The 144,179-nt window shown below is 36.7% G+C and overlaps 3 protein-coding genes across 4 annotated transcripts; 2 read left to right on the top strand and 1 right to left on the bottom strand.

The window, feature by feature from the left end:
- Window positions 1–56,199: 56,199 nt before the first annotated feature.
- On the top strand, window positions 56,200–57,660 carry atoh1c (atonal bHLH transcription factor 1c). The gene has a single exon (XM_059532988.1). The coding sequence runs from the start codon at window positions 56,307–56,309 to the stop codon at window positions 57,060–57,062; it is 756 nt and encodes a 251-aa protein (XP_059388971.1). The 5' UTR covers window positions 56,200–56,306; the 3' UTR covers window positions 57,063–57,660.
- Window positions 57,661–58,879: 1,219 nt separating this feature from the next.
- waplb (WAPL cohesin release factor b) lies at window positions 58,880–127,231 on the bottom strand. The gene is made up of 20 exons (XM_059531945.1): window positions 126,980–127,231; window positions 124,396–124,883; window positions 109,515–110,196; window positions 105,466–105,785; window positions 104,633–104,748; window positions 90,911–91,006; window positions 87,171–87,332; window positions 84,977–85,113; window positions 84,741–84,852; window positions 84,418–84,645; window positions 81,723–81,834; window positions 81,431–81,528; window positions 78,120–78,196; window positions 72,665–72,831; window positions 67,561–67,676; window positions 65,995–66,159; window positions 65,341–65,542; window positions 64,099–64,187; window positions 61,682–61,777; window positions 58,880–60,712 (listed from the first exon to the last, which is right to left on the bottom strand). The coding sequence occupies exons 2-20, from the start codon at window positions 124,859–124,861 to the stop codon at window positions 60,647–60,649; spliced, it is 3,507 nt and encodes a 1,168-aa protein (XP_059387928.1). The 5' UTR covers window positions 124,862–124,883; window positions 126,980–127,231; the 3' UTR covers window positions 58,880–60,646.
- Window positions 127,232–127,461: 230 nt separating this feature from the next.
- On the top strand, window positions 127,462–140,719 carry btbd16 (BTB (POZ) domain containing 16). Of its 2 annotated transcripts, none has more exons than XM_059531946.1 (18): window positions 127,462–127,584; window positions 127,699–127,791; window positions 128,352–128,400; window positions 128,493–128,646; window positions 131,317–131,422; window positions 131,631–131,719; window positions 132,493–132,621; window positions 133,402–133,527; window positions 133,702–133,813; window positions 134,838–134,907; window positions 135,018–135,148; window positions 135,832–135,951; window positions 136,172–136,257; window positions 137,876–137,958; window positions 138,136–138,210; window positions 138,409–138,510; window positions 139,703–139,891; window positions 140,526–140,719. In XM_059531946.1, exons 2-18 carry the CDS (start codon window positions 127,733–127,735, stop codon window positions 140,589–140,591), a joined length of 1,746 nt encoding a protein of 581 aa, XP_059387929.1. In that variant the 5' UTR covers window positions 127,462–127,584; window positions 127,699–127,732; the 3' UTR covers window positions 140,592–140,719. The 2 variants fall into 2 exon arrangements, with proteins under 2 accessions (XP_059387929.1, XP_059387930.1); XM_059531947.1 differs by having other exon boundaries at window positions 127,476–127,584; window positions 127,663–127,791.
- The last annotated feature ends 3,460 nt before the right edge of the window (window positions 140,720–144,179 follow it).

The raw sequence follows: 144,179 nt of genomic DNA, 5'->3' as shown, positions 1-144,179 counted from the left end.
TAATAATACTAAATTAATAATAATAATTAAAAATAAAATAAATAAAATAATAATGATAATAATAATACATGAATATATACAAATACATATATACATACACATACAGTACAGACCAAAAGTTTGGACACACCTTCTCATTCAAAGAGCTTTCTTTATTTTCATGACTATGTCACACATGTCACGTGCATAGTCACACTGAAGGCATCAAGGGCTATTTGACCAAGAAGGAGAGTGATGGGGTGCTGCGCCAGATGACCTGGCCTCCACAGTCACCGGACCTGAACCCAATCGAGATGGTCTAGGGGTGAGCTGGACCGCAGACAGAAGGCAAAAGGGCCAATAAGTGCTAAGCATCTCTCTGGGAACTCCTTCAAGACTGTTGGAAGACCATTTCAGGTGACTACCTCTTGAAGCTCATCAAGAGAATGCCAAGAGTGTGCAAAGCAGTAATCAAAGCAAAAGGTGGCTACTTTGAAGAACCTAGAATATGACATATTTTCAGTTGTTTCACACTTTTTTGTTATGTATATAATTCCATATATAATTCCACATGTGTTAATTCATAGTTTTGATGCCTTCCGTGTGAATCTACAATTTTCATAGTCGTGAAAATAAAGAAAACTCTTTGAATGAGAAGGTGTGTCCAAACTTTTGGTCTGTTCTGTATATATATATATATATATATATATATATACATATACACATATACATACATACACACACACACACATACACATACATATAACAATTAAGAAGCAAATTAATAATAAAATAAGGGTTATATACATACACTCAATCTTCATCTAAGACTTGTAAATTCTGAAAGAATGTGATAAATTATTGCCATTTTTCAAAAAATGATTCCCCCCTACCTCTGATATTGTACTTAATTTTTTCAAGGTTTAAAAAAAAGATAAAATATTTGAGCCAAACTGAAATAGAGGGGGGTTGAGGGGAGGTCCAGGATAACAGTATTCTGCGCCTAGCAAGAAGAGATGCAAAAGCTATGACATCAACCTGTCTCCGGCTTAAAGGCTGACACCGAGAAGGAACACCAAAGATTGCAATCAAAGGGCAAACAATTAACTCGACCCCTAGGACATCAGAAACTATTTTAAAGAAAGAATTCCAAACGTTTTGCAACTTGGGACAAAAGGCAAACATATGATTAAGATTACATGGTGAAAGTTTACATTTATCACACAAATATGAAACATTGAGATATATTTTAGAAAGTTTTGTCTTAGAAAGATGAGCTCTGTGAATTGTTTTAAATTTTATAAAGCTAAGTCTAGCACACAAAGTGGTGGTACGTACATTGTTTAATACTCTACTCCAGTAATCATCCTCAAACTCGAGGTCAAATTCCTCTTCCCATGCTCTGATTATTTTAATGCTGTGAGAATTATCCTTTGACAGGATAATTGCATATATCTTAGAGATAATCCCACCCATATGAACATTCAATTTAAATTCCTCCTCCCATGGACACTTTGTAGGCAGGGAGGGAAAACCAGAGAACAGAGAGGAGGCACAGTGCCTAATTTGAAAGTACCGGAATAGGTGAGAGGAAGGCAAATTAAATGACGATGATAATTCAGAAAAACTTGCAAACACATTATTAATGAAAAGATCTCCAAAGCATTTCAGACCTTTCTTTTCCCAGTAAGAGAATACAGAATCTGAGAAGGGAGGAAGAAAAAGATAATTATTATGTATTGGAGTCATGGTTGATGCCGAGGTAAATTTAAAATGACGTAGAAATTGAAAGAATATTTTAAGAGAAGAGCATACTATTGGATTATCCGTGTAATGTGAAGATGACATGGGGAGAGAAGAAAACACCATAGCAGAGAGAGATGTTGAAATACAAGACTTAGCTTCTAAGTTGCACTATGGAAAAGAGGAGGCCTGTACCCAGAACACCAGCTTCTGAATATTTGCTGCCCAGTAATAATACATAAAATTGGGCAGGGAAAGCCCTCCACTTAATCGACTTTTTTGAAGCAACATTTTTGAAACTCTAGGAGTTTTACCTGCCCATATAAAGGAGGAGATTAATTGATCTATATTCTTGAGGAAAGATTTAGGTAGAAACAAAGGAATAGCTTGGAAGAGGTAAAGAAATTTGGGGAGAATATTCATTTTTACAGTGTTTATCCTACCTAGTGGAGATAATGGAAGAGCCGCCCATCTTGAAAAAGCTGACTTCATGTATGAAACCAATGGTGTAAAATTTGCTGCTTTTAAGGCAGGATAAGAGAGAGTAACATTAACACCAATATACTTGAATTTAGAGCTTTCCAAGTGGAAAGGTATGTCATTCTGTTTTAATTTTTGTGCAGACTGATTTATCGGTATACATTCACTTTTCTGCAGGTTTAGTTTACACCCAGAGAATTTCCCGAAATCATCTAATAGATGTATTATCTCAGGAATAGATGCAATTGGATCGGTAACGTCAGCGTATAATGCTAATTTATGTTCGATTCCCTGGCGGGTTATACCTTTAAATACAGGAAGTGTTCTAAGCATTATTGAAAGGGGCTCAATTGCTATGGCAAAAAGTAATGGTGATAAGGGGCATCCCTGGCGTGTACCCCGTGATAAGGTAAAGTAATCAGAGTTCACACTGTTAGTAGAAACTGAAGCTTGTGGTTCAGCATATAGTAGACGTATACATGATATCAATCCCCTCCCAAAACCAAACTCCTCTAGAACTCTAAAAAAATAAACCCACTCTATCCTATAAAATGCCTTTTCGGCGTCTAACGAAATGATCACCTCTATTTCTCAAAAACACTATTTTGTCTCGAGTATAAAATATTAAAAAGAGTACGAAAAGAATAGAAAATGAATACCGTCCTTTAATAAAGCCAGTTTGTTCCTCTGAGATAATACAAGGAAGTATAGCCTCTAAACGAGAGGCCAAAATCTTGGCTAAAATCTTTACATCAACATTGAGGAGGCTAATAGGTCTGTATGAGTTACATAATGCTGGGTCCTTGCCTTCTTTAAGCAAAAGAGTGATAGATGCTTGTCTCAGTGTTGGGGGCAACATGCCTAGATCTAAAGATTCCTCAAATACAGACAAAAGCAGCGGGGCCAATTTGACATGAAATTTCTTATAAAATTCAGAAGGCAACCCGTCTGGGCCAGGGCATTTCTTAGATTGCAACAAATTAATTGACTTAGTGATCTCCTCTAGTGATGGGTCCATCAAGTTCAGGCACCAGAAGAGGATCAATCCTAGGAAAGTTAATACGCCCAAGAAATTGGTTCATTTCTTCTGAATGGTCAGAAGCTTCAGTTTTATACAAAAAAAAAAAAAGTTTTTAAAAGTTGAATTAATCTCCAGAGGATCTGAGGTTAATGCTCCATCGGGCTGTGCAATTTGAGCAATAAATCGTGAAGCTGCTCGGTTGCGAAGCTGATGGGCTAGTAGGTGACCGACCTTATCCCCATGTTCATCCCCCAGCTTTTAAAACAGTGCTTGATTTATCCAAATCAGGATCAATAACACAGTTTAGATCTCCAAATATCAAAAGATGTGTATTCAGAGCTGGGATCTTTGACAACAAATCCTGAGCAAAGAGAGCATTATCAAAATTTGGGGCATACAGGTCCTTCTCAAAAAATTAGCATATTGTGATAAAGTTCATTATTTTCCATAATGTAATGATAAAAATTAAACTTTCATATATTTTAGATTCATTGCACACCAACTGAAATATTTCAGGTCTTTTATTGTTTTAATACTGATGATTTTGGCATACAGCTCATGAAAACCCAAAATTCCTATCTCAAAAAATTAGCATATCATGAAAAGGTTCTCTAAACGAGCTATTAACCTAATCATCTGAATCAACTAATTAACTCTAAACACCTGCAAAAGATTCCTGAGGCTTTTAAAAACTCCCAGCCTGGTCCATTACTCAAAACCGCAATCATGGATAAGACTGCCGACCTGACTGCTGTCCAGAAGGCCATCATTGACACCCTCAAGCGAGAGGGTAAGACACAGAAAGAAATTTCTGAACGAATAGGCTGTTCCCAGAGTGCTGTATCAAGGCACCTCATTGGGAAGTCTGTGGGAAGGAAAAAGTGTGGCAAAAAACGCTGCACAACGAGAAGAGGTGACCGGACCCTGAGGAAGATTGTGGAGAAGGACCGATTTCAGACCTTGGGGGACCTGCGGAAGCAGTGGATTGAGTCTGGAGTAGAAACATCCAGAGCCACCGTGCACAGGCATGTGCAGGAAATGGGCTACAGGTGCCGCATTCCCCAGGTCAAGCCACTTTGGGCTACAGAGAAGCAGCACTGGACTGTTGCTCAGTGGTCCAAAGTACTTTTTTCGGATTGAAAGCAAATTTTGCATGTCATTCGGAAATCAAGGTGCCAGAGTCTGGAGGAAGACTGGGGAGAAGGAAATGCCAAAATGCCTGAAGTCCAGTGTCAAGTACCCACAGTCAGTGATGGTTTGGGGTGCCATGTCAGCTGCTGGTGTTGGTCCACTGTGTTTTATCAAGGGCAGGGTCAATGCAGCTAGCTATCAGGAGATTTTGGAGTACTTCATGCTTCCATCTGCTGAAAAACTTTATGGAGATGAAGATTTGTTTTTCAGCACGACCTGGCACCTGCTCACAGTGCCAAAACCACTGGTAAATGGTTTACTGACCATGGTATTACTGTGCTCAATTGGCCTGCCAACTCTCCTGACCTGAACCCCATAGAGAATCTGTGGGATATTGTGAAGAGAAAGTTGAGAGACGCAAGACCCAACACTCTGGATGAGCTTAAGGCCGCTATCGTAGCATCCTGGGCCTCCATAACACCTCAGCAGTGCAACAGGCTGATTGCCTCCATGCCACGCCGCATTGAAGCAGTCATTTCTGCAAAAGGATTCCCAACCAAGTATTGAGTGCATAACTGAACATAATTATTTGAAGGTTGCCTTTTTTTGTATTAAAAACACTTTTCTTTTATTGGTCGGATGAAATTACATTGCTAATTTTTTGAGATAGGAATTTTGGGTTTTCATGAGTTGTATGCCAAAATCATCAGTATTAAAACAATAAAAGACCTGAAATATTTCAGTTGGTGTGCAATGAATCTAAAATATATGAAAGTTTAATTTGTATCATTACATTATGGAAAATAATGAACTTTATCACAATATGCTAATTTTTTTAGAAGGACCTGTATACATTTACCAACACTATTGGTGTTTGTGAGATTTTCCCTTTCACAATTACATACCGTCCATTCACATCAGAAATAACTTTGTCAACAGAACAGTGCACAGTCTTATTAATTAAAATGGCAACTCCTCTAGACCTGGAATCAAAGTTCAAATGAAAAATGTGTTATGACCAGCGAGTTTGTAGTCTGCATTGATCCTTAAGGCACAGATGAGTTTCCTGGAGGAATACAATGTCAGGTTTTTGTAGTTTCAAATGTGCTAAAACTTTGGATCTTTTAATGGGACCATTCAGTCCTTTCACATTCCAGCTCAAGAATCTACCTGAGCTTCTGATATTGTCCATAATGGTAGGTTAATATATAAGAGAGGAGGCCACAAGCAAAGATAGAAAGGAAAAAAAAACACCAAAACACCAAAAGGAAAAGATATAAATAATAGGAAAGGAAATAAATAATAATAATAATAATTGGGGAAATCCCTACCATCACTCCCCCCACCCCACCCTGAACATCACTCAATTTCTTCTCTCCATTCCCAAACAATGGAGGCAGAACACCAAACCTTGGGAACCTCCGATGCTCAAAAGCCTTATCTATTTCCGTCTATGTTGTATGAAGTCACCCCCGAGCATATGAAACAACTAGAACAGTTATTTAAGGCAACCTGAAAACATTTATCTAAACCTACCTGGTTAACCGTTATCATTTATCAGAGTACAACTGCTTATAAAGTAGTGTCCTTTGCATATTTATCTCTACATAATACCTAAGAAGTTGAATACCGTTCGTTGAACCATTGCTGTGCTTCTTTTGGACAGTCAAATTGAAACTACTCCTCGCCGAGATCAATCAGCAGGTGAGCGGGGAATTTAAGAGAAAATCTCATGTTCTTCTCACGCAGGTTGTTTCTCACAGCTGAAAATGCCGCCCTCCTCTTAGCGGCGCTAGAGTTGAGATCAGGAAAAATGAAGACCTTACGACTCTGATAGAAGAGCTGGTTCCAATTCCCACGCCGGACAGATTTTTCTTTATCGCTGAAGTAGTGAAACCGCACGATCATCACTCTAGGCCTTTGATTCTCCCGCTCAGCCGAAGGCGGGGGACCAATCCGGTGTGCTCTATCCAGCAGCGGAGGAGTGTGGGAAAATTTCTGACCCGAGCACATCCTGGAAAAATTGTGACATGAACGTAACCGGATCGCTCTCTTCTGCTCGCTCGGGGATGTCGATGACCCGGAGATTGCAACGCCAAGAGCGTGACTCCAAGTCTTCCACTTTATCAGTGAGTTGCTTGTTAGCCGAAGTCAACTTTAGCAACGTCTGTTCCAGTGCTACAATGCGGCCGCTGTAATCGTTCAAGTGCTGATCAAGTTCGTTAATGTGCCGTCCTTGCGATCCAATGCTCGATTTAAAACTCTTAAAGGACGCAACAACCAGGGCAAGAGCAGAGTCGATGGCTGATTTCACCTGTTCTGCGATAGTAGATGATAGCTCAGAGATCAGAGTGACACAGAGATTTTCCAGATCCAACGGCAGCTTGTCGCCATGACTCTCTGTCACGGTCGCTGAAGATTTAAGTTTTCGTTGCCTTTCAGAAGCCATAAATCCTTCCTGTCTACAATCGTTGAATAAGTAGTTTTAAAAAATAAACCATCAAGTGTGCCTAAAGTTTCAGGCAGCCTGAGAGATATAATAGAACGACAAAGTGCTCGGGAGCTAACTTCAAACATGTCTTCTCACTCACATGCTCAGCCGGGAGTCCCCGGCTTAAGTTATTTCTAAGTCTTGGCTATGGGCAAATAATTATGGGCATTTAATTAAGGGTTGTCAAGGTCATGATGAAATGCAGAAAATGTCTTTGTCATTTTAATCAGTGACTGACAGCTAATCCTTTGAAACAATTTTACCGACTTTAGTGTGACTTCAGGTTTTGGTCGCTTTCAGCAAAGAGAATTTTGCTTCTGTAAGGCTGGTGGAGTGGTGCTTATGAGCAGCTTTACATTTGTAAAATTTGATCTTAACAATTCACAGTTATCTAATGCAGCTGACCTAGATTTTTGCATTTTCTGAAGAAAAGCAAAGTCTTTATGAAATTCTGGCCCCTAGATATGAAAATAGAAAAGTAATAGAACACCTCTCCCCAATGATTCACATGATATATATCTGTTGTTATACTGTTTAAGGTAATGGTTTTTGAAAACACCTTTTTAAGTATGAGCATTAATAGTAGTGATGCTTGCCTTTGCAAATACCACTAATTCTACAATCTGCTGTGGAAAAAAAAATAAGCACGCCCCAAAATCAATGGCAGGTGTTGACCCCTTCAGCAGAAATCAATTCTTGAAAGACAGCAACTATCAATCTACTACATTGGCTTAAAGACATTTCTGTTTAATTCCCTTCACAGAACCACCTCAGCCATGAGATGTTTAAGGGCTTTCATTTATGAACTACCTACTTCATTCCACTGCATTTCAGCTAGGTTAATGTCTGTGCTTTAACTTGAAAGTCATCATTTGTTCTTTTATTAGCCATTCTTTTTTATTAACTCAATTGATTTGCGCAATTGTTTTGTCACAAGGCGTAACTGCATTAAACCTTCAGGTAACAATGGACCCTCATTCTCCTCAAGTACACTCTGCTAACATGAGGTTTGATTGATTGACCAAAATAGTAATATTCAGTATCAAAAGAGCATCCTTCAGTCAAACAAGCTCCATACTATCTGGTACACTCATACACCAACTGATGTAAATCTAGTTTTTTTTTTTTTTTCTTCTTTTTTTTTGTGAACATTCATTTGAGTACAATCATGCAGCATATTTCAAATTACATACAATGCTCGACTCAACGATAGAGCATATTTACAATATGTAGATATGTATATGTTTTAACTATAAACTCAACCTTCATTAAACTGTTTAAAAGTATAGCCAGTTTTCCTTTTTACAAAGAAAGTAACCTTAAAATAAAATTTATTATAAATAAATAAATAAAACTAAATACATCCAGGGTGAGAACATGTATACATGTGTCCTAATCTTATTCTGTAAATCTAGGTTTCAATCACACCCTAAGAATGTAAGTATAGAATTTGGTATACACACACACACGTTTGTTTTTGTGAAAAGTGGGGACATCCCAGAGGCGTAATGGTTTTTATACTGTACAAACTGTATATTCTATCACCCTTCACCAACCCTATCACTAAACCTAACCATCACAGGAAACTTTGTGCATTTTTACTTTCTCAAAAAAACTCATTCTGTATGATTTATAAGCATTTTGAAATATGGGGACATGGGTTATGTCCTCATAAGTCACCCTCTCCTTGTAATACCTGTGTCATATCCATGTCATTATACAGTTGTGTCCTGATATGTCACAAAAACAAGAGCACACACACACAATGCATTGAATAATTCTGAACTGTTAAATCTAAGACTCTTTAGAAGAACCAATTTTGGTTTTCCAAAGAACCTTTCGGTGAACAGTTCTTAAAAGATTCATTGTTTTATTAGTGTGAAGAACATTTTACAGGGCTGTTCACATCTTGCATCTAAAAATGTGTGGAAAATGCCAGACACACACTTTCTCTTTTTTTCTCTCTCTCTCTAAACTCTGAAGGTTGTGCTCCCATGGCATTTAATCAAACATGACCTGCGCTCTTCATGAAGGCGCGGAAGTTCCAGCATAGGTTAACCCCAGACCTCAGTAATTTTCTAACCCTGGCTACGGCCATGTCCGTGCGTGTTCTTTCGTAATAATAAATGTTTATCTTTGGATTATTGCTGTTGCCTCTAATAATTCTGTGTGTGATTTTGTGTGATGTGAACAATTCTAAGCATTCTAAAGAAAACCATGCATTTTTGCCTTCTAATGACTTTTACCTCAGTGGAATATTTAACATATTCATTTTCTCAAATTTAATGGTCATTTAAAACAGGAGATTTAAGTTTGTTTGATTGTTTGTTTAATGATAAAAAAGTAGGTAAGAATATATTGATGGATCAATTTAGACAATTCACTCACCATTGGCAGGTGTGGCAGTGTGTTTATTTTGGACTCTCAATATCAGAAAACTGGTTTGATCTCTGCATGAGGAAATCATACATCCCTACTGCTGAGACCAAAGCAGACCACAGTTGTTTATCTGACAGTGTTCTCTATGTTTGTCTGCACTGATTCCACCTTCTGAGAAAAAAAGGGAAAAAAAGATAAAAGGTCTGTAGTGCGGGTGGAATCTTTTGGGAAAGTGTGGGCACACATTTGTTCACAAATACAAAACTGCCAGGCTGAGATGCCCCTCATCAGAAGTGGTAGACTGTCTAGTCTAGACTGAGGGTGTCTGTTTTTCTCACTTCCTGTAACCCCCTCACCCCACAGACCGACAGAAATCTACACACACTGCATGTTCATATCAGAGGAAGGCCTGCTCCTCAGAGACATGGCAGTACTCTTATTTAAGAGTGAAGTCTATCAAGCTCTGATTTACCATGATATGTCCTCATGTCACACATGCACACACTGACACTTCATTAAAATCTCATCCACATCGCTGCAGCTCTGGACAATAGAGTTCAGCCTTATATTCAATGGTAATTAGTTAAGTTTAACATTACTAGCCACTTTCTCACAGCATAGCCATTCAGTGGAATATTTGGCTGCTAGCTGGCATTCCTAGTTTTGGTTGCTCTAGTAACGGCTGCGAACATCACTACTGCTAAGATTTAAATAATGCATAAGATGCATTCCTGTCGGTCAAACATGGGAAAGCCAACTTAGGTTTCAAAAACCCATGTTCAACAGATAAATGGGACGAAATACACAGAATGTCAAAAAAGGGGGGGGGGGGGTGGTGGCAAGGATTTACCAAATGTAAAGGTTTCCAAACTGACTATTGAAAAAAAAAAAGTTTAAAAAAATAATCCATATCTTTTGTCCATATCGAGTAAATGACAATTACTGAAAAAGTCAAGCAAATTCATGGCTTAAGAATTTAGTTCCTTTATTAAATGCACAAAAACCAGGCATACCTAATAGAATGCATATTACAGCTAATATGTTAATGCCGAACTCTATTAAAGTCTATTATCTGCTGAGTCTCCACTATTTGTATGAAGTGGAGGGGGTTGCTTTATATTTAGAGAGTTCCAAATGCGTTACTTTTGAGATTCCATTTCTGACAGGATGCTTTAGACAGGTGTCTGCATCAAACCACAAGACAGCTCACCAGATTTGGAAAAGAGCCCATCAGTGTTTCTTTTCCATGTGTTTCCTATCTATCCTCTCACACACTTCAAATGATTGACTGTGTCCAGCATCTTTCCCTCCAAATGTTCTTGTTTGGCTTCTTTAATTCTCTCATTCACTGTTTTTGTTCCACAATGGCTCTGGTACTGGTATATTTTTTCATCTTCCACCATCTTTTCTCTCAAAATCTATCAAAAGCCCTCTCGTTCTTTCGCCAGCTGTGCTCCTGTGAATCATTCCACACCATCATTAGACCCACGATCCCTCTCCTCCTGTTCATCCATCTATTACGGCCCTGCACCTCCTCAGCATGTCACTCGTCTATCTCGTGCTACACAATTACTACTGCACACACAATCACTCTGTCTCTTTTACCTATAGACACATGGTCCCTCTGACCGGTTTTTAATCCAAATGGATTTATTTGGTGAGCATTTCACTCTCATTCTCCATTTCTGGTGCATCACAGACAGGATTGGAAAACTGTAAATAATTAGAACGTCCCTTGACATATATTAAACCCATGTGCAGTGGGCACTGGCGTCCAGGGAAGTGAATTCACTGGGACTGCACCTCCAATCCAAGTGAATACAAATTTAATGAGTCAATTAGCAGCCTAAATTAGCATAATTGACAAGCAGCTTGGATAAGTAAGCTGACAACTGGTCTACAGGAATAACTTCTGTGTTAAGCTCTTATACACAACTGTACTGCTCATTTTTTCATATATCTTTTGGCATCTTGTTGGCATAACAGTGTCACAGCTATGAGGTTAAAAACATTTCTTTCATTTACCACTGTAGGTTTGTTTAATGCATTTCTTGACAAAGAGCTCTGCAATTACAAGGAATTGGCCTTACATGGAATATACAACATACAATACACAAAATCTGCTAAACAGATTGTTTGGGTTTTACTGCTGTACAGTAGATTTAAAGTTATCTGTGAAAAAAAAATATTTATCTAAAAAAAACTCTAATGTTGCTACTGGCATGACTTAAACACACCAGTAGAAACATTTTGCCATTTTTAAAAGCCTCAGTTTAGTAAGCTACATTTTGATAACACTGTAGTTTGTAATGTGACTAACTGCTTTTTCAAAAGCACAGCTGATCTTTAGTTCTCTGTTTTAAATCATGAGCAGTCTGTGTTGGCAAGCAACATTTTCAAAGTAGCATCTCCAACATTGATTCAGATGAGTTCCACAGATTACACAATCCCCGACCAAGAGGGAAAAACCTTTTTATACATAAAAACGTGAGAAATTAGACTTTCCCAGAAATGAGAAGCTTCCTATTTAAAACATAGGAAAATTCAGAAATTATATATTTTTTTTTTATCCAGGGCAACTTTCCTTGCTGGCTTTTCTTCACCTTTTTAGGGACATTTTTAACAAATCTTTTAAACCACAGAGCATTTTGCTTTTTCTTATGCCTTAAATTTAACCCATTTCAGTCTGATTGTGATTAAAGAATTATTTTTGATTACATGATTTATTAGTAATCATACACTGTTTCATGCATAATTCGATATCTGTATAACTAAATTGGGTGATTTTGTTGAATTCAACAATAAAATATAAACAAATATTTTATAAATATGTGTTCTAATAAAGAAATAATTAAGCAAGCTTTTTTTCTGTTGGTTTATTAATTTCCCCTTCTGTATAAAATACAAGTTAAAAGTACAAATGGCTAAGGAAAATATTGTTCATACACATCTATGTATGTCTTTTCCTCTCTACTGACTGAAAAACTTTTCTATTCTAAGGTCACTCCACTAAGATTATTTGTTAGAAAATTTCGAAGCACCTGTGACTTCTCAGAATCGACCGTGAACTGTTTAAACTTAACAAGAGTCTGTGATCAGAGCAAAAACTGATCGGCTACAATCTTGGGGTTTTGTTACAGAAGAAAACAGGAAAATATTTCAAACATCATGTGAGCGTAGCCTTGGTTGAAACTGAATTCTGGCATGACAATTAGTGGGTTGGAAGCACCTCCAATTTTTGAGAAAGAGTTTTCATTTCATTTGTGTGTGTTATGATGACAAGTCATCTGGCACTGGATTGCTTTGCTATTTGTTTGTCACTTATGATGGAAAGCGACAGTGACAATGGACGTTTGCTTTTCCACAAAAAAAAAAAAAAAGTGAACAAATGTGTCTCAAATCCTGATATACGTTCACTGACGCAGAGCTGGAATTTATTAAAACATAAAATTATATGTATTAGATGATATATATATATATATATATATATATATATATATATATATATATATATATATATATATATATATATATATATATATATATATATATATAATTTATTTATAGCATTTCCTGTAGTGTAGAGCTTTTACAAAGCACAAAGTCCATGCAAAAGGGAATTCATCTGTTTTTCCATTAATATTTCCATTGCTAATAAACTGACCAAACACAACAGACTGGGCCAACTGACCAATCAGGGCATTCAAAATGAATGCTTTAAAGAGACAGGAACTAAAACAGAGTATTTCAGGCAAGAGTAAAAAGAGATCCCAAAAATAACTCGTAAGTGAGAATAATATTATCACTTTAAAGCAAAAGAGTTGTTTTGATACACAACTGCTAGTCTATCAATCTATCCCACAATGACAGGTGCTACTCTGAAATCTATTTATGTGAACTTGAATAGATCACTTCCCTCAAATCACCATTTGTACAGTTAACATGCTACTGATTTTCAAACATTAATCAAATATTCAACAAATACATCACATCTTTATTAAACCAGCAAAAGATCACGTAGAAATATCTAAACACAGTCTAATTAATATTCATGAGGTCACAACCACCCTCACAAACCACTCTTCAAATATCGTTCTGCCACTATCCCCACCACTTTATAGAACAAAGTGACGTCAGTGTCTGCAATACAAAGTGAGTTTGATCCTTTGTATTGAAGCACAGTATGCAAAACATTGACTCATATGTTCAGAAGAGTGAGCGAAACGCTGGAGCACATGGTAACCAACATGAGAAGAGGGATACTGAGCACGTAATGACAGCGCATCATCGCTCTCGCGCTGCAGTGGGTCTCTGAAGCAACCCTTATAGATTCAAATCATACCAGCATGTGCCTTTCAGAAAACATCACCCTCTCCCGCCCGGCTCGCAAAACAGCCACTGCCGGCAGGCATCAATCATCCACTTCAAATAGCTCTCGCTGTCAGATGCAGAAACCCATCCTGTCCAACAGTAGCTCAGAGGGACTGTACCCACACAAGAGGTGATGGGACACATAAATTATTCCATGAGGTGGCATTGTGAATACAAAAGGGATAAAGGCCATTTGAGAGCGTGTCGACTAACAGCAAAGTGTTGCTGAACTGTTGAACATCATGCTACAGACCACAAACGGGAAGTGAAAGGAGGAACAGGGAAGGGGCAGTGGAGCGGGAACACGACTTGACAGAATAATGGGGGTGGGGTTGTATTGATGTAAAATGAAAGACGGTTGCTGTGTAAGATTTTCTACCAGCATGTTAAAACCTGATTTATTGATTCTTTTGAGTGGAAAGGGAAGTGATTGGATTAATTGGATTAATATTATGCTTACATTTTTTAGGGTAAAGTGTTTATACAGTAAATGGCAGGTCAAGAGATTTACCAACTAAAACCACTCTTTCATGAAACCACTTCTTTTTTATATATGAATTTTTATTTTTCATGCATGACATTGTGGCTTTTCCTGGACTAAGATGGAATGAGGATAATGCAAATTCATCAGAATAGATGGATAAAGGGTGTTCAAAAGGTTTGGCAGCTTATCTTAATATCTCATGGGTTATTTATTACATTTGATTACATTATTTATCACATTTTACTATGCCTTCAGCATTTATCTTTGACGCTTTTTAGATATATGGATTGTGTGTGTATTTTAAGCGTCTTAAAATATCAAAATATCAAGATTTTCTTGAAAAGCAAAATTACAAAGTATGAAGTCTTATTCACTATATATATATATATATATATATATATATATATATATATATATATATATATATATATATATATATAGGTAAGGTTATACTTAAAACAAGTACAAAAAAATCCCAATGGGATGAGAACAATAAACTTACTTTGCTAACACTTTATTTCATGTAATTGTTACATTAATAAAGTCAAATCATTGGGTGAATTGTTCATAAAACAATTCTTAATGCCTTGTGTGCAATTTTGCTTTTCGAATACATTTAGATATTTTACTGAAAAAAAGACAAAAAATATTTGTTTGGGTTTTTTATTTTTATTTTATTTTTTTCAATGCACACAAGAAAACAAAAAAATACTCACTGACTCCTATTTAATTGTCTTTGCGATGAATCTAACCTCAAACAAACTTCTGAAAATGTCAGACATTTTTGGGTCACAGTCACAGTGTGACTGCAACTACATCACAATGGGAGTTCAGCCACTGACATAGGTTTGTGTGTAAGAGAAAAAATGAAATGTTCTGTAAATATGTTGTTGGCTTGTCTATGTGATGTGCAACATAAATTTCCTTTGACTGTTTAGCATCTACTTCACATTTCTTGAAGTAATTCCTATCTCATGCTCACTCTGAAGAAGGAACAGCTCTTTTTTCAACTAGTCAAGATAGAATAAAGACACTGACTTGTTTATTTTCCAGGGAAAGCAATGTCACCATTAGCACAAGGGCTTTTCAGTTTAAGTGTCAAAATAAGGCTGTCAGAATGCCCAGTCAATGCTGTCCCAGTCAGTCTTAGCTTGGAAAATGTTAGATGTTGTATAGTCTGACATAAAAGGCAGTTGATGTAGTACAGTCTGCTGGGGCTTTTACCCAAGATCTCACTGGCATCATATCACACAATCTTGACAAGCAACAATCATAAATGACAGAAAAATCACTTGGTACAGCCATGTTCTTTCTGCCATTGTGTCTTTCCACTTAAACTAGTTGATAAATGTTTTTGAATCCAGAAGTTTATATGTGCACCATTCTTTAGCTTCTGAACATTGAGGTAATTGCTGCATCTAAAGCGACACATGTTTGCAGGTGGTAAGAGTGTCCTCTGGTGGTTGTGTCCCTTACTACATCTCCCTGCAGTCCATTGGTTGCTGGGTACATTTCCACTGCATGAAGCCCCAGACTGCAGCAAGCACAGCCTGATAGTGAGCTCTGATGTTCAAAGTCTTGTCTCAGCCACGGTGGAGAAGTCAGCGGCATGAAAGGAGTTTTCTTTTGAGCTTGCACAGTCATGACAGGCTGGGTCACAGAGTAAGCAAAAGCTGATATTAAACTGTATGAGGATGGCAGTAAGGGAAAACACAGTAAGACCAGCTGTAAAAATATGTGTCCAAAGGGACAGAGGACACAGCATGTATTTTAAAGACATTAAAAATCATTCGTGCCATTTATTTACAGCAGTTGTTTTTACAAATGTGAAATTATTTCAATTGGGTGCTTGTGTAAAAGCCCACTAAATGCTTTTTGAAGTCTGCAGTTCTAACCATTTCTACAATGAGGGATGTTTGTGCTGAAAAGAATGACAGTTTATATACTAATGCCAAAGCATTTCTTATTTTTATGTAAATTATTCATAACGGACAGCTATTATTGTGCTATGCTATCTAAAAAGCATGTGTTTTGGGAAGTTTGTACCTGTGAAACACAACACTTGACTCAACAGATGAACTCAAAAAGTCATCGAAGCAAGTTAAATCACTTTGAATATTTCAGTTGGTATCTCATATTTGCTTTTGCGCACACTGTCAGTTTAGTGTAGGGTTCAGTATTCAGGCCAACCCTAACAAAAATTAGCTAATGTTTTACTTCAAATAAACCCAACAAACTATGGTTACTTAAAAACTATGGCGATCACAAATTAAACATGGTCTTGCTACACTAAACATAGTTTAACTATGGTATTTCTAGTAAAACTATAGTTATACAAATGGTAATCAATGAGCCAAAAAAACATGGTGACTACCATTTTACTGTAATTAAACCATGGTTAAATTTCATAAGGGAAGATATGTGCAAGAACTTTAGCTCAATTCACTGGACATTTCTCTTCAAAACTACCATAATAAGTGCAAGACTTAATACTTATATATAAAACATGTCGCCACCCAACACAATTATATTTTTATTAAATCAGGCTGGAAGTGCAGTATGCAAATTGTGTTCACCAAAAATGTTTAAGCCATTTTCGATCACCAGTATCTGATTTGAATAATTCCTTCAGTGCTAAAACATCACCATAAGTGAACACAATCGATATTCAACACGTCACCAACTGTGCATAATATCAGTGAAGCATGTGCATTAGTTCCAGGATATGTGGTTCTAATATATTACAAACCTCCAAAAGTTCTCCCTATGGATATTCTCCCTATGGTTTTGACTCGAATCAGATTCACTTGCTTTCACTGAGAGGTTCTATTTCTCCATCGCCTCAACCCACTTTACTCTAGATCTGCATGTAGCTAAGGGGTGGGTGTCTGTGTTTTATGGACTTTCTCTAATGACCACAGCAATAGCCAATAGCCAATTGATGAAACAATCCAACATTGCTCTGGCAAAGCGGTCCGGTCAGTTGTCACAGCTTCTGGCTATAGCCGTTGATGTATTGAGAGCTAAATTTATCCCAGCAGACCGCAGGGAGCCTGCTTGGGTTCCTGCCCCTCACTGGGGAGCCCACAGCAAAAGCACAGCTATGATGAAGAAGGTGATTAGAGCAAGAAAGAGTGCGGTTAATACTGCATGAGGATGAGTTAGAGGGGGGGGGGGGGAGTATGCCTCCATTAAATTAGTTTTAAATTGTCTCTTTACTTCTCCTCCTTTAACCAGCCCACTTCAGAGGAAGGAGGACTTAAACTCCTTCTCTGGCCAAAGCTCTGTAAAGCTGACATGCTCAGGATTATGTAACCATAACATACTGAAGTTAGTCTCAGGTACTAATGGAAATAAAACCACCTGAAGTTATAGCGTTTACATCAAGTTCTGAATTTAGCTTACAAGTCCAAGTATTCTGAGTAATTTATAAAAAAAATCATGATGCCCAGGTAAGTATCTCTATATTTCCTACATTTTCAGCAATTTCAACTTAGGCATGGTACTTGCTTGCACAGTTCGTGTTATGGAAATGAATAAAACAGTACAATATAGGTATTTTTTGTGACATCCATTCCATCAGGGACAGTCACCTGATTCAAAAAGATACATCTAAACTTTAGCATGTTACAGTCAATCACAAGGTTGTAAGTTTGGGTCATTTTTAATGTATACATTCAGACTTAAATACTTACTTTAAGCTTTTAAGGGAGATAAATAAATTGAACTGTATTCAATATTTCCAAATGTTGTTAACTGCAAGAACATTGTTTTATTTTTTTTTTTTTTTTTTTTAGTCAAATAGCTGCATTTTTCAATGCATGCTTTGTAGAATCAAAAAAGTTAAAACTGACATTTGCAAATGTAAGTTTAATATGGAGTTCCCCAAAGATGTGTGTTGACTTGATACAATGTTGCTAAAACCATTTAGTGGTTGTTTGTCAGGTCCAGTTACAGGCAACATTAATAGGTCTGTCAATATGGGGAGTTTTCCCAAGGTAATGGAGGACTGCTACAATAACACCTTCTTTTAAGCCGGGGATCTTTCAGGGCTTTGTAATTATAAACCCATTAGTATAGTAGCTGTTAGTGGTGTGGGGAAAAACATCTTACCACTCATCTTAACAACAGTCCTATTTAGGTGAATTCTTTTTGACAAATGTTAAATAAAAATGGATAAGGTTGGAGTTGTTGGAGCAATAATTATTAGACATAACAAAAGGCTTTGATACTGTTGACCATTGTTGTCTTATTAAAAGACTGACAGTTTAGAGAATGAAGGTAAATCACACATGTAGAGTTGGTGTACCCTAGGGATCTGTTTTGGGACCTCTCATATTTAGTCAGAATAGCAATAACATGCCAACTGTTTGCTGTGGTTGTAAGGTACAGTATAAATGTGTGTAGATAAATAAAAAATAAATAAAAAAAAACATAAAAAATCCAATTTGATTTCAGATTTTGAAATTTGTTTATATAACCCCAAAAACTTTGAAGTCTGTTTCACCTACAGTAATGCTCAAAATTATTTATGTCCTTGGTAAATATGATCAAAGAAGGCTGTGAATTTACTAATTTACTAAAATTTTACCTTTCATTGAAGGATAAGAATTTAAAATGAGAGAGAAATATCATTATGAAATTCATGTTTTTTCTCTAATACATATGTCACAATAAAATCATACCCTTTTATCTGATACTTTTTGCAACCTTCTTTTGGCAAGAGAACAGCTCTGACTGAGTCTTTACATATAATGCCTGAAGAGTTTAGAGAATATATGACAGGAGACCAGAGACCATTCCTTCATACAGAATCTCTCCAGACCCTTCAGATTTCCAGCTACATGTTGACGCTTCTCCTCTTCAGAAAAATCCAGCAGAGATCCAGCAGAGTTTTGGATGAGAGCCTTTTCTTTTCTAGTTTTTCTTGAAACCCTCCCAAAAAACATTGTTTTGTGTGTGTGTGTGTGTGTGTGTGTGTGTGTGTGTGTGTGTGTGTGTGTGTGTGTGTGTGTGTGTGTGTGTGTGTGTGTGTGTGCGCGTGCGTGCATGTGTGTGTGCAGTTATCTTTTCTGCAGTTATCCAGCTGTGATCCTTGCAGTCTTTTGTCACTCTAATGCAACTATTGTGCATTAGGATGATATACTGTAGACACTAGTCCTCTTACTGTATTAGAGAAAATGTATTTATTTCATAATGTCAATTTTCCCCCACCTTTGTTTTTTATTTTACTATAATTAAAGGTAATATATATATATATTTCTTATTTATTTATTTATTTATTTATTTTTTGATGGATGAACGAATGAATGAATGAATGAATGAATGAATGAATGAATGAATGAATGAATGAATGAATGAATGAATGAATGAATGGATGAACGAATGAATGATTTACGAGTGGATTTATTTTCACAGACTTCTTTGATCATATTTACCAAGGGTATGAATAATTTTGAGCACAACTGTATTTGTTTACATGCAGAACCTGATAAATTCATTGTGATATGACATACCAGAGCTACTGTCATATTTGCTTTGATGACATATATGTCAGAAGATTTTTTATTGAAATATTTAGTAAATATATACAGTCTCCTCCACTCAGTCTCCTCAACTGATCAGTTTGTAAGTCCTAAATAAATATGACTTAATAAATAACATGCTGAAATGACGCAAAACATATGCAACACAACAATGTGCATGTGCGCAAGGTACCTTGACTGGAATATATCAGGTTAACCGCACCCCTTCCAGTCCGTTTGAGTTTTCATTTATATCAAGCTTAATCTGATTGATTGGGGTATTTAAGACATTTCAGTCTGATTAGTGGTTGCATGAAAAATAAACAAAGCTATTCACTCTGTTAAAAAATCAAAGCATACTGAACTCAGTTCAATTTAATTCAATTTATTTCCTTGTCTTAAAATTCTGCATGGTCTGGTTCCTCCCCCTCTTATAGTGTTCATTAAGCAGCTGACAGGGAGCAGGCTCATTAGATCCAATTCTAGTCATATGTGGAATATGATGCATACCAATACCATTATTTTACAATCATTGTTAAAAAAGAATCAACAGTGATCAAGGTCTTTGATTTCCATAAATTGATATTATGGATTGTCGTTAAATTGACAGTTTATTAATGCGCAGTGTTCCTCTAAAACTAAGCTGAATATAATACTGATTAGCTTCAATTAACGTTAGTACAAATTTTTCTTTGACTACTATTATTATTAGTCACCTATTCAAACTATAAGTCAACAGATCCTTGCTAAACCCACCGGGTGTCATCATGATCACATTCACTCCTCGCATTCAGAAGAATGAGCTTTTATTGCCAGGTATGTTTACACATACAAGGAATTTGTTTTCGTGACAGAAGCTAGGCAGTACAACAGAATGACAGCGACAGAACATAAAACACATAATAAAAGAATATAAAAATACAAAAAATACAAACAAGTAGACAAGGAATGACAATATACAAATTGACAATTGTAGGCAGGTATATTACAAAAATGCAGTTATGTATGTACATGTATATTATGTGCAAAATTTAAGTGTATACTAAGTATGTGTGTTAGATAAATTAAGTGTATGTGTATATAAATATAAAGTGTAGTGTGTTCAGTGTGTATCAGCTGTTCATAAGATGGATTGCCTGAGGGAAGAAACTGTTCCTGTGTCTGGTCGTTCTGGCGCTCAGTGCTCTGTAGCGTCGACCAGATGGCAACAGTTCAAAGAGGGAGTGTGCTGGATGTGAGGGGTCCAGAGTGATTTTAACAGCCCTTTTGCTCACTCTGGATAAGTACAGTTCTTGAATAGAAGGGAGGGTTGAACCGATGATTCGCTCAGCAGTCCGGACTACCCTCTGTAGTCTTCTGAGGTCCGATTTAGAAGCTGAGCTGAACCAGACAGTTACTGAAGTGCAGAGGATGGATTCGATGATGGTGGAGTAGAACTGTTTCAGCAGATCCTGTGGCAGGTTAAACTTCCTCAGCTGGCGAAGGAAGTACAACCTCTGCTGGGCCTTTTTCACAATGGAGTCAATGTGAATGTCCCACTTCAGGTCCTGAAAGATAGTGGTGCCCAGGAACCTGAATGACTCCACTGCAGTCGCAGTGCTGTTCATGATGGTGAGTGCGGGAAGTGCAGGGGGTTTTCTCCTGAAGTCCACAGTCATCTCCACTGTTTTGAGCGTGTTAAGCTCCAGGTTGTTGAGAGTGCACCAGACAGCCAGCTCTTTAACCTCCTGTCTGTAAGCAGACTCGTCACCGTCCTGAATGAGGCCGATGAGTGTGGTGTCATCTGCAAACTTCAGGAGCTTGACTGAGGGGTCCTTAGATGTGCAATCGTTAGTGTACAGGGAGAAGAGCAGTGGGGAGAGAACACAGCCCTGGGGTGCTCCGGTGCTGATTGTACGGGTGCTGGATGTGTATTTTCCCAGCCTCACTAGCTGCTGCCTGTCTGTCAGGAAGCTGTTGATCCACTGACAGACGGAGGTGGGCACGGAGAGCTGAGTTAGTTTGGGCAGGAGGAGGTTTGGCATGATCGTATTAAAAGCCGAGCTGAAGTCCACAAACAGGATCCTCACATAGGTCCCCGGTCTGTCTAGGTGTTGCAGAACATAATGCAGTCCAATGTTTACTGCATCGTCCACAGACCTGTTTGCTCTGTAAGCAAACTGAAGAGGATCTAGCAAGGGTCCAGTGATGTCCTTCAGGTGGGCCAGCACCAGTTTTTCAAATGACTTCATGACTACAGACGTTAGAGCCACAGGCCTGTAGTCATTTAGTCCTGTAATTTTGGGTTTCTTTGGGATGGGGATGATGGTGGAGCGTTTGAAGCATGAAGGGACTTCGCACAGCTCCAGCGATCTGTTGAAGATCTTTGTGAAGATGGGGGCCAGCTGGTCAGCACAGGATTTCAGACAGGCTGGTGTAACACAATCTGGGCCTGGTGCTTTTTTCCTTTTCTGCTTCCTGAAGACCTGGCGCACCGCATCCTCGCTGATCTGTATTGCAGGTGTGGGGGAGAGGGGGGATGCAGGAGGTGTGAATGGTGAGAGTGCTTGATTGGAGAGGTGTTCAGGATGGGTTGCAGGAGCTGTTAATGGTGTGAACGGTTGTTTGGAGAGGCATTCAGGGTTGGTTGCAGGAGTTGTTATTGGTGTGAACGGTTGTGTGGAGAGGTGTTCAGGGCAGGTGATGGGTGTTCTTTCAAACCTGCAGTAAAACTCGTTCTGATCGTCTGCCAGTCATTGATTTTCCACAGTGCTGGGGGGTGGTGTCTTGTAATTGGTGATCTTCTTTAGACTTTTCCACGTTCCAGTCGTTCGAAGTGAACTGAGTCCTTATTTTTTCAGAATAATTCCTCTTTGCCACTCTGATCTCCTTTTCCAGTGTGTATTTAGCCTGTTTATACAAGACATTGTCCCCCTTTCTGTAAGCATCTTCTTTGGCCTGACGGAGCTGTCTGAGTTTTGCAGTGAACCACGGTTTGTCATTGTTGTAATTTAGTTGAGTCTTGGTAGGAATACACATATCCTCACAGAAACTGATATATGATGTTACGGTCTCTGTGAGTTCATCCAGATCGGTGGCAGCAGCTTCAAAAACACTCCAATCAGTGAGGTCAAAACAAGATTGTAAATCCTGCTCTGCTTCATTAGTCCATCTTTTTACAGTCCTTAATACAGGTTTAGCTGATTTTAGTTTCTGCCTGTAGGTCGGTAGGTAGGCCTGTAGGTTCACCACACACTTTAAGAGCTCAATGAAAACAGAATGAGTTTAAGGGAGGCAAAAGAGATTTGGTCTTTCTCTGAAACTTTATCTTCTGGTGTCACAGTCTCCTTTGACTTCTGTAAGAATGTATCCTTGATGGACAGTACCAGTGACATGTTATTGATTAGCACGGACAGTACTTTCTACTTGGTACCTCCGTTTAAAAGAAGAATGAATGAATAGAAAACATAAAAAAACTCTTCATTCTGGATAGGATTAGGGATGTAGAATATGATCATGCAGAATATGTACTTTATAAGCACTAATAAACAGACAATATGTTAATTATAGGAATGCTAGTTACATCTGTGTCCCTTCAGAAGAGGCTTGAGATTGACTATCAGCGGCTGATATAGTTTTTAAATATTACAAAAAAATAAAATTAGAATAAAAGGTGTGTATTTTTTTATTTGAATTTTTTCAATTTGAAGTCCTCAGAACTTGCATATGACATAAAGTTCTATGTCCCTTTATATAAATGAAGAGTTTCTTTGCACTTATAGTTGATTTTGAATCTTATTCACATTAGTCACTTAATTGGTCTGTTTCCTCGTGTTAGACTCTATCCAAACTGTTAGAGAGGTACCATCTGTAATTATTGTACAATTATAGAGGGGTCATAGTAATTACACACTTCTTAAAACCATTACAATTTCTAAATAGTTTGCGGAGGAAATCAGTGAATGCTGGATTTTTTAAATACTGAAGTATCAGATCTATTCAGACTATTATTAAGTGCTGGATGCCATGTCAATTTCTTATGGGGAAAAAGTTACTAAGGAAAATGTTACTATAAGGTTTCTAGATAACCTGAGATTTACTGTTGGGGGAGTATTTCAGATAGACACAATATGCAGTTAACGGCAAATACATCTGTCTGTCATTACATCGTTGGTTAAGGTGACATCTTCTGTGCAGATTGTGTAATTAGACGCGACATGCCTTGAAAACTATAGTTGAACTTTCAACTCCAGTAACAATCAGAGTTGTAATTATGGTTTGAAAAGGCGTAGTTGGGGGAGGAGGAAAGATAGGTTTTTAAATTGTGCCTTTTTCAAACTCACAAGGGCAACAGAAATCATACAGTGAGAATCTTGAAAATATCACCTTTAACCCCAATATCTCTGATAGGCTACAGAACTTGCATGACAACATCAGCGTGTCAAACAATAAAAGATGAATCATAAAGGAAGGATTCCACATGTCCTCTTCAAACTTGATCCATCTGCTGAATTGTTAACCATTATGGGGAAAAATCAAAGAGACAAAGCTGATTGTTAAATTTAATCTTTCTTTATGGTTCAAAACAGGTCAAAATGCAACCGATTGGATCTGATGAGATTTTCTGTTTTGTTCAGCAAGACATGGTCAAATATTCAAACCACGAGGCAGGCTGAAACCGACAACACATTCAAAGTAACCACAGGGCCCATCAAATTTTCATTTAAACCACATTTAAAATGGCAGGCAAATACAAATGCAAAACGCTTAGTCCTTATTGACATTAATACCTCTGGAAGCTCAGTCACTCTTCCTAACAGGAAAACATGTCAAATTATTTATATTGAATAAATCATTTACCCACTAACACCAATAATGTATTTGTATTTTTTCTCATACCAAATATGATTACAGACATCTGAATGAATATATTAACATTCAATATCAAACTGTGTTCACAGGTTTTCTTTAGTTTTGTTAATTTCTACATTATATAAAATTATGTAGGCAGCTGTCCACAATATTGGAACTGAAATTTGGCAGGGATTGTCTGATATTGACTAACTAGACTACTAGCCAAAGAACCAGAATCATAATTAATTTAGAAGCAGGTCAATTCAGTTGGTGACAGTTATTGTCATAGTGCAGAAGTAATATTCTCTAAAAGAGAATGAAAAGTCAGGCACACAAAAAAAAACAGATAGGTAGGCAAATTCTAATACATGCAATGACAATCACACCTCGTTTTCAGGCCAGCATGCCCATAGGCACACAAATGGATGCAAAAGCATTTGCTATTTAAACAATGTGTAATGTGAAAATGATAACTGCGTCGGGCTGAAACTAGCAAAAAACACTTGCGCCAGACCTGCCCACGTTGCCACATTGCACCGGGTGTATGATAAGGCCCTCAAAGTGCTTCATAGTCTACCTCAAATATTAAATGTATTAAGATAAAAAAGAAAAAGAAAAAAAAACCTATACTTGCAGATAATAACGAAATATAGAAGGCCTCATAAAGAACGTGCAGTGCAACTACATTACTGTTTACCTGCTTATTTACCAGTGTAAAGAAGTGCACTTTGTAATATTGATGAATTAAGTTAACTTTAAAAAAGTTTATTTTAAACACTGTTTTTTTTTTTTTAAGTTTTTTTTTTTAGTTTACATTTTAGTGTGTTATTTGATATTGCATGTAAAGTTTACTTATTTTAAATGTGCGCTAGTAATTTGCACCTTTATTATCCCAAATGTGTAATTACAAATATATTTAAATAAGTTTCAATAGAATTAAATTAAGTTCATTAAGTAATTAAAGTATATTCTTATTATAAACTTTTTTTCTCTAAATTTGGCAGTACACTTTAAACATTTCAAAGACAATAAGTAAGTACTATGTAATTTAGGCAATTATGAAATTACATATAAAGATGTACTTAAGTGGGCCAAAACACTGAATTCAAACTTTTAATTTAATTGTAAATAACATTCAAACATTGCATTCAAAGTATATTATTTCCATGATGAGTTCTCATTTTAAAAGTATGCATTCTTTTTACAAGGGGTATCCATGCAAGCAGTACAAAAGAACAATTCATCAAGGTGTGATGAAGCAGGGTGTCTCTGAGCACAGGGAGCCCAGAGCTATGACTGCAACAGTCATTGAGCCAAAGAGTTATAATTAATTCAGAAGCAGGTAAATTGAGTTGTTGACAATTTCTGTCATAGTGCGGAACCAATCATCTCTACAAGAGAGACTCGAAATTCAAATCCTGGCATGTAAGACAGAGCTGGTTTCTGCAGGGGACCTGAGATACATATTCATGCCACTGTTTAATTATGTATGCATATGCTAATGCAGGTCTCTTTGGGTCCACTCAGTCTTATTTAGGCGATAGAACACTGACCGAATATAAGCTCTTTCTTCCAATTTTCAACAGTACTGAAACAGTAGTAAATCATTGTCTGGATCACGTAGTCAATACCATGTCAGGAGTAAGTAAAGGATGTTCTCTTGCATTGTTGTGGCTGTTTAAGCCAGACAACATTTGATGGTATTTTTTTAATGAAGCAACTGCAGTCTGAGCTGGCAAAGATTTCAGGAAGCCGCCCATTTATCTTATAAATTATCAAAGCCTGAACATGTAGCTCAGGTAGGGGACACCAGAACAGACCCATTACAGTGTTTGGAACATGCTGTAAACAGCTCTCACTTCACACATCATTAAGAACTTTGGGAAACTGATCCTGAGACAGTTCCATGTTCATGAAAATCTGCATTTCACCTTCAGGCATGCATAGCTGTAGATTATGTTTGAATCTGCATGCTTCATAGCGCATACTTCCACCTGGACAGAATAGAATAGAATAGAATAGAATAGAATAGAATAGAATAGAATAGAATAGGCATGTGTCATTATACAGAAGAGTAAATCTAATTTGTTTATTCAAGAAAGAAGCATACTCCAGGGGCTCAATGCTGGGTCCACTTCTCTTTTTGTCAATTTTTTTAATGAAATTCATGACATTTGCCAATTATGGCAACCCATACTCGGGATTGGTGCTCTGCATTTAACCCATCCAAGTGCACACACACAGCAGTGTGAAGTGAACACACCGTGAACACACACCCGGAGCAGTGGGCAGCTATAGATCCATCGCCCGGGGAGCAACTGGGGGTTCAGTGCCTTGCTCAAGGGCACTTCAGCCATGGGTATTGAGGATGGAAGAGAGCGCTGTTCATTCACTCCCTCCCACTTACAACTCCTGCCTGCACCGAGACTCGAGCCGGCGACTTTCTGGTAACTAGTCCAAGTCTCTAACCATTAGGTCCACAGCTGGCTCTTATTTATTAATGAATGTCTTTTTTTTTTAATGACACTGCCCTTATATCAGGGAGTCTCAATCACCACCATCACTTCGGTCACCATAGTCATCAGCCCCAGTACACATCAGATCCCAATCCCCTGAATTCTGAAGCACCTGTTTCAGCTCGCTAGGCTCTTTATATTACTGCACTCACCCCACAGCCTCAATGTCTGGTCTATAGTTTGCATAGCCTTACAAGCCTGTAAGAACTGTTTTATAATACCTTTACTAACCTCCTGCCTATTACTACATAGATTAGAATTGTTATTGGATGTTTATTTGAACTCATCATTGTGTAATGTATAACTTACTTAAAATACTTAAAAGGTATCCACCACAATAATAACCCTTTGATGCACAAGCTTTGAAAACCCCTTCTTATACACAGCATGGGTCTAAAATGACCCGCATTCATTTCCTATTTTATTTCATAATATTCAAAATATCTTTTCACAGTTACCACAATTATTTATTTTTCTTTCTTTCTTTTCCCTAGGTTTTCCCAGGATTTCAAAATGTCCCATCTATGCAACCTTGGTAATACCTCCAGCCTGATGTATACCTGTGGACGGGTGGTGGCTGTGTTTTGTTTTTCATCCCACATCTTCCCATTGCTTCTGTAATATTGTTTTGAAGGTGGGGCCTGCCCTCCAAGCACCTCTTCATATGTGGCACGACCAGATCTTCGACTAGCTCCTTTGTCGGTTGGTCACACCACCCATGTAATCAGGGTGTTGTGCAGTGAAGTTGGTGTTGGCCTGGAGTGGTTAACGTCGGTCCTGGAGAGCCACAGTCTTGCGGAGATTTGCTTCAACTTTATTAAAAAATTACCTGACTGTAGCTTTATTATATATATATATATATATATATATATATATATATATATATATATATATACTTTATTATGTCTTTCAGTTCAAGCACATAATACAGTTAATACTTATACAAATAAACATTTCCCTTAAAGAAATCCTTTTATTTTTTTTATCAATTATTATTCCTCATTCGTCCCTCTACTCACTTCTTTCTTTGTGATAATACCCATCACCAATGCATAAAGAAAAATAAATGCAATTAATAATAATAGTAGTAGTAGTAAGAACAATAACCACTATACCTAAACACTTTTTCATATACATAAAAAAAACATATTCATATCAAACTCTTATAATGACTACCTGTAGCTTTCTAGTAACAAGACCTTGTTTAGAGTGTTCAAGTGTGTTTGATTAGTGTTGGAGCTCAACTCTGCAGGACTGTGGCTCTCCAGGACCAACACCGGTTGCTCCTGTTGTAGGAAATGAGGGTGGCAACATGGGCCACATAGGTGTTCTCTGCTTACATGAGTAGGTGCAAACCATTTTTACTCAATCTATTAGACTGGGTCTGAGTTTGCTCTTCAGAGGTCTCATCAGACAAGTCTTCACTGTCATCACAGAGTTTTCTTCATTTAGGACATCTGTATTTAGACCCAGAACCCCAGACCGACCCTGTGGCACATAGTCTATGTCATCAGCATCTGATATTTTAGACTCTGAATCTGAATTAAGATTTGCTTGATCTGCCTCTTCTCTAGACTCTACAAACATGTCAGCCATTAATCTAGAATGTCTGGGATAAAACATACTAACACTCTAGATAAAGTGCACAACAAGCAGTTGATCATGTAAATACTGATTATATAGTGTTGCTGTCAGACAGAAACCTTGTGTTCAGAACCATTACTTTTCAGGAACACTGACAGAAATAAAGGGTGACCAGTAGTATTGATTAATGACAGAAAATAAAAATCATGAAATGTGGAGATACAAGGTTTCTGCCTGACAGCAATTATATATACCTTTATATAAAAACATATTATTTTGACTTTTATTTGTTTTCCTAGCTGACACTAGGTCAATGTAACCTTAACCTAACATTCAAATATTATGTCCAGTTATCTTCCCCAGTATATAAAATATTTTCTGTGCTAATAAATTATAAAATAAGGCTAAATGCTTTAATCATACAAAAGTAGCCATGTTGAGTTGTGAAATGTGGAGCAGGTGAAAAGTTTTCTGCAGTAAATATGTTCCTACTTGCAAAAAAAAAAAAAAAGCAAATATCAAAGGTTTCCGTATGGGTCAATTTAGACCTTTGTGTGCAAAATTGATGTAGAAATACAATTATTTATATATATATTTATATATATATATATATATATATAACCATAATGATCTGGAACTCAAAAACAATATATTTAATGCATACCTGGAATAATAAATTATAAAATGCATTTCTTTCAAAGATTCAGCAAAGAATCATTCAGGCATGATTGAAATAACATAGGAAATGGATACATTGTAGACCCATGTGTGTAAGACTGATGTAAAAATACAAAAAAAAAATGTTTTTTTATAAAGTAAGGAAGGAAAAATAATCCAAATGATTTGTGGAACTCAAAAACAACATATTTAAAGACTACCTGGAATAATAAATGGTAGAACATTTATTTGAATGAATACAGGTCATTTTAGATCCATGTTGTGAATTAGAAGGGTAATGACACAAAAACGATTTTTATTCGAAAAGTATGAAATAAAAAATAAGAATTGTTGAAGATCAAAAATTTTGGAATTCCTGGAATACTGTATGATGAAATTAATTTCTTGCAAAGATACTCAGTCGGGTCACTTTAGAGCCATATTGTGCATCAAAGGGTTAAAAAGTATTTAATTGGTTGCATTTTCAAATGTGCTAAATATACCTGTTATCTTCAACAGTATCTGGTACCGTATTATTCAACATATCAATTAAGACATTCTACACAACCTTTTATTTTTATTTAAATTAGAAAAACAACTATGTACACAACCTAGATTAAAGTATTTCAGTTGAGTGGAGCAACAGCAAATTTTCCAACTCCACTCCAGGGTTTCCCATTTTCTTGCTTCCTCTGTAAATTATGTAGTAAACTGCATTTGCATTTTAATAGGAGATATTTGAGTAGTTTTCCAAGACAATTATGTACATAAAAAATTTGAAATCAAGAAAATGTATAAAAAATATTACATAGTTTCCAGATGGTTTTGTCAATTGTTATGAGACTATTAATCTTCATTTGAGAAAAATTTAGATTGAGACATTTTAGCTGTTAGTGACATCAGGCATCTGCCTGAAGCAAGCAGATGTTATGTGCTGGGTGGGATGGGAACTTTTTAGAATGTGTGATGTTGTATTTAATGTACAGAAACCCACAGTATTTCAGACATAAAAGTTTTTACAATTGGTTACATGCATATCTCAATATACATAATGAATACTCTTCAAATAGTCTGTACAACATTTTCGGATTGGATTTTTGGTATGTTTGATTTGGCATGGAGCTAAACTCTGCCAGTGGCCCTCCAAAACCAGAGTTTCTCATCCTTGTTTATGTAATGCAAACTTGACTGTCAGAGGAAAAGCAATGCATATGTTTTGTAAAACCATTGAGATAAAGAATAAGAGCAGTAGTCTGAGATGAGATATAATCAAGGCTTCAATTGTGATGTCAGTTGTGAGATGTTTTCATCAAGCCAACAATAGATGTAATCAGTCTACAAAAGCATTGAACTGAACTACATTTTGTTTTTACATGGGCAAAGATTTCAAAAAGGAGTACAGGAGTTTTGTACCACCAATATATCCATGTAAGATATTTGGGGTTTGGAACAAAACAGGACAGAGAACAAGCATCAAACAAACTGTTTTGTTATCTATAGTGTTGTTTTAAAGATTCATAGAGATTGAAGCCAGGCCAACACTCCACACTATGATTTGTGTATGAGGCTCCTTTCAACTTGGCCAAAACAAGATGAGAGGAAGGATTGTGTTTGGGAGCAAACATGAATGTAAAAATAGTAAAAAGGGTGTCCACATCCAACCAGATTTGAACTCATAATACAATATAAATGCATCTGTATTATTTAATTCAAAATTAATAAACATGTTTTAATCCACTTGTCTTCCATTGATCTTTAGGCCTTCATCAGGCAAAACCCCAATGCCAAATAAAGCTTTATATAGAAAATAATGGCATCGTTTATAATGGCAATGTTTATTGGATATACAATCTAAACATTATCCATGTATCCCAGTGTGAACACTGTCCATCCTAAAAAGTATGTTAGAATAAGTATGTCCCAAAGCAACGTGACATTCAGCCAAGTATGGTGACCCATACTCAGAATTTGTGCTCTGCATTTAATCCATCCAAAGTGCACACACACAGAGCAGTGAACACACACCCGGAGCAGTGGGCAGCCATTTATGCTGCGGTACCCGGGGAGCAGTTGGGGGTTCAATGCCTTGCTCAAGGGCACCTAAGTCATGTTATTGCCGGCCCGAGATTCAAACCCACAACCCTAGGGTTAGGAGTCAAACTCTCTAACCACTAGGCCACAACTTCCCCTCGACTTCTAAGTTCCTTTATGGCCTGTTATTTTGTGTAGATTTTGGAGGTGTGGATCTGTACACACTCTATTGCTCACAACCCATTGCACTTTGGAAGAATTTGAACTACAATCATGATTTTAAAAAACTACAAACATGGCAGATGTTTGTGAGACCTTAGGTGAAGATGTTCTGAAAAGGGGTTATTTTGAGCATTTCCCTTCTAAGTTTTGTTGTACAGTATATGTGTATTTGTGAATATACTAAATATGATGTGCATTACGACCTGTAAATAATAAATATTAAATATGTACATTACATTCGCTTCTTACGTAAAAAATAAATCACATGAAATGATAGAATGGCCATGCTTCTAGGATGATTTCCTGTTTTTAGTCCATGATTTCCTGTGTTTTAGGCTCTTGCATTTCCATAAATCTGAAGGACAGTTGGTTCGTAGAATGACTGAATTGCATAATTCTGTCCACCTACTCTGCTATGCAGAAGTAATGTGTGAGACTTCCAATTCATTAGTCACTATAGGTTAATATCTAGAAGTGTTACAATATACTGTAAAAACAATTTGAGTTACAAGCTGAAAAAAAACAGTTTGCAATAAAAAGCAGCAAAACCCGCAAAAAAAAAAAAAAAAAAAAAAAAAAAAAAGCAGTCAAAACCTGTTTTTGTACAGGTAAAATTATTGTAATCAAATTACACCGGAAGCATTTCTTTCTTGCTATTATGTATATGTTTCTATGTAAGTACTGGTAGCTCTGAATGGGTTGAGGCTGGGATTTAGTGCATTTGAAGTGAAAGTACTTGATGAACATGTACTTGATGAGAGCATTCACTCAATATTGTTATCTCATTTTTGACCAAGATGGATTTTAGAGGCTTTTGAAGTGGAGGCTCTTCATATTTTGATATTATACTGTGTTCTTTATGTTTCTATTAAACACTGTTTTTCAATCGGATTAATAAAGCATTTACAACATCAATATCAGCATGTGAACACCTAGCAGCAGTGGATGTCCCAGGTCATCCCAGTGCTGGCATCATCACAAAGTGTGCCATAATATACTCTGACAGCAGGCAGTTACATAAACCTGTATAATTGGGCCATACAGTACAGAGAGGCTTGTTTCATTCCTGGATGACCTCGATGGGAGTCCAGGTGAGAAGAAAAATGCCAACATTTGTGATTATATGGGACAATGTGACATTTAAACACTCCCATGCAGCCAAAGAGTGCTTCACAGTCTAGCACAGTCTATCTTAGAACAATGTATTTTTACCTTCCACAATATCCTCCTGAACACTGTAGAGGAGCTTTGGTTCTCATAGAGGTGGTAAGTCTATGACCAACATCCATCTGACTAGATGATTCTCTTGGTCTGATGAATGCTGCTTGCTCCAAAAAAGGGTGTATTTTCTGAGACAACTCCTGAAATGCAGAGGACTTCTTTGACCAAAGGTTTGGTTTTCAACATTTTAGTTGACACCTTTTTTAGGTGTGTGTTGAAATTACGTCTTGTTGGACTACTTGGTTCAAAAGTTTAAAATGAATGCATATTGAAATTCTCAACTTGTAATATGCAAGATATCCAGGATGCAATGTATTCAAAAAAAATCCAAGCATTTGAGGTTTCTGACAGGCCTTGTTTAAATTGGAAAGGCCTTGCTCTCCACAATGGCAGCATTAAAACCAAGTAGAAGGTGCTGACCTACTCTACATTTTTCTTAATTGTCTCAGAAAGTAAAATGTTTGGTGTCTTTCTGATGAGGTGGTCTGTGATATCCGCTGCAGGTATGGGTGCCTAGGGATTTGAACGAGCCTGTAATGGTAGCTTGCTGCCTGTGGAGAAAAAATAAAAAAATAAAATTGGTTTAGTTCTTGTTATGTTCTTTTTTTGAATGTCTTCAACACCTGCTTTTCAGCAGATCCATGCAGGCAAATGACCTTTCCTGAATCATAGGCTGCCAACAGATGCTAGGCAGAATGTGAAGCCAGATGTGTCCACTAATGGGGAAAGAAGACTGCAAAACACACAAGCACAAAATCTTAGCATTTCATCACCTTAACGTGGAAAATCATGTTTCTTTTGAAAAAGTCATGTTTATTTCTCTGCGAAAAAGAGGTACACTTTTGCATACTTTTAGGCCCAATCCCAATTCTATCCCTTAGCTCTTCCCCTTTCCCCTACCCCGCCGTTTCGCACGTTCAAGTGAAGGGGTAGGGGTGTCTCAATTCTGTTTTGGTTGGAGGGGAAGGGGTAAGGGGAAGGGCCAGATAGCTCTTCAAATGAAGAATTTTTCGGGACCACATTTCAAACGAAGGGGTATGAATGATCTCGGCAACATGGCTGCTACAGCGAACAAAAAGACACATAAATGTAAGCTTTTTTGGCATAAATAAAGATTTTAACGAAAAGTAATCATTTGTTTTATGTTACATTCAATTGTGAGTTCATATTAACGGTCACGTTACTCAAAGACATGTTAGCAAAAAATCGCTAATATTTGCCAACGTCATATCATTACTGTTACGTTTATGAACTTTCTGTTTCCTTATTTGGTCTTCCTGTTCTTGTTTTGGTTAATTGATTATTCCCCACCTGTCTCCAGTTTCCTTATTACCATATGTGTGCTTAAATACCCTGTCTGTTTAGTTCCTCCTCATCCGTGATTGTATCAACACTTCTGTCTATGTATACTGTGATGTTAATGCTGTTATTTGTATGGTTACCAGATATTGTATTGTTAGTGGTCTATCGTCAGTAAAATCTTTATTTGATCCCGATCCTCCTCTAGCACTTTGTCTTTCGTTTAGCACACACCTACTTGTAACAGAATCACGGACCGAAACAGGTTAGTTAGCTGCGTTTTTCTTTCTTTTTGGTTTGTTTTCTTCCCTCTCCCGGAATGGCCATTCCAGCAGTCCGTCAGTAAACTGGAGCGACTGGACCGTTCGCTGGAAGACCATACCAGGGACTCGATCTGGCGTGCCTTACCCACTTCCCCGACCGCTCGCTCTCCAATTTCTACTACACCGGCCTGAGCGAGCGGTGTAAGGCAAGCCTACCAGCGAACGGTCCCCGAGAGGATTTCGCCGTTTCGTGGAGTGGGTGCTGGAGAAAAATGGATCTTCATGGACCATCAGCAACGCCGAAGAGGATATCTCCAGCCCCACTCCCGACCCAGAGACCAGCCAGCCACCATCAAGCCGCACGGAGCCAGAGCCCACCGCAGCCGCAGAGCCCGAGCCAATCACCGACAGGGTGCAGGACCTCGAGAGCGCGACTGACCAGGTGTGTGAGCCGGCAACACCGTGCATCGTGGGAGTCTTAGTGGAGATCGAGGGTGTGGAGGAACGCCCTGCCCACACTTCCGCGACTGAGGGTGAGCTTTATTCGGTCTCAGGAAATTATATGGAGCAACTATTGGATCTTATGGACTGGTCTATGGAGGTAAGCCCTGAATTTTCTGTTTCTCCGCTGGTTCCGCCCAGCTCTGAATTTTCTGTGTCACCGCTGGTTCCGCCCAGCTTTGAATTTTCGGTGTCTCCGCTGGTTCCGCCCAGCCCTGAATTTCCTGTGTCTCCGCTGGTTCCGCCCAGCTATGAATTTCTGTGTCTCCGCTGGTTCCACCCAGCTCTGAATTTCCTGTGTCTCCTGTGTTCCCTCCCAGCCTCCCTCTCCCACCTCCTCCTAGACCTGCCAGTTCCCCTGCTCCACTTCCGCTGGTTCCGTCCAGCCCTGATCCTCCTGTGTTTCCTCCCATCCTTCCTCTCTCTCCTCCTCGTAGACCTGCCAGTTCCTCGACGTGATCTCTGCTGGTGCCAGTCTGTCCCGCAGCTCACCCTCAGTCCGCGCCATCTGGGCACAATGGTTCGCCGCTGGAATGCCAGTCTCCAGCTCCGCCTTGGTGTATTAAGGCCCCGTCTCCGCCTCCAGCCTCCGAGCCCTGGACTCCTCCTTGGTCCTTCGACCCAGCAGCTCCGCCTTGGCTCTTAGCTCCCTCGTCTCCACCGTGGCCTGGCATTCCACCTGCTCCACCGGGCTCCCTCGTCCCTCCGGCTCCACCTTGGTTAGTCGTCGACCATCTGCCGCCTCGGGACTCCATTCCTCTGGTTTCACCTCGTCACTCCATGCCTCCGGCTCTGTCAGGCTCCTCCTTCCCTCTGGTTCCACCTCCATCCTCAGTCACTCCAGCTCCACAGCGGTCTTCCAGGACCCCGTCACCCTGGCTCTGCGGCTGCGCTGCTCCATCTTGGGCTCCTCACCCACCGGTGCAGTCTCCTCTTGTCGGCCCCCTGGTGTCGTCGGCCCCTTCTCCACCATGGCTCCTCCCGCCGTCGACTCCACCGTGGATCTCCATCCTGGCTGGTCTCTGGAGGACCATCTGGCTCCTCCTGCTCCGGGCTCCTCCCTGGCTCCTCCCTCCATCCACTCCACCCTGGTCCCTACCTTCATGCTCCCTCTTCACCTGCTCCTTGCCCGCCTCCAGAACCCCCACTCTCCCTCTGCTGGTATTCCTCTTGCAGTGCGAGGACGCACCGTTCCGGGAGGGGGCGAACTGTTACGTTTATGAACTTTCTGTTTCCTTATTTGGTCTTCTTGTTTTGTTAATTGTTTATTCCCCACCTGTCTCCAGTTCCCTTATTACCTTCTGTGTGCTTAAATACCCTGTCTGTTTAGTTCCTCCTCGTCCGTGATTGTATTAACACTTCTGTCTATGTATACTGTGATGTTAATGCTGTTATTTGTATGGTTACCAGATATTGTATTGTTAGTGTAGTCTATTGTCAGTAAAATCTTCATTTGATCCCGATCCTCCTCCAGCACTTTGTCTTTCGTTTAGCACACACCTACTTGTAACAATAATATAAATATGTACATGTAATTAAAAAGATGTTGCATATACAAATATAGTGCAGTTTTTGTGGTCATTGCTAATTACATTTTTTTTGTAATGTATATTAAAACATTTTTCATTATAGTACTATAAGAATTAAATTTATTTACATTTTAATAAATGTAAGATGTATTATATAAATATATGAATATAAATTATTATATATTATACTATGCTATGAATAACATACATTTGTGTGATTGTTCTGTAGATGTAGCTTGTGTCCCACATAAGATATATGTGATAAATGAAAACTATAAATACTTATCATTTGGCACAACTTTAATCATACTGTACATCAAAGACAACAGAAATAATTATGAAATTATGTGTAAATATGTACTTGTGTAGGCCAAAAAACCCTCTTAGGTTCAAGTAATTGCATTTAATATAAATTTAAACTCATATACATTTCCATTTAATTGTAAATAAAATGCAAGTGTCACAAACATTATATTCAATGTGCACTTTCCTTTAAAGTATATTATAGACATAATTATGTGCATAAGTCATCTTATTAAGGCCCAATCCCAATTCTATTTTATACCCCTTCCCCTTCCCCTACCCCTTGTCCCTTGAAACGGAGTGTCAAGGGGTAGGGGAGAAAATATTCCCCTAAGGATTGGGACATCACTACCATGACGTCACACGCCATCATACGTCATCTAGCAAAAGGGTTTAGCGATTTCTTATTATTGGGAGGATTAGCCCACATCAATGTCTACGGCAGTTATCGCCCTGATCAGACATATGCTGTGGCACTATCATCCAGTCTGTAATTGTTACAAGTAGGTGTGTGCTAAACGAAAGACAAAGTGCTAGAGGAGGATCGGGATCAAATGAAGATTTTACTGATGATAGACTACACTAACAATACAATATCTGGTAACCATACAAATAACAGCATTAACATCACAGTATACATAGACAGAAGTGTTAATACAATCACGGACGAGGAGGAACTAAACAGACAGTGTATTTAAGCACACAGAAGGTAATAAGGGAACTGGAGACAGGTGGGGAATAATCAATTAACCAAAACAAGAACAGGAAGACCAAATAAGGAAACAGAAAGTTCATAAACGTAACAATTATGAGGCATATTACTGAATATAAATATACATTATGATAGAACAGTAAAAGCAATATATTAACACAATATATTACAACATACTATTATGTATATTTTCAATATACATTAAATAATGAAATATATTGATTGTTAATATAAAAGGAAATATTTCCTTGTTATATATTATTTTTAATAATATTTTCTTCAATTTTCTTTGTGTAAGGGATTGCTTTTATACCAATTTCTAGATTCTGCATGACCAAAACACGTGATAACACCATTCAGAACAACAAAAGCCTTACAGAACCTTGTGAGCTGGGCTTCAGACAACCCCTATAAAATGCACTGTACTTGTGCGGTTTAAAAAATCCAGAGACTTTAGATTTTAAAAAGACTCTGTGCACTGGAGATGTTCTAAGATATCTGTAATGGCCAGCATGCTTTTGTACTTGGTGAGAGCGACATTGATTTCAATCTCTTGAACAAACCAGTCAGCGCACAAGCAAGTATTCACTCGCCTTCACACGAATGCCTGTTTGATTCCCCTGTGAAATGTTCCTGATTGTTTTTGTGGAGTGTTTAACAAATGGACATTTGGTCTGTGCGTGCCTGATTACACTTGTGAGAATGGTGATTTCAAGGTGGGATGGGGGTCAGTGGTCCAGTGCTGCACTAGAGGCCTCAACACAGCCAGACCCTCCATGTTGAACAGCAAAACACCATAATGCCACGGACAACAGACGAGGTTGGTAAAAAGAAATCGATGGTCCAAAAAAAAGGAAATCAGAGACGGGGGAGGAGAGAAATGAGAGGATAATTTTCAAAGTGAGAGGCAGCAACATGAGGTGAACGAGGAAAATAAAAAGATTTGAGGCCAGAAAGTCCAGTTGATAAAGGAAAGGAAATATTTTTTACTATTTTTATTATTATTATTATTAAACAAATCTTGAATGCAGCCTCATCAGCTAAATATACCAGAAAATTTATATTATGCCAAATACTTACCGGTATATAAAATCTTGCACATCTGCACACAGGAGCATTGTTTTGAATTCATATTCTGTTTTTGTATTCTGAATCAAACTTACGATTTCAGTATCTGGTAACGGAGATTATTAACAATGAATAATGACTTAGTTCAGTTTTTCACACAATGTAGTATGATTTTAGAAAATTACTTTATAGGAATGCATGATATATCAGTACCATGATAGTTATCAGTTGATATTATAGATTTTGACTTCATTGAAAAGTTTGGAGTCAGTCAAATTTGGATGCATTTAATTGATTAAAAAAAAGATTTTTTTTTATGAAAAAGCTACAGCAAGATTTTTCAGATTTTCTCCTTTTCCTAAATAAATTAATAATAATAATATAAATAATAATAAAAGCATGTATTAAATGGCATGACGGTGAAAAGTAGACTGCAGACTGACTCACAAAAGTGTGCAAAAAAAGACTCACTGCCTGCTCATGGACCATTCACTGAGCATCTGATGCCTATTACACACAAAACTAGAAGCACTTTCTCAGTCTAGCAGCTCTAATCTGATTGGCTGACTTTACGCACGTTACGGAGTCATTGTGCACAGGCTGCTCCATCATCTGAGTCTATTCCATGCTGTTCTGTTATTTTGATATTAAGTATTTCAGATTCACTCCCCATTATGGCACATAAAAATTAAATGAAAATTTAGTTCCCCTATTGTTAGTCACATTGAATAAAATAATCTGCCAAATTCATAAATGTCGATGTAAATGTAAATGGTCAAGTTACCAGTCAGACTGGTGGGTGCTTCCAGTCTAAGTGGGCGGTTCTTAAGATACAATCACTATTACCAATATTCAGCAAATTTTAAGGGGTGGAGTAAAGACAATTCGATAGGAATCCATGCAACTTGGATTTGTGTTTGTGTGAGTAAAAGGTTTACCCACATAGCTTTTGCAAGGGTTCAAGTTAGACATCCATTCAGCAGGGTGCTGCAGAGTGCTGCAGGGATGCAATATTTTTGTAGGCAAAAACCTAGAAAGAACTTCCTAGCACTACCGGTTCCACCATTCTGAAGTCAGTGGGTCTTTGAATGGGTTTTTGGTAAAAAATACCTGAAATCTATATACCTGAAGTTCTATATCATAGCCGTGGGAACATACTTTTATCTGGGGGGTGCCCTAATATTAAACAGCCCAAACACTTACATACTATAGATGAACATACAAATTAATGGAAGACAGAGTTATATGAGAACCAATATATATTTGAGCTTTTGTGATTTTAGTTCAATATTTTTTTTTTTTTATATTTTACTAAATATTAACACCGTTGATATGCCGGAGTTGTGGACAGTGAAAGCGCTCACACGGTACTTGCCTAAAATGTTATGATGTGTATAGTTAATAGATTTCATTTGCATTAGACTACCGTGGTTTGAGGGCATTTAACTGTATGGGCCATTAAAGAGCTGTGCATGCGATTGTCGGTGGCCATCTTGAGAAGTGAGAAAGCTTCAGAGTATGGCTCATAAAAAAAAGGACAAGGATGTGAATGCCTTTTACAAGTTAGAATCTAAAATGTTTGTAATATCGCGTGAACATTTCACATGAGCTTTAGGGATATGCGGTGCGAGGCGCACAAAAAAAAAAAATACAACCAAAGCTGCTTTATTTGTCACACCTCACGCCTTCTTCAACACAAATGCAGACGTTGCGGGTGTATGTACTGAAGCTATCTCAACAGGTACAAGTAGGCTACTGTCAATGAAAGGTCCAACATTTAAAGTTTAGCTTAACTGTCAAAAAGAAACTCTGTAAGTTTGTCTTATCTACAGAACCCAAACATTCTATCACATTCCATCATCTTGTAAAAACACTGCCAGTGTTTACCCTTGTTTTACCCTGTTGTCTGTCTCTGTGTATTTTGGCAAGTTTTTGAGTTAAGTTGGCTTGCACTTCTGTAATGGAATCTGAATTTCTTATTCCCCTCCGGTTAAACACCCTCTGGCTCAGCTCTACAGTAGCCTCACACCAAACTCTCACTACTGGACGGAATGGAATGTACAGAATTTTGTGATTTTAAGTTAAAGACTGCTTTAATTATTGATACAATACCATAGCTTTAACAAAAGGTCAAGATATTTTCACATTTTTCTATAAAAAATGTGTACACTTTAGGTGTACAAGAGCTTGTCACTTTGTACCTCCTTTACATCTTAATTCTAAAGTTCCCCTCAGAGGGTACTGACCCAGTGAAATCTATTGTACAATTAAAGGTACAGGTGTCAAAGCTTAACGGTGGTGATGTTGAAGTCATGTGACCATGGTGTAGTTCGTTTATAAGCAGGGGTGCCCAACCCTGCTCCTGGCAATCGACTGTCCTTCAAAGTTTAGCTCCAATCCTAATCAAACACACCTGAAGCAACTAATTAAGGTCTTCAGGCTCACTTAAAAATTGAAGGCAGGTGTGTTTGATTAGGGTTGGAGCCTAACTTTGCAGGACAGTGCCTTTGCAGGGCACCCCTGGTTTATAGTCTACATTTAACTTTTTACTTCTGGTCATTGTATTTAAGCTTCAGAATTTATTGAAAATCATTTGTGAAGATTACCATGAAAAACACAAGATGAAAAAACAACAAAGAATCATAAACTTTTGCTGATGAAAAATCCTATTGGATTTCTGTCGAGGAAATCGGGGTAATGTGAACTTCAGTGTAGCTGCAGCATGAAATTTAGAGAGATCAATACCAATATTTCAGAGTCTGGCTATTATTAAAAGTTGAAAAGTATACTTTTGATTCTATACAATCCTGCATTTTAATTAATGCATGAGTGTAAGGGACATAAGCTTCACAACAATTATCTAGATGCATATACTGTAGCTCAATGATTAAAAACTATCGACGCACATGTCCTCTGGGAAAAGGGTGCACAGACTGAAAGCATGAACTCCACTGAGACACTGTGAATAAAAATGCTAATATGCAGCGGAGAGAGATGATGTGACCTTGTATATGAAATGGCTATTCATTTATTTTACAGTCGTCTCCAGAGAGCGATACTGAGCCAATTTCATTTATTGCTGAAGATAAATGTCCCTGTACCCTACTCCCAAATATCATCTGAGCATTTACAGGAATAATGTTGACTTGACAGCCAGCCGGCTCACATCCCTCAACACACAATCAAATATCCCTGCGCAAGATCTCTGTAGATACACTCAGACTATTAAATGTAAATACGAACTGGGCAGAATCAGACTTATGTATTGCACATAGCATTTGTTGATTTTTGTGACTGACTGGTTTTTGCATGTAGTCTGACAGCCTGGCTGAAACAGAATTCAAGGTCAGTAAATTATACAGGCACTGTGACAGAAAGCAAAATATGAAATGAAGAAGGCTCATATGGTCAAGGATCACAAAAAGTACACCTTTGTACCATATTAAATTCTAAAGGCTGTATATAAGTACATTAAAGCTATTAGTACCACATTAGTACCTAAAGCGTACATATTAGTACCTTTTCTGCTCAGCCAGAACTATAGAGTAGAACACAATTCAATACTTTTCACACACTTCAATTACAAAGCTATATGCACTGCTTATACTCAGTGCAGAGATGTGATGCATGTTCAGTTGATGGACAAATGATTGAATTATAAATCAAAGAACTTCTTCACAACAGAGGAATGTCATTAATCTGACATAACATTGTTTAAGGACAGAGATGTCTTGTGTTGTGCAACAAAAGTTTCATCCGGTAAGCTGCTTCATGGTCGATTTTGCAAAACGTCGAAAACTTTACAATAAGATTTAATTTGTAAACATCAGTTTACTACATTAGCTAACATTAATTACCAATAAACAATTGTAGTAGTTCATGTTATCTAATGCAAGCCTTACGTAATGTTAAAAAAATTAGACCTTATTGCAGGTGTTACCAATATATTAATGAAATATGTAATGATTAAAAACACATTTCTATAGTTGCCATTCCAACCAGTTATAATATTTGGAATTAGCCCATGTTTTGTGTAATGACAAATATATTAATGGATAATTCATTTTGAAAACATTTATTAAAATACATGACACATGACATAAAATATTATATAAAATACATTCAGAATTTTTTAATGTGACATTTTGCATGGGCAGACGCTGTACAAATGTAAAAAAAAAATTAATAATTTTTTTTTTATTTATACATATTTTGGCTTGCTGTACAGAAACACTAAGAGTATGTCTGTGTTGTACAGAGCCCGAGAAGTCCCCTTTAGGAGAAAAAAAAGCAATCTGTCCCCTCAGTTTATAAACCGTACTCACAAATTCTTAAACTACTCCCTCGGTTTAACAAATCGTGCCCACGAATTAATAAACTGTACCCACAAATTTCCAATCTGTGCACTCAAATTTTATAAACCGTACCTTCGGTTTTTGAATCCGTACCCGCAAATTCATAATCCGTGCACATGCTTTCGCAATCCATTCCCTTTAAATGCTCCACCATCATCCCCATCCCAAAGAAATACAAATTTACAGGACTAAATGACTACAGGCCTGTGGCTCTAACGTCTGTGGTCATGAAGTTATTTGAAAAACTGGTGCTGGCCCACCTGAAGGACATCACTGGACCCTTGCTGGATCCTCTTCAGTTTGATTCCAGAGCAAACAGGTCTGTGGAGGATGCAGTAAACATAGGGCTGCATTATGTTCTGCAACATCTAGACAGACCAGGGACTTATGTGTGGATCCTGTTTGTGGACTTCAGTTTGGCCTTTATAACACGATCATCCCAAAACTCCTCCTTCCCAAACTAACTCAGCTCTCCATGCCCACCTCCATCTGTCAGTGGATCAACAGCTTCCTGACAGACAGACAGACTAGTGAGGCTGGGAAAACTCACATCCAGCACTGGAGCTCCTCAGGGTTGTGTTCTTTCCCTACTGCTCCTTTCCCTTTACACCAACGACTGCACATCTAAAAGACCCCTCTGTCAAGCTCCTGAAGTTTGCAGATGACACCACACTCATCGGCCTCATTCTGGATGTTGACGAGTCAGCTTACACACAGGAGGCTAAACAACTGACTGTCTAGTGCAGTCTTAACAACCTGGAGCTCAACACACTCAGAACAGTGGAGATGATCGTGGACTTCAGGAGAACCCCCCCTGCACTCCCCCCACTCACCATCATGAACAGCACTGTGACTGCAGTGGAGTCATTCAGTTTCCTGGGCACCACCATCTCTCAGGACCTGAAATGGGACATTCACATTGACTCCACTGTGAAAAAGGCCCAGCAGATGTTGTACTTCCTTCACCAGCTGAGGACGTTTAACCTGCCACAGGAGCTGCTGAAACAGTTCTACTCTGCCATCATTGAATACATCCTCTGCACTTTAATAACTGTCTGGTTCAGCTCAGCTTCTAAATCGGACCTGAGAAGACTACAGAGGGTAGTCCGGACTGCTGAAAGAATCATTGGTACAACCCTCCCCAGTCTCCAAGAACTGTACTCATCCAGAGTGAGCAAAAGGGCCAGTAAAATCACTCTGGACCCCTCACATCCAGCACACTCTGTCTTTGAACTATTGCCATCTGGAAGACGCTACAGAGCTCTGAGCACCAGAATGACCAGACACAGGAATCCATCTCATGAACACTTGAGAAGAACTGTGGAACACACAACACTATTTATACACTCATATACATATACACACACACTTAGTCTACACTTCTAATTTGCACATAATTTACCTGTACATTAAAAAAAAACTGTCTATTGGAATATACCTGCACATACCATTGTAAATTTGTATATTGTTATTCCTTTCTTACTTGTTCTTATATATATATATATATATATATATATATATATATATATATATATATATATATATATTTAATATACTCTCTGGACCCCTCAGATTGCACTGCAGAAGCTTCTGTCATGAAAACAAATTCCTCGTATGTGTAAACATACCTGCTATAAAAGCTTATTCTGATTCTGATTCTGATTATAACAAATCCTGCAAATTAATACCACTGTAACTAACAACTAGCTCAATGCAACCCAGACTTTTCTCAATTGAAGTATATAAACAAAGGTGCAAAAAACATTCTTGATTCAATTTTGAAAAATTTTCATTTTCTTTCTTTTGTGAAATATAGAATATAGTGAATATAATGAGTTTTAGGTTTTAGTTTATTTTGATTTTAGTTATTTTAGTACTTCAACTAAACGAAAAATGAAAAATTCCTTGAATATATATATATATATATATATATATATATATATATATATTTTACTATTATATAAGATATATATTACTATTATATAAGATATCTCTATAAGATATAGCCTACTGTTATATTTCTTATATTTAATATAGTTGTTGCTTTGTTCAATGAATGGTTAAATCATTGAATATTGATCCATAAACATTTAATAATGATTGCAGAATGTAGCTCACAAAGTGGAGCCACTTCATAAATCACTACTCAGTTCTGCCTCTAATGCGATGACTGAGGTAGGGTTTTTTTTTTTTTTTTTTTTGCATTAGAGCAAATCAAAGTTTCCATTCACCATTATATAAGTTTATATTACAAATGTAACAATGATGAACTTCTGTAGCTGGGAACCCCACAAATGTGAAAAGGGTCCATTGTCCTTCAGTTTTCAACATTAGAACTCACTGCTGAACCAGAAGGCTTGTTATTGATTGGTGCTGTGAATTCACCAAAATGTAAAATCTTTCTCATGCATTGCAACCATAAAAAGCGAACACCATTCTTTTGCCCTTCTTTGCAGATGTACTTAACATAAGCTTGTGTTGCAGTATAGCATACTGCTTTCCATACATTCCAAGATAAACAAATATAAAAATAATTATTTGCAAAAACCTTAAAATTAATGATTGCTTAAATATTTCATTCTGAAAATCAAATACAACCCGAATTCCGGAAAAGTTGGGACGTTTTTTAAATTTTAATAAAATGAAAACTAAAGGAATTTCAAATCACATGAGCCAATATTTTATTCACAATAGAACATAGATAACGTAGCAAATGTTTAAACTGAGAAATTTTACACTTTTATCCACTTAATTAGCTCATTTAAAATTTAATGCCTGCTACAGGTCTCAAAAAAGTTAGCACGGGGGCAACAAATGGCTAAAAAAGCAAGCAGTTTTGAAAAGATTCAGCTGGGAGAACATCTAGTGATTAATTAAGTTAATTGATATCAGGTCTGTAACATGATTAGCTATAAAAGCTTTGTCTTAGAGAAGCATAGTCTCTCAGAAGTAAAGATGCGCAGAGGCTCTCTAATCTGTGAAAGACTGCGTAAAAAAATTGTGGAAAACTTTACAAACAATGTGACCTTTATTGGATTCCCGTGGTCTTCGGGCTCTCAGACGACACTGCATCACTCATCGGCATGATTGTGTCAATGACATTACTAAATGGGCCCAGGAATACTTTCAGAAACCACTGTCGGTAAACACAATCTGCCGTGCCATCAGCAGATGCCAACTAAAGCTCTATCATGCAAAAAGGAAGCCATATGTGAACATGGTCCAGAAGCGCCGTCGTGTCCTGTGGGCCAAGGCTCATTTAAAATGGACTATTTCAAAGTGGAATAGTGTTTTATGGTCAGACGAGTCCAAATTTGACATTCTTGTTGGAAATCATGGACGCCGTGTCCTCCGGGCTAAAGAAGAGGGAGACCTTCCAGCATGTTATTAGCGTTCAGTTCAAAAGCCAGCATCTCTGATGGTATGGGGGTGCATAAGTGCATACGGTATGGGCAGCTTGCATGTTTTGGAAGGCTCTGTGAATGCTGAAAGGTATATAAAGGTTTTAGAGCAACATATGCTTCCCTCCAAACAACGTCTATTTCAGGGAAGGCCTTGTTTATTTCAGCAGGACAATGCAAAACCACATACTGCAGCTATAACAACAGCATGGCTTCGTCGTAGAAGAGTCCGGGTGCTAACCTGGCCTGCCTGCAGTCCAGATCTTTCACCTATAGAGAACATTTGGCGCATCATTAAACGAAAAATACGTCAAAGACGACCACGAACTCTTCAGCAGCTGGAAATCTATATAAGGCAAGAATGGGACCAAATTCCAACAGCAAAAATGCCCAGACGTCTTCAAACTGTTTTGAAAAGAAAAGGAGATGCTACACCATGGTAAACATGCCCCGTCCCAACTATTTTGAGACCTGTAGCAGAAATCAAAATTGAAATGAGCTCATTTTGTGCATAAAATTGTAAACTTTCTCAGTTTAAACATTTGCTATGTTATCTATGTTCTATTGTGAATAAAATATTGGCTCATGTGATTTGAAAGTCTTTTAGTTTTCATTTTATTCACATTTAAAAAACGTCCCAACTTTTCCGGAATTCGGGTTGTAGTTTCCTACTTCAATTAGTCTTCAAAAATAACACAAAAGTCCACATCTTCTCCTTACAAAAAAGTGGTTTGTTCAGGCTATACTTATGTGAAATCTGCTTAATTTGAGGTTTAAATATTCTGTTTTGAGAGTTACAGGTGCATAAACGAATATAACAAAATAATATATATATAGATAGATAGATAGATAGGTAGATATATATATATATATATATATATATATATATATATATATATATATATATATATATATATATATATATATATATATATATATATATATATATATATATGTATATATGTAAGAGCGAATCAGCCAAATCTTGATGCCTTGACTAGATTGGTACTTAGTACTTTTAGAATGACATTCATTACTAACTTCTATTTTATGGAAAATAGCCATGTGTATAATATCTTCTAACAAAATTTGTTGTTATTAAACCTTTATCTAATTATTATACTGGCTGTCTTTGTCTAGCTCTCATAAATGTATAATGCATTATACAATGACCCCCCCAAAAAAATATTTAAACAGCAGATATTCCTTGCTAAACTGGCCTTGATTTTTCTTCGTGAATGTGAGAATCAGAGGAAGCTTAAAGCCAGACAAATCTCTTTATGCTTTTCAATCCCTAACATATCAAAGCCTCGCGGTTATTACTAGCTATTTTGTGCAAAATTGAAAGGCATTTAATTATACGAGGGCACAATCACAAATAAGCACCTCAGCGACGATCAAGAATCATATTTTGACACTCCCGACAGATTCTTTTAAAGTCTTTTTAACACATCTTTCATGTTATTCTTGTTCTGGATATCATGAGTGTATCTGCGTCAATCAAATATTTATGACACTTCACACACAATTATAATGAAAAATTACTGTAAAAACCTAATATTTAATATCAAATTTGATTTTATCCATTATAAACTAACATAGTGTTTTTCAACCGGTGTCTCCATGTATTACAGATTTCTAGAGTAGATGAAATATACTGAAACAGACAATCATTGTGATGAAATACAGTAAAGGCAATCCATAAATGCAATTTCTTTCATAAGCAAATGCAGCTGCTCCAGTCATAGTCATGTGTCTGTGAATTTTATAGCACTGTCTGCAGGTGCTTTGTTTGAAGTGCCCTTAAAAAGAATGGGATATCATGGGGCCTGAACTTATAACTGGCTTTCACCAAGACTTTTAGAAGCTCAAATAAAGTGAAGTGTCATTTCACACTATCTTAAAGTACCTTTTAAAAATAAACAGAGTTTATTTAAATCTGTTTTCAGAGCCAAAAAGCCTCCCAAGAACACGTACTGTATATGCCCTTTGAGTTCCATTTCATTCACCTGTGTTCCCCTTATTATCCTCCTTTAGTTCTGTTTTTTCAGTGTTTTCCTGTGTCTGTCATCCAGTGTTAAATGTCAATTCCCCGTGCTACGTGTGTGTTCGTGCCTGTGAGTCTTTGTGTGGATTAATAAAGACTGTTATTCCTGAATCTCCGATGTCTCCGCGGTCCTTCATTTCTACACAGTAGCTACCATGAAAAGAACATTTAAAAGATATTAAATTTACAATTTATATGTAATATCAATTAACACACTACAGTCAAAATTATAATCAAGCAATTTGCATGTGCTTAGTCAACACTTTAAAATAAGTGTACTTCTTTAAAGCATGACAAAACAACGATTTATAATGTACTTTAACATATTTTTTGACATTACACAATACACTTTTAAAAAGTGTAATTAAGTGTGTTATGAAATGTAGTCATAAAAGTGTGCTGTATTTAAGTACACTTAATCTGCAAGCACAGTTTTATTATTTATTTATTTAAAAATATATATAATATACATTTAAGATTTGAAGTATACTACAAGTGTACATTAAATACTAAAAAAAATGTAAGCACACTTCTTTACAAGGCTTTGTTGTGTTGCTTTTATATTATGTTTATTTTTTATGTCAATAATAAAAGGCTTAATTTAAAACAGTGAAATATAGCCAACACAAGTGACTACTATGCCCTGCAGTCTTTAAAATAAAGGGTACAATCAAAAATATTTATTAAAATATCTTATTGGATAGGAAAATGAATGAATGAATGAATGAATGAATGAATGAATGAATGAATGAATGAAAAGTGAACAAATGCAAGTTTATCCAAATAATTTTACAGTCTCATGTCATCTGACAATCTTTTTACATTCCATGAGGAAAACTTATTTTCTACTTCTTATGAAAATGCCCATGTGATGTTGCTCCTGCTGCTTTAAAGAAGCCAGCAATCAATAAACTATTGTAAGGAAGGGGATTAGGGCCAAGCAATATAAAATAAATAAACAATATTAATAATAATAAAACCATCTCAAGAGTAAAAACATTATAATACGAGATTAAACTCATTAAATTTGAATAGAAATACCCAAATAAAATGGTGATATAAAACTCGTTAAATTTCGAGAATAAAGTCAATATGTTTCATGATAAAACTTGTTAAATTAAATTTTGAGAATTAACATTTAATTTCCAGAAAAAAGTTGGGAATAAATACTTGTGTCATTCAGAGTCAAATCGTGAAAAACTCGTGTCATTCAGAGTCTAATAGTCAAATCAGTAGTGGCATAGATTGGAGAGTAATTCACAGGGATGTAGTACGTGATGTGATCAATTAGGGTTCAAAACTGTCTTTAGCCGAACTAATTTTTTATTTCTTGAAACGCAGAGAACAATTTGTTAAATTTCTAGAAACATTTTTTTACGTTTTATCTCAAAACATTATTCTCAAAATGTTTGTTAAATGAGTTTAATCACAACATTTTATTTTGCCATTTTTCTTGAAATTGAACGGGTTTAATTTCGTATTATCATGACTTTAATCTCAGGATGGTTTTATTTTTTTATTATTATTGCTTGACCCTAATCCTCTTCAGTACTAGTGGTTGTCAATGTCTTTTGTTTTTACTCTATTTATTTAAATAAAAAATTGGCACATCCCCCCCGAAACACCCCCCCCCCCCCCCCCCCTAATCCCCTTCAGCCTAATTTTCAGTATTAGTGGCAGTGCTGGCACTGAACATCATACAGGTGCATCACAATAAATTAGAATGTTGTGGAAACGTTTATTTATTTCAGTAATTCAACTCAAATTGTGAAACTCGTGTATTAAATAAATTCAATGTGCACATACTGAAATAGTTTAAGACTTTGGTTCTTTTAATTGTGATGATTTTGATCTAAAAAAAATTGAATATGGTGACATGCCAATCAGCTAATCAACTCAAAACACCTCCAAAGGTTTCCTGAGCCTTCAAAATAGTCTCTCAGTTTGGTTCACTAGGCATCACAATCAGGGGGAAGACTGCTGATCTGACAGTTGTCCAGAAGACAGTCATTGACACCCTTCACAAGGAGGGTAAGCCACAAACATTCATTGCCAAAGAAGCTTGCTGTTCACAGAGTGCTGTATCCAAGCATGTTAACAGAAAGTTGAGTGGAAGGAAAAGGTGTAAAAGAAAAAGATGCAAAACCAACCAAGAGAACAGCAGCCTTATGAGGATTGTCAAGCAAAATCGATTGAAGAATTTGAGTAAACTTCACAAGCAATGGACTGAGGCTGGGGTCGAGGCATACAGACATGTCAAGAAATTTGGCTACAGTTGTCACAATATGAGTTGAATTACTGAAATTAAATGAACTTTTCCACGACATTCTAATTTATTGAGATTCACCTGTATAAGGAGAAGGTGGTGAAGGAAAGAAAATAGCATCGGTTTTCATTTGAATCATTCATTTGAAGTTTTCTAATCTCCATAGTATCCATAATGTGGTACCAATAGTTATGGAGTAACTACTTAAAAAATGAAAGCAAAAAGGATGGTGGAAAGCTCCTTTTAACGATTAGCCAAACAGGATTAAAGGTCATGTGTGAATGTGACACTGCTGACCTTTGCCATCTCAGTTGAAGGGCTGCTAAAATGATATTTGGCATGTCAGTGGAGTGTGCATTTCCATCCAGACACGCATCCACTCAGCTATTCACATCAAAATATTGATTTTCATTCTCTGTTCTCACATAGGTTTTACCAAACCCTCATGCTGAGCACACACACATACACACCAGTGATCAGGCAAACCTATGGCTAGTAATTGGGCCACATGGAGCTCTGAACACACACACATGCAGTGCCCAGCAGTGTGAAATGAAACAAATGAGAGGTCAGCGGAGAAACAGATGACCTTTAGAGAGCAGAGGTCAGGGATCAGCGCTTCTGGCATGTCCTACCTCTCTCTCATCCGCCTGCTTTTTAAAAACATTACAAATTTTGCTGTTGGTACAATTCCCAAGATGTCCAGATGTTTAGTGCAGGAACAAATGTTGGGTGCACAAAATCATCAAAGATGAAGAGAGAGAGAGAGAGAGAGAGAGAGAGAGAGAGAGAGAGAGAGAGAGAGAGAAAGGGGTGGCTCTATAACGATTCAGGAAAGAAAGGAAAAAGCGTGATGAATTGTGGAAAGACAAGTGGCTTTAACAGCAATGCTGGTTGTTTAGAGTGGAGCTTTTAAAATACAAAGCAAATCAGAAAGAAGCAACCCAGGCTCACTGAAGAAATCCTTTGAAGGTGAAATTTCAAGCAAGTGTTGCTAAAAGAATGTTCAGTTTATATGAATGTTTTATTACACTGGTTGTTATATGTATCACAGTTGTTCACACCAAAAGTGTTAACAAAAGCACATTTGAGATAGAGATTAAAAAAACCCCATTTTGCTGCTTTTAGCTTGCTTGTGTAAGTCTTTATTGTCTTTTATGACTTGTGTTTTACATACTAACAAATATTTATTACACTGCTCGTAGGACTACTTCTGATCTGTCAATTGTAGCCATACATTCAAATATTTGTGTATAGTGATGTTAAACTAAATAGTTTTTCCTAGAAACCAATTTGCTACATAGCTATGTTGGTTTAATCTGTATTTCATTTATATTTATGCAATATTACACAAGCAAGGCAACACATAGCAGTGGTGTTTTTAGATGCATGAATGTTTTTGAACAAATCTGTTGATTACATGATTCAGTGAAAAGTGTAAAATCAAAAATATCAGCACCCTTGGAGCACCATTCAACCAAACAAATCCAAGGACCGGAACTAATTGTTGTTTTATTTGAACTACAGTTTAATAAGGAATAACTGACAATGTGATGTTGAATTACATATGGTGGATTATCCAGCTTGGTCATTTTCCAGCATGGAAAAGATAAAGCGGTTTTTAATTTGAATTTGTTTTTGGCAGTGCTTGTAGTTCTTTCCTCTTTTTTTTCCTACTACCTTGCTCCTGTAAAATGTTAGTGCAGCAGCAAAATTTATTTATTTAAATTTTATTTTTTGTTAGTCATATTAACTTTTTTTTTGTCTAAAGCTGCAGTTACTGTATCTTTTAAATAAGTGAAATAACTTTGGTGCAGTGATATGAATATAATACTGTTAAGACCTGCCTGCAATTATTTTAGCTGTGATTTACTGAATTTTTAACTGCACAATTTACTGAAAAGTGCAACATTTAGAACACCCGTCAACCAATCAAATTCAGTCAAACAGCCCCATGCTAGAAATATTTATGACTAAAAATAAACTGACTGATTTTTGTTAATTAGAAGCACACAGGGGGAAACAATTCATGCTTTTTAAGAGCCCTTATAAAAATCAATTCACTTGCACAACTTAAACTGTTTATATATATATCTATTTATTTGTTGCCTGCAAAAAATACTATTATCAAGCTGCAAGAGAATAATTATTTCTAGCGACACACATTTGCATTGAACACCAGATTTATATAGAAGAATTGGATCTATATGGAAGCCTCTCAATTTTTTGTTTTCTGTTTCTGCCACAGAAATGAAAAATGTAATAACTTTATATTCTACAATTCTGAAAAAAAAATTTCACCGTCTATATCAAGTTAATATATAATTCAGTTTTTTGCAATTCTTTTCTCAAAATATTAAATTACAATTACGGGATATAAAGATGCAATTCAGAGAAGAACAGCCAGAACTGCGAGAAAAAGTCAGACGTGAAGTAAATCTGAATTGTAAGAGAAAGTTGCCATTTTGTAGACTAGAGAGTATCACGATGCATGCACTTACTACTGCTCCATGTAAACGATGCATGCGTTGAATTGTTTTTGTTATTTTCACACAAAAAGTATTTGCATAGCTTCATAAAATTATGGTTGAACCCCTGATGTCACATGGACTGTTTTATCGATATCCTTGCTACATTTCTAGACAGGGGAACATTTCATTCGTTTTACTGTAGTTAGTATTTGAATGAGCTCCTTTTACATTATAATCCTTTACGTCCGCTACGTTCTCAAAACTCAGGCAATTTAATAATACATAGAAAATCAAAATCAACTGCAGGCGGCAGATCCTTTTCTTATTTGGCTCCTAAACTCTGGAATAACCTACCTAACATTGTTCGGGAGGCAGACACACTTGAAGTTTAAATCTAGATTAAAGACCCATCTCTTTAACCTGGCATACACATAACATACTAATATGTTTTTAATATCCAAATCCGTTAAAGGATTTATGGGCTGCATTAATTAAGTAAACCGGAACCAGGAACACTTCCCATAACACCCTATGTACTTGCTACATCATTAGAAGAGTGGCATCTACGCTAATATTTGTCTGTTTCTCTCTTGTTCCGAGGTCACCGTAGCCACCAGATCCAGTCTGTGTCCAGATCAGAGGGTCACTGCAGTCACCCGGATCCAGTACGTATCCAGACCAGATGGTGGATCAGCACCTAGAAAGGACCTCTACTGTCCTGAAAGACAGCGGAGACCAGGACAACTAGAGCCCCAGATACAGATCCCCTGTAAAGACCTTGTCTCAGAGGACCACCAGGACAAGATCACAAGAAACAGATGATTCTTCTGCACAATCTGACTTTGCTGCAGCCTGGAATTGAACTACTGGTTTCGTCTGGTCAGAGGAGAACTGGTCCCCCAACTGAGCCTGGTTTCTCCCAAGGTTTTTTTCTCCATTCTATCATCGATGGAGTTTCGGTTCCTTGCCGCCGTCGCCTCTGGCTTGCTTAGTTGGGGTCATTTCATCTACAGCGATATCGTTGACTTGATTGCAAATAAATGCACAGACCCTATTTAAACTGAACAGGGACGACATCATTGAATTCAATGATGAACTGCCTTTAACTGTCATTTTGCATTATTGACACACTGTTTTCCTAATGAATGTTGTTCAGTTGCTTTGGCGCAATGTATTTTGTTTAAAGCGCTATATAAATAAAGGTGACTTGACTTGACTGTCTATGGAGGGTCTGAGAGCTCTCAGATTTCATCAAAAATATCTTAATTTGTGTTCTGAAGATGAACAAAGGTCTTACAGGTTTGGAATGACATGAGGGTGAGTAATTCCAAAGACAGAATTAAAATGTTTGTGTGAACTATCCCTTTAATGTAGACATGTTTTATTTTTGAGGTTTGAAGAGACTATTTTATTTTGAGATTATTTGCTTCTGGAAAATGAATGTGAAGCGCCTAGAGAAAGAGAGAGAAAACTGCATAATTTTGACATATTTTTCAGTCTTTCTGCAATGGAGCCATTGCATGCTAACACGAAACTTATATAGCCTATGTTTCTGTCCCAAAAAACAATAAACACGAACAAAGAACAAGTCCATAGCTTGCAAATCTTTATTAAATAATACAGTTTCAGTCAAAGATCTCCCAAAAAACCTTCTTTGTCAGATTTATCTTACTTTTTCTACATTACAAAACCTTGTTAATTCAAAATGTGTGCCAGCTACAACAGACTTTTATTCTTGGATTGATATAAAAAAATAAAAAAATGCATGACAGGATATTTTTGGCATAAATATCCAGTGCAAGTCAGGGTGAATGCTAAGATTTAATGAATTGTGACAAGTGTCACTTTGCAGCAATATGGGCAGCTCAGGGTTTTGGCTCGTGGGCCCTGCAGAATGTGGCTTCATTGGCACCATGTGAAAAGAAGCTGCTACCTTCGATTCATCTTGTGTCACTAATCCCCTCAATGAAAATCTGGTTTCATTCAGGCCAGTTTCGCTCTGACAGGCGTGAATCCACCCCAGTTTACCCTCTACGTGGGGTTTCCCTGAATGCACCCACCCCGTGCTGGTTTGATCTCAGCCTGCTTCCTCGCCTCAATGAGGCGCTTCATTAGCTTTAATATGTGAAGTGTGCCAAGACCTACACAGCCACAACACGGCCAGGGAATGAATAACCCCCTTCGTGAGCGAACTGAATCTTCTTTTGTTGCTCTTGAATATTGCAGTACGTAGAGTGTATGTGTAGGGGAGGGGGGGAAGAGAGGTTGCGCTGGCAGTGTGTGTTCTGTGCATAATTGGATTAGACCGAGTACTACGGATGTCACCTGTCAATTAGATCTTTATGAACTGTACTTTATTGCCTGAGAATATTTCTTGTACAATACGCAGATTATATGAACAGAGTAAAAAGGCTTTAAATTAAACGGCTATTGCACATGCATTATTGCAAAAGTCATTATAAACAATAACTAAGTTTATTTATTGGAATCTAGCTAAAGTGATGAGAAATATCATTGCTCTTGTAATTTCAGTTGTAAAATTTGCATACCAAATATCATAAGTGGGGAAAAAAGTTCACTTTTCAGATTATAGTACTATATCTTTTATGTATTATCCCTCTGGATAATGGTATGAAACTTTATAGACTAGTGCATAACTTGCACTTGCTATATGAATACAAGAGAAAGAAAGAAAGAAAGAAAGAAAGAAAGAAAGAAAGAAAGAAAGAAAGAAAGAAAGAAAGAAAGAAAGAAACTAACTAACTAACTACTGGACATGATTTAAAAAATTGTCACACTTGTTCGGTGCAGTCAAAAATGAATTTCATCTAGGGAAAATGTTTGGTTCTGGGCCCAAAAAGAATCTTTCTTGAGGTTGATATGTATATATTGATTAGATTCATGGCTTTAATGCAGTTTTGGAGAAAAAAAAAATTGTAAAATATTATAAAAATGTAAAAATAGCATGTTTACACATCAGCTGCCAAATGCCATCTATCCATCCATATAGAGAGATCTGTTATACTTCCAATAGCTTTTAAACAGCGGGAGAAATATATACACTGATATTATTACAGTTCAGACACACTTGAATTTGATTCTCATGATCTTAAAAAAAAAAAAAAAAAAAAAAAACCTTACACACGTAAAAGCTTTAGTTTGTACAATTACATGAACATTGAAAGAAGCAGCCAACAAGTGTCATTTGTGTCATTTCATAGCTTTGAAGGCTGTATACTACTACTTAAAAAAAATGGAAAGTATGAATAAAATGAGGTGTGTAACAAATATTTGTTTATTGATATGCTATGTTGTGGCAGAAAGACAGCATTAATCTAAGTTTACCTCTGAGTGTTAGGAGGGCCATCAGTGATCACTCACATGTATCTAATCCAGTTTTGATGAACTGGGTTAATAGACTCCATGTGGTCATTATCAAAGAGACTCATTTCTATTCATTTCTCAGCACACACGACCCTCACACACCCGCCCCTCATTATGTGTGGCCTTTCCTCAATAAATACAGCTCCTCTGTTCTCTGGAGGGTCAGTTCATCCTCAAGCATTCAGCATGCCCCATCCTGATGGCTCTTACGCACAGTTCATCTGGAGAGAGGCAGACAGAGCCCGCTCAGACCAGTGTCCCAGAGCCACATTGAGCTGGAGAGAGGAGAGGGTGAGCAGTGACCCGTGCGCTCTGGTCCAGCTCCGGCTGTCCGGACTTGCATATCCAAATGAAGACCAGAGTCACATCGCCCGAGCCCGGAGACGCCGCAGACTGGCTGCCAACGCCCGCGAGAGGAGGAGGATGCTGGGCTTGAATGTGGCCTTCGACCGCCTGAGGAGCGTCATTCCTAATGTGGAGAGCGACAGGAAGCTGTCCAAGTCTGAGACGCTTCAGATGGCGCAGATCTACATCAGCACTCTGAGTGAGCTGCTGGAGAAAAGAGACTGCCACCCAGATTCCAGTTACCCGATGTTAGCGACGGGCGTGGAGGATCAGGTCATCGTGAAGGGTTCAAAGTCAACAGAAGAGACCAAACCAGAGCAGAAAAACATTCCAACCTGTAGGATAAGATCATATGTTGGGAATTTCGGGCGTCCCAGTTGTTGTGATCCCAAAACTCCTGAACTCTTAGTGGACTCTCACTATATGGAGAGGAGCAATGGAGCAAAATGACACTGATATTGCATTTTCAGCCTTTGTATTCAACATTTTTTTTTTCATACAATTTTTTTAATTAATGTTTTGACATTTGACAGTGAAATATAAAATATTCTGGAATTACACATTTCGCTTTATTATCCTATATAAATAAATATTTTCAGAGGAAAAATCTTTGTCTTTGTCTGGAGTTCACAATAAACTTTATTTTGATAGTCCACTTCAGACATTCTACTTACTATAAGTAACTTACAATGTTGACTAACTTTCATTAGAGTATTAGTAGACTTTAGAGGGTTAGTAGACATGTTGATGTACTTTTAATGTTGTAGTCAGAAGAACATCTTTTGGGGAACCATCAAAATAAAATGTTTGTAGGTATCAGTCTACTGATACACTAATGACTTGTGGTCCCAGTTAGTCACAGTTAAAAGTTTAGTAGACTACAAAATAATTTGTTAAAAAGTTGATTTCGTAGAAATTTGTGTTGGGGAAAGTAAACTTTAAAAGTAATGCATTACAATATTGCATTATTCCCTAAAAAAGTAACTAATTACTTTACTTAGTTACTTTTTATGCAAATTAATACTTCTGCTTGCTTGTGCAGGGCTGTCCTTGACTACAGATTTTTCTGGTCGACTAGAAGTCATTCATTTGAAGCATTAGTCGACTGATTGCACGTTTATTAAAGGGTTAGTTCACCTGAGAATGAAAATTCATCCATCTTCTGCTCACACTCGAAGCATCCTAAGTGTGTGTGACTTTCTTCTTTCAGAATAATCCAATCAGTTATATTAAATAATGTCCTTGCTCTTCCAAGCCTTTCGATGGGGTAAGCGGGTGCTTATTCAGAAGACGTGAAATAAAGTTGAATTTGACTGTTTTTATTCATTTTTAGGAATATCGAATCGGCGCACACATTGCCTATGCTCTTACTCCCGATAGGGGATGTAACGATTCATTTAACTCATGATTCAATTTACCATTTTGATTTCACCATTCGATTTTCTCATGGTTTCTACAAAATAAGAGCAACCAATCAGCATGATCAGCACCCATCTCCCACCCCCAAATTCCAGAGCTTGGGAATAGTACTACCTCGCTAGCAGGGACTTTCTGAGGGCAAATTTTTACCTGGAACTTTATTTAGATCCTGGTTCTTCCAGTGGAAACACAGAGTACCGGCACAAAGTCCTTAGTTCCTAGGGAAAGTTCCTGTGGTGGAAATGGGGCTATAAACTCTTATTCCAATTGTATCGCGATTTGTATCAGATATGTGACCCTAGACCTCAAAACCAGTCATAAGGGTCCATTTTTTTATTTTTATTTAATTGAGATTTATACATCATCTTAAAGCTGAATAAACAGGCTTTCCATTGATGTAGGGTTTGTTAGGATAGGACATATTTGGGCGATACAACTATTAGAAAATCTGGAATATGAGGGTGCAAAAAATTAAATAATTTTTGATAATTATCTAAATGATAATTTTGACCCATACAATGTATTGTAGGCTATTGCTAGAAATATACCTGTACTACGTATGATTGGTTTTGTGGGTCACATTTAAATCGATTTTCAACCGGCTCTGGTTCAACGTTAAAGTTACATCCCTACTCCTGATTTCTCTTAACAAGGCAACACAAGAGCTCAATACATGGCAAACAATGTAACTGGCATTACTTATTTGAAAAAGTAACTCCGATATTTCCCGATATAAATTAAAAATTTGTGTTACTTTACTAGTTACTTAAAGAAGTAATTTATGTAAATCAGCAACAGTTATAGCCTTGTAATATGCCTATCAGACACCAAAAATGACAAGTAAAAAGTACTGAAAGTAGCAATTTTATTTGCGTTAGAATTATATACAAGTAACCAAAGACATTATTTTGAAATTGGTACAAATTTCATGTTCCTGCAGTAGGCTTTTTGAATACTCTTACCTCAAAAAACACAACTGAGAAAAATGCGGTATAAAATAAAATGATTGGATTCAGAAAAGTAGTCTATGTAGTTCTCCAACAGGCAATATTTACATGAGTATTTACAGTCTGTGTTGCTTCATTCAGTTTCCCACTGTGAGAATTCAATCCTGTTGTGATGTTTGGAGCTCGGATACAGATTGTAGGACTATGTTCAGAACAGCCTAGAAAACACTCACAACTTCTAGTGTTCCATGTAACAGAGTGAACCAAAACAGTTAAGCGGTGAGGGGGAAAATGATCCCTAGCTTTGCTTTCATTAAGCTGTGTGCACTGAAGTTATTTCAGTCTAGTTCAGTCATGAACAGCAGCAAAACGCCTGCTGAAGGCGATCGCTTTAGAAGGCAAACAAACAACAGAGTGCTTCTGAAAACAACCTTGAGAAGATCAGAACAAGTTTGGGTCAAAATTGAAATCTACTGGCCTTATCAGAGGGATGTCAAGTGCTAAATTCAATCTTGTATATATAAAAAAAACACCAACTATAAACAAAACAGGACTTATTCAGTATGTAGTTTATGACAAACTCTTGTAATGTAGCGTGAAGGTTTGTTGTGTGGCTCACTTGAACGATCCACATCCAAACCCAAGGTCACAGCTAGACGGAAACCAGCATTCATCGAAACGGTTATTGCATTTATCTTTAATTCTCACATCAACTTCAGCTCTAACCAAACCTCAGTAACAGCGTAAGCAGAAAAATTTCCACTGAACTCAGGGTTACCATGTAGCCACGACCCAAACCCATGGATGACATTTCCTGGCATCAAAAACGCATTTGAATTAATTCAAATTCTCAATAATTTCTCTCTTGCACAACACGCTTCTGCAGCCAAGCATAATTCTGCATATTGCACAATTTAATAAGTCTGTCTATTTTGAACCACATAAGGTTTGGACATCAGGGTTGTTAACATTACAGTTAACGTTCTTGCATTTGGAAAATACGGTTGAAAATCACGACTACTACAACTATCTAAAAACGCTTTGTCCCTTTCCTGCCCTCGCGAAATGGAAAGTGATGTAATTTATTCATTTGCAGACCTTTGACAGCGCTATCGATTAAAAACGAATTTGTGGAACACAAAGGGAGCACATCCTGAAGTGAAGAGAATGGATTTGAACCAGGATGGCATGTCTTTGCGGCATTTCAAAGAGGACCAGAATTTCGAATGCGATTTTGGATTCGCCCTTCAATCGTTCAGGTCAGTGTCGAGTGCTTTTAAATACACAGACTTGAGAGTGAAATAAAACAAACAGGGGGAGAAATCCTTTAACAAGTTTTATCACAGCTACTCTTTCCATTTCTGCCACTGAAAACCAGCTTCCAAGGCGACTGATCAATAAAAGCAAGATTAGGGATGATTGTGATGCGAGGAACACAATTATTTTGTGATAAAAAAAATTTACGACGAAATGGGTGAACAGCATGTGATAAACTCAATCAAAAAAGCTCTTTTTAATAGAGTTCCGTGAGTACGATGTGCTTTAGATTGAATTCTTTATAGTCTGAATGAGGAAGGTACTGGTTGATGATGATGATGGGTTGTTTTCCAGGTGCGTTGGGTTGGGCAGCAGTGATCTGAGGTCTGTGAGTGGAGCTCTGCAAACACACTAGCAGTGTTCCAGATAATCAATAACCCTGGAGATGGACTTCTGTCCTGTGGTGCCCACATCACACTGCAAGGAACAAAAAGATGCAACTGTTCAGTCAATAAGCATAACTTTATTGGTTTTCCTTACAAAATGAGGTAGAACATTAGTATTGATATTACAGAAGGATCAAACATTTGCTTGCCTACTTGTTATATTCACGTTGCTTAAATTCTAGTGGCAGGCCATTTTATCAGTCAATATTTTGCCATTTTTCTGATTATATTGGTCAAATTTAGCCTCTCAGCCAATGAACAGAAGTGGTTTTTCTCTCATGGGTCCCATTTTATTATATGCCCTTATTACAATGTAATTCTAAAAAGTAACAATTACCTTCTATAGGGTTAAGGTTTGGTTTAGTGTAACTATTTGTAATTATACACAATAAGAACACATAAAACATTTTCCTCTTATGTAAACGTTCCAAAAACCTTGTCAAAAGACAACAGATGCTTTAATTTTTGTAAAAGATAAAATAAAATAAAAAATAAAAAAATGTATCTAAAAAAAATAAAATAAATTTACGTGAATAGTTGCTACTGCTGTTAAACACCTGAAAAAGTCAAGCACAGTTTACTTAATTTGTATCTTTATTTCTACTAATATATACATTTATTTAAATATAATAAATGATATAAAAAATACATTTATATATAATAAATATTTATTACTTGTACTTATTGTAGTTTTTTTGTCATTTTAAAGAAATGTCTGTGTGTGTGTTTTATTAAAGCATATAATAGAGTTATGCTGCAGGAAATAACGGCATTTTTGAATTTACGATTCTATCGTCCCAATGGGCTTTATTGGTCTGTTGTTAACACAACCCAATATTTTCAGGTATTATTCTATGGACATGAAATATATCAGTAACACAAGCTATTTTTGTCTTAAAGTTTGTTGCTAACATGTGGCTAGGGACTACAGAGGTTGTTAAAGATATTGCATTGTGTTTATAATCACCCTCTTGCAAACTATCAGAACATGTACACTTACTGTAAGGTTCATGAAATTCAAGAACTTCTTCAGCATCTCTGTCATGACTGAAAAATCCCCTTTCGGCAGGTTTTCCCTCACAGTAGTCACATTCATCTGAAAGAGAGACCCAGTATTAGCAGCTTATTCCTCCCGTGAGGTTACCGTGCACTTCAGGCCTACGCTGAAAGAGAGTCTGGAGATTTTTAAAGCAAGTTTCGGTTGATCAAAGCAGCAGCACTCCATCTCTGGCCATCATTTTTTCTATGCTTTTTGAGTCTCCATAGTAGGGCTGGGCGATATAAAAAAAAATTATATCTCGATATTGTCAAAATTTTTACGATATTTGATATATATCTCGATATGTTTGCATTTGCATTTAAATAATAAAAAATAAAACATGATTTTCTTTTGCCCATTAAAAAAAAAAAAAAAAAAAAAAAAAACTATTTAGATTAAACAGCTAATTTAAGCAGTTAAAAAATCTAGACCAAGAGATCACTTACTGCTTTTTATTAAATGAATACATGTAGGCCTATATGTAACTGAAGCAGTGCAAATTAAGTAAGTTACAGAAAGTGCATTCTGTCAACTTTTTAGTGCATGCAATTCACAATTTAAACTATGCAACTAGGATAAGTATTTTATTTTAATTTTTTTAATAAGTTTTTAAGCTAAGAACACAAGTCTGTCAACTGTCTGCGGTTTTAAGAAAAGCTCTGTGGCATGAAACTATGTTTCTACTGACACTGAAAACCCTCTTAGATGGGGAGCTAGTTGCTGAAGCACATAGCTATTTCTTATATATAAATATATATAAATGAATACCAAAGACTTTTGCATTCTCTCTGTCTATATTATGGAAACTGGTAAACATATCAGTGAAATCCCCCAATAGTAATTCCAAATGGCCATAGCCTATGTTTCTCTATTCAAACATCAGCGGTCGAGTAAGTGCATTTATTTTGCGATCACAAATGCAAACAATACAGTTGAGATCTCACGACAGAACACAGACCGGCTGAACGACGCTTTCATTAGATCGCTCAATTCCAGCTTGTTAGTGTTTTCAGATTATCGTCAGCGGCTCTTCCGCAATGAGGAGTGAGCACGTGCGCATGGTTGCCAGATTGCTTAAAATAAGCAAACACCGGTCAGAAAATGTATCCTTCTAACAGTGGAGCTCTGATTCGGAGATTTAAACTCTTGTTATCTGGCAACCGCTATCATTAAAGCTCTCGTAGCAGAGGGGCGTAGAGCAGTCAGCAGTTACAGGTTCCTTTTTTGGACATTCGGCGCGTTCTTTTGGGAAAGTATGCTTGAATTTGAAATATTCGATATTCCCGATATATTCAAATTGTACATCGTCGTCAAAATTATTCCGATATTATCGCTAATATTCGATATATCGCCCAGCCCTACTCCATAGTACTCAATCTTCAGAAAAAGATCCAAATAAAATATTTCCCTCCTCTGATGTCCCTTAACACGAATCTAATCTGCAAACAGGAAGATGTGCCTTCTTAAAGAAACCCTATTTTGAGTCCATCTGTTTTTCTAAAACAGAATCAAACTTGACCTTCAAAGTGTGCAAACATGCATTCAAAAGAAAAAATGGGTGAAATAAACAGAGCATAAATGTCATCTCTTTTTGCGTCTGTGTCTTATAGGCAAGACAGATAATGGCCATGTACGTCAGTCAGAAAGCAACAGAGTGGTATGAAAGAGAAAGAGGAGTCTATTACAGCCAATTCTACAGCCCACCTATTAAAGTCCTGAAAATAAATCCATTAATACTGCCAGACACAACATGGGGAGCTTTCTTCTGATACCTGCCCTGAAACTTGAAAACTGCAATTTAGACAAACACCACTCAAACCTTGCAAAAGCAAAGGGAATATTAACAGCAAAACTCTTTTCCACTAAACGCTGTACTCTTATTGGTCTAGGCTGGGTTTGTCCTGACCTTAAAGTGACTGCAGTCTCATTCCACTACTGAGGGAAAAAGCGGCACTTGTCCAGGACAGAAATGGTATCTAACCAAACAGTAGTAGTCTTGGCAGAGTAAATGCATACCTGACATTAATAATAAACAAAACAAAACAATACATTTCCACTGCATTGTACTGTCACTTTTAGAGTGGGCAGGATTATTCACGTGCCGTCTCTACTGCTGCGACTCCTGAAAAAAATTTTCATTCCAGTTTACATGACACATTTTGGATACGGTACGGTTCACTTAGAACCTCAACCAAGGTGGTACTAAAAAAGTACCAGGAACCAAGTCCTGTACCCAGTAAAACCCCGCCAAAAGTGAACCGTTCCATACCATGCAGTGGAAAAGCGGCAAAAGATACAAAATTACATTGAATAAAAATTGAATGAACACTGAATTTAATAAATGAACACTGAGGTGAGGTGAAATAAGTGTTACTTACAGGGCTCCCATGGCACAGACAACCCAAAAGCAGTGCAGTGTATGACGCCACAATACTATCCTCCATGTGCTTGCCAGCATGCTGAAGAGCTGGAGAGAAAAATCACATGACCGGTTACTCAAAATGAGCCTTTTTTCATCTCATTAAACAGGTAAATTATTTACTTGAAATAAAGTTTAAATTAATGTTGTGTTAACTTTTTATTCACTATAATTTCTTCATTTCAAACAAGTTTTTAACTACATTATTGGTCACAATTTTAGTATAATTACTTATTAATACTAATTATTAATACAATAATTTAAAATAAACAGCTTTGCGGTTTAATATATTTATTTGTGGAAGCAGTGATGCATTTAAAACCATCCCAAAGTTTAGGATAGACCCTAAATAAATCTTTCATCAGTTGTTTTTATCCACAAGCATATACTTTTTTGTTTTAGTAAGCAACAACATGTAAAAAAAAAAAAAAAATACAGAACGCAAGTATTTAAGCTTATGCAGAAAGAATGAAGATCACTAATGAAGCAGACTGCCTCACTTATTTAACAGAATGGACATAAACACTTGGCATTTATTGGCTTGTGCTTATATTGTTTCTCATGTCCTTTTTGAGAAAAACAAGAGGAAAAGAAGAAACGTGCTCCACCGGCACAGATGTTACAAGGACACACATATTTGCTAAGTTTGCCAAGCGACTATGTTTGTTGAACACCAAAAGAAAACAACACACAATTAAGACTAAATACACAGGAAGATGAAGGTATTGTACAAGCAGCTGCACTCGCTGACCGCAGGTGACAATTACGTAATATTTCCTTGCATTAGACTAGTTTTATATCTTAATACCTGGAATTGCGCAAATGTCAGAAAAAGAACTAAGTCTGCTTTGGATTCTTGATGCAGGAGCTAAATGCATCACGACTTGGACCTGAGTCTGAGTTCATGTGATGCATTCACATATTACAAAAAAATGATATTCTCAGAAACATGCACGTACACATGAGGATCAGGACAAACAGAAGTTAGAACTGAAGGCAAACCCCTCATCTGCTTCTCTTTTATCCGTTACTCCAATTCTAATCAAATATGCTACTTGAACAACAGTGTGTTGCTGTGTTCTTTCACTGGGTCTCCGAACTAAGATTAGCTGCCCACCGAAGTGGATTATACATTAAGCAAAATTAACTGCTGCGGCAAAAAACAACTGGCATTTGTCTAGTCCCTGGGTGTAATGTCTACCTTTGTTGAGATCAAGTTCTTCATCCTCCTCTTCCTTCTTCTTGTCCTCTGTGCTGTTGTTTTCTGAAGCGACCCACTGGATCTCTTCATTGGTCTCCTTCCATTCTCCACTTTGGTCCAGTTGGGACTTTGGCGGATCGTTGATGAAGTCATCCGTCTCCGCCTCCGCTAACATGGCTGCATGCTCTCTCTGAAGGAAAAGCTATAAAGCAGAAACAAAGTAATTTTGAGCGTTTTGCTTGTAACCCAATCACTGATCGAAAATCATTTTGGTGGACATACTCAAAAGATTCAAATTATTGAAAATCACTGAAATGTTTATAGATTGCACATACAGACGCATTGATGATCAGCTTTAGCATAAATTTGAAAACCAATGTATCATTTTATTTTAGTAATTAATTATGTACACCATGCACTGATGCATTATCACCATGCACTTACAGTGCCAGACATGGAATCTGGGAACTAGTGGTCTACAATTCAGACACATCTTACTACCAAGTGTAATCAGTGATGTGATTACAAATGGCCACTCAAAACACATTACACCAAGACCTTAATAACAGGTGTAACAATACTAGGACCTGTTTTCTGTAAGTGTGAAGTGTGGCCATAGGGCAGTAGTTTTTCTCTGTGTGTGCAATTGTATACCTTGACCAGAGCAGCGATGGCACTGAGGGATCTCTCAGTCTGCAACTCATCTTTGTCAGACACACACATGGAGTCCCAGACTTCACCTCCCTCCATCTGCAGCTCCACCAGACAGTGTCTGTTCCTCGCACTGTACTCCACCAGATTAATGAGCAAGCCCAGACCCTAAAAACACACACAAATACAATGAAAAACAGCTAAACCACCTCAAACAGCAACCACAACACAGACAGAAAAGATGGTTTCACTTTGATAGTAATGTCTCACACAACTGGTTTGCACAAACAAAGTAGGTTTGGACAAAATATATTTTAAACCTTTTTTTTTTTTTTTTGATGTGTAAATGATATAAATGACACTACTCAAAAATGTTGTATATTTTTAAAAACTAGTTAAACATTTCTTATATTTAATCAAAGCATGTTTTCTGTATTTTTCCACTACATGCACACAAGACAGATCTTTTATTTATTTAGAATTATTTCTTTTTTCTTTTATTTGTGGGCTGCACGATAAGTCATATGCGATGTTTAATGCGCATTTTGTCAGTTAAGCAATCTCCATCACCTGCGCGCTTTCACATGGAGCAGCATTTACTACACAGAGCCGTTGTTCTGTCGATTTGTGCTACCCTGTCAGATTTTGTTCCCATTAAAACAGTGGGTAATACAATTCGACAACGAAAAATGCTACATGTAAAATTATGGTTTATTAATGTCTACACCTTCCCCAACCCTAAACCTACCCTTACAGAAATGCAGATACATTAAATGTTGTTTTTAAGCATTAGGAAAAACGATGCAACATTGATACGCACGTGTGCAGTAAACCCTGGTAAGAAAACCTGACTAGTAGGATAAAATGTCACGACACCGTTATTCACTGACAAGCTATGAAAAACATGCAAAATATGATCATGGTTTTGCGCAGCTTTTTCGTGAACAATGGCTCTGTATAGTAAATGGATATTTACCGCTGATTACAGAACCGGCTTTACTGACAGGATGTGCATTAAATACCGCATGCAATTTATCGTGCAGCCTTAATAATTATACACGTTATGATAGTATTTTAATATTTATTTAAAACATCTTTCCTTGATGTTGGTTATAAACTAATTTGTGGAGGTGCAATTAAACATAATAAACCACATAAAACTGTACGATTAATTAGTTTAAAAAAAGTCATTATTCTTGTTGCTTTAAAAACTTGAAAAATAAAATTTATAATGCAAAAAAAAAACTGACTTTTGTCTGCATTCTAACAATATTTGCAAAAAAAAAAATCTATGTGGTGTTTTACACATTTTTTTTTAAAGCATTTTATGGGGAAATTAATCTTTTTCAACTACTTAATTTGTCCTTATGGTAGAAGTGTAAAGAAAAATTATCTTATTTACTTACATTGTAAATATTTTATTTATAACAGCACTATGAAAAATGCGATCACAGTATGAAATTTCAATTTGTAATGTAGTTTGAAAGCACTCAGGAACTCCTAGCGGACACTGCTGCTCTCCACTAAATGTATACCAACACAGTGATATTAGTAGAGCTGTGTACTCACCAGGACTCTGATATCGAACCTTTGCTCCTGCGGCAGGTACTGTGGCACTCTGAGCACACAGTTCAGCGCCGTGCTCAATAACTCTTCCTGCTCGCCTGTCTTTGTGCTGCCCCATTCTACAGACAGAAAGAAAACGCACTCAATGGCTGCTGCACATAAGTGTTCAGCAATAGTTAATCAGGGATTTTCTCTGACTGTTGTTCTCCAAGCTGCTCACATCTGGCTTATGACTGAGTACTCCTGCATTATGCTGAAAGGGTTTGGCAGCAATACTAGCGAGCAGCTAGCCAAAGCAGCACCGCTAACAGAAATCCATTTGGCACATCGAACATGGGCCATCCAAGAAAGCCAAAAGACTATTATTGACTTTAAGCCTTTTAAAAGCAGAATAACAAACGTTCTATTAGGCATAATGTAATGAAACAGCCGGTGCGGCCCAGTCGCCTGATTGTTCAGCTGAACAGCTTCCAGTGCATATTTCATTTCATTGGTGGGAAGTAACTACCAAAAAGCAGCAACGTTATTAGTTTGGTAACGACCAATCAATAGTAACGAATAATGAATTTCGTTACTAATTAGTTGGGTCTTTGCACTGAAAATGGACAACCTTTGTCTTTGAAAACACTTTACAGTAGTGAAAAAAGTGGTTAAAAACCAAGCAAATTGTAGTCTTAAATCATCTAAAGCTCAAAGTTCATCTCAGCTTTGACGCAAAAATTAACTTACAATAAGCGTAGAGTCAAGTGCATAGCATTTCTAACTATACTCCAATGGCGTGCATGAAGACATGCCTGTCAAAGATTCATCCTTGCCCAGTGTCTGCACTACTGCTCTCCAGATGTTATGGGCAATTAAAAAAAAAAATCAACTGTACTTATTTAAACTGTTTAAATAAGTTAAAACAAACTGAGTTTGATCATTCACAATAACAAATCGTCATATCGCACATCCCTAACTTACTATTATAATAACAATAAATTCTGCATTATTACATGCAGGTAACCCTAAGTCAAAATTTAATTCTAACCCTAACCATACAGTAAGTACATGTAGGTGATTAATATTACTCCATACTTAAATGTATAATTACACTGTAACAAGGACACCTTAAAATAAAGTGTAACCGCCGGGTCCAGTGTTGCCACCCTGTGAACCAATAATCAATGCAAAGAAATCAAGGCACAAGAGTAATCTGAATGTACGGGGTTGAAAAGGTTAGAAAAATAAAGCTGCATGCATTCAATCTATGTATACTAGTCTGATATATGTATACTAGTCCACGCTTTGAGGGGGGGCCCTGCAGCGAATGGACTGAGTGGGAGAGAAACGTTATCATGAACGGACTGAGGGGGACCTCTGGAACACGATCGCGAATAGACCGAGGGGGCTCTCCGCTCCCTACCCTACGGGTCCCACCTCAGCTAAAGATGGTCCTGGCATAAGTATACTTCGATATTTAAAGTTCATTGCTGGGGAGTAATGAACTAAAAGTAGCAATGCTACTAAGTCTATAACATCAATTTTAAATTAATGACCAATTAAGAATAACATTACTGATTACTTAGTTTGTGTGGAGAATCTGTGACATGACTTTACAATGGAGCATTTCCATGTCTTATGCATAAAAACACATTAAACAAGGTCATGAAAACAGTTTCGCTGGTGCTGCCTTGTTAGGTGTGTGTGGTTTCATGTTCTTAAGGGTGCTGTCACCCAGCTCATAACCAGCAATTTACATTCTCATATATACACGTTAGAAATTCATGAAAGCATTTTTAATGTGAAAAAAAAACAATAATAAAATTACCATTAATCTTTCTAAAAGACTTCACTGAGTGAGAACGTTGATCAACACATGGCAAACAGAAGTTCAGTCTACTTATGCTTCTTACTCTTCAAACAATCATGGTTGAGCTTCTATTGACCATATTTGATGTGTTCTATTTGTGTGTGTTTATGAATGTTTATATATTTAGATAAAAGCCTAAATGTTCACCATATAAAGCAATGATGTCTTTTCAGATAACTTTGATTAAACTGCTCATATTATATGGGTTACATTTATGATGTCTTTATGGATAAATGCGTTTACGGCGGTCTTTTCAGATATCTCTCAGGGTTAATGAAAAATACCTTCATTTGTGTTCTGAAGATGACAAATCTTACACCGTGTCCTAACTACACGCAACGCACCACGATGCTGGGACATGTGATAAAAGCTATCTTTTCCATGTTAATCAGTTTTGTCCAAACTGGCGGTGACGCCGTAATGCAAAATTTCTATTTTATAAACAGTTTCAAACTATATGACAGTGATCATCTCAGGGACTGATTATGTGCTTTATTCTAAGTTAAACATGTGTAATGTGAGTTTGAATATTATTTTGAGTGACCTTATAACTACACTGAAAGCAACAACAGATCTTGAAGATAAATTAAAGCGTATAAATTAATGTACCATTAATGTGCAAACACAATAAGAACAAGCGTTTTTCATGATAAAGATGGTCTCAGTCACTCAGTATATCAATTTAATGATGTTAAAAATTATATTTATGAATTATATTATTGCGCTTCCAGAGAGAGATCGCACACTCGCTTCTGACTGGCTGTGATATTTGAATTGATTCTGTTGTATTTTGTGTGGAGAGCCAAATTGCCTGTCGCTAGACTTGTTCCGGTATTCGGTAATACGATATATTGCGGTGATTAATATGCACGATATTGTTATCGTGGGCACTTCTAAATACCGTGAATAAATATACATTACAAATTATTCAGAATTTGGAATGCATTTTAAGAATAGTATTCCCATCAGCTGCTTAAAATGCACAACATCGCTGTATGCTGCTTGAAAGAGTGCATGCGCTCTGATGTAAACAAGCACGCATGAGAAGCACATGGAGGAACATGTGAGAGACGCACTGAATGAAAGCACATTCACTCTCTGACAGCAGATGGCACTAAATGCAGCCCTTACCCTGTAAACACAGTAAATAAAGCAGCTGTTACTTTCTAAACCATTAATAATCTTAAATAACCATTCAGATTTGTGTTTTCCCTATGGTGTTTATTAGAGAGCCAACTACTGAAATATTTAGACAAGCTATTTATCTTCAAACATTCATTTTTTTTTTTAATCTGGACTACAAATCCCCTAGATATTGTTTGAAAGTGTTTTGATCTTTGATCTTGTTCACTCACACTTTTTTATGGCTTATTATGGCAATTATGGCTTCATTTGTTAATGTAAACTGCCAATGAAAAAAAAATATTCTGAACATTCATTAATCTAAGGTATTCCAATATTTAAAGGTCCCCTTCTTTGTGATCCCATGTTTTAAACTTTAGTTAGTGTGTAATGTTGTTGTTAGAGTATAAATAATATCTGTAAAATTCTAAAGCTCAAAGTTCAATGCCAAGCAAGATATTTTATTTAACAGAATTCGCCTACAAAAAACGACCCGTTTGGACTACAACCCTCTAGTTCCTGCAGTAATGACGTCACTAAAACAGTTTTTTGACTAACCTCCGCCCACATGAATTCACAAAAAGGGGGCGTGGCCTTGTTGCGCTCCGACGGAGAAGAGGAAGAGCTGCGTTTGTGTTTGTCGCCATGTCGTCGAAACATTGTTATTTTCATCTCGGAGTCCAATCATCTTTGTTTGGCCTTCCCAGGGACGCTGTACTTGGAGATTAATGGTTACAATTTATGTTTAACTCGGTTCCCTTAAATTATAATCCACATGTAAAACTATGTGCAGCACATTTTGCTGAGGACAACTTCCTCAATCTCAATCAGTTTAATGCCGGATTCGCACAAAGATTATTCTTGAAAGATGGAGCAGTTCCCTCTTTGTCTGGAGAAGGCGTTGTTTATGGACCACAACCGGCAAGTGTATTTTATTATTTAAGTTGGTGCGTTTAACAGTTTCTGTAACTTATTACACAAAGGGCAACGCTGTTTAGCTTTGTTAACTAGATGTTAGGGTTGTGCAAAAAAACGAATGCGATTTTCATGCGCATCTGTGATTATAAATACATCTCCAGCACATGCTCCTGCCCACTTGCTTCTCAAAACGAGTCCAATCGCGTTTCCAGGAAGGCAGCGTGCTCAAAACTGGTGTCGAATCACAAAACAGGAACCGGTGGCCCAATCAGTCATCTCGTTACGTATTTCTGAAGGAGGGACTTTATAGAACAAGGAAGTAATCAGCCCGTTTTTATGACAGTGAAAACAGCGGTATACAGATAGGTGAATCGTGTGAAAAATACTGTGTTTTTTACATGCGAAACATGAACACGTTATATTGCACACTGTAAAAACAATCAAAGCTTCAAAAAAGCGAGAAAAACGGGACCTTTAATAACACATTGTTAAAATTGAAAGTTGCAACTGTGTTATTTAATGAGCTAACATGAACTAAGACTTTTAAGATTTTTTAACAAAGATTAATAACTTCTATAGTAAATGTAGCTATTGCTCATTGTTTAGCTGTGCACTTATTGAATGAGCACTATGCAATGTCCGAAAACGATTCAAAATGTTTAAAACGATTCAGTTCGATTTGGTGAACTGGTTCAAAAAGATCCGGTTACATCGAATGATTCATTCGCGAACCGGATATGACAAACTGGTTTGTTTGGAACTGTCTTACAACAGACACGGAAGAGAAGACAATGCTGAATAAAGTCGTAGTTTTTGCTAGTTTTGGACCAGAATGTATTTTCGATGCTTCAAAAAATTCTAACTGACCCTCTGATGTCACATGGACTACTTTGATGATGTTTTTCTTACCTTTCTGGACATGGACAGTATACCGTACACACAGCTTCAATGGAGGGACTAAGAGCTCTCGGACTAAATCTAAAATATCTTAAACTGTGTTCCAAAAATAAATGGAGGTCTTACGGGTTTGGAACAACATGAGGGTGAGTTATTAATGACATAATTTTGCAAATTGGGCGAACTAACCCTTTAAGAGTAGCTTTGAAAGTTTTAGATTCAGTGTAGCTTTTTTTAACAATTTTACTTTTACAGTGCATTCCTTCACAGTCCAAGTGGAAGGTTTGTTATTTCTTAAATGTCCTCGTCTGTACTGACCATTGTCATGTGTGAGATTTAGAAGGACCCCGATGATAGCTCGCATACAGTCTTCTACAGCCTTGCCCACGTTGCTGCAGTAGGGCAGCGGTGTGCCCGACGAACACAGGCCTCTGTTCACCTCTCGACTGTACCTCTGGATCATCTCCTCACAGTGCCATAATGCTCTAAAACAAACAGACAAAACAAAAATGATATGTCCTTTCGAAGAATTAGTGAAAATTATTGTTTTAGTATCCAAATACATCTTGACTGGACAGATCACTGAATTTTTTTAATTCTTTCATTTAGTTAGTACTCATCATATCCATTTTCTTTATACAAAAGTTATTATATTGCTTATATTAGAAATCTTGTGTAGTGCACAAGTCAAACAGCTTTCATGGTGTTGTTTCCCCCTTTTCTTTCTCATTCATTACACGGAAAAGAGCAGCGTGAACTAGGGCTGGGTTATAATATAATGAGAATGCAATAAAATATGCCAATCAGTGCAAGCCTGTTCTAAGTCAGCATGTTCTGTGTGTTTGCGAGTGCAGTTTCATCTTACACACAAACACACGTGATGTGTTTTTAGCATCTGCCGTCTCAACATAGGAGGACTTCATCTCTACAGTTGTCACTTCACAAGCTTTTCACCATTTCATTTGAGAAAAACTACCATCAAATAAACAAACAAAATACTAAAATATACTTCTCAAACTAATAATGTTAACACTTTAGAATAGGGAACACTAATTCACTATTAACTAAGACCTTTCCCTCAATAAATTCCTAATTGGCCTTTTATTAATAGTTAGTAAGGTAGTTGTTAAGTTTAGGTATTGAGTAAGATTAAGGATGTACAATAAGGTCATGCAGACAGGGTTTCTGCAGGATTTTTAAGATCAAGTTTAAGGCTTAGGACCCCGCAGAAACCCTGTGTAGAAAAAGGCATTAATTTGTGCTTAATTAGTATTAATAAATGGCTAATATAATATGCATACTAATAGGAAACTATTTAAGACACCCTAAAATAAAGTGTTACCGTAATGATACTATTATTTAAAAGGAAAGAAAAACAAACGTTATTTTTGCAATATTTTGTTAAACAATATTTTCAATAAATTTTATATCTTCATTCAATGTCGTTTTCATTTGATTTGATTAAATTTTTTTATATTTATATTGTTTTAGCTTTAATTCTTTCCAATGGGCACCATTTTTCATGATACATTTGTATAAAAATTAGTGGTTGACAGATTAATTTTTTTAATCTAGATTAATCTCACTGTGATCTTGAAATTAATCTAGATTAATCTAGATTAAAATGGCTCATTCGAATTCTGCCAAAGACATTCAGAATATGTGTGTTACCCAAATAAAACTGACAAACAGTAAGTCTTTAAGAAGGGGTTTATCAAGCTAGGTGGTGCATTAGAAAAGGGGCTCATCTCCTGTTTCCAAAATGCATTTCCAAAATGCTTGAAAAAGCTGTAAACTAATTCCACATTGCACAAGGTGCAAACAACCTTACGCCTGTTTCACACATACTCTGTCTGCAGTGTGTAAGCATTGCATATTTTTTTACGCACCCATGTTAATGTGAAAGCACATCGAGTCCGTGCTGCACCACATACGTAACACACACGGACTGCATACGCACTGCAGACTGAGTATGTGTGAAACAGGCGTGAGCAGGGCCATAGCTGGGGTCAGCGGAGCCCTGGTGAAGGTTGTACCAGTGGGCCCTGTTTGAAATTGTTTAATTTGTATGTTCGTTTATTTTTATTTATTTGTGCTATTTACACAATGTTTACGTTTTTTCAAGTTTACGTTTTTTCAAGTTTGTAGGTGTCAAAGTACAGAAACCAAATAATTAAATGTAAAATAGCACTGGATAGTCTTCAATGTAAAAATCAAATATACAATCAAACTACATTTATTCAGACACCTTCAACATTTCTCACATTATTACAGTTTTGCTTGGTTTGTATGTTAAAACTACAAAGTAATTCAGTCAAGAGCAGTGAGTGATTTTAATTTTCTTGGATTAACATTACAGCAGCTAGTAGCTAAATTAGTCACGCGCAGTCACTTTAAGACACGATGAACGCATCCAATATAATACACATCCCATTTTTTTTTCCTCAACTGTTTTCTTTCACTTAAGAAATAACGGAGTTTTTTCGAGCATAATTTCCAAGGTGGATATTTTGTATGTATTTGTCGGCACAAGAGGAAAAATAAGCGAATTCGATGTTCAAGTGTTTTGATACGCCTTTCTCTGCGTGAGCCCAGAACACCAGAACACCGCGAGTACATCTTTTTGTTTGTTCAAACTGCGATTTGTATTTGTTCGTTCAGGTGCAGGAGGGACTTCGAGGAGAATTTCGCAGAGGAGAGCTCGGTTCAGTGTCGCTGTCCATGATATGCGGCTCTCTCTCGTGCGCACAGAACACAGCGCGCGAGTTACCAGCTACTCTGATCAGCTTTTCCGCGTCTTGTTTTTGGATGCTTTAATGTTTAAATCGACAAGTGGTAAGGCTTAAAACACGTGAAAAAGATAAGCTTTCGTGACAGTGGCCCGTCAACTGTCCTGAGCATCTTTTTAGGCTGGCCTCAGTCGGTTATATAAAATATCAAGGTGAAAGTCATCATAGCTCCCAACCCAACTTTGAGAATAGATTAACGGCCCACCACTAATAAAAATCCTAAAAGAATTTAGAGAAAAATAAAATGGATCGGGGTCCTAAATTAAAAAGTAGCTTACTCTGTGGTTATGTTTGTTCAATGAGGAAAGCACTTCCTTCCCCATTAATGGTAAACAAATATAGTGCTATATACGGAAACACATTGAGATAACATTTTTGGCCATACTGCCCTGCCCCAAAGTGAAGATTACTCATTACTACTTTTTAGATTACTACTTATTAAAAAATATCAACTGGTGGATCACAGTCCTGTTCTAAAACAATATTAAATGCAAAAAATAAAGTGCGGCCATACAAACCAAGTGTATATAGTTAAAATACAGGGCTAATTTAAATGTAAGGAGAAACTAAAAGGTTTTGCAATGATTTCAAAAAAGTCCATCAATCAATAGATGCCAACATGGATAGGTTGCATAAAATGCCCTCACCATCACAAAAAAATAGGACTTAAACTAAATTGAATGCACTAAGAACTTAAACAAAATCTGTCCTGCAGCAAAACCAGCTCAGAAACACTATAAGGACTTGTGCAAAACTACACATATTGCTGAAAGCACAAAAATAAAAATCCTTGATAAATCAAATGATAATTTAATGTCTATCACAGGGCATCAAAGCCTCTTGACAGATACTTCAGTTGAATATAAGGTGTATCGTGAAACAGTGATGTCACATTTTAACACCAAATCTGGTACTATTAGTGCTCTATCAGCATCTAAATAATGGCTGTTCAGAGTAACACTCAAGATGGAAAAACAGTCCACAGATAACAGATGCAGCGGGAAGTGCGCACATCCTAATGGATTGCATTTACGCCACAGCCAGGGTCAGCAGACACTAACATAAACTGCATTAGCTTTCTCTAGAGGGGGTAAACTTAGCTCTTCCTCTCTATTAGTCCCCAAGATGTGTGTGATTGAGATAGCAATAAAGAGTGAGGGAGTCTGCATCCATAGCACATGTGCTACAGTATGACCAGCTTCATGCAAAATGCCACTAATGCGCTTAGCATAATGAGAGGTCATTAGCGAGCGAGATTGGAAATGAAGGAAGAGGTTCATGTATTCATATATTAGTGGGGTCATCATTAATGCAAGCTTGCCGTACTCTCTAATTAAATTAGAGCCAGCTGAACGAGCTCTTCCAGCAGTGTGTGTGTGTGTGTGTTCCGATTTTGTTGACTCATCTAGATCCTCTTCACAGTCATGAGCACCCGTGTTTGGTTTGCTGTGCACTCTGAAGGGTCTGACCCCATCTAGAAAGCTGGGCCATCAGCTCGTAATTACATTAGCAGCGGAAGAGAGGCCAGACTGCCTCAAGCGGACAAGTATAAGCTAGATTTACCATAACAGATGCCTAAATGTGCTTTCACATGGAAAGTCGATTTTTGCATTTTCTGAATATGTGAATGGTACTCGCCCACGTAAGTCGCTGCTGGGATGCTAGGGTGTTACAGATGCTAGCCAGGGCATTGCTTCAAAGCTGCTAAAGTTGCTATAGGAGTGGTTTTAAGTATTGCTATCCGGCTTGCTAAGTGAATTGTTAATCACCCAAATCAAAAGAGCCTGTAAGAATAAAAAAAAAGCATCTCTAAACATTCTGAGCTCTAGATACAGCTCAATACAAATCTTTAATGCAACTTTTTATCCCGTTTTATTATCTGCCACGAAAAAGTTCGGATTGCCTCAAAACTAATATAAGATATCATTCATGTATGTAGTACAAAAGGTGTGGGGGAGTTACATTAAAAAGTCTAGATATATATCCAAGGCACAATAGTGATCTCTGAAACCAAGGACAGAAGAGAGAGAGAGAGAGAAAAAAAACCTTTCATAACAGATATGAACGGCAAAACTACAAAACCAGTCATTATGACTCATGCGCTGTATGCACCCTTTTCACAGAAAGAGATAAAGCATTTCCACAATAATTATCTTTGTATATACACTCCATTGTGTTGTTGGGTTCTGCCAGTGGGATTCTTTTTAACTTGATGTATGTTTGACTTCTTTCTTCCATCAGACTGCCATAATCCATGCATTTTAGAAAGCTGTGGAAAAGCAATAATGGATGTTTTTTTTTTTTTTTGCGCTGTTGGAACAAATTTGCTCCCATGTAGCTCTATAGAGATTTACCCTGTAAAATAAATGTGCAAATAAACTCCTAATCCATCTGAAGCAATATCTTTGTGAGAATAGATTGAATGGAAGTATTCAATGTTAATCTCTAACTCAGATAAAGTTGAGTGATATCAGATTCAGATGGACAAGATTTATTTTACCAGATAGCTCCTTATTATGGCATGCTTTCATTGTATGCAGAGTGAACATTCTGATCTAATAAAGTAAATCAGGGGAGTTAGGAATGACAAGAGGTACTAAATGACTATGGTTAACTATACTTTTAAGTGGTCTGAAGTTGAACCCTTAAAACAGTATGAAAGTCTCATTAAGGTTTGAAGTGATTGGCCTCTTTAGGAAATTTCAGCATGGCTTGAGCCATATCAGAAGGTGCTCTCTGGCACAGCAGCTCTACACTTATGGTCTTGGCAGCTGGTGTTGTTGATAAAGTGTTCCTGTTGGGGTTGTTAATGAGTCTGGAGGCTGTCTGCTGTAATAAGGAAAGCTAGCGGTTAACCTGCACCCAGTCTGACCACACACAACCAGGGGCTTCCTGCCAAAACAATCAGGAAAACATGACAAGCATACTGCTACATTACTGTAATACTACAGCTAGACAACTGCTTTTCTTTTGGAGGCACTTACTTTGCTGAAGACACTATGAGCTGAGAGTCTTTGTACGCGATCAGGTAGGCCTGGTTTTCTGGATTGTGAACTGTTACCTGTATTGATAAATATAAAATTAAAAGTTTAAAAAAGAGCCACAATGCAAAAACTATTCCTCTTCTAAATTGGCCCAGCAGAGATCGACTGTTGTTCATGAACATCTACAGTAGGTTAATATCAAAGTTAATGCACTCTGTTTATCTTTTAACAAAATCTACTGAGGTTTACAGCTGACTGCCTCTACCAAGTACAATAATCAGAAAATACATCATTAAAAAAAAAATTTTCTCATTGTAGAATTTCAGCAGCCATTACTCCATTCTTCAGTGTCACATGATCTTTCAGCAATCACTCTGATCAATATGCTAATTTAGTGCAACAGAAAAAATTCTTATTTTAAACTTTAAAAACAGTTGCAATAAGAGATGGGTATCATTTACATTTTATCGATACCGATACCGCTTATCGATACTATTTGGTGCAAAAAGATATGAAGTAGAGGTCGACCGATGTAACGGTTTTGCCGATTAATCGGCACCGATAGTTGATTGATGAAGCAATCGGTTATCAGCAAAAATCCATGACAATAATTTTCCGGGTGGCGTCCATTGCTGGAGCGGCTGAGAAGGGTCTGTCTTCATTATACAGTGCGAGAGCAGCCTCTGACAGAATGTGCTATTCGTTTAGACACGTGATACTGCATGCTGAACAGAGTAAACTTCAGACCCAGATTTAAATGCAGCTGACAGAAAATCCTGCTGCGCCACAGAGCACCATTCACATAGCTTTCCGTTAAATTAGAATATATTCACCCTGAATCGTTATTAATGTACATAATGAATTGTATATTGAGCATTTTCATTGAAACATTTGTCTTTTTGTGGCTTTAATAAAGTCTGTATGCTTCATTTATAGAGCAATAATATATTCTCTTTCCGTTTGCTCCATTTTTTTTATTGAACTCCAACACTGAACTCCAAACTTATCTATGCCTCATTGTTCATTCTTGAAGTAAACTTGTGTCCGTTTGGTGAATAAATAAACAGTTTTAGACCGCTGCTCGAGTTGAACTCGTGTGACGCTCGCTGTGATTTCAGCGTCTGCCATCTCACTAAATGAGGATGTAAGCACATGTAGAACATCTCCAGAACTGCTCTGAGAGTCACTTCATGAGCATTTGACCATTTGTTTTCAGCAAAAGCATCATATCACATGCACAGAATTGTAAAGGTATTCACGGCAACCTGTCAAAATAAAAGTCCGGTTTTGAAGTCTATTTTTCAGTAGAATGTACATAGCCTACTACTACTACTAAAATGAAACAAACACTATTTTTTAAGGATTAAATCACACAGCATTTCTTCCATGTTTGGATTTAAATAGTAAATCCCCTTTGTTTGCCAAGAAAAGTTTGTTTCATTTTCAGTAATTAAAAGATAAACAAAATTAATGTTTCATGCTTGATTTGATAACAATAAAGATTTAAATACACACAGAATTTCTGAGGGGAAAAAATAATTTGGCTTCTTTAAGAAAAAAATAAAGTTGTTTTATGCATTCAAATAATTATACATTTGACAACATTTTTTATTTTATTGGTAACAATAAAAAATATGGTGATAAAAAATAAATCATTTCATAGGGCCCTAAACATTTTTTATTAAATTGATGTGAAAATTTATAAGTTTCATGATTTTAATAAATTAGACTTTATGATTAATAAACTTCAATTTAACTACTAAAAAGGAGTGGAGAAAAATTTAAATGGAAAAAACTGAATCCAGAAAAATTAAAACGGAAATAATGGAATTTGGAAAAAAAAAAAAAATGGAATTTAGGAAAAAAAATATATTATTATTACTACTAATACTACTATTACTACTATGGTTCAGTACTGTTTTTTTTTGTAAACAAAGCACTATTTTAGTTTTGTTCAGTATCCATTTTAAAAACTATTGGGTAATTAATTGGTATCGGGCAGTGTGGTCCAACCTAGCTATTGGTTTCGGCAAAATCCACTATCTAAGAATAAATCAAAATCAATACATGTTTGGTTCCACATGACTGAATAAATCATGACAGAATTAGAATTTTTGGGTGAACTATCCCAACTATCCTTTAATTACAAGTGGCAGTATGTTTAGTACTGTCCCTTTAAGAGATGCATTTCTCTCTTACCTTTTTACTGTCACTTTATACATAACTGTGTTTATATGTGAACCTTTTGTGTTTCTGACAATATTAGCACAATCAGAGGATAACTAATATAAAAAAAAAGTAATCAGGTGCAGTTTGACCGGCATTTTAGTGTATGGACGCTTCGGGTGTATGCGCTCTGAATAAGCACGTTAGAACAGCACGCAAATAAAAAGTTTTACCGGCAAGACCTTAAAGCACACAAATAATGTACTTGTGACTGGAAATAAGTGCAGTGTCTCATGAATGTGTCTCGCGAATTGCAGTTGGAGCTAGAGCCGCGAGACATAATACAGTGCATTACTTGCGGTAGATGTTGGGTTTTGTTAGTAAATGTTTCATTATATTACTAGCGTTGCCTCCTCCGTTCACTATTACTCTACTGCATATATTGCATCTGATGCTGGTGTTGTTTTGTTTTGTAATGAGAGCACGTAGTTTTGAACTTTCACTCTTGCCGCGATGACTGATTGCACAGAAACACACACCGCATATGCGCTGGATATCACACGCACGTCGAGCAAACGTCGGCCACATCATTCATTGAAGGAAAATGACAAGCAGCAGCTTTTAATTCGTCATTAACATTGAAGTATACAGAGTTAAAAAACGCAAGTATCAATAACAGTTTAGTTTGTCCTGAAGCTTATCGGTACGCATCCCTAGTTGCGATGCTTGATATTTTTGTGGAAACCCTTATACTTTTTTAGATTCTTTGATTAATAGAAAGTTCAAAAGAACAGCATCTGAAAAGGGCAAAGTTACAATAATGTTACAAAAGATTACACTTCTGTATTCATTTCTTTAAAAAAAATAAAAATCACCTTACTGCCCCAATCCACATGAAGTAGAATGTCTTTTATTGCAAAACCCTTATGAAAGGAAATATAATTTTCCCATTTTTATATTAATGCTGAAATGTGAATTTGGATTGAAATCTTTGTATCCCATGTAAATGGATTGGCATGTTCAAGGACAAACGGTCTGGATTCACATAATTCAAACTCATTCAGAGAACTTTATAATGTACATGTTTACTTTTAAATAACATATGACAATCACAACTCAAATGGGTGGATGAGTATTAGACTTACACTTTCTAGAACACGCAAACATCTCTCAGCCCCCCACAATGATGCCACTAGGTTCTCCTTATCATCCTCTCGGCTCAGGTTTTCCACACACTCTTTAACTGTGGGGAAACACATGCACATTAAATCACTCTCACAAGTATCTTTTTTATAATATGCATGTATGTAAAACCCAGGCAAATGTGATGTTCATGACTTAATACAACAAAACACAATTTTAACGTAATATTATCAAACTTATATAACAAATAGCGGATTACAATCAGATCTTTAATACTGAGCAAAAATAAAAGACCTTTATCTACAATGTGGTCCAGGCCTCCCAGAAGCCGGAGTTCTTCTTTAAACCAATCCCCCGCTCTCTTTGACGTCAACGACAACAATGTCTCCATTGCTAAATGTCCCGTCTGCAGATAAAAAGACAATGCACAATCAGTCTGAAAGATATTATATAAAAGATACATTCAGCTTTAATGACTCCATTATGCAAATGTAAAAGTTCTATTTGCTAAACAGAACATGAAAAAAGGGAAAAAGGAAGGCGAGAAATGCAAAGAAGGCAACTTGATAAAAAGCTCTTGATCTGGCTCTGATGGCTAAAGCAAAAACATGAAAACAAGTAAATATTATAATGGTTTAGCAAAGGGTGTTTTCAATGAATTTATGGATGTATATAGAGACCTGTTCTTGGAGAGGGTTTTATGCTGTTTTTCAGTGTGCTAACAGTCTAAGTGAGTGTTCACACAGAATGCATTGTTTCGTCAGTGTATTTTTTTTAAATTGCTGGTCTATGTGCACATGCTCCAGTCAGATATCCTTTACCAGTGCGTCATGTCTCCGTTTTTTTTTTTTTCATTTTAGCATTTTCAGCACAATTTAAAAACAGTGTGTCAAGTAACAAGAGCTGAAGTTTTAAAATCCTTGAATTCTGTTTCATTCTGATGTGTTCCACCCAGCTGTTTTTGAACTTGTCCTGTGAGAACAGCTTATAAAAAACTACACTGTCAGCAGCATGCTAAACCCTCTTTGAGAAAGGGTTCACCAATCTTTAAACAAAACTTTTTTGCAACATTGGCCGTTTTCAACAATAAAATCAACTTGTGAATAAGCTGCATGATAATGTTTAAACAGTTGATCATGATTATTTTGCTTAATAATCTTAAAATGGGGAAGCCTAGTGGTTAGAGAGTTTGACTCCTAACCCTAGGGTTGTGGGTTCGAATCTCGGGCCAGCAATAACACGCCTTAGGTGCCCTTGAGCAAGGCATCGAACCCCCAACTGCTCCCTGGGCGCCACAGCATAAATGGCTGCCCACTACTCTGGGTGTGTGTTCACAGTGTGTGTGTGTGTGTGTGTGTGTGTGTGTGCACTTTGGATGGGTTAAATGCAGAGCACGAATTCTGAGTATGGGTCACCATACTTGGCTGAATGTCACGTCACTTTAAAAAAAAGAAAAAAGAAGAGAAAAAAAAAAAAGGAATTATAGTCAAAACAAACAAAATATCACAATAGATATTACTAAATTGCAACTAATGTTTTCCCTTTTTTCAGCTCATTAGCACTTTTTCCATAATGTAGAGAGAGAGCATGCAATCACGGTTGGGAAGAAAAAAATATCAATTAGTGCTGGGCAATGATTAATCCAATTAATCGCATTCAAAATAAAAGTTTTTATTTATATAATTATACAATATAATGTGTGTGTACTGTGTATATTTATTATGTATATATAAAGACACATACAGTATATATTTAGAAAATAATTACATGTATATATTTATATTCAGACAATTTATAATATATAAAATTATATTTAATATTAACATTTTTCTTAAATATATACATGCATGTATGTGTATTTATGTATACACACATGATAAATATACACAGTACACACATCTATTATGTACCCAAAACCAGCATAGGGCTAGGAAAAAATCGATTGTAATTTTCATGCGCATCTCGTCAGTTAAGCCGCTTCTGTGATAAGTAGGTAATCTCCTGCACATGCGTTCAGATCAGAGTATGCGAGTGGAGTGGAGCGGCAATAATTTCCTCTCCGTGCTCTGAGCATTTAATAATCACTTCGGGAGTGGCATTTACAACACAGAGCCGTAGTTCACTAAGAAACTTCACAAAATCACATTCAAAATCGCTGTCGATTCATTGCGGATTTTGAATTCGATTTGGTGCAGCTTGTCAGTGAACTACGGCTCTGAATTGTAAATGCCGCTCCATCTGAACCAGCGGATGTGAGAGGAGTGATTATTAAATGATCAGAGTGCGGAGGGAAAATTGTTGCCACTCCACTCCGCTCGCATACTCTGATCTGAACGCACGTTACCTACTTATCACAGGAGCGGCTTTACTGACGAGATGCGCATGAAAATCACATTTGATATTTTGCCAAGCACTAAGAGAAACACTCTGATTGGGGGACTTCTATTTGTAATTGGCAACCGTAACGATGAAAGATTGTGGAGGCTTGTTACCATTGCAAGACAACGGAAATGCCAATTTAAAAACAAACAAATAAATAATCTCTTAAGGACAACCCACCAGTGGGCAAACATCGCAGATGATTATTCATAATAAAAAGGAAAAATAAGTCTTTACAATTTATTGCGCAGTCCTAGAACATTGTCGTTTCGACAACGACAAAATATAATGTCATTTTGAAATGAACTATTCTTTAACATAGATGTTGTGACTAGTTGTTGGAAAAATCCACTGACTGATACATTTTTGAAAACATACTTAGAATGTACAACACAAGGAATGAAGTGTATCTACTAGAGGGAGCAGAATCGGAACCTTTCTGAAAAACCCCAAATCACAATCCCTCATCCACATGATCGATCATGCAAGCACAATAATAAAAAAGTGCAAATCCTTGACAGGAAAGTCTGCAGATGTAAACAAACAGAACAACCGCACTGCAGCAATGAAACACTAGTCCATAACAAAGCACAACTGATCTCAAGCTTACCGTGATATTCTCCAAGTCAAGATGCTTATTATGGACGGTTTCGCAGAGTTTGCGAATCTTTTCTTTTACTTTATTCATCTCTTTTGTCGTTAGCTGATCAGCAATGGATTTGTCCTGTTCTAATTCCAGCAAACGAATCATCAGATCCAGACTGGCCCGATCCAGGTCCATGTTCAAACGGTCACGGCTGAGAATGTACATCAGAGAGGCTGTACATACAGCTAGATTCTGAGGAAAGGGATAAGGACAGGGAGTACAATTGATTAGACACAAGACATCAAGCAGTGAAGGTTTCAGGAAAGTCCAAACTTATTTTGACTTACTGGATGTTGAGGTGCATCATTGAGAGTTTTAAACACCTGAGCCAGTTTCCCACGAGCCCTCAGGTGCATCCTGAAACTTGGCATGGCGCACCGTGTGGCCAAACTAATAACACTGCACACAAACCCAACATAATTGTAATGAGCAAACACTGAGCCTGTTGCAAATACAAACACTAGGCCATATTTACAATACTGGGGAATGGTTAGGATATACACTGATGGAAGGGCTTCTACACCTAAGGCAGCGTGTGTTAAGGGGTTGACCAGTCTTCAGACCAGCGGCAAGATACTCAAAGTCATCGGTGAACTCCTGATTCTCGCCAAATTCCACCACGTCATTAAAGTGCTTCACGTGCTGAACAACGGTGAACAACTGTTGAGAAAGAGAAAGCAAGTGTTTAATCTCATGATGAAAATATAGTTTGATGGACAGTCTGGACTTTTCAGTTTCATTGATTATAAAGAGAATGCTCACTTTCAGTTTACATAACCATTCACAATTTGGATAAGATTTATATTTCATGCTTCTAAGCATGCAGAAATGGTTCAGGACTGACGACAACTGTTTCAAGGCAGGACTGAATCTTAAAAAAAAAAGAATAAATAAATATATGATCTGACAATTTATGTCAAAAGTGTTGCACCTGTCACAAATTTCAACTTGATCTTGTTAAACAATGTTTACTTCTCAATATTTGAAAGCTACTTTCTGTAAAATTAGTATTTACTTCCGTGATTTAATAGTTAAAATAGTTCCAACAGTTTTGGCTTATGGTACTAAAAATTGTGAAATTATACTGAAATTTAGGAGAAAGGTTAAATATGGGCAAAAAATTGTCACACTTTTTATCATATCAGTTGATATAGATAATTATCACTATAGATATCAAATCTTAATTTTCAAGTTTAAAGCCAGATTTTTGCTCCAAAGTAAAAGATTTTGAAACCAGACATTTTTGTTCTTCTTAAAATAAATACCTTAAGAGAAAATGATTATTTTCTGCACTTTCTAATGAGTGATTTTGTTTTAAATCAAGAAACAAGTTTCTGTGCCTGATAATATTAACAATATTCTTACTTTTTGTCTCTTAGAAATTCACATTTTAAAGTTGTAGTAGCTTGAGTTAGGATGCAGGTGTAAATTTGTTCATTATCAAAATCAGTAACAGAAAAAAATGCAGCAACCTCATTTTATATGGTGAAATTGTATTATTCTAACTTTTTTTTTTTATCCAGTGGTCTTCCATAGTAACATATATTCAGATCATGATAAACACAGCTAAAACCAGACATATAATAACACTGCAACATGGTTTTTAGTTATTTGTATTATAAAATTTAGTCTAAATACATTTAGTTTAAATACACAAACGCATCGCTCATTCACACACTGTGACACCGTTGAATAATAAATGTCCTGTGTGTCGCGGTTCATATGACTAGCGCCCTTTCATTCCGCTTTTGGTGCATAAACATTATATCCAACATTTGTCAACCAGCCCTACTGGAATTGGTACAAACCACAAAAATATCTACTCAAATTACTGTCATATTAAAAATAATTATTAAAAAGTCAGCCGCCTGAAGCAGATTAAGTTTCGTTCCACACAGCGCAAAGAAATGTAATCTCACGAGGCCAGCAAATATTATGTTATGCTTCATTTTTCATTGTTTGTTTATAATGTTAGCCTGCAGTCAAACATAGAGACCACAAAACAGAGTTATAATAAAATGAGGGTGGTCTGGAAACAATCCGAACGGCTTACAGCTTAGATAAAAAACACGATTCAATGGGCAGAGAAAGAGGTGAGGGCTGTAACGTAGGTGGGCCTGAACAACTGTTTAACACCCACAGTCAGAATTACTCCACAGAACATCAGTGCTTTCTGGACCCCATCAAAAAGATCTTTTTGTATTACTATAACAGTCCTTATGATCATGCCAGCGTTTTCAATATGCTGCCACTGAGACTTTCAAACTTAAAATTCATTGAAAAACAGCTGCACTACTTTGTATGCATATGAAGATTAAAGCTTTATGCCTTTATCATTGGTTCCATGCGACTGACTTTCAAATTTAATTGGCTCCAGCTCGGGCCTTTAGTGAAAAGTTGCCAAATATTCAAATGTCTAGTGCATTACAAATCTTTTAACTCAACAGTCTTTGTACTTATTAATTTTAGCCTTTTTTCAGAAGTGGGGGGGGGGGGGGTGCCCATTTTTATTTCCAAGATAATGATAACTAAATATCACTTATTGAATTAAAGTGACGGCAAGCATACTACATCCAAAATGTTTGATACTGCATTGTGTAGCATGCTTTTTTAAAAAATAAAATAAAAATAGTTGTAGACAATACACAGTTTGCACGCTAAGCAGCAAGGCTACACATGTGTCAAAACAGATGGTGTTGTGAAGTATTTGCACTAACCTCCTTGTGTTCTTTCCTACATTTGAGTGCAGTGACCATGTCCTGGTAAGGTTCTGTGGGGACAGTGACAGACTTGATGACTTTGGGAGGAGGAGCTGGAGCTTTGAACACTCCGTCATCCTTGTGCGAGTTCGACTCTTTACTGCCTCCCGATGAAGCGGCCTGTGCAAGAACGACAACTTGGAATTAAAACATAACAGCATGTTTGGAAGCACTGCAGAGCCAATTCACATATAGCCTGAGCTGCCAACAACCAACCCACTGCTGGTTATGCAACATGAATACTAAAGATAGTGCTACAGAACATTATAGATTCATCATGCTGCGACTACTAAAAGGCCAAATCCACGACCAACTGCAACGCTGCTAAATAAAACACTACAAAGATGGCCAAGCGCCACATAACACATACTGAATAATGCAATGTTTTGAAAACTCTAATATCTGTAGCCTTGTTTATAGGAACAGTTGAAATGGAGGCCAAGCGTTAATGAGAATCCTTACAAACAGTTGAAGTGAAGTGTAAGCATATCTGTCACTGTGCATAATATCACTGTGGGCTTCCAATGGTGGCAACAGATGCAGGCTGCCTAAGTTGTATGGGATTGATTGTGTTTGGATGGCACATGTAGAGAGCGAGGGATAAGATGCTAGTTGGAAAATAAGTGCATAATTAGTTTGTGTTTAAGGTACATCAAAATACACTGTATTTACTTTAATATATGTTCCTGCTTTAATGGTGAATTATTCATCATGGTCAGTTATGCTTGTTTTGGAATCTTTCATCACAATGTATAATCTCTGAAAATACTTCATCCAGGCTGCCCAGTCTGCTGGTTAATGTTAACCAAGAGTTGAAACAATAACTAGGTCGGGACAATAAATCGTTGCATAGCGATTCATGGCTCGATTCTGAGATTTCCGGAATGCATCATGATTCTCTCTTGAATCAATTCTGAGCATAGTTTTCCAACAGCAGATCTCTAGGCTAATTTTTAATGGCACACTCAAATGCCCACGAAGAACAATGCTTGTGTATTTGGCTGAGTAATGTGTTTAAATGTACTTGCCCATTGTACTTGCACACAGCCCACTCTGAACATCCTTGTAATTCGATTCAACCTTTTCAAACTTTATGAATGATTATTTTAGGTTCAAGTGGTGTGTGTTTAAGGAACTTGTAAATAACCAGAATATGGTTATTTCTAAAGCATGCAGTGCCATCTGCTGTTATAAACTATGCTCAGAATCGATTCAAGAAGAAAACGCGATGCCTTCGGAAAATCTCAGAATCGATGCGGAATCATTTCTCGATTTCATCCATTTATTGTCCTAGCCCTAATCAATAATGGTTGAAAGCTTTTAAAACAAAAAAAAGGATTGAAAGTTTTGAAATGGTATGACATAACGAAGTGTTGTTTGTTGAAATCAATTTGATACAGGCTCCGAACCAGTAATTTAAAACAAAATTACCCATCACTAACCAGTGATGTGTTTCCCAAAAACATCATTGGCCAACCATGGTTTCAAGTTTCAGTGAACTTTTAGGAAACACATCCCAAAATAGTTATTTTTTAGGGCACCTCATATGTGGTATTGAGGGTGGAGAGAGAGCTGCACATTCACTCCCCCCACCTACAATTCCCGCCAGCCTGAGACCCGAACTTGCAACCTTTGGATTACGAGTCCGAATTCTCTAACCATTAGGCCACGACTTCCCCAAATGGTTGTAACGGTACACATATTCTACCAAAAAATTTTGGTATGGGTCTTTTGGTTCGGTAAGTAGATCTACAGAACAAATCATGACATTTTTTTTAAGGAAATGCTGTTTTGATGCTCTTTTATGTGGCGTGACAGATCACAGTGCAGAGGAGATGGTCCTCACTGCAGATCCAACTCCTCCCACCCTACATCTAACTAAACCTTCCAGTCTTCTCCCCCTTATTCCTAAACCTACCCATCTCCCAGAGCTCCACCCTAGGGTTGCCGCGGTGAGGAAAATTTCCCACCGGTTAATCGACGTGTGATGACACCGGTAATACCGGTATCACCGTGGGGTGGGGGGATGGGAGGGGGTGTCCTCCTTTCCTCTCTTTTATATAGCTTATAAATGCGTACATGTTATACATTCACTTTCGAATTAGCGGCAATTGGCAATCCGGAGTCAATTGCTTGAATGGACAAAATAAAAGCTCACCGATTTCAAATAAAGAACTTTTATTAAAATAACGAATAAAAATACTACCATGTACAGGCTGAAAAAAAAAACTGGAATCTGCAAACTGTGGACCCAAACAAATAAGAACCATAGAACGTTTGCTACTTAGCCAATATTAGAAAGTTTTTTTAAACGAATAAGAAAATAAAATAAATTAAGGCCTAAATAAATTACACAAAATGTAAATAAGATAAAAACATATAAATAAGAAACTGATATAAAATAAAAACTTAAGCTTACTAAATAAAAACACTATAAATTGGCATTTATCAACAGTGCTTCTAGAGTTTTTTTTTTTTTTTGGGCTGTGGCTCGACGTCAGCTTCCTCATTTTTTTCTCCCTCTTCTCTCACGAGGTTCCTACCGAGGATGACCATTTCTTGGTCTCTTCAACAGTCAGGTCATGGTCATCCAGGAATATGGTCAGGTCCAGGAGTATTGTCTTGAGCTGCTGGCTTGCTTCTGGCAGAACTTCATATTTCTCGTCCAAAGGCCGTCACACACCGGAAGAGAAGCGGTGCGCCGCGTCTATGACATCTCAAGGTATCGCACACAGGACGCGCAAATATCTATACGCACAAGCTCAATTTCCAGCTAATTTTATATAAAACTATGCAGATTGAACTATGCAGTAATTTGAACAGCGTCCTGAGTCGTAGATGGGCGCCGCGGACAGACGCCGAATGTCGCCGCCGGTGTGCATACACTCGTAGAAAACAATGTGTTCGAATTTAAAGACGTGGCGCTGCGCTTCACGTCTGGTGTGTGCGACCCCCTTAAAATAGATATGATGCCGGTTGTCTTTATTTAATGTATGTTATATGTTTAAATAAATATTTTATTTATATATAAATATATATAAATATATCGAAATTACTATTTCAACAACAAATAGAAAATGTCTAATTTAGAAGTTAATTTAAAAACAATTTACATTGTTTGCATACTTGTTTTTTTTTTTTTTACCTGTTGATTAATATTGTTAAAAATAAATAGCAGCCTAATTCAGTTTAAGTTTGGGCTCTGCTGTTAATTGTAAACTTATAGTAATGTAAAAGGGTATCCCTATAGTTTAGAGCAGAAACTGAGGAAGATTTTTATCCCCAAAGAAATTCTAATTATAACTGAATTTAAAGAAAACAACAATAATAATAATAATAATAAAATATGTTTAGTTTTCTTCCTCTTGCTGTACCTAAATCATACCGAACCGTGACCTCAAAACCAAGGTACATACCGAACCGTTATGTTTGTGCACTGTTACACCCCTACTTGATAATAGTTAATGTAGCAATATGATGCTGGTTATCAATGCTGTCTAGAAGAGACACCAGAGAAAAAAATGTGTTGAGTGGCATCAAAGAGATCAGATTTTACACAAAGGTGACTATAAACATATAAACATTGTGGTGATAGCATGAGAAGTGCCAGTGCTGGAGTGCTTTATAAAGTTGGTTGTGACTGTGTGGGAGTGTGTAGTGTTTGGTCGAATATATCCTGTGCTTGGTGTTGTACTCACTGGAGGAGCCTGAGATCTTGATGGAGGCATGGGCAGCAGTTCTTCTGGCTCTGGCTGGTTCCAGTGTCTTGCATTATACACAGCTTTAGTAGGCGACTGCAGAAAGAACAGACAAAGACTGTTACACTCAGGGCATTTTAATACAAGAGCTTCCTATGCATACCTGAGTTCAGTGAACATTAAAAGTTTAAGGGTTCATTAGATTGGTCTGACTTGCATCAAGAACAACAAATCCATTTTGAGATTAAACAGAAGTACCAGTTTACTTTTTGTCAGTTATAAAAATAAAATAAAATAAAAAATCCTAAATTTTGCACATATATTTATCAGTGGTTCTTAATTAGAGAGCTTCCAAGGAGCCTCGATATGACATAATATACATTTTTAATTACAAAAACCTAACTCCTAGACCTGGAAAATTCATGTAAATTTTAAAGCGCCATGGGCATTTTTATAAACATAGTTTTTCTTTTTTTAGTCTGGCAAGCCCTAAAATATTTTACTGTTACTAAAACATTTTAATTCTTCAAATTACAGAATGCAAGAGGGGGACTGAATATTGTTGTGAACAATGGAATCAAAAAGATTGAGAATCACTAATGTGAACAATATGAATTCAAATAACATTGTGAAACTACTTCTGCAACCTGAGTCTGTATTTTGTATTTTGATTATCCATTTATTCATTTTGTTGTCGGGAACAGCAGCATGGAGAGAGATTTTAAAATGAGTCCCTCCCCAAATAATCAAATTAGCGATCAGTTTTTTATTATGCCGTGTTGCATCTTGTAGCTAGGGGTGGGCGATAGACCAAAATATTGTATCATGATATGAGTAATTTTATATCACGATAAGGATATATCTCACAATATAGTTACTTTTTTCCTTTAATAAGGTTATGGTATTCAAATCTTTGATAACATAGAATTTTCATAATGCTTGTCCCCAATGTCGATATCAAACTACTACAAGAAAAGAAAAAAATAAATAACTCAAACTGGAGATAAACAAACAATCAGTGATGAAATAAGAACAAGAAACTAGTGATTTAGTCAAGAGCAGTAAGAGATTTTCTCTCACGGTTGTTTGATTAACATGAGTGGCAGATAGGACCAATATTGGACAGCTTCTCCTTCAAGAATGAAGTACACATGCACTTTCTCTTGCAACTGTTTATGTTCCCTTAAGACCTAAATGACTGTGTTTATGAGGATAATTGCAAAGAGGGCATTTGGATGCATATAAGTGTTTATGCAATCGTTCAAACCCAATAAACCAGTAAAAATGCTTATGAGTTCTATTTGCAGTTGATGCGTACCTTACGCACTACTCTTACACCGAAACAGAGACAGTGTGCACATATAACCCTGTTGTTTGTGTTTCAACAGCATAAAATAAGTCGTTTTAAACTGCAGTAAAGTGACGTGAGCACGCATGCATCCCTGTGTATTGCATACGAGACTGCTGTCATTCAAAGGATGAAAAAGTATTTCCATAAACAATGTATTTTGCGTCATCACGAAATAGAGCATAATATGAAACAAGAAGACTATTAATTTTGTCCATCAGATATATATATCGCCATATATATATTTTTTTTTTAAATTGTGTCTGGTTTGGAAGTGAAGAAGATACAAGAGCAATACAGGATTGTAAAGGACCACGAGCTGGGATTTGAACCTGGGTCGCTCAAAGGACAACCACACTGCAGGCTATTAGTTCCTACATTTTTGCAACTTTTACAAGTTGTGCTTGTCTCTCCAAAACTACACAAGTATGAGCAAAAATAAGAGCAAACAGCAAACCCCATTAAATTTTGGCCGTTTCCTACAGTGGTTTAAAAAAAAAAATTGTCTCAGCAGGAGTGCATTCAAAGCAGACTGCAGGAACACTCTATATATGAACAACTCACAGAAGATGCCAGATCAAGTCAAACTGCAGGGACTGACGGCACACAAACAGTCAAAAGGGGATGGGGTGGTAAAAGGGCACTTGGCTACAGGAGTAGGTGTGCGCACAGTCCACTGGGCAACACTGAGACTGGGTTATTATTAATAATGAAGAGAAGATTCTGGCCCCCAACATAACTCTGCAGGAGACTGGATTTAATCTTCTGTAATTAAGAAGTGTTCCTCATGCTAGCAGGGAGTGAAAGTCTAGCTCCACCCCATGGAGAGCTCCACATGCTGGGCTAGAAACCACCATAAGGTATTGCAGACAGAAATCAAAACTGCCCCCTGAAGTGTTTTTTCTCTCTCTAGGAGTTGGAATATCCCCTCAAAAGTCTGAGAATGATGTTGCCAAGACCTCCCAGAGGACTAGGCAGATAGTATACAGCTGAAATGATACTCACATGAAATCGCTTCTAGCTATGAAAGCTCAGGTGACTACTTTCATAAAAAGTCACAATACAATGCAAAATGTAACCGGAGCACTAATGAAGCACTGCTGTAAACTACTTTTAAGATCAGTGGAGTGTTTTACTGGGGTAGTAAAAAAAAAAAATTATCAGGTTGCTTTAATTATGACAATTAATAACGGATCATGATTTTTATCAATATGGAGGACAAGATTATAGGAATAGTCAGAAAAAGTATTCTCATAGCTTCATAGAAACTCTACAAATAAAGCACAAAATCCTATCACATGATCCAAATGTTTAAAATAATTATTCACTCGTCCCTAACACTGCTGTCAATCAGAAGGCTTTCAGAGACGCAAATGCCATCTAAACAGGATGCATCACATTAAACATTCCAAAAAGATCACCTCCTTTCCTCATCCATTTGTCCTGTTGTCAGGAGTAGCTCAAGCACGTGGAGTACATCAGAAATAGCACAAGGCGTGTCTACTTTCTCCAATGTAGTCAATGTCATTAATTATATAAGTGGCTCCAATTTTATTTATAATTTTTTTTTATATGATGTGATACTCACATTTAGTGTAGAAAGGGCATCACAGCAATGCACTGTAAAAATTGATGTTTGGCCTCAGTAAATATGGCTCATAAATAGATTTTACTTAGTTTTGTTTCATAACATATCGAGTTCATGGTTTAATTAATAAAGAAACAACAAATAATTTTGAGTAAAATCAATACTCAAAAATTTTCTAATTAAAATAAAAATAAATTAGGATCCAAGCAGATACCACGTGATGACCTAGATTAACTTTGAAACACGCAATTTGTGGTAGCCATTGTAGAAAACCAGATCTCAGAAGACGACTGCTCATCCACAGTGAAGGTAAGTGGCTGTTCTGTGAAATAATTAGAGCTTTTCTTTATCATATATTTTACTTGCAGATTGTCTGGTCTGTGCGAAAACAGGATGGTCCACAGTAGTTATATTTCACCGTCTGACACCCCAATGTGGCTTAAAGCCACAGAACATTACAAAACTCACACATGCAAGTCAACAAGAATACACTACATATTACATACTCAGCACTTCACTGCACTCAAACACACAAAAATACAACAGCACAGACATTACGTAAACAACATATTCCACTCTATACCACACACACAACACCACCACAAATATTAAAAAAGCATGCTGATACTTCGTGTTATTTGTTACAGAATGTTTAATGTTGTTCAGTAATCTGTATTTTTAGTCATTTTTTTAAAATGTTTTAAAAGATTTTTAAGTTATATTTGTATAAAATAATCATTTAATATTCACCAGTTCTCTGTTTTGTCTTCCACTCATTGAAATATATAACTAATTTTAAGTATTGGGCAGTCCCAAGGTATTTTAAAATACAAAAACTTAAAATGATCAATCTAAATGAGCTTACATTTTATAATGGATTAAGCAAGACTATTATTGTAGAAATAACTTAAATGCATTAGTAAAATCTACCAAAAATAGTGTTACACCAACTAATACATTTGTTCACTGGGATACTCAAATGTTTAAGCATTGCCAACTAAAGATTTTTAGGTAACCCTGCTTAAAATTCCATGCGAAATTTACTTAAGAAGAGGGATGCAAAAATGATGCACTATATTTTTAAGTAAATCTAGCGTAGTATTTTTCAAGAGGCAGTTATATGCAAATGTATTTTGCATAGCTTGGCTTAAAATAAAGGCCCTTTTTGTATTGAGAAGAATGAGACTTGAAGGATGTTTAATATCTGGGTGTGCTTTGAGACTCCGCCCTCTTTGACATTGAAATCTTTTCCAGTTAATTTCCTTCTTTCAGATCAGGTAAAATTTGAGTTCTAAATCAATGACCTCTTTTTATTTGAGGAAACGTACTCGGTTACTAACGTAACCTCGGTTCTCTCTGGAAGAGGGAACGAGTACTGCGTCTTAGCTAAGACGCTACGGGAAAAGTCTCTTTTCACGAAATATTGAAGCAAAAAATTTATCTTAATTTTGAATTGTTGTAAAGCGCATTTGCAGCAGCACACAGCCATAGGCGAGACGGCTCGCTCGCTAATTGGCTGCTCTGCGGCAACTGCACAAGCCTATCGATCACAGGCTGATGCAACATCAGACCAATAAGGGTGCTTCGCACCCTTCATGCCACTTCCCGCCGAAACGGGTGTGGCCCAACCCTATAAAAGGAGCTCGAAAAGGCTGACTCACCTGGTTTATTTCATCGCGAAGCGAACCAGAGTGAATCGTACGCACGGCAGAGAACGCAGTACTCGTTCCCTCTTCTAGAGAGTTCTCTCGTACTGCGTCTTAGCTAAGACGCTACGGGAACCCCATGTAAAGCACCATGCGCACAGGGATCACACACCAATAATCCTGGAAGCAACGCCCAGGATTTACAGTGCACAGTCACCCGAGGGACTCAGAGAGACCCTCCGTCCCATATCTAGCAGCGCCCGTAGACGCGGCAATATGACATCAGACAGTCGAGGCAAGGCCTGACCAATGTGGTAATGCGGGTCTTACGCAATACTGCCCATATAACAGTCGGCAGCGCATAACGCTTGCGATCTCAGAGTTCCAATCAGGGCCCTGATTCGACTATACCGACAGCAGCCTTGCTTGCAAGGCGGGAACCTCCAGGTTATAGAACCTGATAAATGTAGACGGCGAGGCCCAACCTGCCGCCATACATATATCCTGCAAGGAGATCCCAGTAGACCACGCCCACGACGAGGCGACGCCTCTTGTGGAGTGTGCTGTGACGCCCAGTGGGCACTGAAGGCCCCTGGAAGCGTAAGCTAACGCTATGGCGTCAACTATCCATCTGGATAGGCTCGGTCTCGAAACAGCCATTCCTTTGGAACGTCCACTGAACGAGACAAACAGCTGCTCCGTCCGTCTAAAGACAGCGGAGCGAGACACATAAGCTCTTAAAGCCCTAATAGGGCAAAGAAGACTCGAGTCTCCATCCTCTCCTGACACCGACAGGGCAGACAGGGCAATAACCTGAGCCCGAAACGGCGTGTTGAGGGATTTCGGCACATAACCGTGCCTAGGTTTGAGTATGACCCTTGAGTCATTAGGCCCAAACTCCAAGCACGACGGGCTCACCGAGAGCGCGTGCAGGTCACCCACACGCTTCACTGAAGCGAGAGCCAACAAGAACACTGTCTTGAACGACAGATGCTTGAGGCTAATCGTTAGGATAGGCTCAAAAGGGGAACCTTTCATGGCCTCCAAAACCGTCGCGAGGTCCCATACAGGGACTGATGGAGGTCTGGGAGGATTCAGCCTCCTAGCTCCTCTAAGGAAGCGGATTACCAAATCGTTCCTTCCTATTGACTGACCGAGTGCTGTCTCAGAAAACGCTGCGATAGCCGCCATGTACACTTTGAGCGTGGAGGGGGCTCTGCCCTTATCCAACAGCTCCTGTAGGAAGGAGAGAACCTCCGTCACCTCACAACTAAGGGGTGAACATCCCCGAGCTGTGCACCAGCTGGAGAACACCGACCACTTCAAGGTATACAGCCGTCGTGTCAACGGAGCTCTAGCCTGAGTGATGGTATTTAGCACTCCTACTGAGAGATCAGCGGGTAACCGTTGAGCGCCCACACATGGAGGGACCACAACTCCGTTTGAGGGTGCCAAATCGAGCCCCCGGCCTGCGAGAGGAGATCCCTCCTCAACGGCACTGACCACGGGGCAGTGTCTGCTAACTGCATCAAATCTGGAAACCATGGTTGGTTCTTCCAAAATGGTGCTACAAGCAGTATTGAGCATCAACTGTCACCTGTTGGAGCTTTTCCCGTTCTGACCACAGGCCAAAGCCTGTGCTCGATAGGCTTGTGCAGTTGCCGCAGAGCAGCCAATGAGCGAGCGAGCCGTCTCGCCTATGGCTGTGTGCTGCTGCAAATGCGCTTTACAACAATTCAAAATTAAGGATAATTTTTTGCTTCAGTATTTCGTGAAAAGAGTCATTTCCCGTAGCGTCTTAGCTAAGACGCAGTACGAGAGAACTCTCGTAAGAGAACTTACCACAGACTATATAACAATCGCATATGGATAGCCAAACAAATCCTTCAACAGTGAAAAGAATAAAACAGCATGTCTGACGAATGCTGTCTTTAGACGAATGAAAAGTTAATGAGTAGTGAAGTCATCTGAGTAGTGTTCTCAAGCTGTAAAATAAGGCAATTTAGACATCATCTTATTTACAAATCATCACAGTAATTTGTACCGATGTATGCAGCAGCCAATGGATTAAAATAAATAAATAAAATGAACCCATCAGCACCTGTGCATCAATAGCCATCCACTTAAGTTAGGTTTAAATATCATAATCATGTCATTACCGAAGTGTCTTAAGAGCTTAGGAAAAGAGAAAATGGCTCTCTAGTTAAAGACACAACCTGTAGCTCTCAAGATAATTTCCCTACAGTCAGGCACTTCTCCAGCAGAGTTACTGCCATCCATTGCATCACCACAAAATCGGGTTTAACTTGTTTTTATTTTTTACTTGTATACACAGACTAGGGCTGAATATTATCAACTACCACATGTTTAAAAAAAAAAAAAAAAAACTTTGGACTTGGTAATACGTTTGCAAGCAATCTATTAACTTTCTTTTTTTTTTTTATTATTTCATCAGTTCAATACACCTAATAAAGTGTCTCCCAGATTATACTGTAAAAAAAATATATTAATAATGATTTTCCAACTTTCACTCTTGCTATGGAAGATTTGATCTTAGGAAAAGTTTAGTAAAATTTCCCAGATTTTAACACTATTTATTAATGGCAGATGGGAAGTTTAAGCTCATTTAGCACCACCGCACATATTAGTCAAAGTAAAATATTTTTTTTTCTTTAATTAAAAAAAAAGGAGTTAAAACATAAAAACAAATAATCAAAATAAGGGAAAAAGAGTTTATTTTTATAATAATAATTAAAATAATAAAGCAACGGTTCAGAAAGCGTGATAGAGAGAGCAAAGGCAGAGTGCAAGTGAAATGTCTCCACATTAATTATTCACTCAGGAGAATGAGTCATTGAGTGTGTGTATCGAGCGAGAGGTGAGCAGGTTCTGCCCCTGGCATGTTCTGCGGTGGCAGTAAATGTCACCACGATGCTGAGCTTTGACATGTTTCAAACACCTCTTACACTTCACAATAGTCATGAAAAAGAACATCCCTCTTGACTCTTCATGTAACTACAATTAAAAAGAAATGAAAGGAATATTGTGGATTCAATACAAGTTAAGCTTAAATCAACTTAATGTGAGAACTAATGCTGAAAAAAAAAATGGGCGAAAGGAACAATTACAGTAATGTTCTTAAAACTTAATTAAATGGGGCCATAAATACTAAGGATATAAAAGGCTAAATGTACTGTAACAGTGATTTCTGTTGAAGCACTTTCAATGATTTCACGATTTATTCAGTGAAAGTTTTATTTGACCTGTGTCTAGGGCTGTGTATTTGCAAAAATTTGACGATACGATATGCATCACGATACCAGGGTTGCAATACGGTATGTTGCGATACATTGCAGTACTGTAAGCAAGGCGATATATTGGGATATTTCTTATTTAAGAATAGGATATATCTCAGGAAAGCTGACATAAAGAACACCACCATATGGAAACCGTAGCAATAAATAAATAAAATAAAAAATATTTAACCAGAACACAGTGGGATCTGCATTTGCAATAATCAGTCCCTGTCATATGATGCAATCGGTTTTATTCTCGCTGTTGCCACCGCCATGTTGTGGAGTCGGTGTGTGATTTTTTTTTTGTGAAAGCGAAAATACTTTGTTTGGCCAAAAGAGGACACAACTAGAAATCAGTGGTTAAGTTGTATTTACAATGCTGTTCCGAAACAGATCAACCTAAATATTCTGACGTGTGCAGCACATTTTACGGAGGAAGAGGACTGTTTCCTGTGAGAGTAGCCTACAATGCTAGTGTCTGTTTCTATAAAGTGTGGCAGTTCTGACTTTGCAAGGACAGTCTGACACTTCTGACACAGACTGTAAGTACATTTTCATATGTAAAGGATTTGCCACCGATTATTCAAACGCGAGTTTTGGGCAGTGTAGAGTAGCGCTTGCTGTTTGTCGTTTCTCCAATCACAGATGTAGACATGGATTTATGTTTATGCAGCACAATACACAACGCGTAAAAAATAAATAAATAAAAAAATATATATTAGTCATTAAAATCAGTAATTTTGTCCCCACTGAATGCAATAAATGTCTCGTTTACACTGGGTTTTATTGTATTTGTCTTGTTGCGCTGGGACACATGGCATCACAGTATGGTAAGGGGTGTAACATTTCCATCATAAGCTTAAGGACTTCGGCCAATCATAACGCACTGGATAGCTGGCAAGATCCTTTAGTTAAATCTATAAATTTTAAAGTGCTTGCACGATTTCTAAAGAAAACAAAGCAATTTTAAAAGAAAAAATAAATAGAGATGTTAAACATTTTCAGAAACTTTCCACTTGGATTTCACAGGTTTTTCAGTTTGTATTTATGTTCCGAATGGAATGACCGAGACCACGATGCGAACACCGCCCCAACTGCACAAAAACCCCATCATGAGAGAAAGCTGCAGCCACATGGTGACCCTACTGTCCGCTGCGCGGGTCTCTTCACACGGGACACAGCAAGCTGCGGAACCAAGGTGCTACTCGTGCCGTTGTCCCGGGGCGGACGTTACCACAAAAGCCCAAATGACACCACACTTCAGATTCGTACACAAAAATGGGAAATCCTTCATTACCAGCGGCAAACTATATTAATGCTAACATTAGTGGTGTGCCCTAATGCTGGTATTTCCTGTCACTGTTAAAGTTCAGAGATGAAGACTGGTATCTGTCGGGTCAGGATGTAAACTCAAAACTAAACAACTGCCATGATTCTTGTATGAATTTTTTTTGTATATATATAAATTGATATTCCATTTTTGAGAATCGATACAGTATCGCCAAACAAAATTTTCGATACTCACGTGTAATTAATATTTTCTTACACCCCTAGCTGTGTCATTTTAATTATTCTTCTAGCAGTTTCTTAATTATCGATGGCCTGAGACCACTACCGGACCTTTTTTTTGCTAGTTGACAAGTTGACAGAACTGTCACTTGCCCTACTTGGAGAGCAATTACGTAATGACATTCCAACAAACTCACATTTATTGATTGTGTAAATGTTCTTGAGCCTTTCCAACTTAAACATTTGCTTTCTGTGATATTTTAAAAGTCTGGGGAATTGTGCTAATTTAAAATGTCACCAAGTCATTTTGCTGACTAAAATAGGCTACAGTTTTGATGAATCTAATTTTCATGTGATTTTTTTTGACATGTAAGAGGTCAATGTACTATAAAAACTTACTGTAAGTTTCATGTTTGATTGAAACTAAGTTGCCAAAACCAATGTATACATCACTACACACAATACAAGACAGCCAGTACAAACACAGATCAAACCTGCAAAAAATGCCAAATACTGGCTGGATCTTTTTTTTACATTACAAATGTACGTAAATTACAATACTATTATTTGTGGCTGTCATGAATGGATAGATCACCCAAAAATTCTAATTCTGTCATCATTTATTCACCCTCATGTTGTTCCAAACACATAACACAGATGAAGATATTTCTATTGAAATCTGAGATCCTTCTTTCTAAGGTTGACTATCGTTTGCATTATAACAATTCTGATTACGATTCTGCTTATCGATTCAGATTATTTTCGATTCCCAGTTTCAACTCCAATGCGATTAAGAAAATTATATGAAACATATTTCTTCTGTTGCTTTTAGCAAAACATTTAGCTGAATACCATCAACATAAATCATCAGACTACATAAAAATTGGACCTGTTTAAAGGGATAGTTCAAATAAAATTTTATGTTTTAGCTTACCTCAAGGGAATCTAAGATGTAGGTGTCTTTGTTTCCACAGTAGTTTCCATTTTGATATTTTTAGGTCAAACCATTCTTGTCTATGACTCATATCAACAATTCCTCATTGTAAGTACACATTGATGTCATAAGACACCAAACAAGCGTTTTGTATGAGAAAACGAACAGTATTTATATCCTTTTTACCCCTTGTACACAACCACGTCCAACTGATCTGAGGTCACACACCAGGAAGCACGCGCGCCCTCAGATCACTTGGATGTGGTTGTGTATAAGAGGTAAAAATTACATAAATATTGTTCGTTTTCTCACACAAACCGCTCGTTTGGTGTCTTAGGTCATCAATGTGTACTTACGATGGGGAATCGTTTAATTTGAACTTCTCTGTGCATGCTCTTTGAGGTGGTGACCATAGTATTTGAGTAACAGACAAGAACGGTTTGACCTAAATATATCAAAATGGAAACTACTGTGGAAACAAAGACACCTACATCTTGAATGCCCTTGAGGTAAGCTAAAACATATCAAAATTTAATTTGAAAGTGAACTATCCCTTTAAGAGCTGTTTGTAAACAAAATAGAGCTGCATGATTCTGCTTAAATTGAGTGTTTGTTTTATTTTAAATGGATGTTGTAGTTCTCACAATTCTGAAAAAAACCATGAGACAATTAAAAATTACATGTAATTTATGAATAAATGATTCGATGAACCGCTCAAGATTTACTTGTTACATTACTGGACGAATCAAGTGTTTTTGAACGAATCTCTTGAATGATTCGAAGACTAATAAATTTTAACTAGGGATGGGCGTTTTCCACAAATATCACATTCGAATATTTGAGCTCACAAAAAACGAATATTCGAATATTCGTTTATTTAAATTAAGTTTAATGAGTCAGACGTTATTTTTCAGCAACATTTGTTTTCGTCATTTTGAACAAGCTTACAATAAGCTTGAACATTACACGTCGTGTTTTGTAGCTGAAAACCTTTAACAATGCGTGCAAACAAACAAAAGTACAGATTAAAAGCAAAAAAAAAGTGAACAAAGAAAAAACAAGCCTGCAGCAATTAGGCTATTGTACAGAATGTAGCTTACACTTAACTTGTAAACTGTCAGCAAATCTTTTTTTCTTTATTTCTATTGTTTCAAATGTTCTTGTTAAGAAATACGGGCATGTAAACATGATCGGGGGAAAGTCTGCTTCTTAGTCTGTGAAAAATAAGGCCGGCCGCGGAGAAAACGCGCTCTGATGGCACAGACGTTGTCGGGACTCACAAATAACGGTGTGCTAAGCGAATCAGTTTTGTGAAGCGCTTCGTGTTTTCGTTTACCACTGAATGGGATCCTCATCTGGTGGAATACATGGCTCCAGCAAGAACTGCTCCCACTCGTCTCGGCTGGACTCTCTGTAATCATCGCTGGAGAACTGGCTCAGCCTTTTCCGACGAGTGGGCATTGCATCTTCTTCATCGTGGTGACTGCATCCGCACCACTCGCATCAAGGGAAATGTTCTGATAATGTTCAAAAAAAGTGTTTTTTTCTTACTTCTCTCATGTTTTCATCGAGAAACCTGAGATGATTGTGCCGAGGGTCTAGGGCAGACGCGAGAAGAGGAGTTTTCACTGCATTCTCCAAGTTAGCAGTGTTTATTCGTTGCTTGAGAGATGCTGCAACAATGTTCTTGGATCACTTTCTGTGATTCTCCACGGCATATTTGAAGTACTGTAGAAGACCGCAGTTCTTTTAGGGGGCGTTCTCATATCGCGTCTTTTGCATGCTCAAGTTCGTTATTTCCAATGTAGGCGCGCGGTATGCGCGCTCATAATGGAAGCGACGCAGTCCCGTTTTTTCCAGGCACGTCCGCACAGCATCGAGTTAAAAACATCTCAACTTTTCAGAATGCTACAAGCGCACCGCAGGCCATGTGACAAGAACTAAACATTCAGCTTCATCCTTTCCTGTAACAACGTTGAAAGCTCAGCCAAGATGAAGGAACAGCTGATCATAGCTGTATATGGATTGCCATTTTGAAATAAATTTAGTAGCAGAGCTACTGAAAGCGATTTTTTTGTGCTGCAAATCCATTTATCCTTTGTTGAAATTTCCGTCTTCATGGAGAGAACGCGTCGCCTCAGGAGCGCTTCTGCCCGAGCTCTTTGGAAAGAAGGAGAAAGCGGCGCGCATAGCCTTTTCCACGCCTTATTAGGCGCGATATGTGAATGGCCGCTTAATCATTCATTAATTATTTTTTGCTTGCATACACCTTCAAATATGCCGTGGAGAATCACAGAAAGTGACCAAATTAGGTTTTATTGTGAACTTTTTTTTTTTTTTTTGCGAAATTCGAATATCATTTTTATTTATCGAATAATTAGAGCAGAACGAATATTCGAATGTTCGACTATCCGTGCACATCCCTAATTTTAACAGCCCCTTTTCGCCACCTACTGGCATAACATTGTTATGATAAATCTTTATCAGATAGCTGCTCTCTTTAAATCAGTGAAAGTGCGAACGCACATTTAATTGTTCAAATCACACACTGATGTGACTGTACGCTGCAGGGACAACAAAGGTTGAGGAAAACAGATGAATTGCTGTAATTCAGGAGCTTTTGTGGCTTATATTTTGCTGACAAGGACTTCTCATAAGTATGGAAAGATGGTTAGTGTAGGTTGCATTCCCAAATGCACATTAAAGTGACTGAAACGTAAAACAGATGCAGAGACTGATGCATATTATGGGTTCAGTTTTATTTTCACTAATCGTGCAGCACTACTTCTCACTATCAGTTATCAACAGATCGGCTCTGATATGGTGATCAAGGGAACCATGGAGGAAAGCAGTTCTCATACCTCTGTTTGATATGTAGAGTCATCAACATCATCAGCCATTCGCAGGCTAATTCCCCCGGATAACGGAAACTCTGTGATGCTATCAAAACATTGCTCTGTTTGAGCATTTATATGCTTAAAGTTCAATCATGAGTTAAACAATCAATCATAACCCCCGAGAAGCCTGTGTGCACAGAGCAGCCGCAGGAACATTCGTAATAATGGCTGAGCTGTCAGCGGGGGTGAGCAACATAACTGCATTACTGTCATTATAGATAAAAGTCACGCTGAAGACAACGGCGCAATGCCCGTTCCACCCTCTGCCTTCACTATGCTTCCGTTAGCGTACATAAAGAGAACAACAAATCAAACGCCTACATCCTTTCTTTCCATGATGGCAGTAGGGTAACATTTACTTGAAATGGGCAAAACAACCTTTATATTCTAAATGAAATGACATGTAGTACAAACTGATCCAGAACAAATACTGGCATCATAAACCATCAGCTGAATGATGGAAAAAAAAAACTGAAATAGAAAATGAGACGATATGAAGCTTACCTTCTTGGGTCCGCTGAAGATCTTCCTGCTGCTCTCCTTGGCTTTCTCTTGAGCTTTGACCTGAGGTTTCTTTACTGTCTCAAGGGGAAAGGGGACCTCTGGGAACTCCAGAGGATCTGTAAAACCACAACCAAACATCAGCCATGTGTCTGCTAACTGTTGCTATTATCTCTTAAAGGAAAATATGTTCTATGCATTGCTAACAAATACAGTTAATTGCAATAATGGGTATGTAATAGGCAAGTTTGACAGCACCAATATATATGGCTAATATTAGACATAATTTAGTCGCCCAGAGTTAAGCTATGTCTTTGAAATTATACAAAAAAGCAGAATAACAATGTGTTAAAAAAAAAAGTATTTGTACATTAATTACTCTGTACACGTAAATCTAACAAACACATCAGGGACATATTTCACAACTAACCAACAAATAAACACTTACACAAATATATAAATTAACCAGCTAACAAAAATAAAACCAAAGTAACAAATAAGTGACAAAAAAATTATCAAGTAAAACTATAAATATAATTTAATGTTTAATATAATATATACATTTTCTTATGCAATACTCAGCTTAACTACCAGGAAAATAGTCAAAATGAAAAACAACAACAAAAACATCATGATCCTAATAACTGTCTTCATATTCTTTATGCAAAATCTAATTTTGTATCATAATTCTGTGATAAAATTCAACCTAGATTTGTTCTTGACGGCATAGGAAAAACTACATCTTTGCAGATTTACTATGGATTCAGGCAGGTACTGCAACATAAACAGAACCCAAATATAGATCACCAGAAATTGTGTTGAGTGTAAATACTGACCGTTTTTAAGGCCGTGACTGTGACCTGCAGTGTGACTGCTCTGAGAGATCTGCATCTCTCTGGGCTGAGGACTGTCAACATTGGTCTCTGAAGACATCAGTGGCACTGCTACGCCTGCTGCTGCCTTCCTCTTAGCTTTCCTTCTTTCAGAGGCACCCTCATCTTCCTCACTGTCACTCTCACTCAGGTCATCAAAGCCGAAGTATTTGATCCTGTAGTTAGAGCTTCCTGAAGCAGAGTCGTCATCCTCAGCCACAGCATCACTGTCATCAAACCCAAAGAGCTCCAGCTTACTGCTCTTCGCTTTGCTCTGTGTGGGTCTGGATCGATTAGAAACCCAACAAACAAACAGTCAGAATGTCACACATGTAGACTTCAAATCAAACATGAAGGAATGAGGCCAAGTGACAGCAACCAATGAATTATAAACAGAATTACTTGCATCTTTGAGGGTTTTATCAAATTTTGCGTATACCTGATCAGTTGGTGTCTACCAATTACCACTAGTTTAAAAAAAAAATAATTTAGCAAACATAATTCTAACAATCTTAAATGATTTGATTTATTTCTTAAGTAGGGCTGTCATTACTTGATTAAACAGGAGTACTAGGTTTTTTAAAGGGATACTCCACCCCAAAATGAAAATGTTGTCATTAATCACTTTACCCCCATGCCCTTCAAACCTGTAAAAGCTTTGTCTTCGGAACATCATTTAAGATATTTTGGATGAAAACCGGGAGGCTTATGACTGTCCCATAGACTGCCAAGTAAGTTACACTGTCAATGTCCAGAAAAGTATAGTCCATAGTCCATCTGTCATCATTGTTTCAACCGTAATAATATGAAGCGATGATAATACTTTTTGTAAGCGAAGATAACAAATAATGACTTTCTTCAACAACTCCTTTGTCAACAGGCTCCTCTGTGTCTCTCCACATCACTCAAACTGTCTACACTCATCTGTGTCAGCTGCGCCACAAGGATGCATGTTTATGCTAGGGCTGCACGATATTGGGAAAAAATGACATTGCGATATTTTATTTTTCTGCGATATATATTGCGATATGAAATCTAATCAAATTTTTTTCTTACAAACAAAAATGGGGTGAGCACACATTCTTATTTTAAATGATTTAAACAGAGTATTATTTAAATTAAAGTAAATTATTTGTTTGTAACTTTAGGATATGGTTTGAACTGTTAACATTAACTAACATGAACTTGCCACGAGCAATACTTTTGTTACTATATTTATTAATCTTTGTTTATCTTAGTTTATAAAAACACAGCTGTTCATTGTTTGCTAATGTTACTTCACAGTGGATTAACTATGTTAACAAATACTGTACAACTTTTGATTTCAACAATGAAGGCTATAGCCTAAATGTTGAAATTAATGTTGTAGAAGTGCAGTTTAGTAATAGTAAATGTTAAATAATGTAGTTAATAGGGCTGTCAAAATTGCTCAAAATTGACGTTCGAATATTCCCTCTAAAAAATACATGAATATTCGAACTATTCGAACATCTGGTTGTGCATGTTGTCAATGAAGCACATTACGTCAATAACAGGCAAAAATAATACAAAGAGACATAACTACTTGTATAGATAGTCTATTTAAGTTTAAACATATATGACAACGTATTACCTACACAAAAACAAGGAAATCAACTAATGGCCAAGACTGCAGACCTCACGCTCTCTCAACCTCACGTTCTCTGCGCATAATGGTTTAAATGAACAAACAAATTTTTGTGCAAGCAATTTAAGGTCGCGACTGTTGTCCCAAATATAGCAGGCTTTCATTCAGTGATTGAAACAAATATTATTAATATTAATTGAAGTTTTACAGCATATATAACTGACATTGAATGCTCCGAGCGAGCTGTGCTGTGGTAAACATTGAACTTTTCCTTGACATGAAACGATAAATAATCAAACCTCGGATCCATTGCTTGACAGAACTCCCCGAAGCGTGCCACATCCGCGATACTGATCGGTCTCATGTCCTTACAAATGAACGAAATTATTTTATCCGTTATGGCCTCTTGTCGTGTTGCAGACAAAGTGCTTGCGGCGAGCGATGCAGAGTAACGTTAAGTGTCAAGACGTGACTGTTTAGCTGGAGTTTCACACATTATGCCATGCTCATTTGGGTGCACATTTTTGAGATGTGACCTCATGTTGCTAGTGGTCGAATGGTATGCTTACTGTATCTTAAATAGCTTGCATACAACTTTATCTCGCGGGTCAACAATTTTACCTCATTTTCCCTGCTGCGGTCGAGTTGGGCTCTGCACTTGCTGGCATCTTCCATGAAGACGCGTCAACTTTCAGCAGTGATGCTGTGCCAGACAGTGCGACTCCTGTGAGGCTGTGACCTGTCCCTGAACCCTCAGGCGCTAGCGCGACCACTCGCAAAGCAGACAACCACGCCTCTACTACCGCGGGCCTTTTTTTCCACATTTTTTTTTTTTATTCAAATATTAATTTTCACCTTCGAAATTTGTTTTTTTAAACTATTCGAATACATATTCGAATTTAGAATATTCGTTGACAGCCCTAGTAGTTAAATAGTTTAATAAATAGAACATTATTGTAAAGTGTTACAGATTTTTTTATACACCAATTCAGACGTCTCGTGAGTTCAGTGTTGGACAGGTCAGTTGTTTAAACCATTCATTAAATTGAATCGGTTCAAAGGAATCATTAGTTCGGGAATCAGACGTGTATGGCACACGTTGTGTAATTATCTCTGCAGTTTAGGATATCGCACAAGATTTGACAACACAGAAAACATTTCATCACTGGATATTTTTTTTTGACACCATCGTGTCAATTGATTTTGATTAATATGCGCGAGGGAGAGAGAGCAAGACAGCACTCGGTTTGTTTGAAGACGGTGAAGGTGAGCGTGCGCGCGCAGCCGAGGCTCTCTCGCTCTCTTTCTCTTTCTCTGCTCGTTCTTATATGCGCCCTGTTAAACTGACAGGACTTAAAAACACATGGAAATGATAAACTTTCACTCTATGATGGTTAAGCTGTGCAATTAATTCGTGAATCACGTTCGTCAAGGGCCAGGGAGCAGCTGGCCCATACAGTTAATGTATAATGGATCAACTATGAAAGCCTACATCGCACATCCTGCGATGTGACTATCGTGGATTCATACATCGCGATATCGATGCTTAAACAACACATCGTGCAGCCCTAGTTTATGCTTTGATTTGAAAGAAAACAGTGCATCCAGATGGACCATTCTGACAACGTCTTTCATACTTTTCTGGACCTTGACAGTGTAACATACTTGGCAGTCTATGGGACAGTCACAAGCCTCCTGGTTTTCATATCTTGTTCCGAATAGGAACTAAGCTTTTATGGGTTTGGAATGGCATAGGGGTGATTAATGACAAAATTTTCATTTTGGGGTGGAGTGTCCCTTTAAGGGGTTCAATGAGATGTAAAAGATAGAAACTTAAAGCAATCAAAAAATATTTTCCACTAGAGTTGGATGGTGTTAATGTTCTCTTCTCTATTTTTGTTTTAGCGGTTGAGATTGCGATTGTTGATTAATAGTGGAGCCATGCTCAAATGGGCTCAAAACAAAACAAATAAATACATAAATGAACAAATTATAAAATACCAAAAAAAATAATAAATAAAAAATAAACTTAATACAAATTCCACAAAACTAAAATACTGAATAAAAATAATAATAATAATCATCATTGGTTCAAAAACATATAAAAGTGAAGAGAGAAATAATGCATTTTGTTGCCTTTTCCTGAAATGTTGTTACTAAGGAATGAGGTAAACAGCTGCTGGCTTGATGACGCAAACAAACAGTAGTTCGGACCCAAATAAAATAATAAGGGGGAGGGGGGAGAACTCAAACTCGGGTTTGGACCAGGCAATTGAACCAAGCGTGAATGCACCCTAAGACAACCGTCCAAAAATAGTATAAATTACATCTCAATATAACTGCAGGTACTAACAATTTCATGTTATTACATCACGTTATTACAATGTTCTTACATAAGAACACTTACCTGAAAGGTTTGCTTTCTGCCTCCATCTTTTTCCTCAGTCTTCCAGTATCTCCTGGACCAGCAGCTGGTGGGCTGGCTGTGTACTCCTCCATACTACGGTCCATGGAGTCCTGGAAGGTGACGTTGAACATGGAAACACAAGACGGGTGTAGCACTGTAAAGTCTCTCGTCCGACCTCTGTTTACAGTTTTCCCAGCATTTTCGGCCCCGCTGTTCTCCAACATTCCAATGGAGCTATGACAGGAAGCGCTTCCACTCCCATCAGCTCCACCAGGCTGTTTGCCTTTACTGGGTCTGCAGTACGTTCTGCAGTTGGATGCCCTGAGCACAGACTGAGAGTGGTCCTCACTTTCAGATGGCTCAATGGGAAAATTAAAATTCCCTTGAGCAAACTCGTCTAACTGAGTCTCTGTGGAGGATTTGCCCTGAATGTTGCTGTGACTGTAACTACTGGATGCCCACAAGGTAGACGGAGGGTCTTTAGGTCCTGTAAAGAGGGATGTGGAGCGTGCTCCCAGACCAACCACATCGCTCCAGGCATCGTAAGAATCCTTGTCCTCTGTTTTTTCAGACTTTAACGTGGTGGTCTGGACAAGAGGTCTCGTGTCGCTTTCAGAAGGGTTTTTGTACCATGAGTAGCTGTGGCGGTCTGTGCTCTCGATGGACCAACTGTGGGATTTTTCTACAAAAAAGGAAGTGAGACATCAATCAGAATTTAGAGAACTTTCATGACTACAAACAACTAAGTACTTGACCAGTCATGTTCCTAAATCAACAGGAAGTAGGTTACTGAAAATAGCTACAATAATAAAGAAAAAACACACGGAACTTGGTCTAATTTTAAACTATCAGCAATAACCAGTTACCTAGGCAAAATAATGTTGCGACTATTAGATATAACTACTAAAGTTGCACTGTCCTCATTTGTTTGTCCCTCTGGCCAAAATAAATTTGGTTTTAAATTATGGGTTATTAGGGCTGCACAATAGTGGTTACGACTGAATCACGACTGATTGGGATTTAAACTCTTGACATCTGGCAGCCCAAATCTTGAAATATTATGGAGGCTTGCTACCAATGCAAGATAATGTAAACACCAAAAAAAAAAAAACTTATCACAAATAAATATGGTTAATTGCTCAGCCTTAAACTATATTCTGACTCATATGAAGCAACAGTTTCAGTTACTGACAAGGTTGTGGAAATACTTGATTAACCTGTAGCCAAAAGGATCTGATAATGTGGGTTACGGCTAGGGATGGGACGGTATGAAAATTTAATATCACGATTATAGTGACTAAAATTATCATGATTATCAATATTATCACGGTTTTGTTGAAACGAGATGAAAGTGTTCAAAAATAGTTGATGCTCACACTGAAAACATTTCAGCAAGTTTTATATTTAATAATCAACAAACAACTAATAAAACAAGCAACTCTATGCACTTAATTTAAAGAAAGATTAAATTCTGTGGCATTTCCTTCCTTACAATGAAAAATGTAGAAGCATAGAAAAGCATAGAAAAGTCACTGACTTTCGCCATTCCTTCTCGAAAAAAAACAAAAAAAACATTGTGCGCTGCGCTTGCGTCAGACTGTTGCTGGCTGGACATGATTTAATAGTGAGTTATTAAAACCGCGATAATCAAACACGGTTTTAATGATAATTCATTTTTAAACGATATTACTAACCTTCAGCACATTTTATCACGGTTAGGCCTAAAAAAAAATTTGTTTGGTTCCGGTTTCCGACCGACCCTGTCAATTTATGTGCGACCCAAATTTATTTTATGAGACTGGGGAAGAACGGTCATTCACACATCGTTAATTAAATTACAGTTTCCTTTAAATGCTGTTTTACACTTAAGTAATCCGTTAAAAACCATTAAGTATTGCATCAAAACCCTTTAACTGTCAATTCCTAAAGTGAGCTATAACTTAAGGTTTGGAAATCGTAACATTAAGAGAAACACGGGGGGAGGGGGGAGTCAACAATATATCGCGGAACAGAGAGGGCACTGACAACATGCTGACAGACAGGACATTAACATTACCAGCTTACTTTTAATATGAAACAAAGTCTCATTTGGTTATTTCACCTTTCAAATGTGGTCATTTTTTAAAGAAATGTAAACAATAAATACCGTTTTGTGGCTCTTGAATGTGTCGAACAGATCGCTGTAAGTTAGATCATCAGTTAAAACTAACTGATCGTCTCTTGCTTCTAGTTAATTTATAGCATCAAAATCAAATAAACCACATAAATGAACATAAAGAATGTTGCTTGACTACAAAAAGATGTCTGTACACTCCGTTTTTCAAGTTCAAATCCTCCATGTTAATCTACTATGAGATCGCCTGTCAAACTCCCGCGAAGGCTTTTTGTGTGTGTGTGTGTGTGTGTGCGTTTTGCGTGTCTATGGCAACAACAGACTTTAAACGGGAATACAGAATCACTGTCGTAAAAGTACCGGTACACACATTTAAAATCAGCGCGCCTGTGTGTGTGTAAAACTGCCACTGGAGAAAAAAAAATAAAAATAAAAAAAAATAAATAAATCCCTACCGACCAATGACCTCAACTGACAACCAACCGGAACCAAACTTTTTTTTTTTTTAGGCCTTATCAATAAAACCGGTTATCGTCCCATCCCTAGTTACGGCGATAATGTGAAGCCAACACGAGAGTCACCAAATATGGAAGCATATGGGTAGCAAAATTCATTTTGAAATGTAATAAGCAAAATGGCAATGCAATATGTAAAATCATAATATATTTCTGTATTTAAATTTACATTTAGTGCAAAATAAAAATGAAAATCCAATTATATAATTTACATTTGCCATTTTCTAGACTAGTTTTAATATGTAAATTAAAAACCTATTTTAATGCTTTAGAAGTTTCAAAATTTAAATGATCTTGTTTGTTACCCAAATTTATTAGATAGGTTTAACATGTCCAAGCAAAAACTGTAGGAAAAAATTATCATTTAAATGCCCTTTTACCTAATTGGATTTAGATTATGGGAAGGATGCACCACTCGCATCCAGTGTAGACATGGAGTTGCCTTTCTCACTTTTAACCCATAATAGAGCACCCATGTCCAGTGGCACCTAAGTGTTGCGCATGCCTTAAAATCCCTCAGTCTGTTTTAGGGCTGCACAATGTGTCGTTTAAGCATCGATTTCGCGATGTACGAATCCACGATAGTCACATCGCAGGATGTGTGATGTAGGCTGTCGTAGTTGATCCGTTATTCATTAACTGTATGGGCCAGCTGCTCCCTGGCCTTTGACGAATGTGATTCGCGGATTAAGCCCTGTGAGTTTAACAGGGCAGAGAGAGAGAGAGAGGGAGAGCGCGAGAGAGAGAGAGGGAGAGCGCGAGAGAGAGAGAGGGAGAGCGCGAGAGAGAGCGCGGGAAAGAGAGGGAGAGCGCGAGAAAGAGAGGGAGAGCGCGAGAAAGAGAGGGAGAGCGCGCGCACGCGAGAGCGAGAGAGAGCAAGCCCCGGCTGCACGCTCACTGTCTTCAAACAACACAAGCGCTGTCTTGCTCTCTCTCCCTCGCGCATATTAATCAATTGACACGATGGTGTCGATGTTTAAATCATTTAAAATGAGAATGTAAGTGTGCTCACCCCATTTTTGTTTGTAAGAAAAAATTAGATTAAATTTCATATCGCAATATATATTGCAGAAAAATAAAATATTGCAATGTCATTTTTTCCCCAATATCGTGCAGCCCTAGTCTGTTTACAGTCCGGTTGATGCCCATGACCCAGAGCTCCAGACTTATTCTTCCCATTGGTCGATCTTTTGCGACTAACTTTCTCAGTTGGTCGCACAAGCACTAAAGGTTTTTTTTTTTTTCGTTGGTTTTTTTTCACTCCTGCTAACGTGGAAAGTATTAAAAAAATACTTCTACAATCGATTCTACAATCGAAGTGCTGCCCATTTCAAACAAGCTGCCATTTGATGTTTCTCATGTGTAACAGAAATGGCAGCGTTACGAGGTGAACAATGCAGCGGTCACATCAGTGCAACAGCACACAAAATTGTCACAGGCAGAAAAAAAGTCTGAAGTCCTGCCATGACCATACAGAAAACGCTGCTACTCCTGCCTGCCCCCGATGACACTTAACCAGTCTGATCTAGACACAGCTGTCAAATATCGGCGTCGGCCGATAAGGTTTTCTGCTGGGCCGATGTGTTCAAGGAGGGACTTTTATTTATTTTGATGGCGCTGAGAGTGCAGCGCCTGAGTGCACAGAGTGCTCACATGCTCTCTAGTCTCTTGTCCATCATCATCGTTAACAGTTCTGTCTAATACGGATAAAAGTCTGTCTAATAATCAGATAGAACGGGTAAACAAAGGAATTAATGCATACAGAAAGTATTAAAATGATTGCTTTTATATTAGGCCTATTAGTAATAGAAAGGCAAACATTATAATACTTTCTAGTTTTCCGTCAGCATTTAGCAAATACGCATTTATATAATTTAAACAAATCTATGAATGACTAATGAACATTTAATTTCACAAACCTTGCAAACGAATCCAGTTCTGAGATCTTGTGAAGTGTGTATGTGTATCCAGCATGATCACGCGTTCTCTGTGTGACGGTCTATGTGAAAAACTTAAAACTCTTGATTTCAAATTATGCTGCACTTTATGCATTTGCCCACTGTCATATTCATGTCATTTTCACTGTGTGCTGTATGTAAAATGAGGGTTACCCTGGCTTATAAAAATATAATTCCCAGTGCACAAAAACTTCCCAGAATACTGAGTGCCCTGTTGGTTAGTGTTTACTTTCTTTTCAATTATGTTTGTATTAACTATATTTATTTATTTGTGAAAAATACTGTAATCTAAAGTAAAAGCATGTTTATTTTACACATTTACTTTTTAATCCATTTGTCAAATGATTTCAAATTTTTGAAATATTAATGATAATAATTTTTTTAATCATATCGGCTTTATATCGGCCTAGCATCGATATAGGCATCGGCAGTCAAAAAAAAAACGTATCGGTCGACCACTAATGTAAATTATATAATTACATTTTTATTTTGCACTAAATGTTGCACATATATATGGAAAAATACACATTTAAAAACAGATATACATTGTCATTTTACATATTGCTTTGTCATTTTGCATATTACATATCTAAATTAATTTAGCTACCCATGTGCTTCCATAACCAGAAGGTGGTCAACCATTTTTATGTAAAATATATCACTGATTTGAATGCAGTCAGAGGTTTTACACATCTTTGTACTAAGTTTCTGGTCTTTAAGACTGTTCTAGTTTTAAGTAAAGACCGCAGACTTACTACATCAATTTTCACTGATCCCATGACTGGTCAAACACAGGCAAGAAGATATTATAAACACACTGTTAGACACCTTCAAAGCAATAATCACACCTCTGCAGTCATTACATTGTCTACGTTATAGTCTGGTAGACCACATTTGTTATTTACCATCCTAAAATTATTGTACGTATTCTCCATTACACCAATAACCACAATCAAGTCTATGTACTGTGAATCAGGAGACAGGACAAAACGTTAATGGCAGCTTTGAAAAAAGGTCCCTAGCATTCAAAACCACCATTAAGCTCCATGGCAAAGGAAGCCAGTGTTGCAGATAGGCTGTTAAATCTAAAAAGCATCTATTGCACAACAGCACTTACACAATTTCAGTTATATCACTACTGTGTTAATTCAGAACATTCCCCTATTAATTAGATTGTGAAGAGGCGAAAATAACAAATTTAGGCCGTCATGTTCACCTCAAACATCCTGACTTTTATGAAACAACATCCAAATATCCGTTTATTCTCCACAAACCTATTAACGACAAATTAAGCAGTCATTGTCAAACTACCCATCACTCTAAAGTCTGAATTCTGTTCAAATCTTAGCTGAAAAGGATTTATGTAACAGACCTTAAAACACATCTGAATTAAAGTCTATTTAATGCATGAACATCCAGTCTGCGTTCATGCTGTCAGCGTTTGAATAGGGCAGCAGAAGTCATTCATTTTCAATAAGGGTTTGTGTTTAGGCGATGTGCCTGACAGCATCCACTGACAACAACATTAAGCAGTAGTGAACTATTCTAATGCACAGTAATAAGATACAGTGACTACCAACAGAAAAGCAGCACACGAACGATAGGCCTCCTGAAGTTGGCAATATATTTTACAAAGTAAGCCTGTTGACCTGTTGATCTAAGGTAACTTTGGAAGTTTTGTTTAAACATTTGTTTCTTATTTATTTGGTTCCATGGTATTTGCGGCATCCAATCGCCACACAGAGGCTAGGTAGTGGGTTTTTGACTCGATCACTTTGTCATTCTAATCAAAGGAAAACTGAAGATCTTAACATGCTTTCGATTTTATTAAAGCGTATAAAACATGATCAGACTAGGGCTGGGACAACGCGTCGAGGTCATCGATGACGTCGACGCAAAAAATATGTTGACGCAAAATATGCGCATCGATTCGTCGACCTGTTTTTATTTCTCTAAAAAAAAGTTTGCAAAACGTTTACCTTATGTGCGCTGAATATACGCGATGGCTGGATCAACATTCTGTCCAACGTTATATAACCCATTCAGGGGTTTTTCTGCATTGATCTTTTTTTTGGCGGCTGTCAAAGCCTTATTTGACGGTGAGTGACAGTGACAGGGCACGTCCGAGACAGAGCCCCGGCTGCGCGCGCACTCACAGTCTTCAAACAACACGAGCGCTTCTTGCTCTCTCTCTCCCTTGTGCATATTAATCAAAATCATTAAACACGATAGAAAAAGGGCGAAACACCAAAGTTTCACGCGCGCTCGCGCACTCACAGTCTTCAAACTACACGAGCGCTCTCTCTCTCTCTCCCTCCCTCCCTCGTGCATATGAACCAAAACCATTAGACACGATAGAAAAAGGGCGGAACGCCAAAGTTTCACATGGAGCATTCAGAGATTTTTTTTTCTCCATGACAGGCTGCTGGCTCCCACTGTTAAATTTTTTTTTTTTTTTGGAAAAGCACTCTCTGTATTAGCTTAAAGCCCTAAAGTTTACATTGGTTACTATATTCTTTCAATTGCTCTAAACAAGTATTTTGGGTGAACTTTTTTATTGAATGCTAGACATCAAGTTGTTGTTATTTTCATCTGAAAGAAGAACTTTTTTATTGAATGCTAGGCCCTATGTGTTCAGTAAGCTTGTTTCAGTAAGCTATGTGTTTTCAAGGCTTCAAGGTTTTATTGAATGCTATCTCTATACAAGTGCAAAGTAATGCATTCTTAGTCAGTCTTTTATTTTGTAATTTTAAGAGCAATAAACATATATTGCAATGTTAAGGAATTCATGTTTTTTTCATTCAGATATGTAAATCAACATGTATAAATTGTTAGTAGTCAATTAATGGGGAGATAATCGAAATCGAATCGGTCTAAAAAAATTAATCGTTAGATTAATCGATGCATCGAAAAAATAATCGCTAGATTAATCGTTTAAAAAATAATCGTTTATCCCAGCCCTAGATCAGACCAATGCAATACGGTCAACAGAAAGTTGGCTACCGCTCCTCGCCCCTTCCATCCTCCCAAACAATCCGACAAAGGAAATAATAAAGAAAACGGAAGTGATCACCTGTGCCCACATGACCGTAAATAACCAATAGGAAATAAAAAAAAATTAATGCTCTTACACTCGCCGTTTACTGATTTTGACTATTTAAAATTTGTGTAATTCGTTTATTTTGCTTTACAAAGTGTATGTCTTGCCTCCAAGCTTTCTTATACATTTTGCTAATAAACTTTCTATGTTTCTTATTTGGTTCCACTGTGTTTTCAGTTTTGTATACCTATCTAAACTTTGTGTAAGTTATTTGTAATTTTATATTAGGCATAGAGCATGGTGTATTTTTATTCGCTTTGTTAATTACATGTTCTATGATTCATATATAGGCTAAGTGCGTTTAACATTTATTTGTTACTTGAACTGATTCAGGCAATTGGCACCAAATTGCTGCTAATTTGAAATTTAAAATGTAAAATTCAATTTGAAATTGAACCAACTTTCAAAATTCAACTTTCAATTTGAAGTGAAAGTAAAATGTGCATGCCACTTTCACAAACTAATCAAAAGCTAGGAAACCCCACCCCACTGTGATTCCGGTATTACCGATGTTGTCACACAATGATTAATCAGTGGGAAAATTTCCTCACCATCACAACCCTACTCATAATTTGAATTTGTTTTCATTTTTGGGTGAACTATCCCTTTAAAGAGCAAAAATACTGCTTTTAAAATATGAAGAAGTCTACATATTCTTTGTTTATAAGCATTTCTCTATTTAATTTGATAAAATAATTTTTACGAAACGGTTTTCACGACAATCTGTCAAAGCGAAAATGTGGTTTAAACTTAAAGAAATTGACAGTAATATTTTACAATTATACAGTAGAATGTATTTCTCAATATAAGAATTATAAAATTACTAAAACTTTATATTTTAAGGAATATAAAAAAAAAAATATCCAATGATTTAAATAAACCTGTTGTGCAGCACTTTGTTTGAAAATTCGGCATTATGATTGGTCAAACCGCCTGTCAATCAACCGTCCTGTGAAGGGTCAATTGTCTTTTCTTCTCTAGTGAAGTATAACTAAGTGAAATGACTTCTTTTCGAATTAGAAAAATAACGTAGGTATTTTGTCCATTGGAGAACTGGTGGACTAGTGACAAGTTTCCCAACCATATCACAAGGTCATGAGAGAATAAATGTGCTATGAAGAGAGAGGATGTTACTTTATTATTATTAAAGATGTAATTATGTAAAAAAAAAAAAAAAATTATAAATCCACAGATAAATATCCATTTATCCAAATATCCATGTATTTTTCCCCTCCCCATTAATGAATAACTGGGTATAATACCATTCTTTGACATTTCAAAAATAATACATTTCTGGAAGAGGACAGATAAATATATTTTCCACTTGGCAGTGCTCTCACACCACCACTCTGACTCAGAATTGACAAGTTTCAATCTCACAAGCAGCGAGAAGTCAAACAAGTCCACGTTCCTCCCTCGCTGTACTTCAGCCTCCGTGTCTCATCACTGTAAGTGTCATCTTTAATACCATCCTGTCCTCAAACAACCATGGGACACTTGTTTACTACATTTTGGGGTTCTTAGGGGAGTATACGATTTTCAATTCATACCAACATATTATAAGCAAATTCTCAGCACCTCTGAAATTTAAAGAAACTATTAGATAACTATTAGACAACCAGGACATATTCCATATCATTTTTAGATGGAGCTAATAATCTTGCAGTGTTCTTTTGTCCTAGTCAGAATTTTGTCAACAGTGCATTTGAATAAAACTCAATTAATTCATGTCATGATCAAGATAAATTTCAATCTTGGTAAGGCTGTGCAATTCATCGACTTTATAAAACTAATTTATTAAGCTCACTCTATTTAAGAAGGTTAAACGAACTGTCAAGATTATAACATGATTTAACTGCACTTTTACATAATTTCTTGTAGAAGTGATATAGAAAGGCTATGTACAGTGCACTGTTGTCTTCTGATGTGATGTCACTGTGAAGTGAAGAACCTGCATCTGGGGAGCAGTTCGTCCAAGATAGTGTTTGCATTCAAAAACAGCTAAAAGGAGGAAGTATCGTAAAGTTTTAAAAGACAGGGGAACTTGCCTTGAGCTAGTTTGAAATGAAAGAATCTGATGACTAAGGCAAGACGGTCATTGCAGCTGCAGAAGATTTGGTGCCAAATGAGGATGCACCTCGACTGTGTGGGAGTATTTACCTGTAAAAATGCTGTTGAGCAATAACCGTGTTTATTTTAGCATTTTCCCAGTCCAGAGAAAGCGCACCTTAAGAGTGAGTCATGCAATAAATGGAAAGTTGGAGTTAAAGCTCTAATCTCCCCATAATTTGTTTGTCTTGATGTTCCAGTTGTTATTTTTCAATGCTGTTGTTCAGATTTACACTTGGAACTCTTTTTTTTCTTCTGGATAATACTTCCTCTTCAGTATAACATTTAAGAAGTTGACTGCGAGAAGTTCAAGAGACAAATAATTTGCAAATGAATATATAAAAACTTTAAGCAAGCACTCTAACAGTAATCTGAGTGGTAAAATGTGGTAATTTTGTATGCACTAGGGATTTTTTTGTACAAATTTTTAGGGGAGGGGAAAAAAATCTATACAGTATAGTACCGCAATATATTTCGTGGCAATACTGTATCGATACACAGATGCCAAGTATCGATCTTTAAGTGTATTATAAAAAAAAAAGAAAAAGCTAGTAAAAAAAAAAAAGAAAAGAAAAAAAAGCTACATATAATAAAAATATACACCTATATAGCACGCTGCACCCCGCCCGGTAGTGTTCAGTGCGCATGTTTCACTCTCCTCATAACAGCCCAGTTTGATGCTCTGCTCAATATTCCGCTCTATGAACTACCGCTCATACTCACTGGAGAAGCAAAGTCCACTCAAATAACGCACTGACTTAAACTTTACATGCTGTATACTTGCTCCTGTTTGCAGTAACGCTACGCGCTGTAACATGGTGTACAGCTGTACTGGGCAACGCTGGTAAAATGATGCTTTCCATGACGCTATGCTATGCTTATATGCTCTGATAATAATAGCTTTGTAGGGCAATAATTACTTGGATAATTAATGTTAGTCCAATGTTCTGTTACATTGAAGTGAATAAAAAATAATATATTGATATTATATATATATATATATATATATATATATTAAGGTAACACTTATGGAATAAGGTTCCATTAATGTTAGTTAATGTATTAACTAACATGAACGAACAATGAACAATACATTTATTACAGTATTTATTAAACTTTCTTAATGTTTGTTAATGAGAATACAGTTGTTCATTGTTAGTTAATGTTAATTCAGAGTGCATTAACTTAACTAGCACAACTGTTGATTTGTATAATGAATTAGTAAATGTTGAAACTAACATGAACTAAGATTAATAAATTCTTAGTTTGTTAACTTTAGTTAACTAATGTTAAATAATGAAACGTATTGTAAAGTGTTACCAATTTTAATATAACTTCTGTCCAGTTTTATTGTGTTACTTTCAGTAAAAGTGTGGTTATTTTATTGGCTTGTGTTTTTTTTTTTATATATATATATTCAGTATCATTAAAATTGAGTTGAATGTAATAAAATAAATAATCATTCAGAATTTTCAGTTTCCGTTTTGGGCCCAGAATTTTCATTTAGGCGCATCCCTCGACGTAAGACTACATGTTTTATTTAATTTAATTTAAATTTAACAGAAGTTAACTTTCAAATGCCCCAATTGCTGAAATGTCTGAACAACTTTTTTTTTTTTTTTTTTTAGATTAAAGTTGCACTGTATTGCACTGTATTTCTGTAATTTTCATTAAAATGATATACCGTATTTTTAGATATTTATAAGAAACTGAAAAAAGCACAAATGTCAGGGCATGACAAAACTTCTCCAGGCCCCAAAAATACCCTTAGACTCCAGAGGGGAGACTGTAAATTCTGTTTTTATGACTGGATTCCGCGATTCCCTCCGCCTTTTCTACATCGCGGAAATCATAGGGCCCTAGTTGTGGTATGCCAGCTCTATCTTGCAATGGACACAAGCCACGACGTTCTCTTTACGTTTGCCCGCGTCCTCAAATCAAAACACTGCTGACTCCTTGCAGTATGCGACTTCAGACGCAGCGCTTGTGTCTCCTTCCGCTTTGTGGGTGACGTAAACGCGTTGTGTCACATTAAAAAAATCATTGCGAAAGAACCTAACGTGAGATTTAAAATAAATTAAAAGAGGTTTCGAGGCAGAGGAATTTGCCTCGATCATTTTTTGTAAAATGCCATTTTTTTGTAAGAGTTACTCGAGTTATTCGAGGAATCGTTTCAGCTCTAATTGGTCTTCTGACTTGGAGGCTGAGAGGACTGTCGGAGTTTGGTCATCTATTTGATAATGGTCAAATGAGGTTATTCCAGTCATTAAAGCAGGAATTTAACCTGCCAAATAAAGATTTTTTAAAATTTCTTCAATTATGGTACTTTTTGGAGTCACGCTCAAAAGAAGGTAATATACGATTTGATCTTACTGAAGTGGAAAAACAGCTTCTCTCTTTAATTACTCTTAAGAAGATCTCGGAGTTATATTCATTGCTGTCTAATTTTGGTCCTTCAACTTTTGATTCTTTGAGGATGATATGGGAAATGGACTTAGGATCAAATTTTAGTGATGAGGAGTGGTTAACTGTTTGTATGTGTTTTCCCCCAAAGGTGTCTCAATTTCGGCCCAAGAACAAAATTATAAATTCATTCACAGGACCGATCTAACTCCAGTTCACCTTCATAAAATATTCCTCAATTCTTCTCAATTATGTTTCAAATGTAGGTCGGACACTGGCACAGTGATGCATGTGTTTTGGGATTGTGATTAAACCAAAGGTTACTGGAAAGAGATCCGCATGATTATTCAAAAGATTATTGGAAAGACTTTTGCACGGTCTCCAAATGTTTACCTTCTGGACTGTAAAGCTGGTCTGTTCCTTGACTGTGACAAAGAAAGTGTTTTGTACTTCTGTATACATTTAGCAAAAAATTTATATTATCACTATGGTAAACTCCTCAGATACCCTCAGTTAATATGTCCTACTCTTTTTACCTCTGGAAAAACTAACTCACGATCTGCATCAAAGTTCTGATGTTTTCTGGCACACTTGGTCTTCTCTGTGGAACTTTCTGGAAGATGCTTAGTGACTCATATATCCTTTTAATTACTGGTCTATAAAATGTCCCTGTTATTTATTTACTTTGATATGCCCTGTTGTATTTTTATTTTTATTTTTATTATAGTTATTTTGTTTTTGCATTTTATATGCTTACGCATGAGCATATATATCCAAAGATTGTGAGATGATATAGCTTATATAGCTGTACATGCTGTTATGAGATACCAATACCACTGTGTTGTGTTATTGTAAAAAAAAAAAAAATAATAATAATTAAATAAATTAATAAATATTTTATATATATATATATATATATATGTATGGGTGTGTGTGTGTGTGTGTTCATATTCTCTAGACAGCAGAACAGAATTGTTATGCTGTCTAGAGAACGATATGAACAAACATTTACTTTTAGATCATTTCTATTATCTAATCTATTTTAGATAATAGATTGATCCAAGCAATTTGCAGACACAAAACTGAAGTGTCTTAGGGAGAGCCACTCATCAGCATGCGTTATCATAAGAGACCCTTAGCGCTTACAGACAAGGTGATGAGATCTGTGTGTCGTGCTTCTAAATGAGATAAGCAGCTCACAGGAGCCTGTCCAAACGCTACGCTCCATCAGCGTCTAAGTGTTCTCCTCGTATTAACATCACCACTGACGGGTGTCAGTGTTCTGAAAGTTTCCTCTAACTTCACCTCATTGATTACTTAGTCAGCCAAATGATTTGCAAGACCCTGGAGGAGTACAGACCTGAAAAAGCAATTACGCAGAGGAAATGTAAAATAGAGTTTGGGCCAATTAAAGATTTTCATTTCTTGGTCTGCTGGGAGCTCCAGGCTGTTGTTGCAAGAGTCAGTCCGCCGTATCCATTACTGTGATATTAAGCAGGGTCTTACACGGTCTACAGCCCGTAACACTGGTGTCCTGAGCATTAACAGCACTCATGGCAGGCAGCAAATGCCCGCAAGGAAGCTTTCCGTGAAACGTGAACGATTATTATTTAAAAAAAAAAAAAAAAAAAAAAACTACAACCAACATCCCTACGGCACCACACACGTGAAAATCCACCCACATTCACTTCCACATTTCTTTTCACTCCTTACGACACAGACAGGAAATCAAAGTATGAATCAAAGTATGATATTTGGCAAAAGCAACTTTTTTTTTCATACAAGATTCCATATGTATCTACGATATTACTCTACATTGGAAACAGTGAAGTTTTTCATTCTTTTGGGACAACTCTTTGTTTAATGCGAAAACCAAGCATTCCCACTGTCACAGCGGGTGACACTACAACACAAACAGTAACCTCATTGGCTACTGTTCACCCTTCCATGTTTTAATTTCAATGAATGCCTTCAAATTACATCTCATATCATCTGAATGTATCTTAAAAAGCCATGTAAATTGTCGTACATTTCACATCCGTTCTACACCCCTGGTTTTACCTAAATTGTGCAAGCTGTTTCATAGAAATGTGTAGGAGTATATCAAAGAAGTATTTTATTGATTATAGCTCATGAACATACTATAATTAAAATGATTTTTTTATTAGTATTTTTTTTTTTTTTTTTACAAATAAGTTTTTTTTTAACTGCAAAGTATTAAAAGGCATTTATCAGGGCTCAACAGTGTGAGCATTTCACTCGCAAAAGTGAGACTGATCGGCCAGTCACCAATTCAAGCCGATCATGAGAAAAAACGGCCGATTCCAATCCCTGGCCGATCAATCGGTGCATCTCGACTTCATTTATGTACTTTATGCTAAATATGAACTACAAAGTCAAACTTAGGAAAGATTAAGGTGCGATAAATGTTAAAGTTGTTTGTTTAAATGTTTCAGGCAAGTAAACAACCACAAAACAAACCTATCTAGGGCAGGTTTATATAATGTGGTAAGCTCACACTCACTTGCCGTGAAGTTAAACAGGTGAACCACTCTAACAGTTTATAACTGATTAATGCAGTGCTTCTAGAACAAATCAGGAGGTATTTAAACGTTAAAACACAACTCCAATGTATTTTTGAAAGAATGAAAAAAAAAAAAAAAACTTTCAGGGAAAAACATACCTGCAGTAGAGGTGTTAAAATATTTCCCAGGGTCCTCTGGCACTTTGTGAGCACTTCTCTCAGTGTTGAGAGCGAAAGGGGCCCTGCTGGGGGCCACGGCCTCTATGCTGGCGGGCTGGTTCACCCTGCTGTTGGGCTCCAGTGTTAGGCTGGCCTGGGATCCCCCTGTCGACGTCATTTTGGATTTAGGCTGGGCTACGTTACGAGACGTGACCGGCCTGGATTCATCGTCACTGTCGAATCCAAACGGATCCTCTGATCCATCACCATCCGAGACCTTGGTCCTCTTGGTCTGATCCATCACCTCGGTCTTCAAACCGGGCCTCTTTGCTACCACCTTGGCTTTGTAAGTTGTCTCGCCCCATTTGGTGCTGAGCGTGGCTTTTTTATTGGACAACACCTCATCAAACTTCGAGGTCCCATCGCCTCCTCGACGGCTGTACGTTTTTCCAAATCTAGATGTCATTGTGGCATCTGTCTCATATTCCCTGTGAACAATCATCAACTGTTACATGAATAATTCACTGACTGTTTTATAATCAAATTTTTAATCTGTTCATAATGAATAAAATCAACATTATTCAGCATTCTACATGTGTGAAGGTCTCGGGGCTATTCATTATAAAACCGATGCACTCATGAACTCAATCAAACCTGACACCTACTTGCATTTCTGTGCTGATAACAAGCAGGAAACTAGAATTATTTCATAATATGATTTTGATTTCAATATGCATATGCAAAGAAATCAATCCTGTAATGTGCTCAAAAAAAAATGAGAGATTTAAAAGGAATAGCTCACCAAAACATGAATGCAAGTTGGCAGTTTACTCACCATCAGGCCATTCAACAAATAGGCAATATGAGTTTATTTCATCTTCATTGGAACATATTTAAAGAAATTTTGGATTACTTGCTGACCAATGGATCCTCTGCAGTGAATGGGTGCCATCAGAATGACCGTTCTAACTGCTGATAAGTGCATCAAAATCCAGGTGACTCCTCATGAAAATTTATTGTATTTTAAGGTTAAAAGCTATGTGTTTTAATATGCAAATCCTTTATATATTTTTTTTGTTTTGTTTTTTGAACTGCCACTTCTGGCCAAAATACCAGTCCATAACATTACCCCCAGCATAAAAATATTCAACGTAATAAAATAAAATATCCCTGTTTTCCCTCTTACACTGAAATCCATCAACATATTTGTTTAAAACTGTTTTGGACTGTTTTCACATGTAAATAGGCCTTAATCTGTTAATATTTCTCTCCTGATTGAACGCAATATTGAAGAAAGCAATATTATACATAGAGGACTTGCATTTTAGCCAGAAGCAAATGTTGTCTTATTGATGGATTTGTTCCTTAAAAACAAACATCTTTTCGCTTCATATGATGCTAATTACCATAATGTGGATTATTTGTATTTTATTGCTATTTTTTTTTTTCCTTCACATTGTGATTTTATCAGCTGCTTGGAACCTCATTCTGATGATGGCACCCATTCACTGCAGATGATTGGATGAGCAAACCATTGCTAAATTTCCCCAAATCTGTTCAAATGACGAAACACACTTATCTACATCTTGCATGGCCTAAGTGGGAGTAAATTTTTTTAGCAAATTTTCATTTTGCCCTGTGAAAGTTCCAAGATCCTGACTACAATAACAGCACTAAAGTAAACAAAAAACTACCATAGATGTTAGACAAAGGTTGTAAACCTGTATTCCTTGAAGCTAATGCTACAGCACATTAATACGCCAATTATTCATAATCATAATATTACCATTGTGATAATCTGAGGCCACCACTGGTTTGCAACCTAGCTAGTCCCAGCTGGACAAACCCCAAAAAATTCCATTCTATACTTTCTGTACACAAAACCATCAGAAATATCAAAATATACAAGTTGAAATTTCACTTTTTACCCTACAAAAGAAAAACTAATCTGAAATGTGCTCAAAAAAAAAGTTTAAATAATAAAACAGTTTAAATAATAACAAGCAGTGTAAGTTCCAAGATCTAAAAACAAAAACAACATGGATTTTCGAGTTGCATTTATTGAACATTAATATAGCAAATATTCAATACCATGGTATTACCATCATAATAATTTTAGGTCTTTACTGGTGCCAACTGAACAACCCCAAAAATATTAAACAAAATTTCAATCGATATCACTGCAAACACAGCGACTGTCCCTCAATAATCATCAAAACTAAGAATGCTAAAAGCTAGTGTGATTATAAGCTAATGCTAATAAATGCAACCCTTCTCTTTTGTTTACTTTTCACTTTGCAATGTTCCTCCCCTCGCTAAGCAAATAAGACATTAACACAACTTCTGTACGTGGATTCCAACAAAAGAGTGTCTGAAAACCAGCTTAGCTGATAAAAACAACATAACCACGCTAACGTCTAGCAGTAGGATTAGCATGAAAAGGCTAGCAGGCTAATCAGGCAATGCTGTGAAATTCACTCCTATAACCAGCATTAAAACTCAATCGCTATTTGGTTAAAATGTAGATTTTTAATCTACAGAAGAACTGAACCCACAGCAGGACCGAAGGAGGTTAAATACTCGCCTGGTTAATGAAGAGAGTGAATCCGGGCCTCTGAGCTTCACTAAAACTATAAACAAACAACTAAATACCGACAAGCACTGCTTCTCGAGCTCCGCCAACACAGTTATACGTGTATCTGAGATATGAGTTTCGATATAACGGAATATAAATATTCACAAGCTTTCTATTTAAGTTTTCCTCATGTATTTCTCCCTCGATTGTTTCGGCTCTGAAACACCAACGGCCTCCATCCGTGTTCCCCCTCCCTCACGTTTTCGCGTCACGACATTCGCGTCTCAGCACAGGCATAAAAATGTTGGCCAATCACGGGCCGCGCTGTTCACACGTCAGACGATTTTCGAGGTTAGCCCTGGAAGGAGCCTTGAACTTGAACGCGATGGCCGTCACGTAGCCTTCCTTCTCATTGAATTTTGGGAATTGTAGGCAATTGACTGAAATAACGTTTATCAGGCAACTATATTTCTTCGGTTTGTTTTGGTCAGGCATGTGTCATTTGACCCACATGTCTCCTAGCAACAGGACCTGTCAACAAGAAGTAGAGTAGACATATGGGCCATAAACGCTAAGTTTCTTTGACTTTTTATCCATCTGTACAGTACTGCCTGGTTTGTTTAGTGGCTTTCGGTGTTTTTTAAGATGTAACCTTAGTGAGAAACAACGCTATGCTATTTTAGTCATTTAAGGTCTTAATACTGTTCTAACATGATGTGGACTGTCAGTCAGCCCCAGTGAAAGTATTTGAATTTAAAGAGAATGCACAATCAGTGGAGTCACTTATCCAGCAGGAATATGCCATTCAGACCTCACTCAAGGTGAGTTAATGCATTTTAAAAAAGACAGTAAAACATATATAAAGTAACAAAAGATTCTATTTAAAATATTTTTTTTCTATTTATCAAAAAATAAATAAATAAAACGCTGGAAAAAAAGGTTTCCACAAAATAATCAGCAAAACTTTTTGACGTTGAAAATCACAAGAACTGTTCTTAGTAACTGAACATCAATAAATCTACATGCAGCAAGTTTTTTTTTTTTATAAAATATAAATGTGTGTGAAAAAATAGCATATATATATATATATATATATATATATATATATATATATATATATATATATATATATATATATATATATATTAATTAATTACTTTTTTTAAGATTAATAGGCTGATTGTCATTTCTTTGTAACTGTGAAATGTACTTGTAATGTCTGACAAAAAACTGATTTAAAGTCACTCAACATTTTCTTTTTGTTTCTTTTCTTTTTTCCAGTGCAACACAAATATTTTACAATACATTCCATAGCTGCAGTTCATTTCATATATAAAAGAAATCTTTATTAGGCTACTCATTCAGTACTGTTATTTTTCAGGTTGATGTTTATAACCTCCCACAATTCACACCAAATCTCTAACAGAAGTGTAAGTTCAAATCTCATTCACAACTCTGTACCTAAAATTGTTATTTCCTTTCGGAATATTTAGCACATACTGTTATTCTATACTTCTACCAGGTGTGGGCTCACTCACTATGTCAGCGCACACAAGCTGGGCACACTAACCGCTGGCAGCTGGCAGGTGCTTTAGGCAGTGACCTGCTGGGTCAGGCACAGTTTCGGAGGGCAGAGGAGTTTGGTGATAAATCAGCCAACAGAAAAATTAAATCAGGTGAGATGTGCAATCAGCCTAAAAATACAATCCAGGTAAATTGTGTTTGACTCATGAGCACATGAAAAATAAATCATCACTGTCCTACTATAAATACCTTTGTAGGGATAGTTTAAACAAAAATGAAAATTCTGTCATATTTACTCACCCTCAAGTTGTTCCAAACCTGTATGAATTTATTTCAGCTGTTGAAAACAAAATACAATATTTTGAAGAATATTGGTAACCAAACAGTTGATAGTAGCCATTTGACTTCCATATGGTAAACAAATACATAAATAAATAAAATACAATTAAAGTCAATGTCTACTATCAACTATCATATTCCTATAACTATCCCTACCACATGAAACCTTATATCACAATAAAATCATAAAATACATGTGAAGAATAGCATTAAAATGACTATATCTATAACATATTATTATACAATAAATACAAATAGCTTCCTTTTTTATCAGCGTACATAAAAAGGTACAATTGCTAAGCTCTTCATGATGTTCTTTTTGTGTTAGCACTAGTGCATACTAATGACGCTTTATTCCTCAATAGTAACTTGCATCTAGTCACTAGGTGTCATCATCATGAAACCTTATATCACAATAAAATCATAAAATACATGTGAAGAATAGCATTAAAATGACCATATCTATAACATATTATTATTACTATTGTCAATACAATGTAAAAACATCATAACAACAAAAACATCATAATACAATAAAAATAATATCTGACAATCTAGAACCAAAAATCTTTGTGTGTGTTTTATATTTGTTGGTTTATGTATTTGTGTTTTTGTAAAGCTTATCGGTTACATTGCATTACAGTACACAGACAAACACAGATCCAATTTATCCATAAATCATGACAACACACGTCTTTCAGAATAGTGTTTAGAATAGTTCAAGAAGTAACCACCTTGCATTAATGAGTTTAATCCATAATGCCGCAGTGCGTCTTCAGCATTGATTTTTGCCAGAATCCTGGGTTGACCAGGGGGATACGAGTGCCAGTCTGTGCCAACCCGCTGACCTGGTGTCACAAACCTGGCATCATTTTAGAGATAAGCACCTGTAGTGTTTTGGCACAGGAGGGGTTTAAGAGGCATTGGCAGTTACGCACTTGAAGGCACTTTACCCAGAGAAACAATAGGAAAGACAGTATGGCTTTTGATTCCTATGCCAGGATTCTGTGAGTCTTTTTAATTTGTAATAATCAGAATATTGTGATGAAATAGAGGTGCACATGCTGAGAGGCATCTGCTTGAATCAAATGCTTCTTATGAACGGATTTATTGCTATAGTTTGTTGATTGTTTTTACATCAGAGATGATATAGGGATGCATATAACAATGTTAAAAGATACTTTTCAGAAATTAACTATTAAATATTTTAATAAGGGAAAGTTCACCAAAAAATTAAAATGATGACTTCATTACTGACTGTGATGTCATTCCAAACCTGTATGACTCTTGTTCTGTTCTTCAGCTGCCTATAACAAGCTTACTGATTATAGTTTTTTATGTATTTATTACTTTTTTTGTCCAATACATTAAGTTAGTTATAATTAGAGTTTAAGGGATTAACTGCATTAACTAGATTTTAATATTCATTTCATGATTAGTGTTACAAAATTATGAAAATTTGTGTTTAAGCTGCATTCAGTCATGTCCCAAATATTGTTGCAGTGTTGCAAATAGTATCGCAAAGATTGCATGTAAAAAATAAATAAATAAATAAACCTATGGTGAGCTTAAAAAAAAGAAAAGAAAAAAAAAAGCTTACTAAAAAAATTATTTGTTGAAAATTTACTCAGGCCATGAAAGACAATTTTTTTCTTCATTGGAAAATATTTGGAGAAATTTTGCATTTACGTCACTTGCTTACCAATGGATCATCTGCAGTGAATGGGTGCCGTCAGAATGAAAGACAAAACAGCTGATAAAAATAAACCTTATATACCAATAAACCATAAATAATTCACATGACTCCAATCCATCAGTTAACATTTTGTGAAGCAAAAATATGCTTGTTTGTAATCCATCATTAAGGCATTTTAAATAGTCTGTTGCTTCTGGTCAAAATACCTGTCCACAATCTACTGTATAATAATGGTTTCTTCATCTTGCATCAAAATCCACCAACACATTTGTTTAGAACTGTTTTGGGATGTTTTCATTTGTAAATGGTACTTGAGGTTTTCCTCCTGATTCAGACTTGGCAACTTTTTCATTGGAGAAAGAAATATTATGTACAGTGCACTGATATTATAGCAGGAAGCAATGGTTTTATTATAAACTCTCATTTGGACTATTTACAAAGGATCCATTGGTGATCAAGTGATATAATGCTAAATTTCTCCAAATCTGCTCTGATGAGGAAACAAAAAAATCTTTGATGGTTTGAAGATGTGTAAAAGTTTTTTGTTTTTTGTGACCTATTCCTTTAATAAGAAGTGCAAAAGGATTCATAACAGATGGTAAACATTTAGAATTTTCTTAATTTGCATTTAGTTTTTCATCATTTACTCTCATTTTCATTAATGCAAACAGCCATCTGTCACAGACATACTGTATGTTTACTCAAAACTCAAATATCTGGAACACTTCATCCCATTCTTGAACACGCACACTCTTGGAGTTTCTCTCACTGTGTGTTTATGTTGCAGCTGACCCCATGACACTCCACTGGCACGAGGATGCCACTAGTTGCCCACAATCCCCTTTGCCACAGCTCATTCACCCACTCTCGGCCAGCCGACGTACCAGACTGTGGTATGTTGCCAGGAGCAAGTGGACTTTCGTGGAAACTGTTTAGCGGGAGAGAGACGGGCAGGCGAGGAGAGAGGGGGACATTTTATCTCACTCCAGGGATAGATCTATGGGATATCTGCCAGGCCACATGCTATCATTATGGAGCATCAATGTGTGTGTGTGTGTGTGTGGATGCACCTATAATGTATCTCTTTACCTTTATATGCAGCAAAGATGTTACATGGTCTTCAAAACTTGACACTCCAGAGGAACAATTTTACATTTTGTCTCGCAAACTGACCCAAAACGCTAAACCAGGTATTGACTATTTAATTGGTAATATTTGCTAAAACAGGAATCATTATTGCTAATACTCAATTAGATTAAATTAAATGATGGCTCAAAATATGTGACTTGTGTAGGAGAGGTGTATTGTTGTATTTCTAAGTGATTTTCACCTGTATGATGATAAAACAATAACTTTGAATGAGGAGTGACATCTAGAGCCTGGGTAGTAAGCCAAAAAGTTTCATTAAGATTAAAGTCAATAATGTGATGATTTCTGTGATCTTGGTTCCTAAACTAAATGGTTGTGCTAAGATGGCTGTTGTGACCAAAGATATCATTTTCTGACAGTTTCAGAAATTCAGCATGATCACCACAAAGTGTGTTTGCTGCTACGACCCACGTATACTGACCAGCCAATAAAAATGCATAAAAATAGAGTTGATCAACGCGACATCACGCTAAAAGTTAAAACTGCTTACCTCAAACAGCTTCCTCTTTTATCAGCGTACATAAAAAAGTACAATTGCTAAGCTCTTTATGATGTTCTTTTTGTGTTACCACTAGTGCGTAATAATGCCGCTTTATTCCTCAATAGTAACTAGGTGATCATCATCATACAGTCTGGATACATATTGTACCTAAGTTTATTAGATCCATGTCACACAGTGTGATTTGTAATGATCTTACAGAACTGCTAAAATCATGCAGTCTAGCAACCACTTAGCAATGACATAGCAACTGCATGCTTCTATATAATGGTATAAATTGATACAGTAAACATCTGTCTTTGTTTATGTTTATAGATGCAGTACTGGAATGTCTGGGGGTCAGGTGGGAGCTGCATTGCTCTGTCTTGAGCCACTCAGACATATTATCTAAATTGTATACTAACAGCAAAAGACAGAGGGATGTTCAGCTACAAGAGAGAGCTGGTATGATGCCCATCTACAATATATGCTTTTTTGCATGTGTGTGTTTGTTTTCATCTTTTGTTTTGTTTTGTTGGTTTTGTTTGTTGTGCATTGTTTTGTTTTCTGGAGATGATAGAGCTTAAAAGGTTTCTGAAGAACTTAAAGCATAGTAAACTAGTCAGTGGTGGACATTTTAAAAAATGATGTTTGCCTGAAGGTGTAACCATAGCAACAGTATTCTGCATGAATACTCTCAGGTAGGATCAGTATCTATGTCTAACAGTGAAAACTGAAAATCGTTATAGAGCATACCACCAAGCTTGATACAAAACAACAACGTCTCAACTAATAACATGAGGATCTATTTGACTAACCAGTGGGAGAGGGGAGAGTGTTGTTCTGGAAACTTGTCTGAAAACAGTCATTATTTTTGCAGTTCTGTTTCGTGGCACAAGTGGTGCAGGAACAGAAGGCATTACCTCTAAAATAGCCTTTAAAAAAAGTCCTGAGAAGTAGTTGAACCCATTCAAAGGTCATTCTATAATGAGAACATGGGACAGAACTCTGTATTTATAAAGGAGTTCATTAAAATTGTCATAAAATATGCAGAATAATAACTTTATTACATTATTAAATAAACATTATTATGTAATAAATAATGCAAAAGTGAAGATCCCATTGTAGTCATCATAGATATAAATATTTTGCATGTTTATCTTAGAATTTGTGGAATGGACATATTAAAAAAGAAACAGTTCAAGAGAGAAATGCAGGCCCTCCATTTTGTTTGTGATACTGCAGCCACAAGTAAACACAGCAAAGTTAATAGGACTCAGTGTGAAAGAGGACTGGTCTACAGAAAGTGGCATCTCAGCGGCCCTTTGATTCTCAGACTGCCTGTCAAAGACGCTTCCATCAATAAAGAGGGTAAGCACTAAAAAGGTGTCATATTTATTATATTATAGCCATCATCACTTGTTGACTTGCTGTCACATGAGCTTCTGATCTACAATGTGCTATCATTGATGTTGACTGATGAGGGGGCATACAGGGACATTTAAGGAGAAACAGAGTTATGTAAGAATCTCTGCTGTGTCCTAGCTTTGTCTTTTGCCTTGCGGACCCTGTACGACCCAGAGGAACGCCCCAGTGAGTGGGGAGAGGCTGTGCTCTCTACTGCTGCATTACTGGGAATGTCAAACCTCTTAGAGAAGTGAGTATCGACAACTTCGAATCTGTCTTTGCACTAGCAGGTTCAGTACAAGATGTCCAAAACACAAAATTCTGCAGTCATCGTCATTTATACATACATACCAATCCAACTTTGGAATAATTGTGGATTTTTTATATGTATATATATATATATATATATATATATATACAGTACAGACCAAAAGTTTGGACACACCTTCTCATTCAAAGAGTTTTCTTTATTTTCATGACTATGAAAATTGTAGATTCACACTGAAGGCATCAAGGGCTATTTGACCAAGAAGGAGAGTGATGGGGTGCTGCGCCAGATGACCTGGCCTCCACAGTCACACACTAATTCATAGTTTTGATGCCTTCAGTGTGAATCTACAATTTCATAGTCATGAAAATAAAGAAAACTCTTTGAATGAGAAGGTGTGTCCAAACTTTTGGTCTGTACTATATATATATATATATATATATATATATATATATATATATATATATATAGAAAGAGTATCAGCATATTAGAATGATTTCTGGATTTATTCAAAAAAATAAGCTATTCCTTTGTGGGTGTGGGTGTGTGTGTGTGTGTGTGTGTAGTGTGTCATATTAAGCAATAAAGAATGATCCAGTAGTGCATAAGCCCACACCCAAGTCTCTAGAGAAGTTTGTGTTGTCCAATCTCAGATTGATTCATATCCAGAATGCTGGGTGGAACTGGATGTGAATTTTTGCACTGCAGTCAGTCACTGTATTTACTTGAAAGATATTTCTCAATTAAGATCAACTGTGTTCCACCCATCAGAATTTAAACTACAGCGTGCATTGCATAACAGTGCATTTCTCTCTTGGTCATGGGTGTGTCAATTTGTAATCTTTAAGGGGAATTCAGTTTGACACAGTCACAAATGCTGATATGTTTATTGTTTTAGAATGGTCACTTCAGAAAATCAGAAATAATCCAGACATAAATTAATGCACAGTGTTGTATGGTGTATCCAATATTTTGTCCTTTTAAAGCTGATGGATATGATTGACAGGTGTCTTAAAGAGATGTTGGCAAATATTTCCTCACTGACTGTGTGCAGCTTTCATCGAGTGTCCTGCAAGGTAACAATTCTTCTTCTTCTTGCTTTGTTTTATTGTTCTTTAAATAACCAATAGGGGGAGCTCTGTATTCATTGTGTGAACCTCTATAAACTTCTTTCTGTGTTTTTCAGTTGAAAGAGACCGTTCTCCAGAGAGCATGTGAGCGCTGGCTGGAGCTGTTCCTGGTGACTGAACTCTCCTTCCATATAAAACTCAGAGATTTGCCCTTTGACCTCCTGCTGAAGACCCTGCTTAGTCCAAGGTCTCATATGTTTGTTTGTTTTTTAAACATTTTTTCAGTGGCAACTCACATCGAGAAGCACTTCCATCAGGATCTTGTTTGATTACATTGCTTTTGCATTCAGAAGATGAATCCTGTTTATAAGACCATTAGGATGTTTTGCATCGTGACATTTTCCTTCCAAAGCTTCATTACTGCAGTGCATCAGGGTGTTTTACTTTTGCATTTGTTTGTAATTCCCTTTATCCTCAGTGGTAATTTTCATTAGATTCTCATTACTGTAATATAGTCAGCAAATGTTTTCTTCATTTACATCATTTACTTTATTTCTTCATTTACATCAACATAAAATAAGTACATTGCACTATCTATCTATCTATCTATCTATCTATCTATCTATCTATCTATCTATCTATCTATCTATCTATCTATCTATCTATCTATCTATCTATCTATCTATCTATCAGTCGATGGGGAAATGTGCCGAACACATAATGGTCTTAAAATAGACCTTTTGTCTTTATGCAAAATATCATTTATTTTAATTTTGGGGTGACATATGGCCTGGACATTCTTAATAACACTTTTATAAAGTACTTTTCTGTACTTCAAGTCACCGTCTGCATACATAATGACTATTAAAACACATTAAAAAGAGCAGATGGAGTAAATCAGCAAGAAACTAATAAGCTTTCTGTGTCTAGACTGTTCACATCTAATGAGTATGAGGTCTTGAGAGCAGTGCTGTGCTGGCTGTACTTGCAGTTAAACCCCCTCAGACAGACCCTACCAGCCCACAGCACCATCATCACCTTCTTCTCCAAGTACGTAACCTCCTTTATGGCATTTAGAGCTATCAGCAAAACACAATGCATGTGATCCATTAGTATAATTCCAGACAGTAAAAGCCCCATTTATGAAGGACATTCCAATAATTCAATACACTATTCAGTCTTTTTTAAATGACCTTGATATGGCTAAGCTAGTTCCGTGCACATATGCTGTTTTAATGACATCCTTCCATCATATATCTGTCTGTTTCAGGGAAACGGCTGTTTTCTTGGAACAGCCTCAGGGTCAAAAATACATTGCTATCTTTCAAGCACTTCGTATTCATGGAATTACTGAATGTAAGTTTTGGTTGCTTCATGATAGATGCTCACAACATCGCAAAATAACATCGTCTACAGCATTAGATTGGTCTTTAAAACCAAGCATACTTTGTCCCCAATCTCTAAATACTGTTATGCCTGTTAGCTTAACTGAAAACGGACAGTTTGGCAGAATGAATGTGTATATCTCCACGAGAGCGTGTCCAGACAAACAGTACGTCCCAGTTACAGTATCACATCATGGCCACAGTCAGAACGTCATCCACTGGACCTCCAACGCCCACCAAACAGACGTGACAAGACTATCAACTATTCTGAAATACTTCACAGGCACAGTCATACTACTGATGTGGATAATTCATCAAAAAGGAACATTTGTTTGTTATTCTCACCATCATGTCATTCAAAATTGCATGGACGATAAAAAAAAGTGTCCAAGTGTCAAGAGACATAAAAATAACAGAAAAATGAAGTGTGGAAACCTGTTTGGAAACAGTTATAAACACTCTTTGCTCATATGCAGAATTATGAATTAAACAAACTCTTAACCCTACATACTAAGTACATAACTTATCATACAAAAGAGACAGGGATAAATGATACCTCATTTAATGAGGGGAATTTTGCAACTTAGCACCACAATTCACATAAAAAAAAACACACATAAATAAAACTTTTCAACTAATGTTAAAGGAATGGTTCACCCAAAAATCGAAATTAGCTGAAGAAGTACTTACTCTTGGGCCATCCAAGATTGAGTTTGTTTCTTCATCAAACTGACTAGGAGTAATTTTAGAATTACATCACTTGCTCACTAATGGACCCTCTGCAATGAATGGGTGCCATCAGAATCTGAAACTGCTATCAGAAACTGCTGATAAAAGCATCAAGATAATCCACAAAAAAAATACAAAAAATAACAAGACTCCAGTGAAGTGAAAATATTCATGTTTATTATGAACAAATCTATTAAGATGTTTTTAACGTCAAACCATTGCTTCCGGCTAAAATATAAGTGTTCTATCCATAATATTGCTTTCCCCAGTGAATCGGGAGAGAAATATGCACAGATCAAGCACTGTTTTTAAGGGAAAACACTCTAAAACAGTTCTCAACAAATATGGCGGAGGATTTTAAGAGGACTGCCCAGAAGCAACAAATTAATGTTAAACTGCCTAAATGATGGATTTGTTTCTTACAAACATGCAGCTATTTAATTGAACATTAAACGTGAATTAATTCACTTGAGTTGTGGTAATTACTTATGGTTTATTGTGAAGTTTTTTTTTTTTTTTCAGCTGCTTGGACTCTCATACTGACGGCACCCATTCATTGCAGAGGAATCATTAAGCAAGTGATGTAATGCTAAGCTAAATTGCTCCAAATCTGTTCTAATGAAGAGACAAAACCATCTACATGTTGAATGAATAGGTTTTCTGCAAAGTTTTATTTTTCGGTGAACTATTCCTTCAAGCACACACTATACTTGTTGGGAGAAGTAGCTTATCACTGGAAAAGCTACATTGTTTTGGAAGTAACAAAAATTGTCTTCCCTAAGTAAAAAAAAAGCGTTGCTACCAGTTTACTATGCAACACTTCATTTGAGTTTTGTTGTTTATGTGTGTTCATGTCTCAGGGCAGCATCTGCAGGAGCTGCAAAACATCCGAGTTCTTCCTGAATCCTGGCTGCTGCACATCCTGTCCAATCATTACCACACTGTGAGTGTGTGTAGAGACCACAAACACAACGCCTTATTCAACCCACCCGTCACTCCAGATGTACCACCATACATAATTCATAAACTGCTTGTTTTAATATAATTTGTATTGATTATTTGGCTCCACATGAAAACTAATTCATGAGCTGTAGGGTTTATCTGTATGTTTTTTCCACAGCTTTACAGCGGGGGCGACATGGTATTGACTGACTTCTCCAAACAAGCTATCCGTTTTGGAATGATGTTTGATAGGGTGCGGTACACTTTCTGTCACTTCAACACTGATGCATTATGGCCATTCCTAGAGCTTTTCAGTCCTTCAGTCACTTGCAATTACAGTTGTTACAATATGACTAAGTCAATCCATGCTTTTTCTTTCATGCTCATGTTCTTTTACTTGTTTTTAAGGCAGTATTTTGTGTGTTTTTTTTTCCTTTGTGTCACCGTACAGGAACAAGTGGGCTGCACTCAAACCATCAGCATATATGGCTTTTACTTTCTTCTCCAAGCTGCTAAAATGGGTGAATCAGATACATACAGCTTCTCCATTGAGGTTAGAGCATTCACATCTTCATATAACCTTTTGAAAAAGAAGTGTGCATAATTGCACCAAATGTGCAACTGTAGTGTACTTCATTTAAAAAAAAAAAAAAGTACATTGCAGATGATATAATGTTTATGAAATATAAGGCCATTAGGTGTATTTAAAAAGAGGACACTTTTCATGACCAAGTCTAGAAACACAAAGTATACTTTGTTAAATGGGTCAAATTTTAAGTATCACTTACCATGCTTTAAAAAGTATACTTATTTTGATGTGTTGACTACGTATGTGATGTAGTGTGTTATTTGATATTATGTTTAAAGTTAACATATATGTGACTTCATTACAATTGTGTCATAACAAACATATTTATGGCATATGTTTCAATGGAAATGATAAGTGTATTTTATTTAGTCATATATGCTTGCCAGTATATTTAGCAGTTCAGTTAAACCACATTTCAAACACAATAAAAGCAATATATAGAGAAGTATCAAAAAGCACTCTGTCACACTTTATTTTAAGGCCCAATTCTCACTAAACCATTTTACATTAATATACTACTAGTTTGCTGCATATTAATATTTAGTAAGGTAGTTGTTAAGTTTTAAGGTACTGGGTAGGGATGTAGAATATGGTCATGCAGTATATGTGCTTTATAATTAATAGACAGCCAATATGGTAGTAATAAGCAAGTATTGGTCCCTATGCTAAAATGTTTCCAAGCACTCATAAAATAATTGTTTACATTCAATACTGTATAAATTCAAACTGTAATACATTTTAATAGAAAGTAAATAACAATGCAATTAAGGATCTGAGAAATTACATTTAGCTTGTGCTTCAGTATTTTATTTGAAAGTAAATTATTACTATATTAAATTCTCTTTTATAAAAGTGTCCTAAAGTGTATTTCTTCTTCACAAGAGTATGTCTAACAAGTTAGGATTTATTACCTCTAAAGTATCCACCAGATGGCACTTTGAGATGGAGCTATCAATGTATTCAACTGGTGTTGTGTAAAAGCAGCTCACCCACTATATTGTCATCACTCATGCATTCTTATGTCAAAGAGGTCATACATTTTTTGATCTTTTATATTTTGGGTGAACTCAGAGATTCTTCAGAACATATGTCATCTCCCACCCTCCTTCTCTCTCTCTCTCTCTCTCTCTCTCTCTCTCTCTCTCTCTCTCTGTAGAGGTTAAAACACTGGGATCCTGCTGTGTGCCAGTCTTCTGTTGTGAGCCGTCCATACAGTGTACGATCTGATCGATCGGTGTGCTATCACATCACAGTGCAAAGCTATGCCAGTGGCGAGTGGCAAGAGCACAGCAGTGGAGCTGTCAGTCAAGAGTTTGGCTTATGCAAACGCCGCTCTAGGAGCAAGGTACCAACACCCAGAGTTTAAAATAAAACAAAGAAAACTAAAGACAGGATGAAGATCTGTTTGAGCACAATAATCTGAACAGTTTAAATTTAACAGTTATTGTTGACAGCCTAAAAATAATATCGTTTTTTATTATTATTAATTGTTTATTTAGATTATTATTTAGATTTATAATGTTAATTTTCCATTTTTATTTTAATTTAAAAAATATTTGTCATTTTGTTGGGTGTTGTTATCATATATATATATATATATATATATATATATATATATATATATTTATTTATTTTTTCAATTTTAGTTTTCTTAGTACATAAAGTTAAACTAAATTAAAATTAGAAAACTTAAATATTTTATTATTATCATTATTGTGTTGTTATTATTATTATTTATTTTAGTCTAAGTTTATTTCAAGTAACAGATTTCTATTTATTGGTTTTGGTTTTAGCTAACAATAATAATCCTGATAATAATAGAAATGATAAAAGAATAATAATGTTTTTGTAGTTGCAGTATAACAGTTATTTATTATCATTTCAAGATGATCAGATGGTCGATCTGTACTGAATACAAGAAACTTTGACAGATTTTCTTTATAAAAGTAACTTTTTTCTAATTTGTCCTTTTTTAACAGCCGTTCCAGATTGAAGGACTTTCTTCTCCCATCCTGGTGACCTTTGCTCTGGCTTTCCCATTTTGAGCTTGAATATTTTCCCCATTTTATAGTAGATATATTAATGGATTAAACAGAATGACAGAATGCTTTTGTGTTTTTCATGTTTGTGTATGGTGGACACTATGTCTAATAACAGCTATATTGTATTATGAATTCCCATAGAGTCACTAAATTAGACATGAGCAACACGCATGTTTAATATTCATACAGAATTGCTTATTTTATCATCATATCTGGGATTTCAGGGGCACTTGCACAAAAAAAAATATATGATATATATATATTATCTATCTATCTATCTATCTATCTATCTATCTATCTATCTATCTATCTATCTATCTATCTATCTACTGTATCTATATGAATAATGACAGTTAAGGGTTAGAAACACTTCTGGGTATTTTTATTTACAGGTTAGGCAACAAAAATAACAGCATCCAAAATCCTCTGTAGCTTTAATTATTAATAAAATAAAAGGTGGGCTCATTGCTGTACAACAACAACATAAAATAAAAATAAAATAAAAAAGTAGTGCAGTCAATTAAGCAATGCAAACATAGTAATATAGATCTAAAAATGTCTTAGAGTAAAAATACAAAGAAAAAATATTAAACAGATTTAGAAAGAAAGAAAGTTAAAATCTCTACTGCACTTTTTACTATTAATTATTATGCAGGGTTTTTTGTTATTATTATTACATATATTATTACTTTATTAATTTTAATTTATTTATTTAAACAGAATATCTTGTTTTTATTTGTTGAGCATATATTTTCTTACTTTATTTTTCTTAAGCTTTTTCCGTATTTTTCTTGTACAGAAGTTTTTTTTTATGTTTTTTTTTTACATGCACAGTTTGCATCACTTCTGTCCAGATTAATGTCTTAAATTCGTTGGAGTAAAAGCAGCGTGGTGACAGTCTGCCGTGAACACTTGAAAGTCTTCATTCTTCTTCTTTTTCTTCGTCTTGCTGCTTTTTTAGTTCTCAGAAAGTTTCCTCAAGGCATATTTCAATTCCCGTCCTTATGCACTGTTCTAAGCAATTTTAGTAGTGTGTTCACACTGAAAATTCCAGACAGAAAAAGTGCACTTCAAATAGTGAGGTCTAAATAAGGTAAATTTAAGCGCATTGCATTGTGGGATACAATATGTTGCCCAGTGTGCTCTGGTACTGCACATTTTGGCAAGCTCATCCATGTCTTCCATAACACAGAAAGTTAGCATATATCATTTACATATTATACTGTAAAATTAAACTTGAAAAAGAAAAACGTCTTCTAAGGAGCAGCTATTGCACCATTAGCTGTTGTTTTTGAAGCTCATTTCTCATACCTAGATCTGACAGACTGTCCACGTCAACACTGTGGACTGCCGTCATTTGGCTCATGCAGCCTGAAAATAGTTTCCCTCATCTTGAAACATGCTGCACTGCTATTGTTTCCAAGGGCTGCGAATTGAGGGAAGAGGAAGCGTGTTTTGCGTGGTGCGCTCTGTGTTTTCACATGGGCAAGCTGCCACTGAGGAAGCAAAGCTATCCTGATCACAATACATGCTGGAAAATGCTCAGCCGAGCAGTGCGGATATACAGCAGCCGTTCACAGACTACTGCGTGACCCGCTGACCCCATGCAGACTTTAAATAAAGCCACTCTGCTCCTCTGACCCTGTGACCCATGACTGTCTTCCCCTGACCCACATTTTAATTCGAAAGTGAATATGAGAAAGCAGAAAGACTTTTTGAGTCTTACTAACTCACCACCAAGAAAGTTCAGGAATTAGTAAGACTTAAAAAAAAGGAAAAGAAGATATTTTGAAGAATTTTGGTTACCAAACAGTGTCTGGTAGCCATGTCGTAATTACTGTAATTCCGAGATGACAATACGTGGTGCTGTTCACGTCCTCGGATTGAGGATTATCTGTTTCTAAACGGACAGTCAACAAAATGAACCCGCGTGAATGTTACTGGCAGCTGTATAACACAACACAACAGTTGCTATGCAAATGCATTATTATTACACTTTATAATTAATTATTTTGTTATTACATGGACAGCCTACCTATATGACTCTGTGCTGCATGTATTTCGTTTATGTTCACATTGTAGGAAGACATCCAGATTGGCAAAAGTCAATTACACAAATTTTAAAATATAAATATTAAGAAATAACTACTTAATTACATTTTACTACTGGAAGTGCAGCCATTTTTCTCTGGTTCCATGTCATGTGGTGCAAGCTCTCAGAAAACTCCCAGTTCACAAGTTGTAACTACGAGTTCTATGAGGACGTGAACACTTTTTACAAGTTGGTAGCTTGTAATTACGATAATTATGATATGGCATGAACACTTCTTTACTACCCCCCCCCATACATCAATGGCTATACTTACCAACATTCTTCAATATATTTTCTTTTGCATTCAACAGAAGAAAGAATTTCATAATGGTTTGGAAAAAGATGAATGTTAGTAAATGACAGAATTTTCATTTTTGAGCAAAGTAAAAAAGTAATTGCATTTTTTTTAGCAATTCTTACTCCTATTGTGAGAATACATCGCAATTATGACGTGTGCAAATCTAAGAATTCAACATGTGAGATATAAACACAGAAATGCAATGTGTTAACTCACAATTTTGAGAAGAAAAGTCCAAATTGTGAAATCTAAACTCAAGTTTGAAAAAAAAGTGAGATAAACTGTTACAATAGACCTTTTTTATATATATATATAAAATATATATATAATATAATAATTGCAAAACAAACTCAAATTTGATAGGGGAAAAAAATATAAATTCTCTGAATTCTGAGAAAAAGAAAAAAAAAACATAGATGCAAGTTGCAAAAGTAGATTTAAAAAAAGATAATGGTGGAAACACGCTTCCATAGAAAACATAATTTATGTATTTAGTTATTTTTCAGAAATATTAATTTGCAGTTTCTAACTAGTTTATCAGAATTTTCAGCCTTGCATAATATCATGCATATATTATTCAAACTGTTAAAAAATTATTAAATATAATCTATTAATTTTGTAATTAATTAGTGACTATTTATAGTGCATTTAGAGCAGTTTTTCCAGTCTGTTTGCATATACATATTCATTTTTAGTTTTTATCTCAATACGTGCAGTCGCTGCACGTCACTATAACCTCTAATAACCTTTACTCAAATCTCAAACTTGCACCTAAACAATAAAACACTGGGAGAGAGAGCATCCAGGGGGATTTCCCATAACACAGCACCATTTCCTTCTCTTCAGTCACATAGAGAATTGAAAGGCATGGACTGGATTTACCACACTGTGGAAATAAAATCTCCAAAGCTTTAAAATACATAATAAAATGTAAAAATAAAATAGAAACTGTAATGTAGTCATTTATTCCTGTGATGGCAAAGCTGAACTTTCCATTCAGGAATGTTTTTTTTTTTTTTTTTTTTTTTTGTAACATTACAAATATCTTTACTCTCACGTTTTATACGTTTAATGTGTCATTGCTGAATAAAAGTATCAATTTTTTTCGTTTAAAAAAATCTTACACATCCCTAGCTTTCCACAGAAATACAAAGCATCACAATAATAATAAAATGTTTGTTGAGGAACACCAATTATAATT

Source organism: Carassius carassius, chromosome 40 (assembly GCF_963082965.1).
Source record: "Carassius carassius chromosome 40, fCarCar2.1, whole genome shotgun sequence".
NCBI classification, from domain to species: domain Eukaryota; kingdom Metazoa; phylum Chordata; class Actinopteri; order Cypriniformes; family Cyprinidae; genus Carassius; species Carassius carassius.
The sequence above is the reverse complement of the archived record's forward strand: the minus strand, read 5'-3'. Positions and strand labels throughout refer to the sequence as shown.

Bases quoted from the DNA above. Each gene is read 5' to 3' on its own strand.
- atoh1c (XM_059532988.1), top strand. From the start codon at position 56,307: ATGTGGTCATTATCAAAGAGACTCATTTCTATTCATTTCTCAGCACAC.
- waplb (XM_059531945.1), bottom strand. From the start codon at position 124,861: ATGACATCTAGATTTGGAAAAACGTACAGCCGTCGAGGAGGCGATGGG. The intron at 104,749-105,465 runs GTCAGTATTTAC...GTGGTTTTACAG, and splicing joins CAGTCACGGCCTTAAAAACG to ATCCTCTGGAGTTCCCAGAG. The intron at 64,188-65,340 runs GTAGACATTACA...TTTTCTCTCCAG, and splicing joins AGAACTTGATCTCAACAAAG to CTCTTCAGCATGCTGGCAAG.
- btbd16 (XM_059531946.1), top strand. From the start codon at position 127,733: ATGCACAATCAGTGGAGTCACTTATCCAGCAGGAATATGCCATTCAGA. The intron at 128,647-131,316 runs GTGAGATGTGCA...TTTATGTTGCAG, and splicing joins CAACAGAAAAATTAAATCAG to CTGACCCCATGACACTCCAC. The intron at 136,258-137,875 runs GTAAGTTTTGGT...TTCATGTCTCAG, and splicing joins TATTCATGGAATTACTGAAT to GGCAGCATCTGCAGGAGCTG.